This window comes from Gorilla gorilla, chromosome 8 (assembly GCF_029281585.2).
Source record: "Gorilla gorilla gorilla isolate KB3781 chromosome 8, NHGRI_mGorGor1-v2.1_pri, whole genome shotgun sequence".
NCBI lineage: Eukaryota > Metazoa > Chordata > Mammalia > Primates > Hominidae > Gorilla > Gorilla gorilla.
In genome coordinates, this window is record NC_073232.2 from 65,716,997 (window position 1) to 65,838,892 (window position 121,896).

Sequence of the window (121,896 nt, forward strand, 5' to 3'; positions counted from 1 at the left end):
CTCCGCCTCCTGGGTTCATGCCATTCTCCTGCCTCAGCCTCCTGAATAGCTGGGACTACAGGCACCTGCCACCACGCCTGGCTAATTTTTTATATTTTTAATAGAGACAGGGCTTCACTGTGTTAGCCAGGATGGTCTCGATCTCCTGACCTCGTGATCCACCCGCCTTGGCCTCCCAAAGTGCTGGGATTACAGGCATGAGCCACCACACCCAGTCCCTAACAATTTCATTTTTTACTAAACTGAAGGGAGCACATCTGATCTCCATCACCTAGCCCAGTGTTTTGCACATATTGGTACTCATTAAAGCTTTGTTCAAGGAAAGAACAGATATTTTAGTCTTTCAATTGATCCTCAGAACAAACCTGTGCTATAGGTAAGGTATTCTCCAAGTTTTAGACATTAATAACTATTTGGTTATCCTGTGTTAGCTGTTTGTGTTGCTATAAAGGAATACCTGACACTGGGCAATTTATAAACAAAGGAGGTTTATTTTGGCTCATGGTTCTGTAGACTGTACAAGGGGTATAATGCTGTTATCTGCTTCCAGTGAGGGCCTCAGGAAGTTTACAATCATGGTGGGAGGAGAGGAGCCAGCATGTTACATGGTGAGAGAACAAGAGAGAGAGAGAGGAAGGAGGTGTGAGGTTGTTTTTTGTTTTCTTGTTTGTTTGTTTGTTTGTTTTGAGACAGAGTCTTCCTCTGTCACCCAGGCTGGAATGCAGCGGCACGATCTCAGCTCACTGCAACCTCTGCCTCCTGGGTTCAAGCAATTCTCTTGCCTCAGCCTCCTGAGTAGCTGGGACTACAGATGTGTGCCACCACACCTGGCTAATTTTTGTATTTTTAGTAGAGATGGGGTTTCTAGATGTTGGCCAGGATGGTCTCCATCTCCTGACCTAGTGATCCACCAGCCTCGGCCTCCCGAAGTGCTGAGATTACAGGCGTGAGCCACGGTGCCCGGCCCCCAGGTTCTTTTAAACCAGATCTCATGTGAAATCAGAGTGAGAACTCATTCATTACCACAAGGACAGCACCAAGACATTCATGAGGATCCACCCCCATGATCCAAACACCTCCCAGTAGGCCCACCTCCAACACTGGGGTCACATTTCAACATGAGATTTGGAGGGGACAAAACATCCAAGCCATATCATGCTCCAAAAGTTTGTTTAGAGGGATGTTGGCTTCTCACAGGAATCCCATTCTGATTCACTCCAAATGAAGTCCACCAACGTTTATCCAACTCATAACATACATGCACATACAGGAATCTGCCATAATATGAGTTTTTATTACACTGATAGGAAAGATCATTAATTTGGGAATCAGCATTGCATCGTACAGACTTCTAGTGATCCTAAAGGGAGGGCATTACAGAAAGGAAAGTTGTTTCTTGTAGTGCAGCTCATTTGAGTGTTGTTGCACCATATTTCAAAATGATGGGTATTAAGAGTAATACAAGGTACCAGGCTAATAATACTGCTGGTGATAGTGGTAAAGGGTCATTGCTCTTAAATAAAAGCTAAATTTAAAAGCTGCATTGCTTATATATGACTTTGTATGGAGCTCTCTAACCTTAACCCCCTTTCTTTCACTCATTCAAACAACTGCTTTTATAATTTTGGATAACATGAATTCTTAAAAACATACTTATGCTATATCAAATAAGACTGTCCTATAGAGTTGCCAGAGTGTGTATCCCCGAAGCCAACAGTACTCGTACCTACACAGGTGCAGCCCTAGCAACAGAAGTCAGGTGTCAGGACTGCAAAATGCACATGACAGAAATAAAGACATGAGTGACTATGACTGCCCAAGGAATCTGGATTGTTTCCTTCACCACAGTGTTCTTCCATAGTGAGACCCTGAAAATAATAGGCTGGGGGAGGGTAGAAGATAACAAACAGATTTGCAAGTCCTTCACCTATAATGAGAATGGATAATTCAACTATATGCCAGAAGAAAAAGCACAACCCCGTTCAGCATTTATTGTGCTGGAACTTCCACCGTAAGTCTGGGTCCAGTCAATGGGGTAATTTCCAATATCCCAAAAGAACCAAGGTTGATAACCAAAAGCGAAAATGTTTCCCTCTAGAAGATAGTTATGCTTCTCTTCAGGAGTAGAAATCACTGTAGCAGAGGACAAAATGAGGCCATGAAATCTGGTTAAGCCAGACTGGATGCCTAGAGGGTAGCTGAGGAGCAAATGGAAGCTGCAGCAGGAGAACAAAGACCCAGCCAGTAATAAAAGCTGGGTCCATGAACAGCTTCTTGAAATGGTGTGTGGTCGTGCTTAGCTGAGCATACTGTGGGACTCATGATCTTGGAAAATGAGGGGGCAATGAAGACTTCAAGATGGGATGGAAAATGATGCAAGAACAGCTAAAAAAAAAGGAAGAAAACAGAAGGGGAAAAGGAAACAAAGAAAACAGAAAGAAGCTGGCCATTGTGGCTCATGCCTGTAATTCCAGCAATTCAGGAGGCCAAGGTGGGAGAATCACTTGAGGTAAGAAGGTTGAGACCAGCCTGGGCAACAGACCCTTGTCTCTACAAAAAAATTTTTTTTTTAAATTAGCTGGGCATGATGGCACACACCTGTAGTCCCAGCCATTCAGGAGGCTAAGGTGGGAGGATCACTGGAGCCCTGGAGTTCAAAGGTGCAGCAAGCTATGATTATGCCACTGCACCCCAGCCTAGGCAACACAACCAGACCCTGTCTTAAAAAAAAAAAAAAAAAATGGGAGCAGGTAGAGAAAAAAGTATTTCCATAATTTTTTACAATTAAAAAATATATCTAGCTCTTAAGAGTAATGACACCAAAAAGATTTCTAAATCAATTCCCAAGGCATTTATCTCATCCCTTCTGAAAAAGTTCTAAAAACACAACTCCAAAGATGAAATGGAAGGTAAACAAGGCAATAGCGCTGAATACGTAATTTCAGTAACTCAGAATTTGCTCCATCCTCTGCTCTAAAAAAGCTTTGCTACAGAAGAGCAGTTACCTTTAAAACCTTTTCCCCAACATAAGGATATCCAGAATGTGAAGCTACCATTAGAAATGTTGACATAGGCTGGGCGCAGTGGCTCACGCCTGTAATCCCAGCACCTTGGGAGGCCAAGGCAGGCAGATCACAAGGTCAGGAGATTAAGACCATCCTGGCTAACATGGTGAAAACCTGTCTCTACTAAAAATACAAAAAATTAGCCGGGCGTGCTGGTGGGCGCCTGTAGTCCCAGCTACTCAGGAGGCTGAGGCAGGAGAATGGCATGAACCCAGGAGGCGGTGGTTGCAGTGAGCCGGGATCATGCCACCGCACTCCAGCCCGGGTGACAGAGCGAGACTCCGTCTCAAAAAAAAAAAAAAAAAAAAAAAAAGTTGACATAGATCTTCATTTACTGATATGTGAAAACATCCCTAAAGTTCTAAATACGAGCTACAGAATCACATCAACCATCTAATATATCTGTAACCTAAACGCTAGTCGGCAGTTGATCCGCAAGCAGGATTAGGAAATATTTCAGAGCCAGCATCTCCTCGCACCATCCAGGTACCTATACACTTGAGGCCACCAAGTCACCTGCACAGCCCTTGCTCCTCCAAGACCAACCAGGGCTCCCCAGACCCACAGGCCTGAATCTGGAGGACAGCAGTCTGCCTGACAACAGCGACTCGGAGATCTCAACCTAAGGACAGAAGGAAGATGCATAAAATGAATAGGGGAAAGGAGTGGCCAACTAGCAAGTGCCCTTATCTGTTATCACGTCACTCTCACAGCAGACTTGGGCAAATGGTTGACCTGTGGAAGCTGTATAAAATGTTTGACTCTGGGTATGAGTAATTCCCCTTCCGATCTTACAGTGCCCAAGGAAGAAGTAAGTAGCTCCAGGATCGCTGAGACCAACCTGGGCGGCCGACAAGACTGTGCTGTGGTGACAGGCTGCATAGTCAGCAGCAAGACGACAGAGCACCAAAAAACACAGATTAGAATGGGGTCAGCCATCCAGGTGGCTAGTGGCTACTGCCTTTGTCGATGCAGATAAAGAACATTTTCATTCCTGCGGAGTTCTATGGGGCAGTGCTGCTCTAGAGGCTGACATTTCCATCTTCGGCACTTCCCCCGGCTATTACCTAGGTTCATTCTGCCGCTTCCACAAGACAAGGATGGAAAAGGATGGCTTAGAGCAATGGTCAGCAAACTGTTTATATAAAGGGGCAGATAGAAAACATCTGAGGCTCTGTGAGCCATCCAGTCTCTGTCATAATCACTCAACTCTTACATTGGAGGTAGGGTGAGAGCAGCAATAGACAGTAAGTAAACTAATGAATGTGGTTGTGTTCCAATAAAATTTTATTAACAAAATATGACAGTGGGGGGCCACAGTTTGCCATACTTTGCCTTGGAGGACATGCAGAGGCACCCTCAGAATTCAGTGAAAACCTGCTCCCATATTGCTAAGACTCATGAAGTATAATCTCTCATCTTCTTTCTCTTTCCCCTGCCCAGGCCCTAAGTTAGGGTTCCCATCCATATAACAAAGACTTCTGGTCAGGTGGCATTTGCTATCTCTGAGATTCCCTGCCCATGAAAGCCACAAAGATATTTCTTCTTTTACACACCCTGAAGCATATTACGGCCCCAGCAAGGCTAACTAAATCAAACTGTGGTTTAAAAACAAAACAAACCAACCACTGTGAAATATTTATTTTTGTTTTGTAGTATTAAGCATGATTAAACCAGTGCAGAAAAATACCAAGTACATTGGGTAAAAGATGAGCTAGCTGTTCTAGTATTTGCTTTTTGTAATCCAGTTAAGACCATCAGCATATACAACATCATCACTAACTCAACAATGTAGCTGCAGGGTAACACGTGGATACCCTGTGTGCTCTACTGGCCTCCAAAGGCATTCAGGGGATCATCAAAGATGTTGGACACCTTGTGTTCAAATCTTGGTTCAGGTGCGGCCTGTGCAGATCGGCTTTTTGGTTTGGTTGTCTTAGCCTGGATACCAGAGGAGAAGATGTCATCTTTAGAAAGAAAAAAGAAAAACGGTTGCTGAAGAGGGGTGGAGAAAGGTACTTTTAAGACACATGCAAGCAAACCACCAAAGACCCAGCTCTGGTAACAGCATGGAGTACCCTAAAACACTAACCTAGAACTCAAGCCTCTTAGATTCTGGTTCTGTGTTTGTTACTCATTAAATTTTATGATCACACACAGGTTTCTCTTGGAGCACAATTTCTTCAGCTACAAAAGTGTATGTATGTGCATGTGTAGGACAGAAAAAAGGGAAGGGTAACTTGATCTCCAAACCAGCCCACGCCCCTACCATCAGGGACAATGGACTTATTTAGATATTCTTTTCATACTGGGTTTTAAAAGAGCAATAAAAATACGCAAAGGGAAATCCAACATAGGACCCACCTGTTTTCTTTCAGAATAAATGCACTGATTTGAGGCATCTCGATGTAAGACTGTAAGCCTCCGTCACTGCATTCATTTAGTGTTTCACTGACTCAAAAGCTTGTCTTATCTAATTATGGTACTTACCCAGTAATGTTACTGCTAGGGTTTTATCCAACCATGATTTAACATGTATACATAAAGTTAGGTGTACACAAATGGTAAAGACCACAGCATTATTTGTAATAAAGAAAACAGAAACAATTGAGATTGCTGTCAACAGGCTAATGGCTAAATACAAAGAAATCATGCACACCACTGAAAACAAGGAAGGAGATCTCTATGTACTGACATGAAAAGACATTAAGTAACTAAAAGAGCAGAATAGGTAAATATATTCTTACTTTTTAAAAAGGTGGGTATATATTGATGTGTACACAAACATATATTAATATCACTTTGTCTGAAAGGATACACACCAAACTGTTACTATTACCTCTAGGGGTTATTCACTTTCTACATTTTCTGAATTGCATGAATCTATTACAATAAGCATGTATTACTTTTTTTGTATTTAAAATAATGAATGAGTTCCCTTCTGCACTCCATGTGGCGGGAAGCAGGGGAGACAGAGCACACGGCTTGCTGGAGGCACAGAGCCAGTGTGTGACTCTGCAGCACCAGCTGTCTCCCAGTTAGTCTCCAGCTCTAGATTGACGGGGGGAGTAGGAAATGTGTATGTGGCCTCAGCCCACAGGATTTATCAAAAGTCCAATATTTAGGGTTCTCGGGCATTTGCCTTGTCTACTAATAAAGCAGAAGTTGTGCCATATAAGGAAGACAAGCTTGTTCCCAAACACCAAAGACCTCAGTGAAATGCAACGCCTGAGGTAGAGCCTACACCCAGGTCTAGACTTGCTCTCTTCTCGCACAGAACCATGGACACTCCCTGTCTATCTGGAGCTCTGACTCAACCAACCACATCACACCCAAGGCAGTCCCCTCAGCCTACTTTAGCACGTGAGGTCATTTCTGATCAAACCTCCTTTCATAACACCGGGGTGTGTCACAGATGATTGGTGAGGTGCACTGAGATCAAAGTTAAATTATACTTAAACGTCAAACTCTGGGTGCCTTCAAATTCTTTGATGACTATCATAGGAAAGAGTTACTTCACTAAAATAATTAGTCCATCTCTTACCTATCTTCAGCCTAACTCAGGATTCCACTGAAGTGAACCCGCTGGGGTGCATTTTCCAGAAAAGGGCCAAGAAAAGGTAGCAGGAAAAATACCAAGTGACGGAAAGGTAAGAATTCTCTAGGTCAGATGTAGAAAACCAAACTTACCCATATCATCATCAAATATAGACTTGGCTTCCACTTTCTTTTTGGACTTTTCTTTTGGTTTTACAGTTAAGTCAGCAAAGATATCAATGTTATCATCAAATAAATTAGATTCCAATGTTTTCTCCTTCTCTCTGGTTTTCTGAGAGGGTTTAATTGCTTCCGTAGCAAATATATCGTCCTTGTTAAGCCAAAAATACATACAAAACAATGTTAAATCAATTTTTCTTTTTAAACTCAAACACGTCAACAAGCTATGGAAATGCAATTGGCCAGGGTGTGTGGAACAGCCTCGAGACTGCCCCCTCTGCCTGGAATGCACTACCCCAGATCTCTGCACAGCTTGGCCCGCCCATCTCACCCCGGCTCAAAGGCTGGCACTGCAGTGACACCTTCTCTACCAGTCCTGCCTAAAGGAGCACCTCCCAGCCCTACCCACCACTCTGCCCCAGGTTATTTTCTTCATGACACTTAGTACTATTTGAAAACATCTTAATTATCCATTGCCCTGTTTGTATTTGATTATCTTCCCAGAGAGCTCTGAGGAGCCTAGCACTTCTCTGAGTTCACCTCGTGCCTGCAGTCCCCAGGTGCTCAATAAACATCTGCTGAGCAAATGCCACTGAAAGTCTTATTGCCTGCATGCACTACATTGTCAGCTCCAGCCAGGGCCAATGTCCCCAGAACCAGAGGTTAAACTCCCAAGCTGGACCAGTGGAGCTGTATGCCATGTCACCGAGTGGCATGCCCAGGAAGCTGATTACAACAATATTCTATAAAAATAAAAAAACTGTAAAAACTAGAGAGAAACCAAGACCTGTATCAATGATCATGGCCAGCCAAGAAATACATTCTACATGCAACAAAACAAAAAACCACTTCTGAATCAATGTTAGACTTATTAATAAAAGAGCCTAATTATAATTACTAAGCAAGTGGCTATGGGGTATGCATGCAACAAGCTAGACATAATCTATGGCTCAAATAAGCCAATCAGATACCTTCCTTAACTTAGAACAGACACAAAAATGTGTTAAGTCCTATTACCTCAAAAATATCTTGTGTTGTTGATGTGACATCCTGCTGACTATTGGATTTTGTCTCATTCTTCTTGACTTTCTGATCTGTAAAGAGGTCATCCTCATCTTCCAGGAGAGGAAAGGGATTTGTTTTCTTTGCTGGTTTTGGTTTAGCAGACTGAAAGAGATCATCATCACTGCTGGCCTCGCCTAGAGCAGGAAACATGGGGCTCTTTGCTTTACCACCCACTGGTGGGTTGGCAGGATTCTCTGCTATCTTTGCCTTGGGTTTTGTTCTCTCCACGGACTGAGATCCAGTGCCCGTGGAAAAGATGTCCCCAGAATCAAAAAGGTCAGCCTCCCCTCTGGAATGACCCAGAGACTTTGCAAAGGGGCTTCTGTCCACTCCAGGCACAGGACCACCTTCCCAAGGTGCAGCGGCAGCTGCCAGGGCCTCCTCAGTGCTGTCTTCTCCACTGGCTGCTCTGAGCTGTGGCCGATGGCCATTTGGGGAAATGGCACCATCAGCCCACTGTGCAATGGGTCCTCTGGGGATGCTCATGTCCTCAGTCTCGCTGGACTCCTGAGCAGCCAGCCGCCTAGCTGCACGGGTCTGTGGTCTACGCTTCCCTCTCATCTTGACACGGCTCTGCAACGGCAAAAAAACACACATTGATCTGACGATAAAATAAAGTGTTCAAAGCTACCATGGCAAAGAATCAGTGACTCAAAATATTGTAAGGTTATCTGGTCTACTTCAATGAAGATACTATCTAAGAACATAGAAGAGGTTATTTCTTAATGATTTCCAAGGAAGGAGTTTAATAGCTCCTAGTACTCCAAGACTAAGTCATTCTTAATCCTTTAGAGTTCTCCATTTTTTAATCTTTTCAGGGCAGTTTCAGTTCAGTTTCACACAAAAAGTTTTATCTGTTGCTGGAAACCTGGAAAGTAGGCATGTTGGCTCTCTGTGTCTCACAACCACTCCCTTGGCCCCAACTCTACCCTCAATAGAAACGTGGGTATCTTTCAAAACAAGAAAGAATCAGGGAATTCTGGTACTAACTTTTGTTAGGGGGCTAGTCTAAATTCAGGCTCCAGGAGTGGGGAGAAACACGACACAATAAAGAGAGGTAATCTAAGGTGCTGTTTTCCTCAAGTCAATAAACATTGAATTCAAATGTTAAATATTCCACATAAGAAATATGGCTTAGAAATCAGAACTTTTCATATAATCTCAAAACATGAATCACTTAGTAGCAATGATGCAGTGTCTATGATATTTTCCAAAATATACAATCAAGTAGAATTTTGAGAAGCTACAATCTACTTTGGGCAAAGTATGATTGTGTTGTCAACTTCAGGGGAATGTCACAATTTTAGTTGCCAATTTAAACTTAATTAAAAAAAAAGCCAATGAAAATTGTCGTTAAAAGGAAGGCTGTTTTGTTTTGCACAAGGAAACAGGTTTGGAAACATTTGAAATGAATCTATTTGTCAGGGTAGGTCATTCTGTGTCCTGTCGCTTACTTGGAGATCAGCTAAAGCTTTCTAGAGAAGGGAGACTGGATAGAAACTAGAAACCCAACTACAATGAAAGGAAAACTTCAAAGGGTTCACAGTCCATTGAGGAGATCCCATGAAACAGTGTCACTGCTGTGGGAACTTGGTGCGGGGAGTGCAGGGCACAGTGACAGAAGTGGGGATGTGGAAGCACAGCTGTGGACAGAGAGGAGCATTCCTGGTGAGGAGGCAGCAGGAGCCTTGGGCAGCAGCAGAACAGACCATGTGTGTTCAGGGAGTGGCACCTGGTGTGCCTGGAGTCAGGCTGGAAAGTGTGAAGTGACTAGTGAGGAAGCTGCACACATGGGCTGGCACCGATTGTAAAGGGGTTTCATACCAAACCCAGGAGCCCGAATGCTCTCCTTGGAGTAGTGAGGAAGCGCCAGCAGGAGGGGCATGATCTGCTCTGTGGTTAGAAGACCCCCAGGTGGCAGTGCTGGAAACCTGCAGGTGTCAGACACCAGCCAAAGTGGTGAGACGTTACTGTGGCTACTGAGCAGAATGCAAATGTACCAAATGCAGGCCACGGAAAAGCAGGTGCAGGATGAGGGGGGTGGGAAGAATGGAGGGGGGAGCGGCTGAAGGAAGGATGAGGCATCTCCTTCAAAAGGAGAGTCAAAGACTGCTGTGTATGCAATTGATAAACTAGAAAGAAGCATATGCATGTTCTGGTTAAAAGAAGAGAGCAAGGAAGCAAAGATGGTTTCATCACCTTGTTTGCACTGTGTAAGGTGTCTGCCTGAGCTGGAAGATCAAAACTCACACCGGCCTCCCCACTCCCGGGAAGGACAGACACACTTTCCAGACCGTGGCTCCTTCTGTGTTCAGATGAAGGAAAAGCCAATTCTGGCAAAACAGGCTTTACTTCAGAGATCTGGGAAGCTGCTGTGGGCAGCAAGGCCGCTGGGTTGATCGCTAAATTTGCCTAAAGAAGAAAAATGAAACTCTGTATTTGTTCTTCAACATAGCAGTCTATTATCTTTACTGTGACACATGACAAGATTTGGTGCACATAATGTATAATACGAGAGGAGTAGAGAAACGTAGGAAAATCGCCCGATCTAGTCTCAGAATTAAAACAGAGCATCTTACACCTATGCCCACCACTGGGCTCAAAGAATAGATGTTAAAGACGCAGCACACAGGAGACAACAACTAGGTGCAGGGGAGGGGAGGCGGGGGAAGAGATGAGAAGATGCTTGGCAGCAGCTGACAAAAGTAGGAAACCCAAAAAAGTTTATAGATGCCACAGGGCAGGCAATGAAGATTCCAGTGTTTTAATTACTTGTATCTTCCCGATCCGAGTGGATGGTTCTTTGGTTTTAAATGGAGCGAGACCTGATGAGTCCTGTGTAAAATTACATCCAGTTAAAAATCCATTTGGGAAACAGAAAGACAAGTGTTTCTTATGCCTGTAAATAAATCTGTGATGGAGCAAAACTGTCAATTTCTGTAGCTCTTTAATGGGAAAGGCATTCAAATCTCTCCTGGGGCCTGATGTTTCACTAGCACTACTTCACGTATGCCTCCTCCTTTGTCACGTAAGTGGAAAGCTGTCAGATCAGATATGGAGTCAAGGAATACAAGATGAGTAAGATTCCCAAGAGTCACAGTTTATCAGAGCACCTAAAACTGACCAGCAGGCAAAATTACCATGTTGGTTATCAAATTGAAATTTCAAGGAGCACACAAAAATTCAACCATAGCCTAATGCACTGGCTCTAAAAGCAAAAGATCTGAGCCCCAGGAAGGGTCAGTGGTGATGTGCTCGTCCAAGTGCCTCAGGTTTACGGCTCAGGACACTAAGGCTTCAGTGAGACACCCTGGGACACCTGCACATAGAACTGGCACTCGCTCTCCAGTCCTGGGCTGTTCCCAGGAGGAGCTCCACAGCGTTCTGGGAAGACTGCTGCAGAGTACGGCCCAACAGCAATGACCTCGGGAGAGGCAACACTGAGAGCAGGCAGGAAATCAGATGTAATTTATATTTATTTCTATTTTAATTCTATTCCAAGGAAATCCAGAGGGAGAAATAAATTCTTTAGTGAGAAGAAGATTCTTCATCCTACCTTAACTCCACTTCAGAGTCAAATCTGGCATGGCATCAAAAAACACTAACTATTAAAGTATAGATTCATGAAACTCTGGCGTGTGGAGCGAGGAGAGGGGAGATGACTTGGGGGGAGTGCAGTGAAGACAAAGCGGTAGCCCTGGTTGCTGTTTCCTCCTTAATGCAGACAAGTCTAAATAACTGTGGGTCTGCATAATGGAATTTCTCTGTACTGGGATGCAAACAAGAGCTGAAAATCCTTAAAGAGGATTTCTAACCTGAGGTGTTTCCGGCTTCCATATGCCTTTTTCTTTACTACCTTGAATGGATTCAGGATGTTTCTGGTTTTTGAAAGAGTCAACAGAGTGGTCTTTTTTCACTACTCTCTTTTTCTCTTGTACCTTCAAAAGAAAAAAATACCAAAAAGCCATCAAATATCTTAGAAATTTCAAGGAAAAATCATAATGCAAAAAACAATCCTGGCTTCTGAGTCTTAAAAATACTTTCTCAAATGAGGGCTGAACCAACTCAAAGGTAGCATTTCAGAAATAGCATTCTGAAGACTGTGGCTGTCACAGGAGTCCTCTCTATGATAAAAAGAAAACAGAGTACTTACAAAAACCTACTGGGGCTGGGGGAGAAAACGACATAGAAAGGCTAAAACTCAGACTTAAAACTTTGTACCTGAAAGGCACGAATATTTAGTCACCCCAGTGTATGCAATGGTCTTTCAATCAACCGTTTAAACATCACACAGATGTGCAGTACAGTCAGAGAGCCTGGATTATTAATGTTTTAATGTTAGTATAGGGAACATAAAATGAGGAACAACAGAAACTAAGCATTGCATCCTCCACACACACTCCCCTCAGCATGTTATTTGCCATTCATTTAGTAGGAAGCAGCACGACTCTCCTAGGATTTTCCTTAATCATCTAACTGGACGTTAGTTTCCTTTCCCAGAATCTTTCCCACACAACCCAGTATTGAGAACAAAAGGCTGGTACCAAAGGCTGGGACTTGGCAGAGCTGAAAAGATCATCATCTTCATCATCCCCAAACAGGCTCCCAACACTTGGCTCTAACAGCTAGAATAAACAAGACCCAAGTTCAATATCCAAAAGCAAAACAATTTACAAAGAGAACTAGGTGAGCTGTTGAGACAGTACCCAATACAATAACAAGTCATACTGTGGGGAACCATTTGGAACTGACCTTGGTTTTTTTGGTGCCAGCAAAAAGGTCAACATCTGGGTCATTGTCCTTTTGGAGCTTGTGGCTGAAAAGCAGCTCTTCATCCTGGAAGACACCTGTGCTCTTGGGGCGGGCATCAGGATCGCGGCCCTGGGAACAGGAGGGAAGGTCATGTGTGATTAGAGCTGTAAGAACTTATCTCAAGGAAGTTACATATGTAAAGATGGACACAACAAAGATGTCCCCTGCAGCTGTATTATATGAGCAGAAGGCTGGCCACAGCCTAAAAGCCACTCAGCAGGGGAATGAAACATTGACAAAATGGAATGCTATGGTGCTTCCAAAAATACCAGAAAATATATTTCTAAATACAAAGTTTACATATATATATATATATATATATATATATATATATATATATGCACAAGCTTTAGAGATAATCTTTTCCAGGTTATATATATTATATAAACTTTGTACAGTATCTACATTTTTTATTAGAAAAGCAATCCATTAGTTCCATAATGAGAAACATTTTGAAGGTAAAAAACATGCAACTGAATGAATTCTCTTCATCTCATTTCCAAAGGGAAGAAGAGACAGCAGCTGAATCAAGCACAAACTACACAGAGTGGTCAAATATGTGTCCCTCACCTGTAAGCACTGCAGGCCAAAGACCTGGCACAGGTGCGACCACAAGCCTTCCTATGGCTGTCCATCACTTCTGCCCTACTTTCAGACTCCGAGTGAGTCCCTTTTTGTTTACTAGATATCTAACATTTAAAAGTTACCATCAATATTATTGGTTTGATAATATAATGCTCCAGACCTGACATTCTAAAATTCATCCCTATTTCCTTATCACAGCCACAGATTAAAACTTAACAAAAAGGCCAGGCATGGTGGCTTATGCCTGTAATCCCAGCACTTTGGGAGGCCAAGGCGGGTGGATTACCAGAGGCCAGGAGTTCGAGACCAGCCTGGCCAATGTGGTGAAACCCCATCTCTACTAAAAATACAAAGATTAGCCAGGTGTGGTGGCGTGTGCCTGTGGTTCCAGCTACTTGGGAGGCTGAGGTGGGAGAATCCTTGAACCTGGGAGGCAGAGGCTGCAGTGGGCCGAGATCATGCCACTGCACTCCAGCCTGGGCAACACAGTAGGACTCCATCTCAAAACAAAACAAAACAAAAAAACCCAAAAAAACTAATGAAAAACTTACTTCTAACAAAATAAATCACATTAACAATAATTATTATTGTTATATATAAAAACGAGTTTAACACAGCAAGTAATGTTAAATATTTCACAACTATGGAAAAATATTACAAAACCATACACAGTAAGAGACCGGGAGAAAATACATCAAATTAATTATATTCACTGTGTGCAGCTCTCATTTATAAATAAGCTTATAGTATTGGTATAACAAAAAAATTCATAAAACATTTTTTGTAGAAATAAACATAGACTATTTCTTTGGTTAGATCTATAAAAAGGATTGGCAATCTATGACCTGCCAACCTGGTTTGCATAACATCACCATTGAGATCAAATTCATATACCATAAAATCTACCCATTTACGTATAAAATGTAATGATTTTTTGGTATATTCAGATTTGTGTATCCACTACCACAATCTAAGTTTAGAACATTGTCATCACCCCCAAAAGAAACCCCAAACCATTAGCAGTAATTATCCATTCCTGCTCACTGCTACTCCCAGCCTGCAGTAACTACTAATCTACTTTCTGTCTCCATTGATATGCCTATTCTGGACATTTCATATAAATGGAATCACATAATATGTGGTCTTTCATGACTGGCTTATTTTATTTAGAATGTTTTCAAGGTTCATCCATGTGGCAGCATGTGTCAGTACTTTGCCTTTTTTATTACCAAATAATATCCCATTGTATGGATATACTATATTATGTTTAGCCATTGTTTCCATCTTTTGGCTATTATGAATAATGCTGCTGGGAGCAATCATATTCAAGTTTTGTGTGAACATGTTTTTATTTCTCTTGGATATGTACCCAGGAATAAAATTCCGGATTGTGTGGTAGCTTTATGTTATAAGAATTTGAAGAACAGCAAACTGTTCTCCAAAGTGGTTGTACTGTTCCACATTTGCAGCAGCAAGGAATGAGAATTTCCATTTATCCACATCCTTACCAACACTCGCACTCGTTACTTCCCTTTTTTTTTTTTTTTTTATTATGGTCCTCTTCCCGGGTATGAAGTGGTATGTCACTGTGGTTTTGGCTTCCCTAATGCTGAGCATCTTTCTATATCCTTTTTGGCCATTTGTCTATCTTCTTCAGTAAAATCTCTGTTCAGATGTCTGTCTTATCTATTTTTTTTCAGACAGGGTCTCGTTCTGTCACTCAGCCTGAGTGCAATGGTGTGATCACAGCCCACTACAGCCTTGAACTCCTGGGCTCAAAGGACTCTTCTGCCTCAACTTCCCAAGGAGATAGAACTATAGGAGCACGCAACCAGGCCTGGCTAATTTTTTAAATTTTTTGTAGAGACAGGATCTTGCTATGTTGCCCAGGCTGGTCTTGAACTCCCAGCCTAAAGCAATCCTCCCGTCCTGGTCTCCCAAAGTGCTGGGATTACAGGCATGAGCCATGACGCCTGGCCTATCCCTTCTTTCATCTGGGCTATTTGTCTTTTTATTATTGACTTATAAGTCTTTTACATATTCTGGATCTAAGTCCTTTATCAAATACATGATCTGTAAATCTTTTCTCCCATTTTGTGGGTGGTCGTTTGACTTTCCAGATGGTGCCCTTTGAAGTACAATGTTTTTCATTTAAATAAAGTCCAATTTAGCTATTTTTGTGACTTGTGCTTTTGGTGTCTTATCTAAGAAGGCTTTGCCTAATCCAAGGTCATGATAATTTACTCACATACTCTCTGGATTCTAGGAGTTGTACAGTTTTAGTTCTTACATTTGGATCTTACACTGGATCTGAGTTTATTTATTAATGGGTCCAACCTCATTCCTTTGCATGTAGATAATCAGCATCCTGGCACATCTGCTGAAGACTATTCTGTCCCCACTGAAATATCTTGGCACCTTAAGCAACTGACTGTAAATGTGAGGGTTTATTTCTAGACTCTCAATTCTACTTCACTGATCTATATATTTTAACCTTATGCCAATACCACCCTGTCTTAAAGTAAGTTTTGAAATCAGGAAGTGTGAGTCTTCTAACTTTATTCTTCCTTTTCAAGACTGTTGGCTATTCTTGGTCTCTTACACTTCCATAAAAATTTTAGGATCAGCTTGTCCATTTCTGTAAAAAGCAAGCTGGAATTTTGATAGAGATTACAATAAATCAATTTGGGAAGGAAGTATTGCCACCTTACCAATATTAAGGTTTCTGGTCTATAAACACGAGATGTCTTTCCATCAATTTTAGGTCTTTAATTTCTTTCAATGTTTTGTAGATTTTAGTTTACAAGTCTTGTACTTCTTTTGCTAAATTTACTCCTAAGTATTTTGCCCTTCTTGGTATTACTATAAAAGAAACTGATTTCTTAATTTCAGTCATAAGCTGGTAATTGCTTATAAAAGTTACTACTAGTAGGTTGGGTGCAGTGGCTCATGCCTGTAATCCCAGCATTTCGGGAGGCTGAGGCAGGTGGATCACCTGAGGTCAAGAGTTCGAGGTCAGCGTGGCCAACACGGTGAAACCCTGTCTCTACTAAAAATACAAAAATTAGCTGGGCATGGTGGTGGGTGCCTATAATCCCAGCTACTCAGGAGGCTGAAGCAGGAGAATCGCTTGAACCCGGGAGGCAAAGGTTGCAGTGAGCCAAGATTGTGCCATTGCAATCCAGCCTGGGGGACAAGAGTGAAACTCCATTGCAAAAAAAAAAAAGAAAGTTACTAGTAGTAATTTTCGTAAGTTAGTAAATGTTCATTACTAGCTTACAGAACTACAATTGGTTTTCACATATTGATCTTACATCCTTCAATCTTAATGACTTTAATTATTTTCAATGGATGTTTTTTGCAGATTCCTTAAGACTTTCTATATAAAAGATCATGCCATCTGCAAATACAGATTGCTTCACTTCACTTTTTCCTATCCAATCTGAATGCCTTTTATTTCATTTTCTCACCTACATGCCCTGCTTAGAATCCCCAGTACAAGGTTGATTAGAATTACCAAGAGTGGACATTGTTGTGTTGTTCATGATGTTAGGGTTGAAAAGCATGCAGTCTTTCACCATTAAGTATGATGTCAGCTGAGGGATTTCATAGATGTCCTTTATCAAGTTCATTAAGCTTCCTCCTATGCCTAATTGAGTGCTTTACCATGAAAAGGTTTGGATTTTATTAAAAGCTTTTTCTGCATCTGTTGAGATGATCATGTGCCTTTTAATTCTGTATTTTATTGATACAGTGCATTATATCAACTAATTTTAGATGTTGAACCAACCTTGCATTCCAGGGGTAAATCTCACTTCTCATAATGTGCAATCTTTTTTATATTTTGCTGAATTGGGTTTAGTAGTATTTTTGTTGAGGATTTTGGCCTCTACATTCATAAAGGATATCTAGCTTTCTGGTGATGTCGCTGTCTAGTTTTAATATCAGGGTCATACTAACCTCACAGAATGACCACCATCTGTTTCTTTCTTTTTTTTTTTTTTTTTTTGGAGATGGAGTCTCGTTCTGTTGCCACACTAGAGTGCAGTGGTGCGATCTTGGCTCACTACAACCTCCGACTTCCTGGTTCAAGCAATTCTCCTGCCTCAGCCTCCCGAGTAGCTGGGATTACAGGCAAGCGTCATCATGCCAAGCTATTTTTTGCATTTTTAGTAGAAACAGGGTTTCATTATGTTGGCCAGGATGGTCTCGATCTCTTGACCTTGTGATCCACCCACCTTGGCCTCCTAAAGTGCTGGGATTACAGGTGTGAGCCACCACGCCCAGCTGACCATCACCTATTTTTATTAATAAAACTTACTGGAACACAGTCATGCCCATCCATCTTCATGTTTCCTAGGGCTGTTTTCATGCTGCCAATGGCAGAGCTAGGCAGTTATGACAGAGCCCAAATAGGCTGCAAAAGCTAAAATAGTCATTATATGGTCCTTTATAGAAATAGTTTGCTGACACCTGATCAGTATGAAAGGTTCATCTACAACACTTTTTCTTAAACTGAATGTTAGAAATACTTAACTGTACAGCTCCAGCCTAACTTCCCTTTCCTGCTGTTTACATCCCACAACTGGCCAAGGGGCAAAGTTTTGCTAGAAGGAACAACAAGGTCTGTAAATCCCAGAAGAGGGGGGTGAAATTCTAATCCCCTATCCTAACGCTGCTACTTGAAGTAAGAGTTCCTGATTAAGATTCCCAAATATCTAAATGACTGCACAGAATCATTAACACACTACATTGAAGGTTAAGATTCCTTCAGAAACTCACATGACAGAATGACAACCATGAGATGAGAGTCTTTTATCTCATCCAGAGACTTGAACCACTATTGCTTTTTGCTTACCTTTCCTACTTCTTTCTGTGGAGCCTGGATAGTGTTTTCATCTTCCATTTTATCCTCTTCCTCATCAAACAAGCTAAGAACAGTTTTGGTTCTAGGCTTGGTTCCTTTGTCCAATGGGGATGATGAAGAAAATAAATCAGAATGCTTGACTGTTTCCTGAGCAGATCTAGTCAAAAGTCCTTCCTGAAAATGAAAATAATAGGGGGAAAAAATAAGTAACACCTGGAAATACAAATCCTATCATGGAGCCTGCCAAGCTCCTCGTTAATTCAGTAACTGCCACATTTGCAATGACTCAGGGCACAGTGAATCACATCTGTGCCCAAGTAACAAAACACTGAGGTCAATTCTTGATTGGCTGCTCCAAGAGACAGTCTTGTACAATCATCCGTAGCCAAAGATAACTTTTCCAAGCATTGAGACCATGGGTCCCTCTCTCCTATCAAGTGATAGGACAGCTATAATCCTGATGCACACTGGTTGCTCATGAACAAGGAAGAACTTCTAAGTGTCAAAGATAACCAATACAAGTGCCAATCATTGGGAGTGGACCATGAATTCGTAGCATTTAACTAATACATAAGCCCCAAGGGGGAAATCTAATCAGGAAAATCAGACCCTCAAATTGTAAAAGGTTTACACTGTATAGGCAACTGAAGAAGAATCTCTGAAATAATTCTAAAATGCAGTATTTATTCATTCAACAAGTGGCACATTTCAGGTAAGATACCATTGATTATGAGGTACATCCCAATTTCAGAGTACTCAAACTATTAAAAAAATGCTTCTTTAAAGAAATACATAATTTATAACATAGTGCCTACTGTGTGCAAGGTAATATGCCAGTACTACAGACATGATGGTGAGCAAAACAAACTGGGCCTAGTCCGCAAGGGGCTTACACTCAGGGAGAGAGCAGTACAGCAACCAGTCAGAGTCAAGTGTGGACCAGGACTGGGATAGGACTGGGGTCCACACACAGCCACTAGGAAGATAATTTCACACAGGAACACAGGTACAAATGAAATGCTTGTATCACTGTAGCTCCAAGGAGCCTCAGCAGCAAATGCAAATGCAACGCTCTTCACACAGGCCCTGGGAGATCTTAGACCTAAGCAGCTGGACACACAGCGTATAAGAAAAGTTAGAGAAAGAAAAGAGGCATATAGAGACTGAAGGCAACCACAAAGCTGGATGCCCACGTGTGGCCAGCAGCACTACCCACAGGCCTCCTGCAAGAGACGGCAGACCGTCCAGGACTTGAAAGCTAGTGTTTTAGAAAGAGTAGAAATTTCACTCTACTCTGTAATCCTTGCCAATATCATCTAAAAGTAAAAGGATGCTAAACTAAAATCTCCTTAAAACTGACATTTAAATTCAAGTGCAGTTGGGGACCAAAGGAGGACCAAGGGCAACAGGAACACTGCACAGAAGAGAACAAGTTAGAAAGCAAAGATGCCATGACGTGACAGTAACCACAGAGACAGGAGCAGGCACGCCACAGTGCGCACATGTCTTGGAGAAGGGCCGGAAGGAAAGGCCCTGCAGAGGCTTCCTGCACTGTGGGGACACAGCCTGCTTGTCTATGTTTTCGAATCTGTCTACAAATGGGCCATTTATTTTCTGTGGTCAAAAAACTTAGGGGTTGTGTGTGTTTAAAACAACATACGAGAGACAAATGCATTCAAGTATACAAGAGAAAAAAGTCCACCTTTTCTGACTCAGCCACATCAGTTCTCCCAAATTTTAACGACTCCTTGGCACTCTCAACCTTCTTATCCACAGACTTCACTCCAAGTTGTGCCTCCTTCTCTTCTTCATCGCTGAACAGCAAAGGTGGTGCCTCAGAGACAGTCTCTTTTTTCTACCAAAAGAAGAGTACAGGACATCCACAACAATAAAAAAGTGTGTCTGACCAGCATGGCCATATACAGAACAAGCCCAAACCATCCTCTTAGGGCTTCAGCTAAATGTGATCAAGGAAGAGAGGACAGGATAGTGAAGGTAGCACCAAAAGGGAGAAGCAACAAACACCACCACCCGGGACTTGTGGACAGGACACTTCACGCCACCACATCACCTGTATCTGTCTACTTGTGTCTGTGAACCCCCATGCCTCCCTCATTCAGATCCTTATCTCTGCCACCAGATGATTATGAGTCTCTCTCTCTGCCTCACTCCTCTTATATTTCAACTAGAAGACATTATTCAGAGTTGTCTTGCTAAAACAAAACACCTGCTGGATCAGGTCCTCTCCCAACCCAAACCTGCACTCCTTGCATGAAGCAAATGACACTCAGCAGATACCCCATTCTATCCCTCTACTCATATGCATCTCCTCCTTTCCTTGCTGTTCCTTAAGGTCACTGCAAACTTTCAAACTTCCATGCTACGCTGCCCTCGATGTCTGTAGGTGCAAATCCTCCCCATCCTTCAAGCAGGGCCCCCACGCAGATGTCACCCACGGTCTCTGTCCTCTTCAGTTAAGTGTCAGTTGCTTTGTTGAATAAGCATAATATTTATCTCTCTACTTGACCCTTCCTTGACTTTCTTCCTAACTTATATAACAGCTAGCACACATCTGTTTGTCTGTTCATCTGAAAGGACTATACACTATATTTTCATGGCCAGTCCCAGCGTTTTATACCAACTCAGTGTTCAATACAAGTCTGCAAGCACTTCAGCCCATTTCTCATCTCTTCCTTATCAGGGAGGCAGGGATTTGGGGACTAGGAAACTGAGGTTTGTGACTTTCCTGGAATTCATGGCATTTTTGCAGCAAGTGACTTATCAACAAGTGCTTGAGAAAAAACTAAAGCTCTATTATAGTATAGTATAGATACAAATCATACCATACGACACGAGAAGTATGCTTTGAGGCAATGCCTGAATCAAGTTAGGAAGGCAGATTTGGGAAACTAAGGAAGGACATTGCTAATCATGATTTTAAAATGTGATGAATGAAGAAAGAAGAGAGCAAGGGGATTTTTAGTTAGGAAGAGATAAGTAAAGTGCAAAACCATTGAACTTGACATAAAAGAACACTGGAAGGCATAAAGAATTTCAGAAGAGATAAGGCAACACTGAAGTGATCAAAGGAAAAGGCTTTTGTGGAACATCCTGGACTCACTGAAAACTACATAAAAATTCAGTGCAGGCCGGGCGCAGTGGCTCACACCTGTAATCCAAGCACTTTGGGAGGCCAAGGTGGGTGGATCACGAGATCAGGAGATCGAGACCATCCTGGCTAACACAGTGAAACCCCGTCTCTACTAAAGAAATACAAAAAATTAGTCGGGCGTGGTGGTGGGTGCCTGTAGTCCCAGCTACTAGGGAGGCTAAGGCAGAATGGTGTGAACCCGGGAGGCGGAGCTTGCAGTGAGCCGAGATGCGCCACTGCAGTCCAGCCTGGACGAAAGAGCAAGACTCTGTCTCAAAAAAAAAAAAAAAAAAAAAAAATTCAATGCAAATAGTTGATAGGGGAGACAAAAAGAGACTTAAGTATGGCAAATCATATTCTTCCTTCATATATAACTAAGGTCCTTAAACCACAGAAAATGCTACCCAAAGTACCAGTTTTAATCTTCTTGAAGACAAGCTCATCCTTGTCATGAAGTTTACTTCCTGTTTTTTTCTTTCTTTCTTTTTTTTTTTTTTTTTTTGAGATGGAGTCTCACTCTGTTGCCCAGGCTGGAGTGCACTGGCACAACCTCAGCTCACTGCAAAATCCATCTCTCAGGTTCAAGCGATTCTCCTGCCCCAGCCTCCCTAGTAGCTGGGATCACAGGCGTGCACCACCATGCCTGGCTAATTTTTGTATTTTTAATAGAGATGGGGTTCCACCATGTTGGCCAGGCTGGTCCCAAACTCCTGACCTCAGGTGATCCACCCACCTCAGCCTCCCAAAGTGTTGGGATTACAGGCGTGAGCCACCGCGCCTGGTCAAATGTACTTTCTTGATAGGTGTCAGAAAATAAGGAAAGTCTGAAGAAAAAAAAATTGTCTAAAATGGCTGCATCTTGGCCATATGGGTAATAGAAACCGGGCCTATGAATGAAAGCTGAACCTCACCTGCAAGGCCAGAGTCTGTCAAATATCACACTGACAGGTACCGATTACAACCTGCCTATTGGATGAAGCACAAAGGCAGCACAAAATCAACCATCCCTCTCCTGACCCTGCAACTGCGACCCCTATGTACTCATTAGGGTAAAAGGCTAATGAGGAAAATACATTAACCACATATTTACTTTATCTTATATTCAATGTCACTGAGCACCAATCTGAATTGTTAAGAAAGTCACCTTTGCTTCACTGCCCCCTTTTCCCATTTTCTATATAACAGAAATATATAAATGCTGTGTCTCATGTGGCCCACTCTGGGATGCATTCTCAGTTTGTGTGGAGTCTCTTTACTGGGCTAGTAGTTCTCAAGCTTGGCTCAAAACAAAACTCACATTACATTTCTTTAAGTTCTCCTGCCTGTGGTTTAACCTTTTGGTCAACATAGGCTTACAACCAAGTCACAATTAACTTACACTGAAATATCTGTAAACAAGAAATATCTTTTATTTACTATTGTCTAAAGATGATTATATTTCACAAATAATCAAAAACGTGTAGGCTATTCAGCTACTTAAGTTGTGTGTCTTGACCTTTTGTTTTATTTAACAATCATAATTACCATAGGTTGAAAGAAGTTTTACAGCTCCAGAGGCTCCAAAATTCATTAATTTATTGCTCAGTTATCCTCCAGAGTAGTTTATTTATAATTTACAAAGAAAAACCAATCAGATCTCCTGACTCCTTTAATCGTACAACCACTGGATGTCCTCAAAGGGGGGAGATGTAAGTACAGAGCACCCAAGGAAAGGCTCAGGAGCCCCATAGAAGCAGCAGCAGGGAGCCTGGGGCCCAGGGTGGGCAGCATGCTGGCCCAGGGCTGAGAGCTTCTGGTATAAGCTGAGCAACTCCATTTAACAGGAAGGGTCTTCTTCCATATCTCCTAGATATTTTTTGTTTGGAGTTTATTTCTAATTCCACAGTAATGCACAAATGCCTTCCTTAAAAAGGCTTTAAAAAGGCATTGAGAGTATGAAGTTCCCCATTCCATACCTTTCCCTGGACATAATCACTGGTAACAATGTGCTATCGATGATTTCAGGCCGGTTTCCAGGCATCCATGTGTATTTCTTGTTTTGGAAAGTTTAAATTACACCATGTTTACGTGTTTACGCATTTTTTTTTTTTGGCCTGCAGTATGTTTTTCATCCCAATAAGCTCCACCCTGGGTTTTTTCACCAATGTATAGTATTCCACAGTCTAACTGTACTAGGACCTGTGTGACCATTTCTCCACTGATGGAGTATAACGGCCTCAAGGTTCATGCATTTTGTAGCACATGTGAGAATTTCCTTCCTTTTTACTGATTGGCTAATATAAACCAGGACCAGTGTTAGTACTCGACACACACTCATAAAAGGAATGATTTTGCCTTAACTGGCCTAGTCTAATGTTAGCAGAATTCCATGCCAATGGGGCCCAAGCCTCTTCTGAGACCCAGTTCCTTGTTCCTACACCTGACACTGAATGATGGCTTTGCACGTGTGCTTCTTCTGTAGAATACTATTAATCAGAAGATCTCTTTCTGAAACCAGGCAAATAAGGTCTTCCATAAGACTCAGCCTCCAAGGTTAGGTATGAAGAGCTGATTCGGGGAAGTACCACTACTGATGCAGCATAAACTCAAGGACATTTCCTGGGACTAAGAGATGAAGAATACCGTTGTTGCAGGAGGAACAGATGTGGGAGGAGAGCCAAACAGACAGCCTCCGCTATCAACATCGTCTTCAAAGAGGAGTGACACTCTCTGGGTCTTCTTTTGGCTACACAAACAAACAAAAGGTCAAATTAAGGAAAAGTGTGATGAAAAAAACAAAAACCATAACAACAATATTTCTTCTAGACTGCACCTACAGGAATCCACCTACCACCCAAACACCCAAGCCATTAGTTGACCTTACACAGTTGAAAGCAAACAGGAAAGACCTTTGAAATAGATGAAATCTGACTCCAACAAATCACCAGCCTCTGTCCCTCCTGCCTCAGGTTGCCCCTTTCCTGTTACTATCCAGTGCAGGTTCATCAGCTGTTACCGCTGCAAGGCACACGATGCCTGAGCCTTCCCAAGCAGAACATTCTCTCCCACTTCCTATAGCACAAAAAGAATCAAAGCGGACATGCCTATTTCCAGAATTGTCATGAAGACGGTTGCCAAGAGAGATCACAGGGCCAGGATCAGCACTGGGAAATGACCCTGTGCCTGGCTTCTATTTCTTTTTTTTAGTAGCGTTATCGAGACATAATTTACATTCCATAAAATTCACCTTGTATTTACTTTATTTTTAATATTTATTTGACTTTTTAAGACAGGGTCTCACTCTACTGCCCAGGCTGGAGAGCAATGGCACAATCATATCCCACTACAGCCTCAAATTCCTGAACTCAAGTGATCTCCTGCCTTAGCCTCTCAAGTAGCTACAACTACAAGCACACATCACCATGCCTGGCTAATTTTTTTACTTTTTTGGAGAGGTGAGGTCGCTCTATGTTGCTCAGGCTGGTCTCAAACACCTGGCCTCAAGAGATCCTTCCACTTGGCCTCCCAATCAGGATTACAGGCATGAGCCGTTGCACCTGGCCAGATTCGCTCTTTTAAAGTGCGTATTTCAATGGTTTTCTTAATCCAGATTCACTCTTTTAAAGTACATACTTCAATGTTCTCTTTAATATATTCATTGAGTTGTGCAATATCACTACAACCTAAGTGCACAACATTATCATGACACCAAAAAGAACCGCCATGCCTGTGAGCCATCACTCTCCATTCCCCCTGCCCCACAGGCCCTGGCAACCACTAATCTACTTTCTGTCTCTATGGTTTATCTATACATTTCATATAAATGGAACAATACAATATGTGGTTTTCTGTGACCAGCTTCTTTCAAGTAACATAAAATTTTCTAGGTTCATTCATGTTCTAGGATGCATCACTACTTTATTCTTTTTTATTGCTGAAGAACAGTCCATCGTATGGTTATACATTTTGTTTATCCAGTCATCAGTTGATGGACATTTGGGTTGTTTACACTTTCGGCTGTTATGACTAAGGCTGCAATAAACACTCATGTACAAGTTTTTATATGAACAACTAATTTCATTTCTCTTATGTATATACATAGGAATGAAACTATTATGTCATATGGTGACTCTATGTTTAACATTTTGAGGAAATGCCAAACTACTTTCCAAAGTGACTACACCATTTTACGTTCCCACCAGCAGTGTATGAGGGTTCCAATTCCTCCACATCCTCACCTCAACTTCTTCTTGTGTGTGTAAAGCTTCTTTTGAGATCTGATGAAGGTATGAATTAGTTTCCATACACAAAACTTGACAGACAACTTCGGGAACAATAGGAGGTAGGATGTATCTGGAGCAGAGAAAGCATTCCTGAAAGCCAGGTATGGTGTGTGGCTGGAACCAGGACCCACAAACAAGATGGGGTTCAGACTGCCAGATTTATGACCTTGTGTGGGGTGGGGGTAGTGGACACTCATGGGAATAAGCTAACCTGGATACAGTGCAGAAAATGCTCAGCTGAGGGTGTTGGGGTATGAAGGTGGAGCCATGTCCGCCCTCGACTCCCTATTTCTTCTCTTTCTCATCTGTTTAAAGTTAGGAAAGGCCTTTTCTTTCTTTCTTTTTTTTTTTTGAGATGGAGTCTCTCTCTGTTGCCCAGGCTGGAGTGCAGTGGTGAGATCTTGGCTCACTGTAACCTCCGCCTCCCGGGTTCAAGCGATTCTCCTGCCTCAGCCTCCTGAGTAGCTGGGATTACAGGTGCATGACACCACACCCAGCTCATTTTTGTATTTTTAGTAGAGATGGGGTTTCACCATGTTGGTCAGGCTGTTCTTCAACTCCTGACCTCGTGATCTGCCTGCCTCGGCCTCCCCAAGTGCTGGGATTACAGGCGTGAGCCACTGCGCCCAGCTGGGAAGGCTTCTTAAGAAACAAGACTTACACTTAGTTTTGAAAGAAGGTGGCCAGGCAACATAGGAAGAAGAATGTCCCAGGAGAGAGCAACAAAAATAAAGGAATGTACTATTTCCCTGCACTCACGATGCTAACTGGTAATACCTGAGGGCTCAGAATGTGCCAGCTACTGTGCTCAGCATTTCACATTTAGATTCCATCTCATCATCCCAACAAACCGATGAGAGAAATGCTGTTTTTATTTTTGTTTAACAAATGAGGAAATTGAGGCACAGGGAAGTTAGGTAACTTGCCCAAGGTTATTCAGACAGGAACTGGCAGAATCAGAATTTAATATCAAGTTTCCAGGGCCTATATTCTAAATCAGAGACCAAAGATGCATCCGAGTGTCAAGTTACAGAGGCCTAATGCAGAAATGGTGATGCTTGACAAGATTCGAGTATTTGGAGACAGAAACCTGAGGTACTTCTGAATCTATCAAATGATGCTTAACCCACCAAAGCATAGGATTTACATGTCCAATCAGTTACTTCTTTCTGCTAATAACATTCAGGTGAATTTCAAAGTAATCATGTCAGGCTTTCAAAAGGAAAAAAAGTATTTGCAGGGAAGTAATTCTGAACCCATAAGCTAATCTGGCAGCATGTTATACCAACCACAGCCCATGCTCACTCTGAATATCCTAGCAGCTTCAGTTCCAGCATTAATGGGGAAAGGCACCTAGGTCGGCTATGGGTTATCAGCCCCTGGAGTGATACTGCACAGCTCTACAGGGAACTTCCTCCTAACAGGATGTGTTAAATGCTGAGCAGATTTCTATTCAAATAACAAAACTTTTTTTTTTTTTTTTTTTATGAGATGGAGTCTTGCTCCGTCACCCAGGCTGGAGTGCAGTGGTGCCATCTCAGCTCACTGCAACCTCCACCTCCCGAGTTCAAGCCATTCTTCTGCCTCAGCCTCCCAAGTAGCTGGGACTACAGGCACGTGCCACCACACCCGGCTAATTTTTATATTTTTTTAGTAGAGACAGGGTTTCACCATATTGGCCAGGCTGGTCTTGAACTCCTGACATTGTGATCCGCCCACCTCGGCCTCCCAAAGTGCTGGGATTACAGGCATGAGCCAACGTGCCTGGCCTAAAATAACTTTTAAGTAATCCTGACCAAACCTGACATACTTTAGAGTAGCCCAGAGAAAAATCACAAACAAAAGATACTCAAATCCCTGACAAAGAAAGAAAAAGAATATGGTTAAAAAATAATGATTGGGGAAGAAATCAGATAAGGATCCACAAAGACAAACATTTCCGGGTACTGAGGGAAAAGATGGTGCCATTGAAAAGCAAAGACATTCTCACTGGCACAATCACTATGTGATCCATGATTAGCAATCACCCGATGAACTAGCTTGTGCATCAGATTCCTTTTCTTGTTACCATGGACACGGAGTGAGGGACTCCTTCCAATGACTATCTCACCTGTCCTTGGCAATGGCAAAAAGATCATCTTCTTCGTCTTCCTCAAAGAGACTGGTCTTTTTCACAGCCTTGGCCTCCTGGCTCTGAAGGGTCCCAGAATCCCTGGGTTCTCCTTTAGACCTGCTGTCAGATGCTGAGTGGGTCTGTGAAGCATTCCACTGGTCCTTAAAACATAAAATATATATTAAAACTCCAGTGTGGGCCAGGGAAGCCAAAAGACTGGACACCCCTGTTCTAGAACCTTGGCTGTCTTTCTTCTGCATGTCTTTTTGCTCCAAGCTTTAGGTAATGTTTTTATTTTCCCTGAACCACTATAATACTCTAGTAGGAGCAACTACACTGATGTCTGGCTGTTGCTACAGGGGGAACAATATATATTAAAACTCCAGGCCAGGCGCAGTGGCTCATACCTATAATCCCAGCACTTTGGGAGGCCGAGGCGGGCGAATCACGAGATCAGCAGATCAAGACCATCCTTGCTAACATGGTGAAACCCCGTCTCTACTAAAAATACAAGAAAATTAGCTGGGCGTGGTGGCGGGAGCCTGTAGTCCCAGCTACTTGGGAGGCTGAGGCAGGAGAATGGAGTGAACCCAGGAGGCAGAGCTTGCAGTGAACGGAGATCGTGCCACTGCACTCCAGCCTGGGGGACAGAGCGAGACTCTGTCTCAAAAAAAGAAAAAAAAGTCCAATGGCAATTTAGATTATAAAACATGGGGAGTAAAATAAAACTTATATTTTTTAAACTAAGTTGTATTTAAACTAAGTATTAAACTTAGTGCATCAGTCTTGAAGAAAGCTCATGCCTAAGACTTTTCTTTGAACTCATATCTAGACAGCTGGGCTCTCTGACCTCACAGAGCTTCCCATGATTTCCTCCTCCAACACCTGCCACGATGTCTCTTCCCACTGTGGTTCTGCACTGTATTACGACAAGCGACTTGTCTATTTCAGGGAATCAACATTAATTACAGAGGCTATAAGAAGGAAGCCAAATGTAAAAATACCAAGAACTCAAGAACTTCCAACTCCAGAGAAGAATATTTTAATTTTAAAAATCCTAAAGCAGATTGAAAAAAAAAAAGTGTAAAAACTCACGCAACACACATGTGAACAAGACACAATGAAAAACTGCTAGTAATCCTTTTACCATAAGTCTGAACGTGGCCTTTAGAAAGCATTTAAGGAAATTCTACTCGACTATGCTCACACCCCTTCAAATCAAAGAACTCCCAAGCATTTGCATAAGTGCTCTATCTCTGGAGTCTAGAGTCTTGCAAATCAAACTGAAGTCCACAAGCCAGCAGCAGATTATGCAGAATTTCAGGCCCCACCCCTATTTTCTGAATCAGAACCTGCATTTCACAGGGTGCCCGGGTGATTTCCTAAACATGAAGGTTTGAGAAGTGCTCCTCAATGTTTAGCAGTGACTGAACGCTGAAATCCACTAGAGAGCATCACAAAACTCCAATGACGAGGCTGTACCCCAACCAGATTAATTCAGAATCTCTGGAGCTGGGATCCACTGTTGGCACTCATTAGGTCTTCTCTTTCTTTTTTTTCTTTTTTTTTTTTTCCTTTTTTGAGACAGAGTCTCGCTCTGTGGCCCAGGCTGGAGTGCAGTGGCGTGGTCTCGGCTCACTGCAACCTCTGCCTCCCGGGTTCAAGTGATTCTCTTGCCTCAGCCTCCTGAGTAGCTGGGATTACAGGCACGCACCACCACACCCAGATAATTTTTGTATTTTTTAGTAGAGACAGAGTTTCGCCATGTTGGCCAGGCTGGTCTCAAACTCCTAATCTCAGGTGATCTGCCCACCTCCTTGGCCTCCCAGAGTGCTGGGATTACAGGCGTGAGCCACTGTGCCTGGCCTGTCAGCACTCTTTTAACTTCCCCATGGATCCCAATGAGCAGCCGAAGTTGACAGCCTTTGTTCTAGGACAAGCTTGTCCAACCTGTGGCCCATGGGCCACACACAGCCCAGTATGGCTTTGAATGCGGCCCACCACAAATCTGTAAACTTTCTTAAAACATTATGGGATGTATGCACAAACCTTTTTATTTTTTTAGTTCGTCAGCTATTGTTAGTATTAGTGCATTTTATGTGTGACCCAAGACAATTCTTCTTCTTCCAGTGTGGGCCAGGGAAGCCAAAAGACTGGACGCCCCTGTTCTAGAACCTTGGCTGTCTTTCTTCTGCGTGTCTTTTTGCTCCACACTTTAGGTAAAGTTTTTATTTTCCCTGAACCACTATAATACTCTAGTAGGAGCAACTACACTGATGTCTGGCTGTTGCTACAGGGGGAACAATCACTGACAATGTTTAAAAGAAAAAAACTGGATAATCTATCATAAATTCATACATTTGAGTAGAAAACACAAATTATATATGCTTGGGAGTTCCTTGATGTGAAGGCATGAGCACAGCTGGGTGGGAATTCCTTAAACCCTTTCTAAAGGCCAGACTCAGACTTTTGTAGTAAAAGGATTACTAGCAGTTTTTCGCTGTGTCTTGTTCACATGGGTGTTGCATAAGCTTTTTTTTGAGACAGTTTCGCTCATTGCCCAGGCTGGAGTGCAATGGCGTGATCTCGGTTCATGACAACCTCCATCTCCTGGGTTCAAGTGATTCTCCTGCCTCAGCCTCCTGAGTAGTTGGGATTACAGGCATGCGCCACCACAACCTGCTAATTTTTTTGTATTTTTAATAGAGACAAGGTTTCTCCATGTTGGTTAGGCTGGTCTCAAACTCTCAACCTGAAGTGATCTGCCTGCCTCAGACTCTCAAAGTGCTGGGATTACAGACGTGAGCCACCACGCCCGGCCGCATAAGCTTTTAATACATTTTTTTATCTGCTTCAGAATTTTTAAATTGCTTTCAGTAAGAACACGAACATATCTATGACTTATATATCCACTTCACCCCCTCCTAACTTGCCTACAATGTTAAAAAAAAAGAGGAATTATTATAACACAGGAGGATGTTTAATACTCAGGATTTTTTATATCATTATATTTAAAGTCTTTTTCTGCACAGCTAAATCTGATTCCCTGCTACTAAATCTGATCGAGTTGGCAACTAAACTAACTGATTTGGTAGTATCTATCCAGATCACAAACAGAAATATTGCTAAGACTCCCTCAAAAAGGAGTTTAACCTCAATAGGTAACTCCTCCTAACTATAGTTCTAAATTAATGAAACACAGTAGTCATTTAACAAGATACTAGTATATATGGCCATTGGGGTATATGGGACATGCTACCTCAAAATATGACACCTTGGCATTTGAGAAAACAGAAGCAGAAAGGTCTCTCTGACCTTTCCCTGGCCCTTCTCCTCTGAAGCAGGACAGAGAAGAATCCTCTAACCCTCTCTGGAGCAGGTCATAAGACCTTCATTCCAGTCCTCCCTATTCCCAGAGGAAAGGAGCCTCCTTATTTGTAAAGATGCAGAGAATGATCTGACCACACAGGCCTTGCTGAGCTCCCCCAGCTTATTCCCATCAGGTCACACCCCTTTCATCTAATCGTGCTCCTCCAAAACTGTCCGCTTCTTCATCAGACAGCATCAAATTGACACAGGATTTCCTGTTTCTCTTGAGTTTTTCTTTCTCAAGGCTCCTGTGTCTGGTAAAGCTTATCTTACGTAAACTTGCACACTTTTCTCTGGTTAATCTGTCATTTGTTCTAAGGGACTCGACCATGAACCTAGCGATGGCTGAGAAATCATTTCCCCCCTAGCCGGCCTAACTCATTTGAAGGAGCATACACTATCGTGTGGGAGTCATACTTATTCCTAACCATTTTGAAGAGATTCATCTTTAAATTAATATATTACATTAAATGTCTTCCTTCAGAAAAGACAATCTTGTGAACATCGCCTTTGGTGACTGAACATCACGAGATATAAAACAGGTAGAAGAAGACTTGGGATGGCTTTAACTCTTAAATCCCATGAAATAATCCCCTCTTCTTTAGCAGAAACCTCAGCTCACCTCCTCATCACTGCTGAACAACAGGGCAGATGCTTTCTTTTTGGAGAGCTTGGAGGCTTTTGCTTTCTCTTCTCTCTGAGCTTGTAGAGACAATGTCTGCCTCTTAGCAGCTGTACCCCCAAAAAGATTATCCTAGAAAAGCGAATGGCAGAAAGGTAAGACAACTTTATAATCAGCAAACACAGGATGTCCTCCTATAGCAAACTGTTAGGAAGTAAGTCTCCAGTCAGGTATACAAATAACCACTCTGGCGGCGAAAAACCGCAAAATGCTAGTAAATCCCAAACTACAGCCTTTTCTCACTGCACCCATAGAAGGGAAAGAGGTTACCATAGAACTCGAAGGCAGAACAGCTGCCAATAAGCAGGAGAACAACATGCGAATGAGATCATGAAGTACAAGGTGAAACTGAGCCCCATCCAGTCGCCCTGTGGGCAAGTGCCTCTCTGCTCATTTCAGGGGGTTACAGCCTGCAACGGGCACGGGAGCCCCCGCAGCAGCCAGAAACTCACACTGTCGTCTCCACGAATGAGAAACCAGAACAATGGCTCAAAGGAGAGAACTGGGGGTCTGTCTCCACTCCTTTACAGGCCAGAAAGACATACACCTGGGATGGAGGGAAGGCATGACTTGTGTTTCTCATTAGTTTCAAAGAGATTATACAAAGTGGAGAAATAGTTTACTAAATAAAATTGCTGGTGTACTAAGTTTAATGGCATTTGTGAATTCTTCTGTGGTCAAGCACTCCCCAAAAGTTATATTTATTAAGGTGCTTTTATTCAGGTAAGGGGAACAAAAGCATCAGAGGGCCTGAGTCTGAGTTAGGATGGACAAACTCTTAACAGCAGGTGAACAGCCCTGGAATGTGAAGATGGATGAAGGGAGTGTCTTCCTGGATGAAGTCTCCTTTAAGGAGAGTGCGGTAATGTAGGACACGCCAGGAGAATAATGAGCTGGTGTCCATTGGGGATGCTAATGACAGAGCTCACAGTCACTATGCACTTATTATGTGCCGACACTCTGCAAGAGCTTCACACTAGTAGTTACAGCTGCCACAATGACCCTACTCACTGTTAAGCCACATGAGCTTAAGGAAGGTTAAGTTACTTGCCCCAGGTCCCTGGTTTGCAAGTGGTGGAGCTGGGATATGAACCCAGGGGTCTGATGGCAAAGCCTATGAGCTCACCACCGCCCAGTACTGCATGAGAGTTAAGGTTTGGGTTGTCTTCTCTCTTATTTCTCTTCCCCACTGTGCTCTCTCCAGCCAGGATGGGAAACAAAGGCATGGCTGCCTTCTCCTTTGTATCTCCACTTGATCCAAAACATTCTTGTAGGTCATTGGGTATATGTTGATCCATCCTCTAGACTAAAGTACAGCTCACCCTGAATGACACAGGTTTGAGCTGCACAGGTCGACTTCTACACAAATGTTTTCTCAGTAATATGTTGAAAATTTTTTTGGACATTTGCAACAATTTGAAAAATCTTGCAGACAAACCATGTGGCCTAGAAATATCATAAAAAAAATAAGGAAAAGCTAGATATGTCAGGAATACAAAAATATATAAATAGATACTATACTATTTATATGTTAATCACCTGTTGATGTTATCCATGAGGCTTCTGGTTAACAGTAAGGTATCAGTAGATAAGTTTTTGGGAAGTAAGAAGTTATATATGGATTTTTCACTGCAATGTGGAAGCCAAAACAACCTCCTCACTGTTAAAGGGTCAATTGTATTTCTCAAAGGAAGATTTCTAAAAATGAAACCTGTAGATTTCACTCCATAAGAACTGTGTCAAGAGGCCAGGCACGGTGGCTCATACCTGTAATCCTAGCACCTAGGGAGGCTGAGGCAGGCAGATCAACTGAGATCAGGAATTTGAGACTAGCCTGGCCAACATGCTGAAACCCTGTCTCTACTAACAATACAAAAATTAGCCGGGAGTGGTGGTGCATACGTGTAGTCCCACCTACTTGGGAGGTTGAGGTAGAAGAATCTCTTGAACCCGGTTGCACTGAGCCGAGATTGCACCACTGCACTCCAGACTGGGTGACAGAGAAAGACTCCGTCTCAAAAAAAAAAAAAAAAAAAAAAAAAGAGCTACATGAAGAATCTAATGTCTTCTCCATTGCACAGCTAGGAAAATATAAGGAAGAAGTCACTTAAATAAAAACAGAAATATTTTTGTTATATAAACTTCAGGTAGCCTGACTGCTTCCCTACCACCTTTTGCTAGTATATGAGCCTCTGGGTAGAAAGCTACATCAACAACCGTTTTCTCCTAATCTAAATTATCTAGTGTTACAATAACAATGTTTACCTCTTCATCTTCATCATCAAACAGGGAAACCGACGTGGGGAGCTTGCCAGGCAGCAGAGACGCACCTTTTAACTTACTCGCACTTTGAGAAGAAAACAAATCCTGTTGGATTGAAATTAAAGTTGCTGGTTAACAGGAATATCAGTTTTTAAAATATCAGGTCAGTATAAAACACAAGTGACTCAGACATGACAGCTGCCATGTGTCTAGGCTTCTTTCCTGAGAGGGAAGGTGGCTCAGACAGAGTCCTTAAAGGGATAGGCCTCAGGTCTGTGCAGGGTGTGTACAGTGGCACTAAGGAGGAGGAGAGCTACAGGATCTGGTGGCCTCGCAGAGCCCAGGGGCTTCTATATTCCCACCTGAATGACAGAAGGCAGGAATAAGTTTTTGAATCAATTTCCTACACCATGCTAAAAAAATAAATATATAAGCATGGCTTCCCATTACTGTCTAAAGAATCAGAGATTAGACAGGGTCAATAAAGAAACAGGGGCTAGATTCCCAAATTAATGGAGCTACAACTATTTTATTTAGTAACACCCTTCTCTCCTAAGATTATGACTTACTTCTTTTTCTTTTTTTTGAGGTGGAGTCTCGCTCTGTTGCCCAGGCTGCAGTGCAGTGGTGCAATCTCTGCTCACTGAAAGTTCCGCCTCACGGATTCACGCCATTCTCCTGCCTCTGCCTCCTGAGTAGCTGAGAATACAGGCGCCTGCCACCATGCCTGGCTAATTTTTTTGTATTTTTAGTAGAGACGGGGTTTCACCATGTTAGCCAGGATGGTCTCGATCTCCTGACCTTGCGATCCCCCCGCCTCGGCTTCCCCAAGTGCTGGGATTACAGACTTGAGCCACCACACCCGGCCGACTTATTTCTTTTAAATAAATACAAATTAAACTTTATTTTTAAATGTTTGCTAGTCTACTTAGCTTAACTATAGGTATATGATGTTGCAAACCAGGATAAGACCTGATAGATTCTAAAGAAACTTTCAGCTCGGTGCTGTGGCTCATGTCTATAATCCCAGCATTTTGGGAGGCTGGGGCAGGCAGATCACCTGAGGTCAGGAGTTCAAGACCAGCCTATATTAATTTTGTAAAAATACCAGATTAGACAGGTGTGTTGGTGGGTGCCTGTAATCTCAGCTACTCAGGAGGCTGTGGCAGGAGAATTGTTTGAACCCAGAAGGCGGAGGTTGCAGTGAGCCAAGATCCCACCATTGCACTCCAGCCTAGGCAAAAAGAGTAAAATTTCATCTCAAAAAAGCTAAAAAATAAAAAAATCAAGAAATTTTCAAAATGTTATAAAACATCAGCTTATCCTGCAAAGAAAGACCTGCAAGTTGACCTACATGAAGTAGAAACATAAAATGGGACATCTATTCCCTTGGGAAGATAAACTTCAATACACAAGAGCCGAACAATTAAATAGGACAAGAAGATATTTCTAAGACCTCTTTGGACAGTTTTTTTTTTTTTTAAATTATGGGGTCGCTGTCTACTCCTAAATATAGACCTAATGAGTTCACTAAGTGAGATCTCCTCCACACAGTGTTTTTCCCGTGTGCTCCCCGGAGTCCCATGGGTTTATTTAGATAGAAGAGGCCACGTGGGGGATTCCAGGCATCCCGTGCCCCTCCTGCATGTTACACAATGGCAAGAGAAAGGGTTCTGCTGTTCTAAGAAAATGAAAGTAAACCAAAGCAAAGAACAAAAACAAATGTCAACATCACAGTTTCGGACCCTTAACTGATACCTTTCTTGGTACTACAAGAAAAGACACTTCCATTACCTCAAATATGTTCCCCCAAAATGACTTCACAGGGCAAGCTTCAGCCCCACACTTGAGATACAGAGAAAGGAGTCAGGACGCATTCCTTTGGGTCCAAAGCTTTAACTCTTACTTAGACTGCCTTAGTTTTACTTCTCCTTGCCTCAGAATCTGAACAATATCCAATAAAAACATTCACTCTATGATGACACACATGGGGCAAAGCCTTTGGTAGGGTTTTCACACAAGTCTGAGAGTTCATTTACACTCCCACCATCAAGAAGGGGAGCCTATGGCCTCTCCCCACAAACCTGGATGGGCCATTGTGACCATCTTGACCAACAAATGAAGCAAAAGGAACACCGTTGACTTCCAAGGCTGGAACACAGAAGGCGACATGGCCTCCACCGGGCTCTCTCTGAGGACTCTCCCCTACAGCCCTGAGCCAGCATGTAAGAGGACTGGCTTCCCTGACTACATGCTGGGAGCCACACAGGGCTAGTGAGAGATGTCCCAGGGGCCCCAGTGCCCAGGTACCAGACATATGAATAAGGTGATCCTCAGCCCAGCCACCTTCAGACACAAGAGACCCTCAGTGACAATGGCCTAGCGAAGCCCAGTCAACCTCTCGAACTGTGAGACAACAAAACTATGGGTGTTATAAACCACTAGGTTTTGGAGTTACTTGTTTCATAGCAACAAATAACCAGAACACCTCGTAAGTCACTGAAATTGCTCACATTTGGTTTTCTTGTCTAATCAACAATTACTGGATGGCTTACAACATGCCAAGCACTGGTATTAAGGACAGGGTGTTAGGGATACAAACAGGGAATAAAAAGTCCTGCCCTCGTGGTACATACTTTAGTGGGAAGTAGAGACAATGAATAAGTAAATATACACTGTCCCTGGCAACACGTGCTGTGGTAAACAGTGAAATAAGAAGGAGGACCAGGAGCACAGGGTGGTATGTGCTAGCAGGCTTCCTGTTGTGTGTATTTCATCAGCGAGGCCTCACAGAGAAATCAAAGAGTGAGGAAGCAAGCTGGATTCTGGGAACAGCATTCCTCAGAATGGCAGGGGCCGGTGCAAAGACCCCGAGGTGCAGGTGTGGGTGACACAGGGGATCCATGACATGAGGATAAGATGGTGGAGGCCCCCATCATGCTGTTTCTCAGGGGTCAGGGTTGTGACTTAACTGGACTTTGGTTAATTGCCATGTTTTGTACACTCGCCTTCAATGAAATAATAGCCTCAAAGGTATTCTTTACATCAAGGGCAATCACTCTACTTCCAAAGGGTTCCATGTTCATCCTTGCTGTGAGTGCAAAGCCCAACCATGACAGCCTAACCTAGAGCCCACAGTTTCCTGAAATACATGTAAGTTTCTGCCATGTCCACATATTTTTCTGTAAAAGGGGCTTATTACTTCCCATTACATTCTCATACAGTTCTATGATCTCCTAAAAGGCTAACTTAAAATTAGATCTAAGACGACCTAGGCCTGAGAGACTCAGGAAAAGTAGTGAAATTCTGAGAGGTGGTTCTAAGGTGCCTGGAGGGACCAAAGCAACCTGTGAACCAGGGTCCCACAGGCTGTTAGTGGTCTCAGTCTCGACAAGACAGATGGCTATGCCAGAACCCATCTGCTACAGCATTAAGCCACGGTCTAGTTAGTGAGAATGTGAATAAAGGAAGTAGCATGGTGACCTCCACTCTGGTGAAAGCTCCTCATCACATCATGAGCCCATGAACAGTTTAAAATCTGAGCATCCTAAAGAGAGAGGATTTTCATCCCAGGAAATGTAAATACAGTCCAACCCAACGTGAAAAGTATTGTAAACATATTGCTTTCTAAAGCCCCTGTGCTCTCAAGAGATTATTTTTTATTCATTTATTCATTTTGAGATGAAGTCTCGCTCTGTCGCCCAGGCTGTAGTGCAATGGTGTGATCTCGGTTCATTGCAACTTCTGCCTCCCAGGTTCAAGTGAATCTCCTATCTCAGCCTTCTGAGTAACTGGAATTACAGGCTCGCACCACCATACCCGGCTAATTTTTGTCTTTTTAATACAGACAGGGTTTCATCATGTTGGCCAGCCTGGTCTCGAACTCCTGACCTCAGGTATCCGCTTGCCTTGGCCTCCCAAAGTGCTGGGATTACAGGCATGAACCACCGCTCCTGGCCTCTAGAGATAATTTTTAAATAACTGGAGTACTTAACAAAAAGTCTTATAACTCTATTGAGAAAAACCTGATCCAAAAATAGTTTCTATGTCATATCTATAGACTAATACCCACAACTAAGCAAAAGAATTCCATACCTCAGAGTCCTCCTCATCTGAAAATAAGCCTTTTTGAGTCTTTGTTTCTGATGAGGGCTTGAGATTTTTGCTGGAAGATAAGGTAACCTTTGTTGGGGGGGGGGGGGGCGGGGGGTGGGGAAGAAAAAAAGAAAAAGAAAAATTAAGCATTAACACGTAAGATACCCAGAAAAGAGCGTTTACTCAATCAATCTAGAAAACGCACGGAGTATCTGCTGTGATAAGCAACAAACCAAAGAGGCTGTTAAGAGAACAGCAAGACAAACAGAGGACACATCTGGTGTATCAGGGAGCAGGACACACAGTCTGGGTCAATGGGTGCACAGATGGGACATATGCAATGAGAGACAGCATGGAAAGACAGGCTGCCTGACGGGCCTGACAGGTTCTGAATGCTGGGCCTTAGGTGGTTGGCAGGAGAAAGTCAGGGTTTCACAGCCAGGACATGACATGATGAGACAAACTGTAGAAAGAGGAGGGACCAGCTGTACAGGACAGCAGTGAAAGGTCAAGCAGTCAGAAGGGCTTAAAGACTGCTGGGGACACACACACTGGCCAAATGCAGGTCAATCTGAGCATCAAAAAGAATGATGGTTTGGCCAACATGGGCAAAACCCTTCTCCACAAAAAATTAGCCGGGCATGGTGGCACACGCATATAGTCCCAGCTACTTGGTAGGCTGAGGCTGGAGAATCGCTTGAACCCAGGAGGTTGAGGCTGCAGTGAGCTGTGATTGCACCACTACACTCCAGCCTGGGCAACAGAGCAAGACCCTGTCTCACAAAAAAAAAAAAAAAGAAGAAGAAGAATGATGGTAATGGATTATCATCTACACTGAAGAATGAATACATGATCCCAAAGCAATACTAAAAATCGGGGAAGGAGAGGGAGAGAAAGAACTTCATTCAGAAGAATGCCAACTAATAAGAAATATAGAATTAAAAAAATAGTGGTTTATGCCCGCTAACAGATTAACTGAGTCAAGAAAAGATCATCAGTGGATTTTCAAAACACTGAGTAAAAGGCTGGGAGAGAACAGGTATTCATACTGTGTTCAACTATCACTTTAGAGATCAACTTAGCAATGGCAAAAGAGAACAGGGTACCTTTCCAATGAAGCAGTGTGGTGGGCACCCTAACAACCACGTGACAAACGTGTCTGAATGAGACAGGCAGTGGACCTGATGTGTCTTGGGAGGTGATCCAACTGGAAGTGCACAACCCTGCCTGCTTGTATTCTTGCCAAAACTGCTCACCCTGAATCTATTCACAGGAAAATAATCAAGCAAATTCACAAGACACATTCTACAAGACAAGTGGCTGGATATTAAAAAAAAAAAAGATGTGGGAGGTGTTGCAGTAGATTAAGGAGACCAAAGAGACATGACAACCAAATGCAATGCAGACACACTGTCCGAATCCTGAGTTTCTTAGAACAAAAAAAAATCAAAACATAAAAAAATACTATAAAGCAGGGGTCCCCAACCCTGGGCTGCAGACCAGTCCATGGCCTGTTAGGAGTCGGGCCGCACAGCAGGAGGTGAGGTGAGCAGCAAGCATTACTGCCTGAGCTCCTCCTCCTGTCAGATCAGTGGCAGCATCAGATTCTCATAGGAGGGCAAACGCTATTGTGAACTGTGCATGCGAGGGATCTAGATTGCAGGTTGCACTCTCCTTATGTCCCTAATGCCAAAAAGGTTGGGGATCACTGCTGTAAATGGCATTTTGGGGACAAGAGAGGAAATTGCAATATGAACTATATGCGAGATAATTTTAAATCTGTATTCTATTTGTTGGGGTGATTTTACAAAGACATTCTGGGGCAACTGGAGCAATTCTAATACAGACTAGATTATTAGATTCTACTATAGAATTACTGTTAGTCTCACAGCTGTTGATAATGGCATTGTGCTTATATGGAAGTCTTTTCAAGAGAGGCTTAATGAAATATTTAGGGGTAGAATGTCACAATGACTACATGGAAACAGTTCCATGCAGCAAACAGTTCAAACAACTTACATGCAAATAGTTCAGGAAAAAAATAGATATGTAACAAGGTTTACATCCATAAAGTGTTTGCCAAAACCCTAAGAACTGATCAATCTGGGTGGCAGTTATTTGGGTGTTCACTGCAATGTTCTTTCCACTTTCTGTTTGAAGTTCTTCAATATGAACGTGAAAGGGAACAGTACTTCCCTCTGGGTTCCGGATGAATTATTAAAATGCTGCAGATCAATGTTCCTGCGTTAAGTCTTCCCTCCTGCTCACCTTTTTTTCTGCTCTTGCTTTATTTTCATCTGTCTGACTCACAGTGGCTTCTGGCAATGCTACGGCTTTTTCTTTGAACAGATCTCCTTCTTCGTCACCAAAGATATCGGCAGTGGATTGGACTTTGCCTTTAAAAAATACCAAGGCATAAAATGACACTAACGTCAAACATCCTATCACAAAATTCACAGATTAAAAAATTCTTCCCTCCCAAAGAATAAACATAAAAAGTTATGTTGTTTCTTGATTAGTTATAAAGAAATAGTAAGTGGAACTATACTCTTCCCTTGGAATTTTTCAAAGTGCATAGTAGCAGTTCAGTTGAAAGACAGAACAGATAGTTTATCCACGTGGCTGACACGCTTATCCAAGCAGCCATCTCCTGTGCTTAGAGTAGCTTGGACTGGCTTACAAGGTGAAGAGAGATCTAGAGGAAGAAAGATCATTTAAGAGGGCCACCAAGTCAATCATCTAAGGAATCTGAGAAATGAAGGCTTGGCTCCTGCTTTAAAAAAAATCAAACTGTACAAAAGCAGATAAAAGCAAATAATGAAATCCCCTCATAATTCCACCAGTCTACTCAAACAAGATGAACATTGGGAACAGTTCAGCATACATGCTTCTAATTCTCCCAAAGGATGTACTAATGAATTAACACTAGTTATTTACAAATAAGGCTATAAATAAGAAGATAATTTGAACAATATGTCTTACCATTTGTGTTTTCCACTCAATGTACCTACAAAATCTTCCCAAGTCAACAAGCATAGACTCCTTTCTTTTTAACTGTCACAGAATAGTCCACTGAATAGAAGGGCCATAGCTTACTCTACTGATAAGTATTTGGGTGGTTTCCAACCTTTCATCACCATAAGCACTGCTGTACCGAATAGGGCATGTGTTGCTGAAATGAGGTCACTGACTCATGAATGTCTGAAGAGACTAGGAGTTGTCACAGAAAGCAGCATCAATTTACTAGTGATTCTAAATCAGTTCTCAAAGATATCCACTAAGTAAGAGCCCTGTGGAGCTACAAAAAGCACTACTACCTTCATTCACTGTCATCTTCACCGAGACCTGTGTGCATTCTGCATCCATTTGCACTCTTTCTAGATTAACTAGGCTATTGTTTTCCCTCACACTTCGGCTTCCATCCTTACTTTCTACACCTAACACTGGAAGAGAGTGAGTCCAGACAGCCAGCTTCTAAATGCATACTAGTTCCATCCACTCCTATGCCATCCTTTTTTATTTTTTAAAGTTGCTGAAAATCATGTGCACCTTAGGGATCTAGGGATCTACCTTTCTTTTCTGGAAGAGCAGTCAATAGATCTAAGTCTTGCTATTCAAAGTGTGATCTACAGACCATGAAGCTTGCTGGAAATGTAAATTCTCAGGCCCCACCCTGGACCTACTGAATCGGAATCTTCATTTTGACAAAAGCCCCTGGAAGATTCATCTGCACATTTAAAAACAAATGATTTATGGGAATGACTTCAGGACATAGGACTTACATTTAAGAGGAAAAGAGAGGAGAACGCCAAAGTGGCCAAGGGGATGAAAACTCCATCATCTGAGGAAAGACCAAGGCCACCTGAGCTTTTTGGCAGAGAAATGAGAAGCTGGGAAATAAATGGCCGGCACACAACCTGCTGCTCATGTAATTGACTAAGGTCGGCTGGAAGAAAGGATGATTAAAACTTTATAATTCCAAAGGTCAGAACTGGAAATTGCAAGCAAAAATTATACAGAAAAGGATTTCAGCTCTCTATAAGGAAAATAATCATAGTAATTAGCTTACAGAGCAGAAAAGATTGGGTCATAAAACAGACCTCCCAGGCACCACACCTATGTAAGTACAGACACAACAGCTCAATGACAGGAATGCTGGAGAAGGGATTCTGGTACTATAAGAGATACAGAACTAGGTGAGCTTATGTTCTTTTTAGGCAACATTCTTTTTCTGGCTGAAGTCCTAGAAACGGAGGCAGGAACACATACCTGTTTTAGAAGGTTTGCTGTGGGGTGCCGAGAAAAAGTCGTCATCATCATCACCATCATCATCATCAAACAGGCCAGTGGGAGGGGGAACATAGGGGCTTTTCCTTGGAGTGGGCTGCTCAGGCTTCTGTGGCTCCTTCAGTGATGGAATGGAGGCAGCACCAAACACATCCGTGTCTCCTGTGGGTGGAGAGACAAGACAGCCACAGCTGTGAGCCAGTGTGGGCCTGCTGAATTTACAGAAAAAAATTATCACCCACCAAAAACTTTTCATTTCAGTTAATCCACAAAATGCATTAAGAGGGCCCAATAGCCTCCATCCATTACTGCTACAGAACATCTCACAATGGAGAATCACCAGGTTGCTCAAACACAAAAAAGTCCAAGGCCACTGAGCTCTAGGAGAATAAGAGCTAATATCAGTAAATGAGCTCTTTCTATAAGATGCTCAAAGCCCTTTGAAGCTCCCAGGTACTTCCTCATCTCCAGCCAGGCTTTAGAAGATGATAATTTTGAAATGGAAAAAACAGTATTTGTGTAGTTTTTAGAAAACAAACCTAAGTTATGTTACCTAAAAATACAGAAACAGCTCCTGCTGGGATTTTCTTTCCAGGTTTGGATGGTGAAGACTCTAGAATGAGAAAGCAAGGGGTAACCATTTTACAAGGGAAATAACTTTCCTTGCTATTTTCTTCCTGAAATACGTGCAATGTAAAACACAGCTAGTATCAGACCTTTTGAAACCACTTTTTCCTGAACAGGCCATTTTAAAATGCTTTAGTATTTTCTTCTCTACCGATGTCAGGACTTTTTTTTGGGGATTAACACAATCTGAGCTGTGACTCCAATGGAAGAGCATGCTGACCGTCATCAAGCCACAGCAGTGGGTCAGCTGGGGGACACCAAGGGAGAAGGTGAGCACAGCAGAGGCAGAGACAGCATGACCGGGGCTCCCCCAAACAGTTCCACCTCTACCCATTCCAGTTGGATGACAATGAACAAGTGAAAAAGAACCGCAAAAACATGTGAGTCATCAGTAAAAAAATAAAGACGTAAGAGCAAAGGGGGAAACCAAGCAAGTCACTGATGCCAAAACATGGACAGCAGAAAGCAGAGGAGAGCCAGGCTAGCAGCCCGCACAGCACGCACAAGGAGAGGCCTCCAAGGCCCAGCTCTGATGCCTGTGCCCGGGAGACTCGGCACTTAGAATCACTAATTCCCAAGTCCCAAGAACTACCACAAACCTATGGAGTAACATTTGTAGGTTAAAAAATATATTTATATTTGTGTTTTTTAAAAACTGCACCAATGGGACAGGTGCAGTGGCTCATGCCTGTATTCCTAGCATTTTGCCAGGTCTAGGTGGCTGATCACTTGAGGATAGGAGTTTAAGACCAGCCTGTCCAACCGTCCAACATGGTGAAACCCTGTCTCTACTAAAAATACAAAAACAAAAAACAAAAAACAAAAAAACCTGCACAGATGATTTTAATGCACACTGGGTTGGGGAATTACTGGTCTCCAACTTATATACAGAATGTTAAAAATGTTTCTTTAAATTAAACTTCATTCCATGAAAACCATCCTCAACATTGCTCTAGGGTACTTTTCTTGTCTGACTTTTTATGAGTTCTCTCCTAACAAAGAGGCAAGACTGTGGTATGGGTTTACAGGTGGTACTGTTTTTTCCAAGACATGAATTAGTGAAGATGAATTACTTTCAACTGGACCACAGTAAAAACAATAGCTTCCTGCTTAACACAGAAACAAGGCTTGGGAACAACCTCAGGGTTCCATCTCCTAGTGAGAAAGACAGTTTTGGAACTCTGCACACCGAGACGCAGCTGCCCAGCCCCAGCTTACCCTCCTTAACAGAGGCTCCAGCTTGCCGATCCTGGGGGGCTTCCGTGAAGAGGTCACTCTGGTTGAAATAAGGTATATGACAAAGAATTCAAAAAACCAGGAGAAAGCATAGCTGCATTTGAGGATTTCTAAGGAAAAATAACCTACAAGATTTAAAGCTACATATTTACTACTCTGCCAGAAAATCAGTTGCAAAGTGATAACTATGGCAAAATGAGATCCTAAAATAATTTAGGCCTGTCCAGGAATTAAAAACAAATGTGGAAGACAACAGATAAGGCAAGAAACAATAACCTAGTAAATTATTCACATTAACATGTGCACATCTTCTCCTCACCTAACAAAGCACAGAAGGATACAGCATTTCTCACTCTGTGATTCTTAGTTCAAAATGTCCCAAAATATGAAAATAGAAGCAACTTCCAACTGAGAAACTGTTTTTCCCCCACTAAACAAGCAAAGCCTATTTCTTCCCTGTGGACCCCTGACACAGCTAGCTGCAGGGAGTGTTGCTGACTGCCATGGACTCACCTCCTCGTCCTCATCATCAAAGAGCCCCTTGCCCCCACTGAACAGGCCGCCTCCAGAGCCAAATGGCGAGAAGTCCTCGTCGGTCAGCTTGGGGGGTGCGAATAAGTTATCCTCTTCATCTAGCAAACAGAAAGCAAAGTTTTGCAGGGAGTATTAAAGATGGGTCCAGAACTCAAATTCCCGGGTTGGCATCTGCAATGTCTCCAAACTGGCATGGAGTTTATCTGACACTATTCAACAAAGTGTGAGGCAGTCTGATGAATTTCACACTAAACCCCTGGCACAGTCCACTGACACCCTCAAAAGACTCTCTGGGCCTCCACTCTCAAGTCTGTCCACGTCTGCGGCAAACAGCATTCATTCTCTAGGCCAGCACCCTGGATCTAGATTTACTCTGAAGCAAGCATTCGGGTCAGATGCCACATTCAAGACCCATTCCCCAACCACTCTGGGGGAAGGAAGGGCAGAATAAACAAAGGGATCTGCAAACTGACACAGGGACAAGTCTAATGTAATGGACATGGCTGTTGGCAGGAAAAGGCCTGGTGTATCCTTTATTGAAAACAAATGCTAAAGATTCCTAAGTTTCTATACTTCCAAGAATTCTAGGAAGACAAGAAATGATTGCTGTAAAATCTAATAAATCAAATCTCTACAGGAATTTTTACTCCACACCCACATATCCTCCCAGCACCCCAAAACATGCCTTCCAAGGCTTCTGTTTGTTTTTGGGACGGAGTCTCGCACCATCACCCGGGCTGGAATGCAGTGGCGTGATCAAGGCTCACTGCAATCTCTGCCTCCCGGGTTCAAGTGATTCTCCTGCCTCAGCCTCCCAAGTAGCTGGGACAACAGGCACCCACCACCATGCCAAGCTAATTTTTTGTATTTTTAGTAGAAATGGGGTTTCACTATGTTGGCCAGGCTGGTCTTAAACTCCTGACCTCGTGATCTGCCCGCCTCGGCCTCCCAAAGCGCTGGGATTACAGGTGTGAGCCACCGCGCCCAGCCCAGAGGCTTTAGAAAAGTAAATGGAGACAGACCCATTTGTCAGAGGGAAAACAGCATGTAAAGCAGTACTTCATGAATTATGTAAGCAACATTCCTTAGTCAACAGGCTCCTAAAATAACAGAATTGAGGGAAAAGGCCCACCGTCTGAAGTAGTTCTCCTTTCCTTCTTCTCTTTGAGTGTCTTCCAAAGTTTTGCTTCTCCTGAGGGTAAGGCTTGAAGAACAGTTCACAGTTTTAATAGTACTAAGTCCTCCCTCAGTATACACATCCTGGTTCTTTCCACGTCTGTCATCCTCATAAGTCACAGCTAAGAGCAAGACGTCTGCCTTTCATCTCAGCTGCACCAGAGCACTGAACCCCCTGGCCCTGCCCACAGTGGGCACTTAAGAGTCTCTTTGTAAGGCAGAAGGCTTCTGCTTTCATCCCAGGCTCATGTGCATAACAGGATTGTATTTGTTGAAAGAATTATTGTGTTATCTTTCTACCCTGTTATAACTAGAATATGCTATATAGCACATTCTTATGTGTTCAAAATATAGGAGTAAATATTCAGCCAGGAATTCTTAAGCTGTTGCCCATGGTTCTCTGGAGTCTCCATTAGTCCCCTGAAATTATATGTAAGGGTTATCTACATGTGTACATGTACGTTTTTCTTGTGATTCCACAGTGTTCAGTTATCTAAAGGAGCCCATTAACCAAAAAAGGAATAAGCGCTACAATTTAAATTATATGTAGCAATTACTAATAAATATATGTAGTAATTACTAATAAAAAGGGAAATCCGCCTTTGGTGAAGCCAGCAGAGGGCCCTGCACTACCCCTCCCCTACTCCCCGTCAACGCGGCTGGGGCTCACTTGTCGGCTCCTCGTCCACTCGGCCCACAGCATCCCCCTTGATGCGGGCAGCCAGCTCATCAGCAAACGAAGTAGGTCTGCTTCTTTTCTACAGCAGGAGAAATCAAAAGAATCGCTTTTTTGTAACAAACTAGTACACTTCACTTTGGACACCTAACAACATTATGTATACAAAAGCAAAGAAATTGAACTGAGGAGAAAACAGAGTTTAATTAAATGAATTTAAACATATGTACCCTATACAGCTCACCCAAGGAATAGGACTCATAAAATGTTCCTTCAAAGGGAGATGCCCTTTATTTCCTTATTTTTTTTAATACTTGACTTTAATACTTAAAAATCTAAATACGAAAATAAGAAAAAGGTGCATGGGCAGAGAGACAGGAGCACTACGGTCTTCAAACTCTGGAACTAGACATATTCTGAATGATCTGACTCATAAAATCATAACATCTGGACAAGCAAGTGGTACTTGTGAGGCAATCCGAGATGCTTGCCATTATTTTCCAAAGTGTAAATGAAATGACAAATATGCCAAAATGAGTGAGGTACAAAGTAAGTCACAATAAAAAAAAAAACAAGTCATTGGTTCTAAAACTCTGCCAAGTGATAGCAACTACAGCCTTCCTTACAGGTCTAGTATTTTCTTCAATGTCTTCAATATCTTCCTCCTCCTTCTCAGAGTCAGCGAAAAGGTCACAGCCATCATCATCCTCTTCCTCATCACTCATTTGTGTGGTGTGCTAAGAGTATAAAATACCAAATTAGAACTACCAGTTATTAAGCTAAAGAAGAGATACTGTCAGCCTTTAGGCTCCTCCTTCAAAGAAGTAACAGCTTTTTAAAATAATAATCATAATCATGATGCAGCAAGTTATGAAGCAAAAGATGTGCTGGAACAAATAATACACAAGATTTACTTTGAATCTAAGAAAAAAATATATATATAAATATATATAAAATATAAAAATATATATATAAATAAATAAATATATATATATATATATATATATTTTTTTTTTTTTGAGATGGAGTCTTGCTCTGTGGCCCAGGCTGGAGTGCATCAGCACGATCTCGGCTCACTGCAACCTCTGCCTGCCCAGTTCAAGCTTTCTCCTGCCTCGGCCTTCCGAGCAGCTGGGATTACACGCATGCACCACCACACCCAGCAAATTTTTTGTATTTTTAGTAGAGATGGGGTTTCACCATGTTGTCTAGGCTGGTCTTGAACTCCTGACTTCAGGTGATCCACCCGCCTCAGCATCCCAAACTGCTAGGATTACAGGCGTGAGCCACCAAGCCCGGCCTAAAAATGTATCCTTTATAAGAATGTAACAACAAGAATATAAAAAGCAGAATATTAAAATATCAAAAATGGCTGTTACTAGAGAAATATTTTTATTTATTTATTTATTTTTGAGAAGGAGTTTCGCTCTTTTTGCCCAGGCTGAAGTGCAATGGGGTGATCTCGGCTCACTGCAACCTCCGCCTCCTAGGTTCAAGCCATTCTCCTGCCTCAGCCCTCTGAGTAGCTAGGATTACAGGCACCCCCCACCACGCCTGGCTAATTTTTATATTTTTTGTAGAGACAGGGTTTCACCATGTTGGCCAGGCTGGTCTCGAACTCCTGACCTAGGGTGATCCAACCACCTCAGCTTCCCAAAGCGCTGGGATTACATTCTCAAAGCACTGGGATTACAGGCGTGAGCCACCATGCCCAGCCTTTTACTAGAGAAATATAAACATCATCAGCATAGTCTTACCTTAGTAAGAATACTGAGTAATAGTTAAAAGGTAAAAGCTGTAACGACTAGAGAGCCATCCAAGGTAGGTCAAGCAAAAAAGTGCAGAATAACAAATCCAGGATGATACCACGCCCCGCCCCCTCTGCAAACACTACAGCATTTCTATGGAAACAGATGTGTTTATAAAAGCAAAGAAACAGACTTGGAATGACATGCTCCCAGAGCATGATCCCAGTTACCTCTGAAGAGTATGCAGAGAAGGAAAGCACTGGAAGGCTCAAACTTAGCCTTATCTGTTAAGTTCTAATTTTTCCAAAGGTACACACTACTATGTATAATTAAAAAAATTTTTTTTCAATGTTTGAATCAATGAACTGTGCCAGGCATGTTACTAAAAGCACTTTATTATCTAATTTAATCCTTACAACTTTGAGGTTAGCTGCAGCACACAAAACCAACCTGTTGCATAAGCTAGTGCTTTTACTCACTATACTGTACTGTTTTTGAAAAACTGTTTGTGGCCAGGCGTGGTGGCTCACGCCTGTAATCCCAACACTTTGGGAAGCTGAGGCAGGCGGATCACCTGAGGTCAGGAGTTCAAGACCAGCCGCGCCAACATGGTGATACCCCATCTCCACTAAAAATACAAAAACTAGCTGGGCATGGTGGCACATGCCTATAATCCCAGCTACTTGGGAGGCTGAGGCATGAGAATCACTTGAACCGAGGAGGTGGAGGTTGTAGTGAACCAAGATCGTGCCACTGCACTCCAGCCTGGGAAACAGAGAGAGACTCTGTCTCAGGAAAAAAAAAAAAAAAGGAAAGAAAAACTGTTTGCATTTACAGATCTTAATAGGAAATTCCATAGAAACAAATATCCTATGAAGAAAGACTGATCGTTAAAATTATAAAGATCAACCACATTTATGAATACAACCAGGCAAATACAGTAACAACCAGAAAGTATAAAATCCTTCATTTGATAGTTAAACATTTTTGTGAAAAAAATATTTCCCAGTTAAGAAATTTAAATGCAAATTTTTAACTAAAAGAAATTTAAAATAATCACCCCAGTGATGAGATTGTAGGAAAATCTACATGCATAATACTTAATTTAGAATGTCCACCAGACACTAAGAGTTATTAACATAACTCTATACCACCTCATTCTGAAGAAACAGTTCACCGAAGCAAAGGATTTCGATATATGAAAATATTGGCTGGGCGTGGTGGCTCATACCTGCAATCCCAGTACTCTGGGAGGGCGAAGTGGGCGGTTTGCCTGAGCTCAAGACCAGCCTGGGAAACATGGGAAGACCCTGACTCCACTAAAAATACAAAAAATTAGCCGGGCATGGTGCCACACACCCATAGTCCCAGCTACTCAGGGAGGCGGAGGCATGAGAATCGCTTGAACCCTGTAGGCGGAGATTACATTGAGCTGAGATCACACCACTGCACTCCAGCCTAGGCAACAGAGCGAGACTCTGTCTCAAAAAAAAGAAAAGAAAATATTGAATACATTATTACATCAAAAATACAACTCTAGAAATAAACTCTTTCCCTTATACATTTAGAGACTATGACAGTATCATACTCAGTATGTTTAAAAGTATAGAAGTTTACAATGCAAACTGCAAAGGCTATTTAAAATAAGGAGGCCAGGCATGGTGGCTCATGCCTGTAATCCCAGCATTTTGGGAGGCCAAGGTGGGTGGATTACCTGAGGTCAGGAGCTCGAGACCAGCCTGGCCAACATGGTGAAACCCCATCTCTACTAAAAATACAAAAAAAATTAGCTGAGCATGGTGGTGGGCACCTGTAATGCCAGCTACTCAGGAGGCTGAGGCAGAAGAATTATTTGAACCCAGGAGGCAGAGGTTGCAGTGAGCTGAGATCACGCCACTGCACTCCAGCCTGGACAACAAGAGCAAAACTCCATCTCAAAAAAATAATAATAATAAATAAGGACACATTTATAAAATGTTAACATAAAATGGCAGAAAATGAACGATGCACACTATGAAAAGAATACACCTTTAGATATTCAAAAATTAAGATAACCGTGCTAAGACAGTAGGGTAAGAAGTTTTCATCTTGTGAATACTCAATAATGTTACTGCTAGATTGTCTCCAATTTTAAAACAGAAGAGGGACTCATGCAAAGTAGTTCAGTTTGGGTAACTGAGTCTTCTTTTAGAGGCTTTGTTTTCCAATTGTGTTTTTCACTTCTTTGAAACTTCTTTTCTAAGAAAAATAAACTATAAAGCAAAATTGGAAAAAATATATACAAAGGAGGTAGTTAGCCTAAATACATGAAATGCTTAAAGGAAAATAAATTGTATACATGAAAAAATCCTCACTTGGTCATAAATCATTCCAAAGTAATTTTAGTATATATACTATGCTTCAATTAAAATGTACAAACAAAGTCATTTCAATACATGAGCCTTACCCGGTTTTGTTCATTGTCACTGTGATGGGCAAAATCTTCATCTGACTCCTTTATGGGGAAGAAAAGGCTTTGTTGTTAAATGGGCTTTACTTAGAAGCACAGAAATGATTGCAGGTCTAAGTCTCTGGGGCAGGCTGATTCTATGTCAAGTGGAGAAAAAGCTCTGACACTCAGTCTCTTTGTACTGACTACTGGTCACCTTAAGTATCAAGGTGCAGATAAGCTGGATAGCTGGCAATATTGTGAAGGGTTGTTCCAGTTAACATGTAATTTTTGTGGTTCACTTAAATGCCTCTAACAATTTGTTCACATCACCTGCACTTTCAACTCCTGCCTTTGGATTTAAAGTAAGAGTTGCACATTTAACTAACTAAATTACTGAAAGTCAGTTTGTGTTATTTTACATTTTGGACTATACTGTCTCTATTTCCTCTCATTAGGATAACTACTTCATTAGGCCCAAGAAGGGGACATGAATAGTTGCTACGAGCAACTATTGATGAAGTGCAACATCGGTGGCTAAAAGCAAGGGATTCCCCTAATGAGCACTGCTTTTGTTACATGAAAGTTACTTAAGAAAAGCTCATTTCCTGCTGTCAGGTTTTTCTTTGGAGGACTGGAAGAAAGGCGGGCAGGGAGAGTGCAGAAAGGGGGACCAACCAGAAGAGAAAAGCACATACACAACACTGTCTCCTTTCGGAAATCCCATACTCGAGGACTCTCCTGCAACATGGCTGTGTCCTTTGCAATAACGAACATCCCATCTAAAGAACAACTACAGATTCAACTGTAGTCAAGGCCCACAGACTCAAACTCTAGACAAGGAAATGAAATTATGCTCTGTGGATATGAAAGCGCTAGCGGCAGCAGCAAAATAGAATGTTAAGTGGTGGCTTTTGGCATATCCTGCTCTAGGTTTTATAGTTTACAAAAGTTCTAAATGTAGATTTTTTCCCTTAGAATTATTCAAAGACAGAATATACTCAAAGACTATATCCCAGGCAGAGATTCCACCAAAACATCTAAGCTGCCCTTCTCAAAAATATATTGGGTGAAAGAGATATTTGGTGGCAAGGTGGGAAAGAGGATAATAGTGGAAGAGATGAAAGCAGCTTTCCCTATTATTATACATAAGGCAAAAAGGAAATCTAACCCTTGGGGAAAAAAACTCAGAATGTGGCTTCTATCACTGTTAAAAGCCTTATGGAAGCAGATTACGAATTCACAGTTATGCTATTTACTTAGCCTGCTAGGCCCATCTTAAATTAAGCTTGCTGCCCACCGTGACCTGGTCATACCAAACAGCCCTTACCTCCTCTTCTTTCTCTTCCTCAGTGTCCACAATACTGCCACGATCACTGCCTACAGAGCCTTCTGTGGAGAAGAGAGATAAGGGTCACCACACCAATATTCACAAGAAAATGTCCTTAGCTCACAATCACAAACCACCATACAACAGCATCACAGAGATCTTGATAAAACCATCTATACCCACTTACTGGAATTGAAAGTGTCATTATGGTGAGGAATTACATATTTATGTAGTTTTGAAGTATCTCTCCCCCAAAAAATTATTCATTACAAATAAAAAAAAAACTTGCTTGTACTCTTTAAAAATGTCAGGGTCATAAAAAGCAAAGAAAGGCTGAGAAATGGCATCAGATTAAAAGATAACTGAAGATTCGACAACCAAATGTGGTGGCTGGTCCTGGATTGAGTCCCGGACCAGAGAACAAAAGAGAGAGACTGTAAAGGGTGTCACTGGGACAAACGGCAAAATGTGAACATAGCAGCAGATTGGATAATACCCTTATGTCCAGGAAAATATCCTGGCTTTGTAATTCTACTGTGATTACACAAGAGATGTCCTTGTTCTTAGAAAACACACACAGAGGATCACCTGAGGTCAGGCGTTCGAGACCAACCTGCCCAACATGGTAAAACCCCATCTCTACTAAAAATACAAAAAGTAGCCAGGTGTGGCAGTGGGCACCTGTAATCCCAGCTACTCAGGAGGCTGAGATAGGAGAATTGCTTGAACCCAGGAGGTGGAGGTTGCAGTGAGCCGAGATCGTGCCATTGCATTCCAGCCTGGGTGACCAGAGAGAAACTCCGGCTCAAAAAAAAAGAAAGAAAGAAAAAGAGCCGGGCACGGTGGCTCATGCTTGTAATCCTAGCACTTTGGGAGGCCAAGGCGGGCAGATCATGAGGTCAGGAATTCGAGACCAGCCTGGACAATATGGTGAAACCCCGTCTCTACTAAAAATACAAAAATTGGCCAGGTGTGGTGGTGCACGCCTGTGGTCCCAGCTACTCAGGAGGCTGAGGCAGAAAAATCGCTTAAATCCGGGAGGCGGAGGTTGCAGTGAGCTGAGATCGCACCACTGCACTCCAGCCTGGGCCACAGAGCGAGACTCTGTCTCAAAAAAAGAAAAAGACAAAGAAAAGAAAAAAAGAAAACACACAGAGAAACATTTAGAAGTAACAGGGCATGAGCATGATGTCTCCCAAATAGGCTCAAGACAAAATATTACGTATATGTAGAGAACAATCAAACAAATGTGGTGAAATGTTAACTGGTAAACCCAGGTGAAGGGTATATGAGAGTTCTTTGAACTATTCTTGAAACTTTAATGTAAAATTTGAAATTATTTTAAAATAAAAAAGAAATGTTAAGGAACAAAATTATTTGGTGAAGAAAAGTACCTTCACTGGACAGCTCTCCAAGACCTACATCTTCTTGTTCCATGAACAGCTTTGACCCAATGAGATATGGTAAAGGACGATCAATGTATAGATCCTGTACATCATGAAAGGAATAGGCTGTCAAACATTTCAGTTGAAAACAAACTTACATGTGCCACCTGATACCCTGTTCCATCTGACTATCCCAAACAAGCTACATAACGAAGGTGGAGAATAAGAAACACAGCAGGACTAAAAGTTAAAAAAAAAAATTCTTTTTTTCACTGATTTTTGTAAAAGTCAAATCCTAGGTAAAGATGTCAGGGTAAGGCCAGGCACCATGGCTCACGCCTGTAATCCTAGCACTTTGGGAAGCCAAGGCAGGTGGATCACTTGAGGTCAGGAGTTTGAGACCAGCCTGACCAACGTGGTGAAACCCCGTCTCTACTAAAAATCCAAAAAAATTAGTGGGACATGGTGGCGGGTAACTGTCATCCTAGCTACTCGGGAGGCTGAGGCAGGAGAATCACTTGAACCCAGGAAACAGTGTTGCAGTGAGCTGAGATTGCACTACTGCACTCCAGCCTGGGCAAAAAGAGCAAAACTCCATCTCAAAAAAAAAAAAAAAAAAAAAGATGCCAAAGTAAAGCTGTATCACACAGAATCTCCCTCCCCAAGGGCCTAATTAACAAAATTTAACAAAAATGGCAAAAGCCTACCAAAAGTTTATCAGCAGCAAGCAAACAGGGAAAAGGGTACAACCTCCTAGTATAAGGTCCAAGAAGAGGAGGACCAAGGAAAGAAACTGAACATTCTGGTGAGCTGTCCTCTAAAAAGCAGTACTAATGAGACATAATATATCTACATATTTTAATATAAAAATAGATTAGGCCGGGCACAGTGGCTCATGCCTGTAATCCCAGCACTTTGGGAGGCTGAGGCAGGTGGATCACTTGAGGTCAGGAGTTTGAGACCAGCCTGGCCAACGTGGTGAAACCCAATATCTACCGAAAATACAAAAAATTAGCTGGCTGTGGTGGTGCACACCTATAACCCCATTTACTCAGGAGACTAAGACAGGAGAATCTCTTGAACCCAGGAGGTGGAGGTTGCAGTGAGCCAACATCACATCACTCCACTCCAGCCTGGGCAACAAGAGCGAAACTCTATCTCAAAATAAATAAATAAATAAATAAATAAATAAATAAATAAATAAATAAGATTATAACTCAATAAACAGAAGAACAATACCCCCTAGTGGTTCCACACTGTCGAATTTAGAAAAGTGAAGTTGGTAAAATAAGACCAGATGAGAAAACAGAGTGAGGGCAGGAGACTGTGGCCCCAACAGCACATGCTGGAGATCTGCCCATGTCAGCCGTCTACTCCTGTCAGTCCCACACCACACACACATTAAAAATTTAGGGTCAGTCGGTTGCAGTAGCTCCCACCTGTAATCCCAGCACTTTTGGGAGGGCGAGGTGGGTGGATCACTTGAGGTCAGGAGTTCAAGACCAGCCTGGTCACCATGGTGAAACCCCGTCTCTACTAAAAAATACAAAAATTAGCCAGGTGTCATGTTACATGCCTGTAATCCCAGCTACTTGGAAGGCTGAGGCAGGAGAATTGCTTGAACCCAGGAGACAGAAGCTGCAGTGAGCCGAGATTGCGCCACTCCAGCCTGGGCAACAAGAGTGAAACTCTGTCTCAAAAAAAAAAAAAAATAGGGTCAAGAAAGTGCTCCACCCTTGCACAGCCTCCTACCTCCACTGCTGAAGGAAATGCTGCCCTGTCCCCTGTGAGGCATTGCCCTTTGGCAATGATATCTCTTCCTTGTCAAAGGACTCTGGGGCAGGGGAGAATAATTCTGATGTTTCACACAACAACAGAAAGATTGGGAAGGTTAATGTAAAGGTTCAACGACGTCACAGCAACCAATGGAGCATAAGGCAAAGACAGCGTTAACTTGGACTAATTCTCACTGACTCAGAAGACATCCCCAAATCCTCCTACAAAAGAAAAGCGTACCTCCACAACTTTCTCTGCAAGGGGAAAAAAAAAGAGAGAAAGTGCTGTGTGTCTTGGAAGTATCAAGTGTGGTCCAGGTAATCCATTTCCCAGAGTCCACTGCTGACTTTTAAAGGCATACAGTGAAAATCCAAGCAGCAAGTGTACCGGTCAGTGCCAAATGATCTGCCTCAATTTGGTGTGACTCAGCAAAGCTCAAACTGGAAGAGAAATGTGCAGCTACAGAATGACTAGAAGAGTGGTTCAGGCTGGGTGCGGTGGCTCATGTCTGTAATCCCAGCACTTTGGGAGGCTAAGGCAGGGAGATCACCTGAGGTCGGGAGTTCGAGACCAGCCTGGCCAACATGGTGAAACCCTGTCTATACTAAAAATACAAAAATTAGCTGGGTGTGGTGGTGGGCGCCTGTAATCCCAGCTACTCGGGAGGCTGGGGCAGGAGAATTGCTTGAACCCAGGAGGCAGAGGTTGCAGTGAGCCAACATCGTGCCACGCACTCCAGCCTGGAGGACAGAGTGAAACTCTGTCTCAAAAAAAAAAAAAAAGGGTTTGGTTCTGTGGCATGTTTTAATTCGGAAGGCCTTGTGTGTCACAAGGCCTCTTTCTATAAATCACTGTGGTAACTTTCTGTGTTCACTACCGAGAGACTCTGTGTCACCCCAGTTGTCTCTTTGAACAATGTGGGAGAAAGTCTGTCAAGCAACCAACACTCACTAGGCTATGAGGGAGCCTGGACATGAATGCTCACATCAGCTTCATTTGTATTTAATAATTGCCCAAACCGGAAACAACCCAAATGCATTTCAGTTCTTCTGCAGTCTTCCTTAGCCCAAGCTACATAATTTCAGGTTCCCAACACTCTCTGTCTCTTTTGAGCCTCCCCACCCTTCAAACCCCAATTCAAATATCATCTTTGCCCCAAAATTCCAGCTGGAAGTCAATTCTCTCTCAGGGCATTTACAATGGTTACTCGTATGAATGTCTCCTCTCTCCCACCAGACTGCAACACACACCTCGAGAGTAGAGGCCATGCTCTGCATCTTTGCACCCCCAACTTGACAAGTACTCCACAAGTACCTCACAAGTACTCCATCAGTGCTCAGGTAAAGCGAGTCTTTCTGGTGGAGTCAATGTGAGACTACTAAGTGACATACTCACTTCCCAGAGGTTAAGTCCATGACTTACTAATCATGTGCCCAATTAAAGTAGCCCAAACATAATAGTTGTGCAATAAATATTTAAGTTGAATGTCTTCACCTTTGGTTCAAGGATCAGTTCCACCCGCCCATTAGCATCATCTTCCTCAGAGTCTGAGTTTCCTGCTTTGATATCAAGTTGCTCAAAGGCACTGTCCAATACTTGTAAGCCATAGTTCACAGCCTCCTGGACTTTAGGAATGAGATCTACTTCTTTCTGCTCTCGTGTCTTCTCCTACAAAATAAATACCACGCAGTATGGGTCTCCAATATACTGATACTGCCCCAAGAGAATACTGTGAATGTTCTCTAAAGCCTAGCCTCAAGCTCCAAAAAAACTTATTAAAAATGTTAAAAAAGTCAAATTCTGCTGAATACCTTGACACAGACTTTGGAGTAAGACTGCAAGTTTTAAATCCCAAGTTTGCCCCTTTCTGGACATGCATCAAACTACCTAAGGTTCCAGAGCTCAAGGGTCATCGTCTACAAAAGCAGAGGTACAACTAGTGTGTGGAGAAGTATCCCAACAATGAATGCACGCCATTTCCCCACTGCTGGAGGGCCTAGACTCTCAGACTCACCATGACTATCCCACGAGCCCTGGTTATCCCTTGGGTAATTTTAGGTGTTAAGACTTAGAAGGAAGGTCACAGAGGTCTCATTTTTCAATTACAGTTTAAAGAGACAAAAAAAAAAAAAAAAAAACTGGACAATTACAATTATTTTATAAATCTGTTCTACATCAAAAGGGGGTCATTTTCATCTCTGGTCTATTCTGTGTATACCCTACAACAATGCCCCACTCAAGAAAAAAGGTTTGTTCATATCACCAACAGGCTGAGAATCTCCCTCAGGTGTCTTCTTCCTGCAACAGCAGCTCTCAATGGCAGTCCCCGCAGACACAAGTGTGCCATTGTGAGAAATACCGAAAAATATTTAGTGTCATTCCCCACCCCCCACAAATATTCTTGAAGGAACCAAACCACACAGTGTTGTTCTGAGGGCCAAAGGCAAAAAAAATCCTACAAGCATTTTAGTCTTTTATCTCAAGTACTGAAGTCTTTCTAACTGAACTTTTTTGTCTTGGTTGTGTATTTTTCTATTTGGATATGCTTGATTCTGAGTTAAATAGCTAATATTGTACTGAGTTTGTGAAAATGTGTATGAAATATATAGCAGTTTTTAAAAATAGTACACTAAATACCTATCACCTTCAAATTAAACCCTGAATTGGTATAACCAGATACTACTGCACTTAAATGGCTAGCAAATCCTTAAGTTCTATTAAAAATAAAATAACCTGCTGGGCACAGTAGCTCACGCCTGTAATCCTAGCACTTTGGGAGGCCAAGGCTGGCGGATCATTTGAGGTCAGGAGTTTGAGACGAGCCTGGCCAACATGGCGAAACCCCATCTCTACAATAAATACAAAAAAATTAGCCAGGCGTGGTGGCACATGCCTGTAGTCCCAGCTACTCGGGAAGCTGAGCCAGGAGAATCACTTGCACCCAGGAGGCAGAGGTTGCAGTGAGCTGATATCGTGCCGCTGCACTCCAGCCTGGGTGACAGAGTGAAACTCCATCTCAAAATAAAAAAATTTTTTAAATAAAAAATAAAATAACTTTTTTTTTTAAATGCTGGCAACAGGCAGAACTATAGCTGGTTTCGAATACCCTTTTCCTAGTCTAACAGCTTCATCTGTTACAAATAATAATTGCTGACAAAGCGCCAACCTTTACAGGTGATCCATATTTTCTGAATAAATGAGAACAAAATCAAAGCTACTCCAATAATAAACTTATTCACAGTCCACGTGCCTTCCTGAGTGGAAGAAAAAGAAATCTCTGCTGGAGTGCTAAGAAGTCAGTGTGACCCAGAACCTCTTAGCTATGTTTTGGGCTCTGGTGTGAGAAGATCTCAGGAAGAAGGCTGGTCCATCTGTAACTCAGGAAGCCACAGGAAAAAAATGACCTCTGTGACCCTCCAAATCTGTAATATGTACTATCTGGCCCTTTACAAAAGAAGTTTGCTGACTTCTACTCTATTCTTATACCAGAATTCAAGGATTTGATCTCTGTATTAGTTAATACACTACATTTCAGAAACAAAAGAAAGAATCCCCTCTTGGGCTGCTGTCAGGAGCAGTCCCTCCCTTTCCCAAACCCGCCCACCATCCCCCAGTTCCCACATAACACATTGATCTCCACCACACTCTTCAAAGTCAGAAACTCAGCTAAGAGTGATTTTATACAAGTACCTGCTCTGTTTTTTCTGCCTCAGCCTTGAGTACTGGCTCCTCCACTTCTTCATCGTATACACGCTAAATGTGGAAGCAAACTCAATGTTAAAAGGTCAACACGTCATTGGAAATAAATCACAGTATAAGAATTCAACACACAGCAACTAAGGACAAAGATGGGGAAGGAAATGGTTATTCAGCAAAGGGCTGAGACCACTACCAGGTGGGTGTCCGTAACAGTGGGTCACGGACAAACAGCAAAGAATAGTCCATTCACCAAAAAAAAAAAAAAAATTATTAAATGCAAATGACTAGGAAACATGATGAAACTTTAACCTCGTTATAAACCAAGAGTTGCAAAAACAGTAAGATATCAGTTTTCACACCTTTTCATTGAACCTAATAATGTTGATGGGCAATGATACAGTATTCTGACTCCAGGTTATGGAGAATGTCAACTGATGTAATTTATCAACTAGGAAACTAGAACTTCAGGATTTTGAACAAGGAAAATAGTAAAGGCAAAACTTATTTTCATTCAGTTGCTTAAAATGGCTGATAAATTTTTATTATCCCATTTGTATGAAAGCAGAGAGAAAAATCTACCACTGACTTGCCAGAAAGGCTGGGCATTTGACTAACCCTGACAGCATGGGTAGGCAAGACTCTCTTTTCCAGAAAAGACCCACTGCTCTGCCAGATCACTGTGATTCTTGGTTTTTAAAATCATTTTTATGTTTTAAAAACTACCGAAGTACAACATGCTTGTTATAAAAAGTCAATATAGGCCAGGTGCGGTGGCTCACGCCTGTAAGGCCAGCACTCTCTGAGACCGAGGCAAGGGGATCACTTGAGCTCAGGAGTTCAAGATCAGCCTGGGCAATATAGTGAGACCTCATCTCTACAAAAAATACAAAAATTAGCCAGGTATGGTGGTGTGCACCTGTAATTCCAGCTACTTGTGGGGCTGAGTCAGGAGGAACTCTTGAGCTTGGGAGGTAAAGGCTGCAGTGAGCCCTGATTGCACCACTGCACTGCAGCTTGGGTGAAAAAGTGAGACCCTATCTCAAAAATAAAATGAAATGAAATTAAAATTTTTTAAAAAGAAAGAAATAAGAAGTCAATATAAATGAACTGATGAAAATCTTCTGGCATTAGACAGTGGCCGTGATTATAAAACTTTGAGTACAGTAAAAACCACCAAACTGTATACTTTTTAAAGGACTGAATTTTATGGTATGTGAATTCTATCTCAATTTTTAAAATTTTATGTCAATATAAAGGCACATGTAAAAGAGATGTATTTTAAAATAGTTCCCTCCCTATCCCCAACCTGATCCTTGGAATACCCAATTTAAGCCTGGTGTGTATGCTCATTTCCTGAGGCTCTGAACACAATATAAGCTAACACGTGCATATATTTAGAGCTCTCCTACCCTTCCTGCTTATTTATTTATTTATTTAGAGACAGAGTCTAGCTCTGTCACCCAGGCTGGAGTGCAGTGGCAGGATCTTGGCTCACTGCAACCTCCACCTCCCAGGCTCAAATGATTCTCTTGCCTCAGCCTCCCGAGTAGTTGGGATTACAGGCGTGCACCACCACACCCGGCGAATTTGTTTTTGCCCTTTTTTTTTTTTTGAGATGGAGTCTCACTCTGTTGCCAAGGCTGGAGTGCAGTGGTGCGATCTCGGCTCACTGCAAGCTCTGCCTCCTGGGTTCACGCCATTCTCCTGCCTCAGCCTCCCGAGTAGCTGGGACTACAGGTGCCTGCCACCATGCCCAGCTAATTTTTTTTGTATTTTTAGTAGATATGGGGTTTCACCATGTTAACCAGGATGGTCTCAATCTGACCTCGTGATTCGCCCACCTCGGCCTCCCAAAGTGCTGGGATTACAGGTGTGAGCCACCATGCCCAGCCTGCATTTTTTTTTTTTTTAGTAGAGATGGGTTTTCACCATGTTGGCCAGGCTGGTCTCAAACTCCTTGACCTCAAGTGATCCATCGGCCTTGGCCTCCCAAAGTGCTGGGATTACAGGTGTGAGCCATTGTGCCCGGCTGAAACTGATTATTTATTTATTACTTATTATTTATTTATATACCTAGAGAGGGATTTTACCTAGAGAGGGAATAAATAAATCTTAATAGTCATTCCCAGATTCTATGCACAAATGTGTAGAATTCCCTGTCACTAGCAGCGTACTCAAGAGCCCCTTACCCAAACCTTTGCCAGCAATGGCTCCTGTCCACCCATCTTTAAGTATCTGCCAATCTGATCAAACAATGTTGTTTTTAAACGATCATATCCTCTGACCCAAAATTCTACTTCTTGAAATTTAGCTCCCATGAAAATTATCATAAACGCAAACATCAGAATGTTCATGGTATCATGATTTCCAGCAGAAAGTCACAAATACCAAATTTATAATTCTATGCAATTCCAATCAAACGCTAATAAAATATTCTGTGGCACAATATAGTAAGATAATCCTGCTGGGGGCAGTGGCTCACGACTGTAATCCCAGCACTTTGGGAGGCTCACGCCTGTAATCCCAGCACTTTGGGAGGCTCATGCCTGTAATCCCAGCACTTTGGGAGGCTCATGCCTGTAATCCCAGCACTTTGGGAGGCTCATGCCTGTAATCCCAGCACTTTGGGAGGCTCATGCCTGTAATCCCAGCACTTTGGGATCACCTGCGGTCAGGAGTTTGAGACCAGCCTGGCCCACATGGCAAAACCCCATCTTTACTAAAAATATAAAAATTAGCTTGATGTGGTGGCCGGTGCCTGTAATCCCAGCTACTCAGGAGGCTGAGGCAGGAGAATCGCTTAAACTTGGGAGGCAGAGGTTGCAGTGAGCCGAGATTGCGCAATTGCACTCCAGTCTGAGCAACAAGACTGAAACTCTATTTCAAAAAAATAAATAAATAAGTAAAAGATAATCCTCAAATTCACACAGAAAAGTAAAAAGCCAAAGATTGATAACCATGACAATTCTGAATAAAAAGAGATTATGGGGACTTGCCCTAATAAGACATTAGAAATCTGCAGTATTTAAGATTATGATACTGGCAAACAGCAGAGAAACAAAACAAACAGCAGAGGGCAGAAACAGACCCACAATTCCATGGAGGCCTGATTTTATTTTCACATAAACACACACAAACATTCATACATAATAGTTAATGAAGAAAAGAACAACTACACAATAAAGGTTATCTATAAGGGATAAAAATGAAATCCCTCTCTAGGTAAAAAGAATAAAAAGTTGGCCAAGCATGGTGGCGAACACCTGTGGTCCTAGCCAGCTATTCAGGAGGCTGAGATGGGAGGATGGCTTGAGCCCAGGAGTTTGAGGCTGCAGTGAGCTGTCTGCACCACTGAACTCTAGCCTGGGCAACAGAGGGAGATCCTGTCTCAAAAACAAAAAAAGAATAAAAAGGCAGAGATACCAAGGAATCCCCACCCAAAATGATTAGAGTTAAGGACGAATATGGTGGGTAGGCACCTTTGAAGCAAATGTGGCAAAATACAAAACCACTGATGCTAGGTGCTACATTTTCTTAGCACTTGTGGTTTCTCTCTGAACTTTTCTATTTATTTATGAAACATTTATGAAATTTATGAAACATTTCATAAATAACATTTAATATTAGATTATTAAATAAATTATGATACAGTTTAAGAACAAAAAAATTAAACTCACAAAAGTCTCAAAGATGGGTTAAATAAGTTCACATTAAGAAAAAAAGTAGGCTGCAAATGTAAATACACACACACACACACACACACACACACACACACAGTCATCTAGAAAAGGTTAAAGTTAAAAAACAAGAACAGAAAAAAATACACTGAAAAGTTCAATGGTTGGTCAATTTGGGGTAGCTGATTTTTTGTAGGTTCAATTATTTATTTATTTATTTATTATTATTTTTTTGAGACGGAGTCTTGCTCTGTCACCCTGGCTGAAGTGCAGTGGCGGGATCTCGGCTCACTGCAAGCTCTGCCTCCCGGGTTCACGCCCTTCTCCTGCCTCAGGCTCCCGAGTAGCTGGGACTACAGGCGCCCGCCACCACGCCTGGCTAATTTTTTTGTATTTTTTAGTAAAGACGGAACTTCACCGTGTTAGTCAGGATGGTCTCAATCTCCTGACCTCGTGATCCGCCCACCTCGGCCTCCCAAAGTGCTACAGGCATGAGCCACCGCACCCGGCCTACTGTAGGTTCAATTCTTTTAAGCCTGATGTCTGCATGGGAAATGGACTTAGAATATATGTGCTAAACGTTGAGAGGCTCCCCTCAAGCTGAGGAAATTTCACATGATTTTTCTTTTTCTTACTTTTCCTAATTGCTTTATAAAGATCAGGGATTACTTTGGTAATTTTCAAAGTCAGGACTCCAAAAAGTTAAGTAAATCTCAAAAGTGAGACTTTAAGACCTGGCAGCTACCATGGTTACCTATCAGCAGCCTGCAGCTAGAAAGCCAAACATGACATCTAAGAAACCTAAACCCATGGGACCTAAAGCCCATGGGATCTTTTCAGGGTGAGCAGGACTATGCATCCTCAAGTACTTCATATCCAGCAGATAACCAATGCTAACTTCTTTCATCCTCACCTGCTAAACTCACAGCTTCATGTGTTTTGTGATCAATTTACAGTCAGATAGCTATACCCAGGACTGTTAAATATCTTTGGTATTGCTCCTCATCTGGGGAGACAGGGTAAAAGGGGAAGTGGGGAACTGGAGAAAAAGGGACCAGGGCTGGAGAGTAACAGACTATACACAGCCCTGGTCCCCTTTCATTTATGCGTACTCTCATTCATTCAAATATTCACTGGATCCCTAAATATCAGGCTTGTGCTGGACCCCTCAAATATATTTGTTGTTAAAAATATGGGGCTGGATTTAGCGGGAGGGTCCAACTCATCAAATCCCATCAATAATTGTAAAATTACAATTGTAAGAAGTCTACTAAAGAATGTGATGCTTCAGCTTTTATCCAGGGGGTCTGCCTAGTGCAGAGGGTCCAGGAGGAAGTAATATAATTGAGCAGAGACCTAGAAGACAGACAGATGTCAATCAAAGGGTAGAGGCATAGGAAGCAATGTAAGCAAAGGCCCCGTAGCAGCAGGGCATATGGCATCTCCAAAGAATGAGAAGGCTGGAGTGTCAAAAGCAAGGGGCATTATGTAAAATAAAGCAGGTCTAGGGGGAGAGGGAAAAACCTGTGCAGGAAATTATATGTTAATAAGGCTTTTGGGCTTTACCTCCTTCTCTCTAATTGCTGAGTACTTGACAGTTTCAGCAACTCCATCTGTTTCTTCAATAGAAAAGTAGAAAAGGAGGGAAAAATGACCAAAATTCAGCTTTTATAAATCAACAGGAAGATGATCTGGAAAATTAACCCATTTATGCCTAGTGTCCCATTATTGGAACACTAAGCTTGTCAGAGTTATGTATATCCTACTGCTGAAGGTCATTGCCAAGGTCTGGCATTTCACAAAAAAAATTCTAACCTTGGGCATAAACAGGTTAATTTGTTTCATTCTGGAATTTTTTTTTTAATTTTACAAAGCTAAGATTTTGAAACAATTGACTTTAAAAAGAAAAAATCCTCCCTCACCAGTTCATTTAACAAACTAAAGTCATTAACTATGGCACTTGCTATTTCAGGATCCAATTCCTAAATTAACAGATAATTAAGCCTTTAGAATTGTGTTGCCTTCTAATTAGACACTAGAACACTGGCCAATGTTAATTAGTATTTCTTCTCCCTCCAAGTCCCCTCTTGAGCCTTTACTAATGGTACTAATTTCTCTTGCCCTAAAAAGTCCTGACTGTTCTCGCCCTAGAAAGTCCAGATTGTTTCACTAACTTTATAATATAGTTTGCAACTTTGTGGCTGCCCCTGAGGCTAATTAATAAAACCCAGAAACCTATCTGACTTTGAACGTTTCTGATAAATTACCATGAAACCAAATGGCACCATAATTCAAGCTGGAATTGTAACACCTAAGTACTGATGTCAGGGTTTGAAAATAAAACATTAAAAAGCCAGATTGCCGGGTATGGTGGCTCACACCTGTAATCCCAGCACTTTGGGAGGCCAAGGCGGGTGGATCATGAGGTCAGGAGATCGAGACCATCCTGGCTAACACGGTGAAACCCCATCTCTACTAAAAATGCAAAAAAAAATTAGCCAGGTGTGGTGGCAGGTGCCTGTCATCCCAGCTACTCAGGAGGCTGAGGCAGGAGAATGGCGTGAACCCGGGAGGTAGAGCTTGCAGTGGGCTGAGATTGCACCACTGCACTCCAGCCTGGGCGACAGAGTGAGACTCCGTCTCAAAAAAAAAAAAAAAAAAAAAAAGCCAGATCACTTACAAATATATATCAGCAACTATATTTTTTCAGAGTTTTATTAAGCATTAGCTGTTTTCTCAGTATTATCATGCTTTGCCACAAATGAAAAAAACCTATAGCATGTGGCCTTATAGAAGGTCTGGGAAGTAATTAAGATTTGGCAGCGGCAACCAGCACATCCGGAGAAGAGTTCTGGCTGCAGACTGGAAGGCGAAGGGGCATCAAGATTTAACACTAAGGGCCGAGCGCAGTGGCTCGCGCCTGTAATCCTAGCACTTTGGGAGGCTGAAGTAGGATAACTGCTTGAACCCGGGAGGCGGAGGTTGCAATGGGCAGATCGCTTGAGGTCAGAAGTTCAAAAGCAGACTCACCAACATGGTGAAACCCCATCTCTACTAAAAATAGAAAAAAAATTAGCCAGGCCTGGTGGCGGGAGCCTGTAATCCCAACTACACGGGAGGTGTGGGCAGGAGAATTGCTTGAACACGGGAGGCGGACGTTGCAGTGAGCCGAGATGGTGTCACTGCACTCCAGCCCGGATGACAGAGCAAGACTCTGTCTCGGAAGAAAAAAAAAAAAAAGCTAAGGCTAAAGGGATGGAGAGACGGATGGAAAACAGGAAATCCCCAGTATTGGACAGAAATAAAGAACAATTACCAAAACACAATAAAACAAAACCAAAAAAACTCCACAAAAACTACATCATGGAAAACTCAGAATCTACGAAAACTTGGCTAGAAAAGAGCTGGAGAAAAGATAAGACCTAAGACTGTGATTGAGAAAAATTGTATGATGTTCCCCATTTCTTCCCACTGAAGTATTGATCTGGTACCAATCTAGTACCAATCTGGTACAGGCACACCGGGTACAAAGTAAACTTCCCTTGCCGGGCGCAGTGGCTCAGGCCTGTAATCCCAGCACTTTGGGAGGCCGAGGTGGGTGGATCACGAGGTCAGGAGATCGAGATCATCCTGGCTAACTCGGTGAAACCCCGTCTCTTCTAAAAATACAAAAAATTAGCCAGGCGTGGTGGCACGCGCCTGTAGTCCCAGCTACTTGGAAGGCTGAGGCAGGAGAATGGCGTGAACCCGGGAGGCGGAGCTTGCAGTGAGCGGAGATCGCACCACTGCACTCCAGCCTGGGTGACAGAGCGAGACTCCATCTCAAAAAAAAAAAAGAAACTTCCCAAATCCTTTGGGACTCTGGTGCTGCAGCACTGACTGCAGAGAAGTGCTGACTACCTGATCCAGCAAGAAAAGTACAGAATGAAAAGAACAGGAGTGCTTAAAAGGACACCAAATTAATCTTGATGAAAACATTATGGGGCTGTGCACACCAGAGAAGTTGAGTCTAGAGTCTCTGACTTTTCCAGTGAGATAGTCAGGACCAAGCATGGACATTCTGTGTAAACAATTAGAAAACTACTGATTTTACTTGAATACTTTTTTTTTTTTTTGAGACGGAGTTTCGCTCTTGTTGCCCACGCTGGAGTACAATGGCAGGATCTCGGCTCACCGCAACCTCCGCCTCCCAGGTTCAAGCGATTCTCCTGCCTCAGCCTTCCTAAGTAGCTGGGATTACAGGCATGCGCCACCATGCCAGGCTAATTTTGTATTTTTTTAGTAGAGACGGGGTTTCTCCATGTTGGTCAGGCTGGTCTCGAACTCCCGACCTCAGGTGATCTACCCGTCTTGGCCTCCCAAAGTGCTGGGATTACAGGCATGAGCCACCACGCCCGGCCGAATACTTGTTATTTTTCAAACTCATAAGTACTCCTTTGCTGTTAAAGGAAATAACTGGCAAAGAGATCTCTAACACCTTTATTAATGTCTTTATTTTACATATAGCTCTCCAAAAAATGACAGGAAGTGGCATTTAACTCGAGCTATTAAAAAATGCACAAACATGCTGCACAAGTTGACCACATGGCATTCTCTTAACTATTCTAAATCTTGGGCTTTTTAAATAATTTTGTGATTCTGAAAATTTTATTACTTTATATCTAACAATCTCAGGAGATCGCTTACTTCAATAATCCTTTTTCCACAAATGAGTGCTGATATTCAGAAAGTTGGGACACCCTATGAGAAACACAGGTCTGTTACCTAAGCTTCCTCTCCATCCTCATCTCTTAAGTCTCCACTCTGCTCCAGCCATACTTACTTCCTTTGTATGCTGGAATTATACTATTTGCCAAGGGAGAGGCTCTATCTAATTTACCTATGTATTCCTACCACCTAGAAGAAACAGTAAATAGACAAAAATCACACATAGATTTAAGCTCAGTAATCTGTTTACAGTTGATTCCATATTGTAAGTTCAGCCATCATAAACTTTAGTTGAGAATATTGCAAGCAGACATATATATCCCCTGAATATAATTTATCCGAACAGAATGACCCCAATCAACAACTGAAACCATATGCTGGTGTCCAGAGGGTCTAACCAGGTAAACAGCTGTCCTTACAGATCACGCCACAACAAAGGCAGTGTGAGTGCCACACAATTCAGCACAATTGCTGACTACTCTCAAAACTGACAAAAGATGGAAGCACCGAAGTATAAGAAAATTTTATCATTAGACTTTTTTAGAGGCTTGGAAAAAAGGACTTAAAACTTTACAAATAAAAAAGAGGCATTAATCCCAGAGAAAAAAGCTATAATTACCAAGAACCACACTTCCACCAAAATTTAGGAGGGAACCTAACAGTAAGTTATTTAAAATTACAATATCTCCTACTCCCAAAAAAGGAATTATAATATTAACTAAATAACTCACATTCTCAATGAACTGGGTATTAGAGAGCATAAGGAAGTCATTGAAGACATTATGCAGGCGACAATCTGTGGCTTTGGTTTCCCGAATTAGTCCGTCCACTTGTTTCTTGATTTCATGGGTCCTAGAGATAGTTTGCTGTGAGAATTCCTGTAGAAACTGTAGTAGCTATTTTAAAAAATAAACATACAGTAGTATCAATGTTACATGTAACTATGCTGCATGTCACATCAAAAAAGAACCCATTTCCTTTTCATCTTTGAGTGTTAGAATGTGAAAGAAATGCTTTTTTTTTTTTTTTTTGAGAGAGAGTTTCACTCTGTTGCCTGGGCTGGAGTACAGTGGCGCCATCTCGGCTCACTGCACCTCCCGCGTTCAAGCGATTCTCCTGCCTCAGCCTCCCGAGTAGCTGGAATTACAGGTGCCCGCCACAACGCCCAACTAATTTTGTGTATTTTTAGTAGAGACGGGGTTTCACCATGTTGGCCAGGCTGGTCTCGAACTCCTGACCTCGTGATTCGCCCACCTCGGCCTCCCAAAGTGCTAGGATTACAGGTGTGAGCCACTGTGCCCGGCCGGAATGCTGGTTTGACAAGTACTAAAACCAAGTGACATTGGAAAACACTAAGAAAGCTCATCAAAAGAGTGGCAGTGAGCTAATGGACACCTATCTCGTTTCTGGAAAAATTTAAAATCCCTTTTTGGCACTGGGTATGGTGGCTCACGCTTGTAATCCAACACTTTGGGAGGCTGAGGCAGCGTTATCGCTAGAGTCCAGGAGTTGCAGACCAGTCTGGGCAACATAGCAAGACCCCCATCTCTACTTAAATTAAATAAACAAATCAGACAGGTGTGGTGGACGCCTATAGTCCCAGCTACTCAGGACGCTGAGGTGAGAGGATCACCTGAACCCCAGAGGATCAGTGAGCCAAGATCGAGCCACTTGCACTCCAGCCTGGGCGACAGGGCAAACCCTGTCTCCTTTTAAAAGTCCTCTTTGGTTGTCAATCTACAGAGATCACAGACCAAGGGTTAGCTAATCAACCACCACTCTTATTCAAAAATCCTATTCATTTGGGACTCGAACAGTTCTGAGCTTTTTGCGCCCCCGATTTGAAGAATCCCATTAAAGGATATCCACATACTGGCTGTTTCCCACCCCATTTAGTCCAGGTCCCAACAGGAATCGCCTCCCTAGTGCCCGAGCAATCCCTCAGTGTGGCGGAAACGGATCTCCCCTCCGGATGGAGCTGAGCCAGAAACCCCACGAAGGGAACGTCGCGTCTGGGCCACGGTCAGGGTCTGCCCCTCTCCCTGGTGGCCGGGGACTGCCAGGGTGGCATTCTCGGGGGCTAAACGGGGCGTGTGTTCCTAAGAGGGCAGGCAACGGGACGGGCCAGGTGCAGGGGCAGTCGCGGCCCGGCCCTCCTGCGCGCAGGCCAAGCGTCACCCCTGCCGCTCTCGCGTCCCCGGGGCCCGCCTCTCACGCCCGCGTCGGCCGCCAGCGACCAGCTCTGGCTGCTCCTGCGGATCTCCTCCACCGACCACGGCCGCTCCCACACGGGCTCCGATGCCGGCGCCAGCTCCTGGTCGGCAGTCGTCCGGTTCATCTGCAGCGGAAAAAACGAGAAGAGAGGCTGAGCCTGAGGGCGGCAGGGACGGCGGCCCCAGCCCAGGCCGGCCCCTCTCCGGCCCGCCGCCCTCACCATCCCAGCCGCCCGGCTCGGTGGGCTCCGAGGCTGCCAGCACACGCCGAGGACTGCAGAGCCCCGGAAGCCTAGCCCCAGCCAAGCTGCCCGGGGCGTGACCGGCCTCACGTGACCTGATGTCACGTGACAGGACCCGCACGTGATCCGACCTGCGATGCTGAGGGGAGGAACCTGCCGAAGTGGACTGGGACTGGAGTTTGGGGTTGTACGCTAGGTTGGGGCGGAGGAAGCTGGAGGAGAAGGGCTGACGCCAGGAACGCTGCAGAGGCGGGTTGGCCGGGTGGCGCTGCGGCTCAAGGCCCGAGGCAGCGGCGCGGGACCGGCCGCCAGTTCGGCGGGTCTGGAGAGAGGGGACCTCAAGCAGCCAGTGGAGCAACCAGCCTGGGAGCCTTCGACGTAGGCGCTGTGGGCGAAGGAAAAGGCCTGGCCTGCTGCCTCTTCTCTTGCAGCAAAATCCGCTGCTGTGAAGGAGCTGGTAGGCGGACGCTCTGTAGATAGAGAATCCCTGATCTGCCTGGGTTTCATCTTGCTTTTTATGACCTGCTTGGCTGCCACTGTGTAGGGCCTGCTTAAAGTCCTTTGCACTCTCAGCATTGCCCTCAAGTTCAAGGACAAGCTTCTCATTATGGCAGGCATAAAACTCTTTATAATTCGTCCTCCACTCTCCCAGTTCAGGGCTCCAGCTGTTGTCTCACACTTCCTTGAAGTTCCCTCTGCTGAGTCGCCCTTGTGCCTGACCAACTTACTTACTAAAATAAAAATCCCAATTTCTTTCCAGTCATGTGTGCCCAAGGGCGAGTTATTTAACTTTTCTGAGCTTTCCTCAGTAAAACGAAGCTACGTATCTTGCAAGGATGTGATATTAAAGTTATGATATTGTAAAACAGCTGCCACGGTGCTTGGCCTAGGGTGAGCCTTCAACCTAGAACATACCACTGTCCCCATGCACCTTGCTCACACACCCAATCCCAGACTTTTCTTTTGTAGTCACCTCAGTTATCACCTCATTAAATAACAACCTGATTATCCCAAGTACAGCTTAAGTGACTTAAGTTATTTTCGATGGCTAGCGGAAGGGTCTCCGCTACATTGGAGAGCTGGGGTGGTCTGGAGTTCCACGGTGTGGTGGGCCAGAGGCCACCTCTCCTGCGGCCTCTTAGTGTCTCGCTGGCGGGGTTCGGCCCGAGCTAGATAGACACAGCCCTTGGCGGATTTAAACAATCTAAACATTAAACAATACAGCTGCCTCAAATCTTTGGGAATTTCAGAATGACTGACACTGCCAAAGCTGTTCCAAATTTTGAAGAGATGTTTGCTAGTAGATTCACAGAAGATGACAAGGAGTATCAGGAATACTTGAAACGCCCTCCTGAGTCTTCTCCAATTGTTGAGGAATGGAATAGCAGAGCTGGTGGGAACCAAAGAAACAGAGACAATCGGTTGCAAGATAGCAGACAGTTCAGAGGCAGGGACGGCAGATGGGGGTGGCCAAGTGACAATCGATCCAATCAGTGGCATGGACAATCCTGCGGTAACAATTACCCGCAACACAGACAAGAACCTTACTATCCCGACCAATATGGACATTACGGTTACAACCAGCCGCCCCCTTACGATAGAAATGTTGGCAGCTTTTAGGAAAAGCATTTACTCTGTTACCACGACAAAAGTTTGGGTGTCTTCTGTCGGTCATAGTTGGTTTTTTTTGTTGTCGTTTGTTTGTTTGTTTGTTTTTGAGACGGAGTCTCTCTCTGTCGCCCAGGCTGGAGTGCAGTGGCGCGATCTCGGCTCACTGCAAGCTCCGCCTCCCGGGTTCATGCCATTCTCCTGCCTCAGCCTCCCTAGTAGCTGTGACTACAGGAGCCCGCCACCACACCTGGCTAATTTTTTGTATTTTTAATAGAGACAGGGTTTCACCGTGTTAGCCAGGATGGTCTCGATCTCCTGACCTCGTGATCCGCCCGCCTCAGCCTCCCAAAGTGCTGGGATTACAGGCGTGAGCCTCTGCGCCCGGCTCGGTCATAGTTTTACATCTGATTTTACAGAATGGATTATTGATTTTTTGGAAGTTGAGACTTTAAAAAAAAATACATCTTACTTGCGAGATGCGATGGTTGCTGGGAATACCTGAAATTGTGGATTATATTGCTTGACTTCTACCTCAGAGTCTTCGTTTCATGACTTAATAGTGCTTTGAGTTTGGTATATTTTTCTTATTTGACCTCCAGGAATTCTTCGTTTTACACAGATATAAAAATTTTAAAATAGAAAATGCTTGCTTTTACTTTGTAAGGTAAGAGAGTATCCATATGCTTAGATGTGCTCGTTTCTAAAATTCTAGAGGTTAATACAATCAGCTCATGAATGCACAGCTATGCTTCTTGTGATAGATTGTACGTAACATCAGCAGTTGAAAGGTAAAACAATTGCTTTTTTTTTTTTTGGTTTTGTTATGTGACTATGGCACTTTGTGATTCCTTACTCTATAATGAGTCGCTCCACATTTATTTGGGTCTCTTTTTAGAGGGAAATCAGTAATAAAGCTGTAAAATAAGGAAGGAAAAAAGTTGTTTTTGATGTATTTATCCTAAGGTATTACATTGTATTGTAATCATTTAAATATCAGTCTCTCCTTTAATAATAGCTAACATTTATCAAGTGTTCAGTATTTACCACTTTATACATTGTTCATTTAATTCACACAATGACTATGAGGGAGGGAATATTATTTCCAAATTATAGTTGAGGAAACTGAGGTACAGAAAGGAGAAGTAACTTACTTATGATTAGGTAACCAGGAAAGAGGCAGACCCGAGAACACACACTGTGAGCCAATATGTTACAGTAACCTACAACAGTGTTAACACTAAGGCTGGGCTGGCGTGGTGGCTCACACCTGTAATCCCAGCACTGTGGGAGGCCAAGGCGGTTCGAGACCAGCCTGGGAAACATGGTGAAACCCCATATCTACAAAAAAAAAAAATTAGCTGGACATGGCGGCATAGATCTGTAGTTTGAGCTACTCAGGAGAATGAGGTGGAATGATCGCTTGATCCCCTGAGACCAAGGTTGCAGTCAGCCGAGATTGCACCACTCCACTCCAGCCTGGAAGAAGACTAAGACTGCTGTCTGCAAAAACAGTCTTAGAGTCTTAAGGGGACTTCATTTTTAAGTCACCATCTACCAACCTCTTCCACTTCCCCCACATTCATTAAAACGCGCGCGCGCACGCGCACGCACACGCACACACACACACACACTTTAGAACTTGGAACTTGGTTGGTAAAATTGAGGCGAGCCAATTACCAAACTTGCATTTTATCTAACACCATCATGGGTAACTTCAGTGGCCATGTACTTAACACCCTTAATCTACGTCCCACACCCTGGAATTTATCACTGAAACATTGTGACTCCAAAATCTGAACTTCTCCTGAATAGAGTAGCCTATTTATTTATTTATTTGTTTGTTTGGAGACAGAGTCTTACTCTGACGCCCAGGCTGGAGTGCAGTGGCATGATCTTGGCTCACTGCAACCTCCACCTCCTGGGTTCAAGTGACTCTTGTGCCTCAGCTTCCCAAGTAGCTAGGATTACAGGCGTGTGCCACCATGCCCAGCTAATTTTTGTATTTTTAGTGGAGACAAGGTTTTGCCATATTGGCCAGGCTGGTCTTAAACTCCGGACTTCAGGTGATCCACCTCCCTCACCCTCCCAAAGTTCTCCGATTACAGGCGTGAGCCACAATGCCTGGCCACAAACTGTTTTTCAAAACAGTACAGTATAGTGAGTAAAAGCACTAGCTTATGCAACAGGTTGGTTTTGTGTGCTGCAGCTAACCTCAAAGTTGTAAGGATTAAATTAGATAATAAAGTGCTTTTAGTAACATGCCTGGCACAGTTCATTGATTCAAACATTGAACAAAATTTTTTTTTAGTTATACATACTACTGTGTACCTTTGGAAAAATTAGAACTTAACAGATGAGGCTAAGTTTGAGCCTTCCAGTACTTTCCTTCTCTGCATACTCTTCAGAGGTAACTGGGATCATGCTCTGGGAGCATGTCTTTCCACGTCTTTTTCTTTGCTTTTATAAATATATCTGTTTCCATAGAAATGCTTGTATGTACGGGGGCGTGGTATCGTGCTGGATTTGTTATTGGCAGTTTTTTGCTTGACCTACCTTGGATGGCTCTCTAATTGTTACAGCTTTTACCTTTTAACTATTACTCAGTATTCTTACTAAGGTAAGACTATACTGATTTTGTTTATATTTCTCTAGTAATAGGCCAGGCATGGTGGCTCATGCCTATAATCCCGGCACTTTGGGAAGCCAAGGCAGGTTGATCACCTAAGGTAAAGAGTTTGAGACCAGCCTGGCCAACATGGTGAAATCCAATCTCTACCAAATATAAAGATAAGCCAGGCATGATGGCAGGTGCCTGTAATCCCAGCTACTCGGTAGGATGAGGCAGGAGAATCGCTAGAACCCAGAAGGCGGAGGTTACAGTGAGGCGAGATCACCCCATTGCACTGCAGCCTGGGCAACAAAAACAAAATTCCTCAAAAATAAAAAAAGTACATAAATAAATAAAAATATTTCTCTAGTAACAGACAATTTTGATATTTTAATATTCTGCTTTTTATATTCTTGTGGTTACATTCTTATTAAAGAATGCATTTTTATTTAGATTCAAAGGAAATCTTGTGTATTATTTCTTCCAGCACATCTTTTGCTTTATAACTTACTGCATCATGATTATGATTATTATTTTAAACAGCTGTTACGATTTTGAAGGAGGAGCCTAAAGGCTAAGTGGCAGTATCTCTTCTTTAGCTTAATAACTAGTAGTTCTAATTTGCTATTTTATACTCTTAGCACATCACACAAGTGAGTGATGAGGAAGAGGATGATGATGGCTGTGACCTTTTTGCTGACTCTGAGAAGGAGGAGAAAGATATTGAGGACATTGAAGAAAATACTAGACCTGTAAGGAAGGCTGGTTGCTATCACTTGGCAGGGTTTTAGAACCAATGACTTTTTTTATTTTTTATTGTGACTTACTTTGTACATCTCTCATTTTTGCATATTTGTCATTTCATTTACACTTTGGAAAATAATGGCAAGCATCTCGGATTGCCTCACAAGTACCACTTGCTTGTCCAGATGTTATGATTTTATGAGTCAGATCATTCAGAATATGTCTGGTTCCAGAGTCTGAAGACCGTACTGCTCCTGTCTCTCTGCCCATGACCTTTTTCTTATTTTCGTATTTAGATTTTTAAGTATTAAAGTCAAGTATTAAAAAAAATAAGGAAATAAAGGGCATCTCCCTTTGAAGGAACATTTTGAGTCCTATTCCTTGGGTGAGCTGTATAGGGTACATATGTTTAAATTCATTTAATTAAACTCTGTTTTCTCCTCAGTTCAATTTCTTTGCTTTTGTATACATAATGTTGTTAGATGTCCAAAGTGAAGTGTACTAGTTTGTTACAAAAAAGAGATTCTTTTTATTTCTCCTGCGGTAGAAAAGCAGACCTACTTCGTTTGCAGTGAGCTGGCTGCCCGCATCAAGGGGGATGCCGTGGGCCGAGTGGACAAGGAGCCGACAAGTGAGCCCCAGCCGCGTTGATGGGGAGTAGGGGAGGGGTAGTGCAGAGCCCTCTGCTGGCTTCACCAAAGGTGGATTTCCCTTTTTATTAGTAATTACTACAGCAGAAGAGGCTTAAATTGTAGCGATTATTCCTTTTTTGGTTAATGGGCTCCTTTAGATAACTGAACACTGTGGAATCACAAGGAAAACGTACATGTACACATGTAGATAACACTTTACATATAATTTCAGGGGATTAGTGGAAACTCCAGAGAACCATGGGCAACAGCTTAAGAATTCCTGGCTGAATATTTACTCCTATATTTTGAACACATAAGAATGCGCTATTTAGCATATTCTAGTTATAAGAGAGTAGAAAGATAACATAATAATTCTTTCAACAAATACAATCCTGTTATGCACATGAGCCTGGGATGAAAGCAGAAGCCTTCTGCCTTACAAAGAGACTCTTGAGTGCCCACTGTGGGCAGGGCAGGGGGTTCAGTGCAGCTGAGATGAAAGGCAGACGTCTTGCTCTTAGCTGTGACTTATGAGGATGACAGACGTGGAAAGAACCAGGATGTGTATACTGAGGGAGGACTTAGTACTATTAAAACTGTGAACTGTTCTTCAAGCCTTACCCTCAGGAGAAGCAAAACTTCGGAAGACACTCAAGAGAAGAAGGAAAGGAGAACTCCTTCAGACAGTGGGCCTTTTCCCTCAATTCTGTTATTTTAGGAGCCTGTTGACTAAGGAATGTTGCTTACATAATTCATGAAGTACTGCTTTACATGCTGTTTTCCTTCTGACAAATGGGTCTGTCTCCATTTACTTTTCTAAAGCCTCTGGGCTGGGCGCGGTGGCTCACACCTGTAATCCCAGCGCTTTGGGAGGCCGAGGTGGGCAGATCATAAGGTCAGGAGTTTAAGACCAGCCTGGCCAACATAGTGAAACCCCATTTCTACTAAAATACAAAAAATTAGCTTGGCATGGTGGCGGGTGCCTGTAGTACCAGCTACTTGGGAGGCTGAGGCAGGAGAATCGCTTGAATCCGGGAGGCAGAGGTTGCAGTGAGCCTTGATCGCGCCACTGCATTCCAGCACGGGTGACAGTGCAAGACTCCATCTCAAAAACAAACAAACAAAAGCCTTGGAAGGCATGTTTTGGGGTGCTGGGAGGATATGTGGGTGTGGAGTAAAAATTCCTGTAGAGATTTGATTTATTAGATTTTACAGCAATCATTTCTTGTCTTTCTAGAATTCTTTAGAAATATAGAAACTTAGGGATCTCTAGCATTTGTTTTCAATAAAGGATACACCAGGCCTTTTCCTATTAAACAGCCATGTCTATTACATTCCACTTGTCCCTGTGTCAGTCTGCAGATCCCTTTGTTTATTCTGCCCTTCCTTCCCCCAGATTCGTGGGGGAATGGGTCTTGAATGTGGCATCTGACCCGAATGCTTGCTTCAGAGTAAATCTAGATCCAGGGTGCTGGCCTAGAGAATGAATGCTGTCTGCCACAGACGTGGACAGACTTGAGAGTGGAGGCCCAGAGAGTCTTTTGAGGGTGTCAGTGGACTGTGCCAGGGGGTTAGTGTGAAATTCATCAGACTGCCTCACACTTTGATAAAGAGGGTCAGATAAACTCCATGCCAGTTTGGAGACATTGCAGATGCCAACCCAGGAATTTGAGTTCCGGACCCATCTTTAATACTCCCTACAAAACATTGCTTTCTGTTTGCTAGATGAAGAGGATAACTTATTCGCACCCCCCAAGCTGACCGACGAGGACTTCTCACCATTTGGCTCTGGAGGCAGCCTGTTCAGTGGGGGCAAGGGGCTCTTTGATGATGAGGACGAGGAGGTGAGTCCACGGCACTCAGCAACACTCCCTGCAGCTACCTGTGTCAGGGGTCCACAGGGAAGAAATAGGCTTTGCTTGTTTAGTGGGGGAAAAACAGTTTCTCAGTTGGAAGTTGCTTCTATTTTCATATTTTGGGACATTTTGAACTAAGAATCACAGAGTGAGAAATGCCGTATCCTTCTGTGCTTTGTTAGGTGAGGAGAAGATGTGCATGTGTTAATGTGAATAATTTACTAGGTTATTGTTTCTTGCCTTGTCTGTTGTCTTCCATGTTTGTTTTTAATTCCTGGACAGGCCTAAATTATTTTGCCATAGTTATCACTTTGCAACTGATTTTCTGGCAGAGTAGTAAATATGTAGCTTTAAATCTTGTAGGTTATTTTTCCTTAGAAATCCTCAAATGCAGCTATGCTTTCTCCTGGTTTTTTGAATTCTTTGTCATATACCTTATTTCAACCAGAGTGACCTCTTCACGGAAGCCCCGCAGGATCGGCAAGCTGGAGCCTCTGTTAAGGAGGAGGGTAAGCTGGGGCTGGGCAGCTGCGTCTCGGTGTGCAGAGTTCCAAAACTGTCTTTCTCACTAGGAGATGGAACCCTGAGGTTGTTCCCAAGCCTTGTTTCTGTGTTAAGCAGAAAGCTATTGTTTTTACTGTGGTCCAGTTGAAAGTAATTCATCTTCACTAATTCATGTCTTGGAAAAAACAGTACCACCTGTAAACCCATACCACAGTCTTGCCTCTTTGTTAGGAGAGAACTCATAAAAAGTCAGACAAGAAAAGTACCCTAGAGCAATGTTGAGGATGATTTTCATGGAATGAAGTTTAATTTAAAGAAACATTTTTAACATTCTGTATATAAGTTGGAGACCAGTAATTCCTCAACCCAGTGTGCATTGAAATCATCTGTGCAGGTTTTGTTTTTGTTTTTGTTTTTGTATTTTTAGTAGAGACGGGGTTTCACCGTGTTGGACGGTTGGACAGGCTGGTCTTAAACTCCTATCCTCAAGTGATCACCCGCCTAGGCCTGGCAAAATGCTAGGAATACAGGCATGAGCCACTGCACCTGTCCCATTGGTGCAGTTTTTAAAAAACACAAATATAAATATGTTTTTTAACCTACAAATGTTACTCCATAGGTTTGTGGTAGTTCTTGGGACTTGGGAATTAGTGATTCTAAGTGCCGAGTCTCCCGGGCACAGGCATCAGAGCTGGGCCTTGGAGGCCGCTCCTTGTGCGTGCTGTGCGGGCCGCTAGCCTGGCTCTCCTCTGCTTTCTGCTGTCCATGTTTTGGCATCAGTGACTTGCTTGGTTTCCCCCTTTGCTCTTATGTCTTTATTTTTTTACTGCTGACTCACATGTTTTTGCGGTTCTTTTTCACTCGTTGATTGTCATCCAACTGGAATGGGTAGAAGTGAAACTGTTTGGGGGAGCCCCGGTCATGCTGTCTCTGCCTCTGCCAGCTGTGCTCACCTCCTCCCTTGGTGTCCCCCAGCTGACCCACTGCTGTGGCTTGATGACGGTCAGCATGCTCTTCCTTTGGAGTCACAGCTCAGATTGTATCAATCCCCAAAAAAAAGTCCTGATGTTGTTAGAGAAGAAAATACTAAAGCATTTTAAAATGGCTTGTTCAGGAAAAAGTAGTTTCAAAAGGTCTGGTACTAGCTGTGTGTTACATTGCACATATTTCAGGAACAAAATAGCAAGGAAAGTTATTTCCCTTGTAAAAATGGTTACCCCTTGCTTTCTCATTCTAGAGTCTTCACCATCCAAACCTGGAAAGAAAATCCCAGCAGGAGCTGTTTCTGTATTTTTAGGTAACATAACTTAGGTTTGTTTTCTAAAAACTACACAAATACTGTTTTTTCCATTTCAAAATTATCATCTTCTAAAGCCTGGCTGGAGATGAGGAAGTACCTGGGAGCTTCAAAGGGCTTTGAGCAGCTTATAGAAAGAGCTCATTTAATGATATTAGCTCTTATTCTCCTAGAGCTCAGTGGCCTTGGACTTTTTTGTGTTTGAGTGACCTGGTGATTCTCCATTGTGAGATGTTCTGTAGCAGTAATGGATGGAGGCTATTGGGCCTTTTAATGCATTTTGTGGATTAACTGAAATGAAAAGTTTTTGGTGGGTGATAATTTTTTTCTGTAAATTCAGCAGGCCCACACTGGCTCACAGCTGTGTCTGTCTTGTCCCTTCATTCACAGGAGACACGGATGTGCTGCCTCCGTTCCATCACTGAAGGAGCCACAGAAGCCTGAGCAGCCCACTCCAAGGAAAAGCCCCTATGTTCCCCCTCCCACTGGCCTGTTTGATGATGATGATGGTGATGATGATGACGACTTTTTCTCGACACCCCACAGCAAGCCTTCCAAAACAGGTATGTGTTCCTGCCTCTGTGTCTAGGACTTCAGCCAGAAAAAGAATGTTGCCTAAATGGAAGATAAGCTCACCTAGTTCTGTATCTCTTATAGTACCAGAATCCCTTCTCCAGCATTCCTGTCATTGAGCTGTTGTGTCTGTACTTACATAGGTGTGGTGCCTGGGAGGTCTGTTTTATGACCCAATCTTTTCTGCTCTGTCAGCTAATTACTATGATTATTTTCCTTATAGAGAGCTGAAGCCTTTATCCCTATAATTTTTGCTTAATTCGCAGTTCTGACCTTTGGAATTATAAAGTTTTAATCATACTTTCTTCCAGCTGACCTTAGTCAATTACATGAGCAGCATTGTGTACTGGCCGTTTAGTTCCCAGCTTCTCTTCTCTCTACCAAAAAGCTCAGGTGGCCTTGGTCTTTCTTCACATGATGGGGTTTTCATCTGCTTGGCCACTCCTTTCTTTTTGGCATTCTCCTTTCTTTTTCCTCTTAAATGTAAGTCCTGTGTTCCTGAAGTCATTCCTGTAAATCATTTGTCTTTAAATGCGCAGATGAATCTCCCAGAGGCTTTTGTCAAAATGAAGATTCCGATTCAGTAGGTCCAGGGTGGGGCCTGAGAATTTACATTTCCAGCAAGCTTCATGGTCTGTAGATCACACTTGGAATAGCAAGACTTAGATCCATTGACTGCTCTTCCAGAAAAGAAAGGTAGATCCCTAGATCCCTAAGGTGCACATGATTTTCAGCAACTTGAAAAAATAAAAAAGGATGATATAGGAATAGATGGAATCAGAATGCATTTAGAAGCAGACTGTCTGGACTTACTGTCCTTTTCCAGTGTTAGGTGTAGAAAGTAAGGATGGAAGCCGAAGCACGAGGGAAAACGATAGCCTAGTTAATCTAGAAAGAGTGCAAATGGATGCAGAATGCATGCAGGTCTCGGTGAAGATGACAGTGAATGAAGGTAGTAGTGCTTTTTATAGCTCCACAGGGCCCTCACTTAGTGGACATCTTTGAGAACTGATTTAGAATCACTAGTAAATTGATGCTGCTTTCTTTGACAACTCCTAGTCTCTTCAGACATTCATGAGTCAGTGACCTCATTTCAGCAACACATGCCCCATTCGGTACAGCAGTGCTTACTGTGGTGAAAATATTCATCAGTAGAGTAAGCTATGGCCCTTCTATTCAGTGGAATATTGTGCGACTGTTAAAACGAATGGGGTCTACGCTTGTTGACTTGGGAAGGTTTTATAGGTACATTAAGTGGAAAATACAAATGGTAAGACACATTGTTCAAATTACCTTCTTATTTATAGCCTTATTTGTAAATAACTAGTGTTAATTCATTAGTACATCCTTTGGGGGAATTGGAAGCATGTATGCTGAACTGTTTCCAATGTCCATGTTGTTCGAGTAGGCAGGTGGAATTATGAGGGAATTTCATTATTTGCTTTTATCTGCTTTTGTACAGTTTGATTTTTTTTTTTTTTTTTGAGATGGAGTCTTGCTCTGTCACCCAGGGTGGAGTGCAGTGGCGGATCTTGGCTCACTGCAACCTCCGTCTCCTGGGTTCAACCAATTCTCCTACCTCAGCCTCCCAAGTAGCTGGGATTACAGGCACCTGCCACCACACCCAGCTAATTTTTGCATTTTTAGTAGAGATGGGGTTTCACCACGTTGGCCAGTGTGGTCTCAAACTCCTGACCTCACGTGATCCACCCGCCTTGGCCTCCCAAAGTGCTGGGATTACAGGTGTGAGCCACTGTGCCGAGCCCAGTTTGATTTTTTTAAAGCAGGAGCCCAGCCTTCATTTCTCAGATTCCTTAGATGATTGACTTGGTGTTCCTCTTAAGTGATCTTTCTTCCTCTAGATCTCTCTTCACCTTTTAAGTTAGTCCAAGCTTCTCTAACCACAGCAGGAGACTGCTGCTTGGATAAGCATGTCAGCTGCATGGTTAAACTATTTGTTCTGTCTTTCAACTGAGCTGTCAATATGCTCTTTGAAAAATTCGAAGGGAAGAGTATAGTTCCACTTACTATTTCTTTATAAGTAACCAAGAAACAATGTAACTTTCATATTAATCTTCAGGAGGGAAGAATTTTTTATTCTATGAATTTTGTGGTAGGATTTTTTGTGGTAGGATTTCTGGCCTTATTGTAATTTTATGCCTTGGTATTTAAAGGCAAAGTCCAATCCACTGCCGATATGTTTGGTGATGAAGAAGGAGATTCAAAGAAAAAGCCATAGCATCGCCAGAAGCCACTGTGAGTCAGACAGATGAAAATAAAGCAAGAGCAGAAAAAAAGGTGAGCAGGAGGGAAGACTTAACACAGGAGCATTGATCTGCAGCATTTTAATAATTCATCCGGAACCCAGAGGGAAGTACTGTTCCCTTTCACGTTCATATTGAAGAACTTCAAACAGAAAGTGGAAAGAACATTGCAATGAACACCCAAATAACTGCCACCCAGATTGATCAGTTCTTAGGGTTTTGGCAAACACTTTATGGATGTAAACCTTGTTACATATCTATTTTTTTCCTGAACTATTTGCATGTAAGTTGTTTGAACTGTTTGCTGCATGGAACTGTTTCCATGTAGTCATTGTGACATTCTACCCCTAAATATTTCATTAAGCCTCTCTTGAAAAGACTTCCATATAAGCACAATGCCATTATCAACAGCTGTGAGACTAACAGTAATTCTATAGTAGAATCTAATATCTAATCTGTATTAGAATTGCTCCAGTTGTCCCAGAATGTCTTCGTAAAATCACCCCAACAAATAGAATACAGATTTAAAATTATCTCACATATAGTTTATATTGTAATTTCCTCTCTTGTCCCCAAAATACCATTTATAGCAGCGGTCCCCAACCTTTTTGGCACTGGGGACATTAGGAGAGTGCACCCTGCAATCTAGATCCCTCGCATGTACAGTTCACAATAGGGTTTGCCCTCCTATGAGAATCTGATGCTGCCACTGATCTGACAGGAGGAGGAGCTCAGGCAGTAATGCTTGCTGCTCACCTCACCTCCTGCTGTGCGGCCCGACTCCTAACAGGCCATGGACTGGTCTGCAGCCCAGGGTTGGGGACCCCTGCTTTATAGTATTTTTGTGTATTTTGATTTTTTTTGTTTTGTTTTAAGAAACCCAGGATTCAGGCAGTGTGTCTGCATTGCATTTGGTTGTCATGTCTCTTTGGTCTCCTTAATCTACTGCAACACCTCCCACATCTTTTTTTTTTTTTTTTAACGTCCAGCCACTTGTCTTGTAGAATGTGTCGCGTGAATTTGCTTGATTATTTTTCTATGAGTTGATTCAGTGTGAGCAGTTTTGGCAAGAATACAAGCAGGCAGGGTTGTGCACTTCCAGTTGGATCACCTCCCAAGATACATGAGGTCCACTGTCTGCCTCATTCAGACAGGTTTGTCACTTGGTTGTTAGGGTGCCCACCACACTGCTTCATTGGAAAGGTACCCTGTTCTCTTTTGCCATTGCTAAGTTGATCTCTAAAGTGATAGCTGAACACAGTGTGAATACCTGTTCTCTCCCAGCCTTTTACTCAGTGTTTTGAAAATCCACTGATGATCTTTTCCTGAATCAGTTAACCTGTTAGTGGTCATAAACCACTGCTTTTTTAATTCTATATTTCTTATTAGTTGGTATCTTCTGAATAAAGAGTTTCCTCTTCCTCTGCTTCCCTAATTTTTAGTGTTGCTTTGGGATCATGAATTCATTCTTCAGTGTAGATGATAATCCATTACCATCATTCCTCTTCCTCCTTTTTTTCTGAGACAAGGTCTTGCTCTATTGCCCAGGCTGGAGTATAGTGATGCAATCACAGCTCACTGCAGCCTCAACCCCCTGGGCTCAAGCGATTCTCCAGCCTCAGCCTACCAAGTAGCTGGGACTATATGTGCGCGCCACCATGCCTGGCTAATTTTTGTATTTTTTTGTAGAGACTGGGTTTGACCATGTTGGCCAGACCATCATAGTTTTTGATGCTCAGATTGACATGCATTTGGCCAGTGTGTGTGTCCCCAGCAGTTTTTAAGCCCTTTTGACTGCTTGACCTTTCACTGCTGTCCTGTACAGCTGGTCCCTCCTCTTTCTACAGTTTGTCTCATCGTGTCATGTCCTGGCTGTGAAACCCTGACTTTCTCCTGCCGACCCCCTAAGGCCCAGCATTCAGAACCTGGTAGGCCTGTCAGGCAGCCTGTCTTTCCATGCTGTCTCTCATTGCATATGTCCCATCTGTGCACCCATTGACCCAGGCAGTGTGTCCTGCTCCCTGATACACCAGATGTGTCCTCTGTTTGTCTTGCTGTTCTCTTAACAGCCCCCTCGGCTTGCTGCCTATCACAGCAGAGACTCCGTGCATTTTCTAAATGGATGATTGAGTAAACCCTCTTTTCTGGGTATCTTATCTGTTAATGCTTAATTTTTCTTTTTCTTTTCTTTTCCCCCAACAAAGGTTACCTTACCTTCCAGCAAAAATCTCAAGCCCTCATCAGAAACAAACACTCAAAAAGGCTTATTTTAGGATCAGGAGGACTCTGAGGTATGGTATTCTTTTCCTTAGTTGTGGGTATTAGTCTATGGATATGACATAGAAACTATTTCTGAATCAGGTTTTTCTCAGCAGAGTTATAAGACTTTTTGTTAAGTACTCCAGTTATTTAAAAATTATCTCTAGAGGCCAGGAGCGGTGGTTCACGCCTGTAATCCCAGCACTTTGGGAGGCCAAGGCAGGCAGACACCTGAGGTCAGGAGTTCAAGACCAGGCTGGCCAACATGATGAAACCCTGTCTCTATTAAAAAGACAAAAATTAGCCCGGCATAGTGGTGCGAGCCTGTAATCCCAGTTACTCAGGAGGCTGAGATAGGAGATTCACTTGAACCCGGGAGGCAGAAGTTGCAATGAACCGAGATCACCATTGCACTCCAGCCTGGGCGACAGAGTGAGACTTTGTCTCAAAATAAATAATAAATAAATAAATGAATAAAAAATAATCTCTTGAGAGCACAGGGGCTTTAGAAAGCAATATGTTTATAATACTTTTCACTTTTGGGTTGGACTGTATTTATGTTTCCTGGGATGAAAATCCTCTCTTTTTAGGATGCTCAGATTTTAAACTGTTCATGGGCTCATGATGTGATGAGGAGCTTTCACCAGAGTGGAGGTCACCATGCTACTTCCTTTATTCACATTCTCACTAACTGGACCATGGCTTAATGCTGTAGCAGATGGGTTCTGGCATAGCCATCTGTCTTGTCGAGACTAAGATCACTAACAGCCTGTGGGAACCTGGTTCACAGGTTGCTTTGGTCCCTCCAGGCACCTTAGAACCACCTCTCAGAATTTCACTGCTTTTCCTGAGTCTCTCAGGTCTAGGTCGTCTTAGATCTAATTTTAAGTTGGCCTTTTAGGAGATCGGAGACCTGTATGAGAAATGTAATGGGAAATAATAAGCCCCTTTTACAGAAAAATATGTGGACATGGCAGAAACTTACATGTATTTCAAGAAACTGTGGGCTCTAGGTTAGGCTGTCATGGTTGGGCTTTGCACTCACAGCAAGGATGAACATGGAACCCTTTGGAAGTAGAGTGATTGCCCATGACGTAAAGAATACCTTTGAGGCTATTATTTCATTGAAGGCGAGTGTACAAAACATGGCAATTAACCAAAGTCCAGTCAAGTCACAACCCTGACCTCTGAGAAACAGCATGATGGGGCCTCCACCGTCTTATGCTCATTGATCCCATGCGTCACCCACACCTGCACCTCAGGGTCTTTGCACTGGCCCCTGCCACTCTGAGGAATGCTGTTCCCAGAATCCAGCTTGCTTCCTCACTCTTCGATTTCTCTGTGAGGCCTCCCTGATGAAATACACACAGCAGGAAGCCTGCTAGCACATACCACCCTGTGCTCCTGGTCCTCTTTCCTATTTCACTGTTTACCACAGCACGTGTTGCCAGGGACAATGTATATTTACTTATTCATTGTCTCTACTTCCCACTAAAGTAAGTGCCACAAAGACAGGACTTTTTATTCCCTGTTTGTATCCCCAGCACCCTGTCCTTAATATCAGTGCCTGGCATGTTGTAAGCCATCCAGTAATTGTTGATTAGACAAGAAAACCAAATGTGAGCAATTTCAGTGACTTACGAGGTGTTCTGGTTATTTGTTGCTATGAAACAAGTAACTCCAAAACCTAGTAGTTTATAACACCAGTAGTTTTGTTATCTCATACTTCGAGAGGTTGACTGGGCTTAGCTAGGCCATTGTCACTGAGGGTCTCTTGTGTCTGAAGGTGGCTGGGCTGAGGGTCAGCTCACTCATATGTCTGGTACCTGGGCACTGGGGTCCCTGGGACATCTCTCACTAGCCCTGTGTGGCTCCCAGCATGTAGTCAGGGAAGCCAGTCCTCTTACATGCTGGCTCAGGGCTGTAGGGGAGAGTCCTCAGAGAGAGCCCAGTGGAGGCCATATTGCCTTCTGTGTTCCAGCCTTGGAAGTCAATGGTGGTCCTTTTGCTTCATTTGTTGGTCAAGATGGTCACAATGGCCCATCCGGGTTCATGGGGAGGGGCCATAGGCTCCCCTTCTTGATGGTAGGAGTGTAAATGAACTCTCAGACTTGTGTGAAAACCCTACCAAAGGCTTTGCCCCATGTGTGTCATCATAGAGTGAATGTTTTTATTGGATATTGTTCAGATTCTGAGGCAAGGAGAAGTAAAACTAAGGCAGTCTAAGTTAGAGTTAAAGCTTTGGACCCGAAGGAATGCGTCCTGACTCCTTTCTCTATATCTCAAGTGTGGGGCTGAAGCTTGCCCTGTGAAGTCATTTTGGGGGAACATATTTGAGGTAATGGAAGTGTCTTTTTTTGCGGTACCAATAAAAGTATTAGTTAAGGGTCCAAAACTGTGATGTTGACATTTGTTTTTGTTCTTTGCTTTGGTTTACTTTCATTTTCTTAGAACAGCAGAACCCTTTCTCTTGCCATTGTGTAACATGCAGGAGGGGCACGGGATGCCTGGAATCCCCCACGTGGCCTCTTCTATCTAAATAAACCCATGGGACTCCGGGGAGCACAGGGAAAAAACACTGTGTGGAGGAGATCTCACTTAGTGAACTCATTAGGTCTATGTTTGAGGAGTAGACATCAACCCCATGATTTAAAAAAAAAAAAAAAAAACTGTCAGAAGAGGTCTTAGAAAATATGTTCTTGTCCTATTTAATTGTTCAGCTCTTGTGTATTAATGTTTCTCTTCCCAAGGGATTAGATGTCCCATTTTATGTTTCTACTTCATGTAGCTCAATTTGTAGGTCTTTCTTTGCAGGATAAGCTGATGTCTTATAACGTTTTGAAAATTTCTTTATTTTTATATTTTTTGCTTTTTTGAGACAAAATTTCACTCTTTTTGCCCACGCTGCAGTGCAATGGTGGGATCTCGGCTCACTGCAACCTCTGCCTTCTGGGTTCAAGCAATTCTCCTGCCTCAGCCTCCTGAGTAGCTGGGATTACAGGCACCCAGCTCCACGCCTGGCTAATTTTGTATTTTTAGTAGAGACAGGGTTTTGTCATGTTGCCCAGGCTGGTCTCGAACTCCTGACCTCAGGTGATCCACCTGCCCCAGCCTCCCAAAATGCTGGGATTATAGGTATGAGCCACAGCGCCAGGCTGGAAGTTTATTCAGAATCTAACAGGTCTTATCCTGGTTTGCAACATCATATACCTGTAGTTAAACTAAGTAGACTACCAAACATTTACAAATAAAAATTTAATTTGTATTTATTTAAAAGAAATAAGTGGGCCGGGTGCGGTGGCTCACGTCTCTAATCCCAGCACTTTGGGAGGCAGAGACGGGCGGATCACGAGGTTAGGAGATTGAGACCATCCTGGCTAACACGGGGAAACCCAGTCTCTACTAAAAATACAAAAAAATTAGCCGGGCGTGGTGGCGGGCGCCTGTAGTCCCAGCTACTCGGGAAGCTGAGGCAGGAGAATGGTGTGAATCCGGGAGGCGGAGCTTGCAGTGAGCCAACATGGTGCCATTGCACTCCAGCCTGGGTGACAGAGCGAGACTCCATCTCAAAAAAAAAAAAAAAAGAAAGAAAAAAGAAAAAGAAATAAGTCATAATCTTAGGAAAGAAGGGTGTTATGAAATAAAATAGTTGTAGCTCCCTTAATTTGGGAATCTAGCTCCTATTTCTTTATTGACCCTGTCTAATTTCTGATTCTTTAGACAGTAATGGGAAGCCATTCTTATTTATTTATTTTTTTAGCGTGGTGTAGGAAATTGATTCAAAAACTTATTCCTGCCTTCTGTCATTCAGGTGGGAATACAGAAGCCCCTGGGCTCTGCGAGGCCACCAGATCCTGTAGCTCTCCTCCTCCTTAGTGCCACTGCACACACCCTGCACAGACCTGAGGCCTATCCCTTTAAGGACTCTGTCTGAGCCACCTTCCCTCTCAGGAAAGAAGCCTAGACACATGGCAGCTGTCATGTCTGAGTCACTTGTGTTTTATACTGACCTGATATTTTAAAAACTGATATTCCTGTTAACCAGCAACTTTAATTTCAATCCAACAGGATTTGTTTTCTTCTCAAAGTGCGAGTAAGTTAAAAGGTGCGTCTCTGCTGCCTGGCAAGCTCCCCACGTCGGTTTCCCTGTTTGATGATGAAGATGAAGAGGTAAACATTGTTATTGTAACACTAGATAATTTAGATTAGGAGAAAACGGTTGTTGATGTAACTTTCTACCCAGAGGCTCATATACTAGCAAAAGGTGGTAGGGAAGCAGTCAGGCTACCTGAAGTTTATATAACAAAAATATTTCTGTTTTTATTTAAGTGACTTCTTCCTTATATTTTCCTAGCTGTGCAATGGAGAAGACATTAGATTCTTCATGTAGCTCTTTTTTTTTTTTTTTTTTTTTTTTTGAGACGGAGTCTTTCTCTGTCACCCAGTCTGGAGTGCAGTGGTGCAATCTCGGCTCAGTGCAACCGGGTTCAAGAGATTCTTCTACCTCAACCTCCCAAGTAGGTGGGACTACACGTATGCACCACCACTCCCGGCTAATTTTTGTATTGTTAGTAGAGACAGGGTTTCAGCATGTTGGCCAGGCTAGTCTCAAATTCCTGATCTCAGTTGATCTGCCTGCCTCAGCCTCCCTAGGTGCTAGGATTACAGGTATGAGCCACCGTGCCTGGCCTCTTGACACAGTTCTTATGGAGTGAAATCTACAGGTTTCATTTTTAGAAATCTTCCTTTGAGAAATACAATTGACCCTTTAACAGTGAGGAGGTTGTTTTGGCTTCCACATTGCAGTGAAAAATCCATATATAACTTCTTACTTCCCAAAAACTTATCTACTGATACCTTACTGTTAACCAGAAGCCTCATGGGTAACACAAATAGTTGATTAACCTATAAATAGTGTAGTATCTATTTATATATTTTTGTATTCCTGACATATCTAGCATTTCCTTATTTTTTTTTGATATTTCAAGGCTAAGTGGTTTGTCTGCAAGATTTTTCAAATTGTTGCAAATGCCAAAAAAATTTTCAGCATATTACTGAGAAAACATTTGTGTAGAAGTCAACCTGAGAAGCTCAAACCTGTGTCATTCAGGGTGAGCTGTACTTTAGTCTAGAGGATGGATCAACATATACCCAATGACCTACAAGAATGTTTTGGATCAAGTGGAGATACAAAGGAGAAGGCAGCCATGTCCTGACCATTGCCTTTGTTTCCCATCCTGGCTGGAGAGAGCACAGTGGGGAAGAGAAATAAGAGAGAAGACAACCCAAACCTTAACTCTCATGCAGTACTTGGCAGTGGTGAGCTCAAAGGCTTTACCATCAGACCCCTGGGTTCATATTCCAGCTCCACCACTTGCAAACCAGGGACCTGGGGCAAGTAATTTAACCTTCCTTAAGCTCATGTGGCTTAACAGTGAGTAGGGTCATTGTGGCAGCTGTAACTACTAGTGTGAAGCTCTTGCAGAGTGCCGGCACATAATAAGTGCATAGTGACTGTGAGCTCTGTCATTAGCATCCCCAATGGACACCAGCTCATTATTCTCCTGGCGTGTCCTACATTACCACACTCTCCTTAAAGGAGACTTCATCCAGGAAGACACTCCCTTCATCCATCTTCACATTCCAGGGCTGTTCACCTGCTGTTAAGAGTTTGTCCATCCTAACTCAGACTCAGGCCCTCTGATGCTTTTGTTCCCCTTACCTGAATAAAAGCACCTTAATAAATATAACTTTTGGGGAGTGCTTGACCACAGAAGAATTCACAAATGCCATTAAACTTAGTACACCAGCAATTTTATTTAGTAAACTATTTCTCCACTTTGTATAATCTCTTTGAAACTAATGAGAAACGCAAGTCATGCCTTCCCTCCATCCCAGGTGTATGTCTTTCTGGCCTGTAAAGGAGTGGAGACAGACCCCCAGTTCTCTCCTTTGAGCCATTGTTCTGGTTTCTCATTCATGGAGACGACAGTGTGAGTTTCTGGCTGCTGCGGGGGCTCCCGTGCCCATTGCAGGCTATAACCACCTGAAATGAGCAGAGAGGCACTTGCCCACAGGGCGACTGGATGGGGCTCAGTTTCACCTTGTACTTCATGATCTCATTCGCATGTTGTTCTCCTGCTTATTGGCAGCTGTTCTGCCTTCGAGTTCTATGGTAACCTCTTTCCCTTCTATGGGTGCAGTGAGAAAAGGCTGTAGTTTGGGATTTACTAGCATTTTGCGGTTTTTCGCCGCCAGAGTGGTTATTTGTATACCTGACTGGAGACTTACTTCCTAACAGTTTGCTATAGGAGGACATCCTGTGTTTGCTGATTATAAAGTTGTCTTACCTTTCTGCCATTCGCTTTTCTAGGATAATCTTTTTGGGGGTACAGCTGCTAAGAGGCAGACATTGTCTCTACAAGCTCAGAGAGAAGAGAAAGCAAAAGCCTCCGAGCTCTCCAAAAAGAAAGCATCTGCCCTGTTGTTCAGCAGTGATGAGGAGGTGAGCTGAGGTTTCTGCTAAAGAAGAGGGGATTATTTCATGGGATTTAAGAGTTAAAGCCATCCCAAGTCTTCTTCTACCTGTTTTATATCTCGTGATGTTCAGTCACCAAAGGCGATGTTCACAAGATTGTCTTTTCTGAAGGAAGACATTTAATGTAATATATTAATTTAAAGATGAATCTCTTCAAAATGGTTAGGAATAAGTATGACTCCCACACGATAGTGTATGCTCCTTCAAATGAGTTAGGCCGGCTAGGGGGGAAATGATTTCTCAGCCATCGCTAGGTTCATGGTCGAGTCCCTTAGAACAAATGACAGATTAACCAGAGAAAAGTGTGCAAGTTTACGTAAGATAAGCTTTACCAGACACAGGAGCCTTGAGAAAGAAAAACTCAAGAGAAACAGGAAATCCTGTGTCAATTTGATGCTGTCTGATGAAGAAGCGGACAGTTTTGGAGGAGCATGATTAGATGAAAGGGGTGTGACCTGATGGGAATAAGCTGGGGGAGCTCAGCAAGGCCTGTGTGGTCAGATCATTCTCTGCATCTTTACAAATAAGGAGGCTCCTTTCCTCTGGGAATAGGGAGGACTGGAATGAAGGTCTTATGACCTACTCCAGAGAGGGTTAGAGGATTCTTCTCTGTCCTGCTTCAGAGGAGAAGGGCCAGGGAAAGGTCAGAGAGACCTTTCTGCTTCTGTTTTCTCAAATGCCAAGGTGTCATATTTTGAGGTAGCATGTCCCATATACCCCAATGGCCATATATACTAGTATCTTGTTAAATGACTACTGTGTTTCATTAATTTAGAACTATAGTTAGGAGGAGTTACCTATTGAGGTTAAACTCCTTTTTGAGGGAGTCTTAGCAATATTTCTGTTTGTGATCTGGATAGATACTACCAAATCAGTTAGTTTAGTTGCCAACTCGATCAGATTTAGTAGCAGGGAATCAGATTTAGCTGTGCAGAAAAAGACTTTAAATATAATGATATAAAAAATCCTGAGTATTAAACATCCTCCTGTGTTATAATAATTCCTCTTTTTTTTTTAACATTGTAGGCAAGTTAGGAGGGGGTGAAGTGGATATATAAGTCATAGATATGTTCATGTTCTTACTGAAAGCAATTTAAAAATTCTGAAGCAGATAAAAAAATGTATTAAAAGCTTATGCAGCCGGGCGTGGTGGCTCACGTCTGTAATCCCAGCACTTTGAGAGTCTGAGGCAGGCAGATCACTTCAGGTTGAGAGTTTGAGACCAGCCTAACCAACATGGAGAAACCTTGTCTCTATTAAAAATACAAAAAAATTAGCAGGTTGTGGTGGCGCATGCCTGTAATCCCAACTACTCAGGAGGCTGAGGCAGGAGAATCACTTGAACCCAGGAGATGGAGGTTGTCATGAACCGAGATCACGCCATTGCACTCCAGCCTGGGCAATGAGCGAAACTCTGTCTCAAAAAAAAGCTTATGCAACACCCATGTGAACAAGACACAGCGAAAAACTGCTAGTAATCCTTTTACTACAAAAGTCTGAGTCTGGCCTTTAGAAAGGGTTTAAGGAATTCCCACCCAGCTGTGCTCATGCCTTCACATCAAGGAACTCCCAAGCATATATAATTTGTGTTTTCTACTCAAATGTATGAATTTATGATAGATTATCCAGTTTTTTTCTTTTAAACATTGTCAGTGATTGTTCCCCCTGTAGCAACAGCCAGACATCAGTGTAGTTGCTCCTACTAGAGTATTATAGTGGTTCAGGGAAAATAAAAACATTACCTAAAGCGTGGAGCAAAAAGACATGCAGAAGAAAGACAGCCAAGGTTCTAGAACAGGGGCGTCCAGTCTTTTGGCTTCCCTGGCCCACACTGGAAGAAGAAGAATTGTCTTGGGTCACACATAAAATGCACTAATACTAACAATAGCTGACGAACTAAAAAAATAAAAAGGTTTGTGCATACATCCCATAATGTTTTAAGAAAGTTTACAGATTTGTGGTGGGCCGCATTCAAAGCCATACTGGGCTGTGTGTGGCCCATGGGCCACAGGTTGGACAAGCTTGTCCTAGAACAAAGGCTGTCAACTTTGGCTGCTCATTGGGATCCATGGGGAAGTTAAAAGAGTGCTGACAGGCCAGGCACAGTGGCTCACGCCTGTAATCCCAGCACTCTGGGAGGCCAAGGAGGTGGGCAGATCACCTGAGATTAGGAGTTTGAGACCAGCCTGGCCAACATGGCGAAACTCTGTCTCTACTAAAAAATACAAAAATTATCTGGGTGTGGTGGTGTGTGCCTGTAATCCCAGCTACTCAGGAGGCTGAGGCAAGAGAATCACTTGAACCCGGGAGACAGAGGTTGCAGTGAGCCGAGACCGCGCCACTGCACTCCAGCCTGGGCCACAGAGCGAGACTCTGTCTCAAAAAAGGAAAAAAAAAAAAAAAAAAAAGAAAGAGAAGACCTAATGAGTGCCGACAGTGGATCCCAGCTCCAGAGATTCTGAATTAATCTGGTTGGGGTACAGCCTCGTCATTGGAGTTTTGTGATGCTCTCTAGTGGATTTCAGCGTTCAGTCACTGCTAAACATTGAGGAGCACTTCTCAAACCTTCATGTTTAGGAAATCACCCGGGCACCCTGTGAAATGCAGGTTCTGATTCAGAAAATAGGGGTGGGGCCTGAAATTCTGCATAATCTGTTGCTGGCTTGTGGACTCCAGTTTGATTTGCAAGACTCTAGACTCCAGAGATAGAGCACTTATGCAAATGCTTGGGAGTTCTTTGATTTGAAGGGGTGTGAGCATAGTCGAGTAGAATTTCCTTAAATGCTTTCTAAAGGCCACGTTCAGACTTATGGTAAAAGGATTACTAGCAGTTTTTCATTGTGTCTTGTTCACATGTGTGTTGCGTGAGTTTTTACACTTTTTTTTTTCAATCTGCTTTAGGATTTTTAAAATTAAAATATTCTTCTCTGGAGTTGGAAGTTCTTGAGTTCTTGGTATTTTTACATTTGGCTTCCTTCTTATAGCCTCTGTAATTAATGTTGATTCCCTGAAATAGACAAGTCGCTTGTCGTAATACAGTGCAGAACCACAGTGGGAAGAGACATCGTGGCAGGTGTTGGAGGAGGAAATCATGGGAAGCTCTGTGAGGTCAGAGAGCCCAGCTGTCTAGATATGAGTTCAAAGAAAAGTCTTAGGCATGAGCTTTCTTCAAGACTGATGCACTAAGTTTAATACTTAGTTTAAATACAACTTAGTTTAAAAAATATAAGTTTTATTTTACTCCCCATGTTTTATAATCTAAATTGCCATTGGACTTTTTTTTCTTTTTTTGAGACAGAGTCTCGCTCTGTCCCCCAGGCTGGAGTGCAGTGGCACGATCTCTGTTCACTGCAAGCTCTGCCTCCTGGGTTCACTCCATTCTCCTGCCTCAGCCTCCCAAGTAGCTGGGACAACAGGCTCCCGCCACCACGCCCAGCTAATTTTCTTGTATTTTTAGTAGAGACGGGGTTTCACCATGTTAGCAAGGATGGTCTTGATCTGCTGATCTCGTGATTCGCCCGCCTCGGCCTCCCAAAGTGCTGGGATTATAGGTATGAGCCACTGCGCCTGGCCTGGAGTTTTAATATATATTGTTCCCCCTGTAGCAACAGCCAGACATCAGTGTAGTTGCTCCTACTAGAGTATTATAGTGGTTCAGGGAAAATAAAAACATTACCTAAAGCTTGGAGCAAAAAGACATGCAGAAGAAAGACAGCCAAGGTTCTAGAACAGGGGCGTCCAGTCTTTTGGCTTCCCTGGCCCACACTGGAGTTTTAATATATATTTTATGTTTTAAGGACCAGTGGAATGCTTCACAGACCCACTCAGCATCTGACAGCAGGTCTAAAGGAGAACCCAGGGATTCTGGGACCCTTCAGAGCCAGGAGGCCAAGGCTGTGAAAAAGACCAGTCTCTTTGAGGAAGACGAAGAAGATGATCTTTTTGCCATTGCCAAGGACAGGTGAGATAGTCATTGGAAGGAGTCCCTCACTCCGTGTCCATGGTAACAAGAAAAGGAATCTGATGCACAAGCTAGTTCATCGGGTGATTGCTAATCATGGATCACATAGTGATTGTGCCAGTGAGAATGTCTTTGCTTTTCAATGGCACCATCTTTTCCCTCAGTACCCAGAAATGTTTGTCTTTGTGGATCCTTATCTGATTTCTTCCCCAATCATTATTTTTTAACCATATTCTTTTTCTTTCTTTGTCAGGGATTTGAGTATCTTTTGTTTGTGATTTTTCTCTGGGCTACTCTAAAGTACGTCAGGTTTGGTCAGGATTACTTAAAAGTTATTTTAGGCCAGGCACGTTGGCTCATGCCTGTAATCCCAGCACTTTGGGAGGCCGAGGTGGGCGGATCACGATGTCAGGAGTTCAAGACCAGCCTGGCCAATATGGTGAAACCCTGTCTCTACTAAAAAAATATAAAAATTAGCCGGGTGTGGTGGCACGTGCCTGTAGTCCCAGCTACTTGGGAGGCTGAGGCAGAAGAATGGCTTGAACTCGGGAGGTGGAGGTTGCAGTGAGCTGAGATGGCACCACTGCACTCCAGCCTGGGCGACGGAGCAAGACTCCATCTCATAAAAAAAAAAAAAAAGTTTTGTTATTTGAATAGAAATCTGCTCAGCATTTAACACATCCTGTTAGGAGGAAGTTCCCTGTAGAGCTGTGCAGTATCACTCCAGGGGCTGATAACCCATAGCCGACCTAGGTGCCTCTCCCCATTAATGCTGGAACTGAAGCTGCTAGGATATTCAGAGTGAGCATGGGCTGTGGTTGGTATAACATGCTGCCAGATTAGCTTATGGGTTCAGAATTACTTCCCTGCAAATACTTTTTTTCCTTTTGAAAGCCTGACACGATTACTTTGAAATTCACCTGAATGTTATTAGCAGAAAGAAGTAACTGATTGGACATGTAAATCCTATGCTTTGGTGGGTTAAGCATCATTTGATAGATTCAGAAGTACCTCAGGTTTCTGTCTCCAAATACTCGAATCTTGTCAAGCATCACCATTTCTGCATTAGGCCTCTGTAACTTGACACTCGGATGCATCTTTGGTCTCTGATTTAGAATATAGGCTCTGGAAACTTGATATTAAATTCTGATTCTGCCAGTTCCTGTCTGAATAACCTTGGGCAAGTTAACTAACTTCCCTGTGCCTCAATTTCCTCATTTGTTAAACAAAAATAAAAACAGCATTTCTCTCATCGGTTTGTTGGGATGATGAGATGGAATCTAAATGTGAAATGCTGAGCACAGTAGCTGGCACATTCTGAGCCCTCAGGTATTACCAGTTAGCATCGTGAGTGCAGGGAAATAGTACATTCCTTTATTTTTGTTGCTCTCTCCTGGGACATTCTTCTTCCTATGTTGCCTGGCCACCTTCTTTCAAAACTAAGTGTAAGTCTTGTTTCTTAAGAAGCCTTCCCAGCTGGGCGCAGTGGCTCACGCCTGTAATCCCAGCACTTGGGGAGGCCGAGGCAGGCAGATCACGAGGTCAGGAGTTGAAGAACAGCCTGACCAACATGGTGAAACCCCATCTCTACTAAAAATACAAAAATGAGCTGGGTGTGGTGTCATGCACCTGTAATCCCAGCTACTCGGGAGGCTGAGGCAGGAGAATCGCTTGAACCCGGGAGGCGGAGGTTACAGTGAGCCAAGATCTCACCACTGCACTCCAGCCTGGGCAACAGAGAGAGACTCCATCTCAAAAAAAAAAAAGAAAGAAAGAAAAGGCCTTTCCTAACTTTAAACAGACGAGAAAGAGAAGAAATAGGGAGTCGAGGGCGGACATGGCTCCACCTTCATACCCCAACACCCTCAGCTGAGCATTTTCTGCACTGTATCCAGGTTAGCTTATTCCCATGAGTGTCCACTACCCCCACCCCACACAAGGTCATAAATCTGGCAGTCTGAACCCCATCTTGTTTGTGGGTCCTGGTTCCAGCCACACACCATACCTGGCTTTCAGGAATGCTTTCTCTGCTCCAGATACATCCTACCTCCTATTGTTCCCGAAGTTGTCTGTCAAGTTTTGTGTATGGAAACTAATTCATACCTTCATCAGATCTCAAAAGAAGCTTTACACACACAAGAAGAAGTTGAGGTGAGGATGTGGAGGAATTGGAACCCTCATACACTGCTGGTGGGAACGTAAAATGGTGTAGTCACTTTGGAAAGTAGTTTGGCATTTCCTCAAAATGTTAAACATAGAGTCACCATATGACATAATAGTTTCATTCCTATGTATATACATAAGAGAAATGAAATTAGTTGTTCATATAAAAACTTGTACATGAGTGTTTATTGCAGCCTTAGTCATAACAGCCGAAAGTGTAAACAACCCAAATGTCCATCAACTGATGACTGGATAAACAAAATGTATAACCATACGATGGACTGTTCTTCAGCAATAAAAAAGAATAAAGTAGTGATGCATCCTAGAACATGAATGAACCTAGAAAATTTTATGTTACTTGAAAGAAGCTGGTCACAGAAAACCACATATTGTATTGTTCCATTTATATGAAATGTATAGATAAACCATAGAGACAGAAAGTAGATTAGTGGTTGCCAGGGCCTGTGGGGCAGGGGGAATGGAGAGTGATGGCTCATAGGCATGGCGGTTCTTTTTGGTGTCATGATAATGTTGTGCACTTAGGTTGTAGTGATATTGCACAACTCAATGAATATATTAAAGAGAACATTGAAGTATGTACTTTAAAAGAGTGAATCTGGATTAAGAAAACCATTGAAATACGCACTTTAAAAGAGCGAATCTGGCCAGGTGCAACGGCTCATGCCTGTAATCCTGATTGGGAGGCCAAGTGGAAGGATCTCTTGAGGCCAGGTGTTTGAGACCAGCCTGAGCAACATAGAGCGACCTCACCTCTCCAAAAAAGTAAAAAAATTAGCCAGGCATGGTGATGTGTGCTTGTAGTTGTAGCTACTTGAGAGGCTAAGGCAGGAGATCACTTGAGTTCAGGAATTTGAGGCTGTAGTGGGATATGATTGTGCCATTGCTCTCCAGCCTGGGCAGTAGAGTGAGACCCTGTCTTAAAAAGTCAAATAAATATTAAAAATAAAGTAAATACAAGGTGAATTTTATGGAATGTAAATTATGTCTCGATAACGCTACTAAAAAAAAGAAATAGAAGCCAGGCACAGGGTCATTTCCCAGTGCTGATCCTGGCCCTGTGATCTCTCTTGGCAACCGTCTTCATGACAATTCTGGAAATAGGCATGTCCGCTTTGATTCTTTTTGTGCTATAGGAAGTGGGAGAGAATGTTCTGCTTGGGAAGGCTCAGGCATCGTGTGCCTTGCAGCGGTAACAGCTGATGAACCTGCACTGGATAGTAACAGGAAAGGGGCAACCTGAGGCAGGAGGGACAGAGGCTGGTGATTTGTTGGAGTCAGATTTCATCTATTTCAAAGGTCTTTCCTGTTTGCTTTCAACTGTGTAAGGTCAACTAATGGCTTGGGTGTTTGGGTGGTAGGTGGATTCCTGTAGGTGCAGTCTAGAAGAAATATTGTTGTTATGGTTTTTGTTTTTTTCATCACACTTTTCCTTAATTTGACCTTTTGTTTGTTTGTGTAGCCAAAAGAAGACCCAGAGAGTGTCACTCCTCTTTGAAGACGATGTTGATAGCGGAGGCTGTCTGTTTGGCTCTCCTCCCACATCTGTTCCTCCTGCAACAACGGTATTCTTCATCTCTTAGTCCCAGGAAATGTCCTTGAGTTTATGCTGCATCAGTAGTGGTACTTCCCCGAATCAGCTCTTCATACCTAACCTTGGAGGCTGAGTCTTATGGAAGACCTTATTTGCCTGGTTTCAGAAAGAGATCTTCTGATTAATAGTATTCTACAGAAGAAGCACACGTGCAAAGCCATCATTCAGTGTCAGGTGTAGGAACAAGGAACTGGGTCTCAGAAGAGGCTTGGGCCCCATTGGCATGGAATTCTGCTAACATTAGACTAGGCCAGTTAAGGCAAAATCATTCCTTTTATGAGTGTGTGTCGAGTACTAACACTGGTCCTGGTTTATATTAGCCAATCAGTAAAAAGGAAGGAAATTCTCACATGTGCTACAAAATGCATGAACCTTGAGGCCGTTATACTCCATCAGTGGAGAAATGGTCACACAGGTCCTAGTACAGTTAGACTGTGGAATACTATACATTGGTGAAAAAACCCAGGGTGGAGCTTATTGGGATGAAAAACATACTGCAGGCCAAAAAAAAAAAAAAAAATGCGTAAACACGTAAACATGGTGTAATTTAAACTTTCCAAAACAAGAAATACACATGAATGCCTGGAAACCGGTCTGAAATCATCGATAGCACATTGTTACCAGTGATTATGTCCAGGGAAAGGTATGGAATGGGGAACTTCATACTCTCAATGCCTTTTTAAAGCCTTTTTAAAGAAGGCATTTGTGCATTACTGTGGAATTAGAAATAAACTCCAAACAAAAAATATCTAGGAGATATGGAAGAAGACCCTTCCTGTTAAATGGAGTTGCTCAGCTTATACCAGAAGCTCTCAGCCCTGGGCCAGCATGCTGCCCACCCTGGGCCCCAGGCTCCCTGCTGCTGCTTCTATGGGGCTCCTGAGCCTTTCCTTGGGTGCTCTGTACTTACATCTCCCCCCTTTGAGGACATCCAGTGGTTGTACGATTAAAGGAGTCAGGAGGTCTGATTGGTTTTTCTTTGTAAATTATAAATAAACTACTCTGGAGGATAACTGAGCAATAAATTAATGAATTTTGGAGCCTCTGGAGCTGTAAAACTTCTTTCAACCTATGGTAATTATGATTGTTAAATAAAACAAAAGGTCAAGACACACAACTTAAGTAGCTGAATAGCCTACACATTTTTGATTATTTGTGAAATATAATCATCTTTAGACAATAGTAAATAAAAGATATTTCTTGTTTACAGATATTTCAGTGTAAGTTAATTGTGACTTGGTTGTAAGCCTATGTTGACCAAAAGGTTAAACCACAGGCAGGAGAACTTAAAGAAATGTAATGTGAGTTTTGTTTTGAGCCAAGCTTGAGAACTACTAGCCCAGTAAAGAGACTCCACACAAACTGAGAATGCGTCCCAGAGTGGGCCACACGAGACACAGCATTTATACATTTCTGTTATATAGAAAATGGGAAAAGGGGGCAGTGAAGCAAAGGTGACTTTCTTAACAATTCAGATTGGTGCTCAGTGACATTGAATATAAGATAAAGTAAATATGTGGTTAATGTATTTTCCTCATTAGCCTTTTACCCTAATGAGTACATAGGGGTCGCAGTTGCAGGGTCAGGAGAGGGATGGTTGATTTTGTGCTGCCTTTGTGCTTCATCCAATAGGCAGGTTGTAATCGGTACCTGTCAGTGTGATATTTGACAGACTCTGGCCTTGCAGGTGAGGTTCAGCTTTCATTCATGGGCCCGGTTTCTATTACCCATATGGCCAAGATGCAGCCATTTTAGACAATTTTTTTTTCTTCAGACTTTCCTTATTTTCTGACACCTATCAAGAAAGTAAATTTGACCAGGCGCGGTGGCTCACGCCTGTAATCCCAACACTTTGGGAGGCTGAGGTGGGTGGATCACCTGAGGTCAGGAGTTTGGGACCAGCCTGGCCAACATGGTGGAACCCCATCTCTATTAAAAATACAAAAATTAGCCAGGCATGGTGGTGCACGCCTGTGATCCCAGCTACTAGGGAGGCTGGGGCAGGAGAATCGCTTGAACCTGAGAGATGGATTTTGCAGTGAGCTGAGGTTGTGCCAGTGCACTCCAGCCTGGGCAACAGAGTGAGACTCCATCTCAAAAAAAAAAAAAAGAAAGAAAGAAAGAAAAAAACAGGAAGTAAACTTCATGACAAGGATGAGCTTGTCTTCAAGAAGATTAAAACTGGTACTTTGGGTAGCATTTTCTGTGGTTTAAGGACCTTAGTTATATATGAAGGAAGAATATGATTTGCCATGCTTAAGTCTCTTTTTGTCTCCCCTATCAACTATTTGCATTGATTTTTTTTTTTTTTTTTTTTTTTGAGACGGAGTCTTGCCCTTTCGTCCAGGCTGGAGTGCAGTGGCGCATCTCGGCTCACTGCAAGCTCCGCCTCCCGGGTTCACGCCATTCTGCCTTAGCCTCCCTAGTAGCTGGGACTACAGGCACCCACCACCATGCCCGACTAATTTTTTGTATTTCTTTAGTAGAGACGGGGTTTCACTGTGTTAGCCAGGATGGTCTCGATCTCCTGATCTCGTGATCCACCCACCTTGGCCTCCCAAAGTGCTTGGATTACAGGTGTGAGCCACTGCGCCCGGCCTGCACTGAATTTTTATGTAGTTTTCAGTGAGTCCAGGATGTTCCACAAAAGCCTTTTCCTTTGATCACTTCAGTGTTGCCTTATCTCTTCTGAAATTCTTTATGCCTTCCAGTGTTCTTTTATGTCAAGTTCAATGGTTTTGCACTTTACTTATCTCTTCCTAACTAAAAATCCCCTTGCTCTCTTCTTTCTTCATTCATCACATTTTAAAATCATGATTAGCAATGTCCTTCCTTAGTTTCCCAAATCTGCCTTCCTAACTTGATTCAGGCATTGCCTCAGAGCATACTTCTCGTGTCGTATGGTATGATTTGTATCTATACTATACTATAATAGAGCTTTAGTTTTTTCTCAAGCACTTGTTGATAAGTCACTTGCTGCAAAAATGCCATGAATTCCAGGAAAGTCACAAACCTCAGTTTCCTAGTCCCCAAATCCCTGCCTCCCTGATAAGGAAGAGATGAGAAATGGGCTGAAGTGCTTGCAGACTTGTATTGAACACTGAGTTGGTATAAAACGCTGGGACTGGCCATGAAAATATAGTGTATAGTCCTTTCAGATGAACAGACAAACAGATGTGTGCTAGCTGTTATATAAGTTAGGAAGAAAGTCAAGGAAGGGTCAAGTAGAGAGATAAATATTATGCTTATTCAACAAAGCAACTGACACTTAACTGAAGAGGACAGAGACCGTGGGTGACATCTGCGTGGGGGCCCTGCTTGAAGGATGGGGAGGATTTGCACCTACAGACATCGAGGGCAGCGTAGCATGGAAGTTTGAAAGTTTGCAGTGACCTTAAGGAAATGCAAGGAAAGGAGGAGATGCATATGAGTAGAGGGATAGAATGGGGTATCTGCTGAGTGTCATTTGCTTCATGCAAGGAGTGCAGGTTTGGGTTGGGAGAGGACCTGATCCAGCAGGTGTTTTGTTTTAGCAAGACAACTCTGAATAATGTCTTCTAGTTGAAATATAAGAGGAGTGAGGCAGAGAGAGAGACTCATAATCATCTGGTGGCAGAGATAAGGATCTGAATGAGGGAGGCATGGGGGTTCACAGACACAAGTAGACAGATACAGGTGATGTGGTGGCGTGAAGTGTCCTGTCCACAAGTCCCGGGTGGTGGTGTTTGTTGCTTCTCCCTTTTGGTGCTACCTTCACTATCCTGTCCTCTCTTCCTTGATCACATTTAGCTGAAGCCCTAAGAGGATGGTTTGGGCTTGTTCTGTATATGGCCATGCTGGTCAGACACACTTTTTTATTGTTGTGGATGTCCTGTACTCTTCTTTTGGTAGAAAAAAGAGACTGTCTCTGAGGCACCACCTTTGCTGTTCAGCGATGAAGAAGAGAAGGAGGCACAACTTGGAGTGAAGTCTGTGGATAAGAAGGTTGAGAGTGCCAAGGAGTCGTTAAAATTTGGGAGAACTGATGTGGCTGAGTCAGAAAAGGTGGACTTTTTTCTCTTGTATACTTGAATGCATTTGTCTCTCGTATGTTGTTTTAAACACACACAACCCCTTAAGTTTTTTGACCACAGAAAATAAATGGCCCATTTGTAGACAGATTCGAAAACATAGACAAGCAGGCTGTGTCCCCACAGTGCAGGAAGCCTCTGCAGGGCCTTTCCTTCCAGCCCTTCTCCAAGACATGTGCGCACTGTGGCGTGCCTGCTCCTGTCTCTGTGGTTACTGTCACGTCATGGCATCTTTGCTTTCTAACTTGTTCTCTTCTGTGCAGTGTTCCTGTTACCCTTGGTCCTCCTTTGGTCCCCAACTGCACTTGAATTTAAATGTCAGTTTTAAGGAGATTTTAGTTTAGCATCCTTTTACTTTTAGATGATATTGGCAAGGATTACAGAGTAGAGTGAAATTTCTACTCTTTCTAAAACACTAGCTTTCAAGTCCTGGACGGTCTGCCGTCTCTTGCAGGAGGCCTGTGGGTAGTGCTGCTGGCCACACGTGGGCATCCAGCTTTGTGGTTGCCTTCGGTCTCTATATGCCTCTTTTCTTTCTCTAACTTTTCTTATACGCTGTGTGTCCAGCTGCTTAGGTCTAAGATCTCCCAGGGCCTGTGTGAAGAGCGTTGCATTTGCATTTGCTGCTGAGGCTCCTTGGAGCTACAGTGATACAAGCATTTCATTTGTACCTGTGTTCCTGTGTGAAATTATCTTCCTAGTGGCTGTGTGTGGACCCCAGTCCTATCCCAGTCCTGGTCCACACTTGACTCTGACTGGTTGCTGTACTGCTCTCTCCCTGAGTGTAAGCCCCTTGCAGACTAGGCCCAGTTTGTTTTGCTCACCATCATGTCTGTAGTACTGGCATATTACCTTGCACACAGTAGGCACTATGTTATAAATTATGTATTTCTTTAAAGAAGCATTTTTTTAATAGTTTGAGTACTCTGAAATTGGGATGTACCTCATAATCAATGGTATCTTACCTGAAATGTGCCACTTGTTGAATGAATAAATACTGCATTTTAGAATTATTTCAGAGATTCTTCTTCAGTTGCCTATACAGTGTAAACCTTTTACAATTTGAGGGTCTGATTTTCCTGATTAGATTTCCCCCTTGGGGCTTATGTATTAGTTAAATGCTACGAATTCATGGTCCACTCCCAATGATTGGCACTTGTATTGGTTATCTTTGACACTTAGAAGTTCTTCCTTGTTCATGAGCAACCAGTGTGCATCAGGATTATAGCTGTCCTATCACTTGATAGGAGAGAGGGACCCATGGTCTCAATGCTTGGAAAAGTTATCTTTGGCTACGGATGATTGTACAAGACTGTCTCTTGGAGCAGCCAATCAAGAATTGACCTCAGTGTTTTGTTACTTGGGCACAGATGTGATTCACTGTGCCCTGAGTCATTGCAAATGTGGCAGTTACTGAATTAACGAGGAGCTTGGCAGGCTCCATGATAGGATTTGTATTTCCAGGTGTTACTTATTTTTTCCCCCTATTATTTTCATTTTCAGGAAGGACTTTTGACTAGATCTGCTCAGGAAACAGTCAAGCATTCTGATTTATTTTCTTCATCATCCCCATTGGACAAAGGAACCAAGCCTAGAACCAAAACTGTTCTTAGCTTGTTTGATGAGGAAGAGGATAAAATGGAAGATGAAAACACTATCCAGGCTCCACAGAAAGAAGTAGGAAAGGTAAGCAAAAAGCAATAGTGGTTCAAGTCTCTGGATGAGATAAAAGACTCTCATCTCATGGTTGTCATTCTGTCATGTGAGTTTCTGAAGGAATCTTAACCTTCAATGTAGTGTGTTAATGATTCTGTGCAGTCATTTAGATATTTGGGAATCTTAATCAGGAACTCTTACTTCAAGTAGCAGCGTTAGGATAGGGGATTAGAATTTCACCCCCCTCTTCTGGGATTTACAGACCTTGTTGTTCCTTCTAGCAAAACTTTGCCCCTTGGCCAGTTGTGGGATGTAAACAGCAGGAAAGGGAAGTTAGGCTGGAGCTGTACAGTTAAGTATTTCTAACATTCAGTTTAAGAAAAAGTGTTGTAGATGAACCTTTCATACTGATCAGGTGTCAGCAAACTATTTCTATAAAGGACCATATAATGACTATTTTAGCTTTTGCAGCCTATTTGGGCTCTGTCATAACTGCCTAGCTCTGCCATTGGCAGCATGAAAACAGCCCTAGGAAACATGAAGATGGATGGGCATGACTGTGTTCCAGTAAGTTTTATTAATAAAAATAGGTGATGGTCAGCTGGGCGTGGTGGCTCACACCTGTAATCCCAGCACTTTAGGAGGCCAAGGTGGGTGGATCACAAGGTCAAGAGATCGAGACCATCCTGGCCAACATAATGAAACCCTGTTTCTACTAAAAATGCAAAAAATAGCTTGGCATGATGACGCTTGCCTGTAATCCCAGCTACTCGGGAGGCTGAGGCAGGAGAATTGCTTGAACCAGGAAGTCGGAGGTTGTAGTGAGCCAAGATCGCACCACTGCACTCTAGTGTGGCAACAGAACGAGACTCCATCTCCAAAAAAAAAAAAAAAAAAGAAACAGATGGTGGTCATTCTGTGAGGTTAGTATGACCCTGATATTAAAACTAGACAGCGACATCACCAGAAAGCTAGATATCCTTTATGAATGTAGAGGCCAAAATCCTCAACAAAAATACTACTAAACCCAATTCAGCAAAATATAAAAAAGATTGCACATTATGAGAAGTGAGATTTACCCCTGGAATGCAAGGTTGGTTCAACATCTAAAATTAGTTGATATAATGCACTGTATCAATAAAATACAGAATTAAAAGGCACATGATCATCTCAACAGATGCAGAAAAAGCTTTTAATAAAATCCAAACCTTTTCATGGTAAAGCACTCAATTAGGCATAGGAGGAAGCTTAATGAACTTGATAAAGGACATCTATGAAATCCCTCAGCTGACATCATACTTAATGGTGAAAGACTGCATGCTTTTCAACCCTAACATCATGAACAACACAACAATGTCCACTCTTGGTAATTCTAATCAACCTTGTACTGGGGATTCTAAGCAGGGCATGTAGGTGAGAAAATGAAATAAAAGGCATTCAGATTGGATAGGAAAAAGTGAAGTGAAGCAATCTGTATTTGCAGATGGCATGATCTTTTATATAGAAAGTCTTAAGGAATCTGCAAAAAACATCCATTGAAAATAATTAAAGTCATTAAGATTGAAGGATGTAAGATCAATATGTGAAAACCAATTGTAGTTCTGTAAGCTAGTAATGAACATTTACTAACTTACGAAAATTACTACTAGTAACTTTCTTTTTTTTTTTTTGCAATGGAGTTTCACTCTTGTCCCCCAGGCTGGATTGCAATGGCACAATCTTGGCTCACTGCAACCTTTGCCTCCCGGGTTCAAGCGATTCTCCTGCTTCAGCCTCCTGAGTAGCTGGGATTATAGGCACCCACCACCATGCCCAGCTAATTTTTGTATTTTTAGTAGAGACAGGGTTTCACCGTGTTGGCCACGCTGACCTCGAACTCTTGACCTCAGGTGATCCACCTGCCTCAGCCTCCCGAAATGCTGGGATTACAGGCATGAGCCACTGCACCCAACCTACTAGTAGTAACTTTTATAAGCAATTACCAGCTTATGACTGAAATTAAGAAATCAGTTTCTTTTATAGTAATACCAAGAAGGGCAAAATACTTAGGAGTAAATTTAGCAAAAGAAGTACAAGACTTGTAAACTAAAATCTACAAAACATTGAAAGAAATTAAAGACCTAAAATTGATGGAAAGACATCTCGTGTTTATAGACCAGAAACCTTAATATTGGTAAGGTGGCAATACTTCCTTCCCAAATTGATTTATTGTAATCTCTATCAAAATTCCAGCTTGCTTTTTACAGAAATGGACAAGCTGATCCTAAAATTTTTATGGAAGTGTAAGAGACCAAGAATAGCCAACAGTCTTGAAAAGGAAGAATAAAGTTAGAAGACTCACACTTCCTGATTTCAAAACTTACTTTAAGACAGGGTGGTATTGGCATAAGGTTAAAATATATAGATCAGTGAAGTAGAATTGAGAGTCTAGAAATAAACCCTCACATTTACAGTCAGTTGCTTAAGGTGCCAAGATATTTCAGTGGGGACAGAATAGTCTTCAGCAGATGTGCCAGGATGCTGATTATCTACATGCAAAGGAATGAGGTTGGACCCATTAATAAATAAACTCAGATCCAGTGTAAGATCCAAATGTAAGAACTAAAACTGTACAACTCCTAGAATCCAGAGAGTATGTGAGTAAATTATCATGACCTTGGATTAGGCAAAGCCTTCTTAGATAAGACACCAAAAGCACAAGTCACAAAAATAGCTAAATTGGACTTTATTTAAATGAAAAACATTGTACTTCAAAGGGCACCATCTGGAAAGTCAAACGACCACCCACAAAATGGGAGAAAAGATTTACAGATCATGTATTTGATAAAGGACTTAGATCCAGAATATGTAAAAGACTTATAAGTCAATAATAAAAAGACAAATAGCCCAGATGAAAGAAGGGATAGGCCAGGCGTCATGGCTCATGCCTGTAATCCCAGCACTTTGGGAGACCAGGACGGGAGGATTGCTTTAGGCTGGGAGTTCAAGACCAGCCTGGGCAACATAGCAAGATCCTGTCTCTACAAAAAATTTAAAAAATTAGCCAGGCCTGGTTGCGTGCTCCTATAGTTCTATCTCCTTGGGAAGTTGAGGCAGAAGAGTCCTTTGAGCCCAGGAGTTCAAGGCTGTAGTGGGCTGTGATCACACCATTGCACTCAGGCTGAGTGACAGAACGAGACCCTGTCTGAAAAAAAATAGATAAGACAGACATCTGAACAGAGATTTTACTGAAGAAGATAGACAAATGGCCAAAAAGGATATAGAAAGATGCTCAGCATTAGGGAAGCCAAAACCACAGTGACATACCACTTCATACCCGGGAAGAGGACCATAATAAAAAAAAAAAAAAAAGGGAAGTAACGAGTGCGAGTGTTGGTAAGGATGTGGATAAATGGAAATTCTCATTCCTTGCTGCTGCAAATGTGGAACAGTACAACCACTTTGGAGAACAGTTTGCTGTTCTTCAAATTCTTATAACATAAAGCTACCACACAATCCGGAATTTTATTCCTGGGTACATATCCAAGAGAAATAAAAACATGTTCACACAAAACTTGAATATGATTGCTCCCAGCAGCATTATTCATAATAGCCAAAAGATGGAAACAATGGCTAAACATAATATAGTATATCCATACAATGGGATATTATTTGGTAATAAAAAAGGCAAAGTACTGACACATGCTGCCACATGGATGAACCTTGAAAACATTCTAAATAAAATAAGCCAGTCATGAAAGACCACATATTATGTGATTCCATTTATATGAAATGTCCAGAATAGGCATATCAATGGAGACAGAAAGTAGATTAGTAGTTACTGGGGGCTGGGAGTAGCAGTGAGCAGGAATGGATAATTACTGCTAATGGTTTGGGGTTTCTTTTGGGGGTGATGACAATGTTCTAAACTTAGATTGTGGTAGTGGATACACAAATCTGAATATACCAAAAAATCATTACATTTTATACGTAAATGGGTAGATTTTATGGTATATGAATTTGATCTCAATGGTGATGTTATGCAAACCAGGTTGGCAGGTCATAGATTGCCAATCCTTTTTATAGATCTAACCAAAGAAATAGTCTATGTTTATTTCTACAAAAAATGTTTTATGAATTTTTTTGTTATACCAATACTATAAGCTTATTTATAAATGAGAGCTGCACACAGTGAATATAATTAATTTGATATATTTTCTCCCAGTCTCTTACTGTGTATGGTTTTGTAATATTTTTCCATAGTTGTGAAATATTTAACATTACTTGCTGTGTTAAACTTGTTTTTATATATAACAATAATAATTATTGTTAATGTGATTTATTTTGTTAGAAGTAAGTTTTTCATTAGTTTTTTTGGGTTTTTTTGTTTTGTTTTGTTTTGAGATGGAGTCCTACTGTGTTGCCCAGGCTGGAGTGCAGTGGCATGATCTCGGCCCACTGCAGCCTCTGCCTCCCAGGTTCAAGGATTCTCCCACCTCAGCCTCCCAAGTAGCTGGAACCACAGGCACACGCCACCACACCTGGCTAATCTTTGTATTTTTAGTAGAGATGGGGTTTCACCACATTGGCCAGGCTGGTCTCGAACTCCTGGCCTCTGGTAATCCACCCGCCTTGGCCTCCCAAAGTGCTGGGATTACAGGCATAAGCCACCATGCCTGGCCTTTTTGTTAAGTTTTAATCTGTGGCTGTGATAAGGAAATAGGGATGAATTTTAGAATGTCAGGTCTGGAGCATTATATTATCAAACCAATAATATTGATGGTAACTTTTAAATGTTAGATATCTAGTAAACAAAAAGGGACTCACTCGGAGTCTGAAAGTAGGGCAGAAGTGATGGACAGCCATAGGAAGGCTTGTGGTCGCACCTGTGCCAGGTCTTTGGCCTGCAGTGCTTACAGGTGAGGGACACATATTTGACCACTCTGTGTAGTTTGTGCTTGATTCAGCTGCTGTCTCTTCTTCCCTTTGGAAATGAGATGAAGAGAATTCATTCAGTTGCATGTTTTTTACCTTCAAAATGTTTCTCATTATGGAACTAATGGATTGCTTTTCTAATAAAAAATGTAGATACTGTACAAAGTTTATATAATATATATAACCTGGAAAAGATTATCTCTAAAGCTTGTGCATATATATATATATATATATATGTAAACTTTGTATTTAGAAATATATTTTCTGGTATTTTTGGAAGCACCATAGCATTCCATTTTGTCAATGTTTCATTCCCCTGCTGAGTGGCTTTTAGGCTGTGGCCAGCCTTCTGCTAATATAATACAGCTGCAGGGGACATCTTTGTTGTGTCCATCTTTACATATGTAACTTCCTTGAGATAAGTTCTTACAGCTCTAATCACACATGACCTTCCCTCCTGTTCCCAGGGCCGCGATCCTGATGCCCGCCCCAAGAGCACAGGTGTCTTCCAGGATGAAGAGCTGCTTTTCAGCCACAAGCTCCAAAAGGACAATGACCCAGATGTTGACCTTTTTGCTGGCACCAAAAAAACCAAGGTCAGTTCCAAATGGTTCCCCACAGTATGACTTGTTATTGTATTGGGTACTGTCTCAACAGCTCACCTAGTTCTCTTTGTAAATTGTTTTGCTTTTGGATATTGAACTTGGGTCTTGTTTATTCTAGCTGTTAGAGCCAAGTGTTGGGAGCCTGTTTGGGGATGATGAAGATGATGATCTTTTCAGCTCTGCCAAGTCCCAGCCTTTGGTACCAGCCTTTTGTTCTCAATACTGGGTTGTGTGGGAAAGATTCTGGGAAAGGAAACTAACGTCCAGTTAGATGATTAAGGAAAATCCTAGGAGAGTCGTGCTGCTTCCTACTAAATGAATGGCAAATAACATGCTGAGGGGAGTGTGTGTGGAGGATGCAATGCTTAGTTTCTGTTGTTCCTCATTTTATGTTCCCTATACTAACATTAAAACATTAATAATCCAGGCTCTCTGACTGTACTGCACATCTGTGTGATGTTTAAACGGTTGATTGAAAGACCATTGCATACACTGGGGTGACTAAATATTCGTGCCTTTCAGGTACAAAGTTTTAAGTCTGAGTTTTAGCCTTTCTATGTCGTTTTCTCCCCCAGCCCCAGTAGGTTTTTGTAAGTACTCTGTTTTCTTTTTATCATAGAGAGGACTCCTGTGACAGCCACAGTCTTCAGAATGCTATTTCTGAAATGCTACCTTTGAGTTGGTTCAGCCCTCATTTGAGAAAGTATTTTTAAGACTCAGAAGCCAGGATTGTTTTTTGCATTATGATTTTTCCTTGAAATTTCTAAGATATTTGATGGCTTTTTGGTATTTTTTTCTTTTGAAGGTACAAGAGAAAAAGAGAGTAGTGAAAAAAGACCACTCTGTTGACTCTTTCAAAAACCAGAAACATCCTGAATCCATTCAAGGTAGTAAAGAAAAAGGCATATGGAAGCTGGAAACACCTCAGGTTAGAAATCCTCTTTAAGGATTTTCAGCTCTTGTTTGCATCCCAGTACAGAGAAATTCCATTATGCAGACCCACAGTTATTTAGACTTGTCTGCATTAAGGAGGAAACAGCAACCAGGGCTACTGCTTTGTCTTCACTGCACTCCCCCCAAGTCATCTCCCCTCTCCTCGCTCCACACGCCAGAGTTTCATGAATCTATACTTTAATAGTTAGTGTTTTTTGATGCCATGCCAGATTTGACTCTGAAGTGGAGTTAAGGTAGGATGAAGAATCTTCTTCCCACTAAAGAATTTATTTCTCCCTCTGGATTTCCTTGGAATAGAATTAAAATAGAAATAAATATAAATTACATCTGATTTCCTGCCTGCTCTCAGTGTTGCCTCTCCCGAGGTCATTGCTGTTGGGCCGTACTCTGCAGCAGTCTTCCCAGAACGCTGTGGAGCTCCTCCTGGGAACAGCCCAGGACTGGAGAGTGAGTGCCAGTTCTATGTGCAGGTGTCCCAGGGTGTCTCACTGAAGCCTTAGTGTCCTGAGCCGTAAACCTGAGGCACTTGGACGAGCACATCACCACTGACCCTTCCTGGGGCTCAGATCTTTTGCTTTTAGAGCCAGTGCATTAGGCTATGGTTGAATTTTTGTGTGCTCCTTGAAATTTCAATTTGATAACCAACATGGTAATTTTGCCTGCTGGTCAGTTTTAGGTGCTCTGATAAACTGTGACTCTTGGGAATCTTACTCATCTTGTATTCCTTGACTCCATATCTGATCTGACAGCTTTCCACTTACGTGACAAAGGAGGAGGCATACGTGAAGTAGTGCTAGTGAAACATCAGGCCCCAGGAGAGATTTGAATGCCTTTCCCATTAAAGAGCTACAGAAAGTGACAGTTTTGCTCCATCACAGATTTATTTACAGGCATAAGAAACACTTGTCTTTCTGTTTCCCAAATGGATTTTTAACTGGATGTAATTTTACACAGGACTCATCAGGTCTCGCTCCATTTAAAACCAAAGAACCATCCACTCGGATCGGGAAGATACAAGTAATTAAAACACTGGAATCTTCATTGCCTGCCCTGTGGCATCTATAAACTATTTTGGGTTTCCTACTTTTGTCAGCTGCTGCCAAGCATCTTCTCATCTCTTCCCCCGCCTCCCCTCCCCTGCACCTAGTTGTTGTCTCCTGTGTGCTGCATCTTTAACATCTATTCTTTGAGCCCAGTGGTGGGCATAGGTGTAAGATGCTCTGTTTTAATTCTGAGACTAGATCGGGCGATTTTCCTACGTTTCTCTACTCCTCTCGTATTATACATTATGTGCACCAAATCTTGTCATGTGTCACAGTAAAGATAATAGACTGCTGTGTTGAAGAACAAATACAGAGTTTCATTTTTCTTCTTTAGGCAAATTTAGCGATCAACCCAGCGGCCTTGCTGCCCACAGCAGCTTCCCAGATCTCTGAAGTAAAGCCTGTTTTGCCAGAATTGGCTTTTCCTTCATCTGAACACAGAAGGAGCCACGGTCTGGAAAGTGTGCCTGTCCTTCCCGGGAGTGGGGAGGCCGGTGTGAGTTTTGATCTTCCAGCTCAGGCAGACACCTTACACAGTGCAAACAAGGTGATGAAACCATCTTTGCTTCCTTGCTCTCTTCTTTTAACCAGAACATGCATATGCTTCTTTCTAGTTTATCAATTGCATACACAGCAGTCTTTGACTCTCCTTTTGAAGGAGATGCCTCATCCTTCCTTCAGCCGCTCCCCCCTCCATTCTTCCCACCCCCCTCATCCTGCACCTGCTTTTCCGTGGCCTGCATTTGGTACATTTGCATTCTGCTCAGTAGCCACAGTAACGTCTCACCACTTTGGCTGGTGTCTGACACCTGCAGGTTTCCAGCACTGCCACCTGGGGGTCTTCTAACCACAGAGCAGATCATGCCCCTCCTGCTGGCACTTCCTCACTACTCCAAGGAGAGCATTCGGGCTCCTGGGTTTGGTATGAAACCCCTTTACAATCGGTGCCAGCCCATGTGTGCAGCTTCCTCACTAGTCACTTCACACTTTCCAGCCTGACTCCAGGCACACCAGGTGCCACTCCCTGAACACACATGGTCTGTTCTGCTGCTGCCCAAGGCTCCTGCTGCCTCCTCACCAGGAATGCTCCTCTCTGTCCACAGCTGTGCTTCCACATCCCCACTTCTGTCACTGTGCCCTGCACTCCCCGCACCAAGTTCCCACAGCAGTGACACTGTTTCATGGGATCTCCTCAATGGACTGTGAACCCTTTGAAGTTTTCCTTTCATTGTAGTTGGGTTTCTAGTTTCTATCCAGTCTCCCTTCTCTAGAAAGCTTTAGCTGATCTCCAAGTAAGCGACAGGACACAGAATGACCTACCCTGACAAATAGATTCATTTCAAATGTTTCCAAACCTGTTTCCTTGTGCAAAACAAAACAGCCTTCCTTTTAACGACAATTTTCATTGGCTTTTTTTTTAATTAAGTTTAAATTGGCAACTAAAATTGTGACATTCCCCTGAAGTTGACAACACAATCATACTTTGCCCAAAGTAGATTGTAGCTTCTCAAAATTCTACTTGATTGTATATTTTGGAAAATATCATAGACACTGCATCATTGCTACTAAGTGATTCATGTTTTGAGATTATATGAAAAGTTCTGATTTCTAAGCCATATTTCTTATGTGGAATATTTAACATTTGAATTCAATGTTTATTGACTTGAGGAAAACAGCACCTTAGATTACCTCTCTTTATTGTGTCGTGTTTCTCCCCACTCCTGGAGCCTGAATTTAGACTAGCCCCCTAACAAAGGTTAGTACCAGAATTCCCCGATTCTTTCTTGTTTTGAAAGATACCCACGTTTCTATTGAGGGTAGAGTTGGGGCCAAGGGAGTGGTTGTGAGACACAGAGAGCCAACATGCCTACTTTCCAGGTTTCCAGCAACAGATAAAACTTTTTGTGTGAAACTGAACTGAAACTGCCCTGAAAAGATTAAAAAATGGAGAACTCTAAAGGATTAAGAATGACTTAGTCTTGGAGTACTAGGAGCTATTAAACTCCTTCCTTGGAAATCATTAAGAAATAACCTCTTCTATGTTCTTAGATAGTATCTTCATTGAAGTAGACCAGATAACCTTACAATATTTTGAGTCACTGATTCTTTGCCATGGTAGCTTTGAACACTTTATTTTATCGTCAGATCAATGTGTGTTTTTTTGCCGTTGCAGAGCCGTGTCAAGATGAGAGGGAAGCGTAGACCGCAGACCCGTGCAGCTAGGCGGCTGGCTGCTCAGGAGTCCAGCGAGACTGAGGACATGAGCGTCCCCAGAGGACCCATTGCACAGTGGGCTGATGGTGCCATTTCCCCAAATGGCCATCGGCCACAGCTCAGAGCAGCCAGTGGAGAAGACAGCACTTAGGAGGCCCTGGCAGCTGCCGCTGCACCTTGGGAAGGTGGTCCTGTGCCTAGAGTGGACAGAAACCCCTTTGCAAAGTCTCTGGGTCATTCCAGAGGGGAGGCTGACCTTTTTGATTCTGGGGACATCTTTTCCACGGGCACTGGATCTCAGTCCGTGGAGAGAACAAAACCCAAGGCAAAGATAGCAGAGAATCCTGCCAACCCACCAGTGGGTGGTAAAGCAAAGAGCCCCATGTTTCCTGCTCTAGGCGAGGCCAGCAGTGATGATGATCTCTTTCAGTCTGCTAAACCAAAACCAGCAAAGAAAACAAATCCCTTTCCTCTCCTGGAAGATGAGGATGACCTCTTTACAGATCAGAAAGTCAAGAAGAATGAGACAAAATCCAATAGTCAGCAGGATGTCACATCAACAACACAAGATATTTTTGAGGTAATAGGACTTAACACATTTTTGTGTCTGTTCTAAGTTAAGGAAGGTATCTGACTGGCTTATTTGAGCCATAGATTATGTCTAGCTTGTTGCGTGCATACCCCATAGCCACTTGCTTAGTAATTATAATTAGGCTCTTTTATTAATAAGTCTAACATTGATTCAGAAGTGGTTTTTTGTTTTGTTGCATGTAGAATGTATTTCTTGGCTGGCCATGATCATTGATACAGGTCTTGGTTTCTCTCTAGTTTTTACAGTTTTTTTATTTTTATAGAATATTGTTGTAATCAGCTTCCTGGGCATGCCACTCGGTGACATGGCATACAGCTCCACTGGTCCAGCTTGGGAGTTTAACCTCTGGTTCTGGGGACATTGGCCCTGGCTGGAGCTGACAATGTAGTGCATGCAGGCAATAAGACTTTCAGTGGCATTTGCTCAGCAGATGTTTATTGAGCACCTGGGGACTGCAGGCACGAGGTGAACTCAGAGAAGTGCTAGGCTCCTCAGAGCTCTCTGGGAAGATAATCAAATACAAACAGGGCAATGGATAATTAAGATGTTTTCAAATAGTACTAAGTGTCATGAAGAAAATAACCTGGGGCAGAGTGGTGGGTAGGGCTGGGAGGTGCTCCTTTAGGCAGGACTGGTAGAGAAGGTGTCACTGCAGTGCCGGCCTTTGAGCCGGGGTGAGATGGGCGGGCCAAGCTGTGCAGAGATCTGGGGTAGTGCATTCCAGGCAGAGGGGGCAGTCTCGAGGCTGTTCCACACACCCTGGCCAATTGCATTTCCATAGCTTGTTGACGTGTTTGAGTTTAAAAAGAAAAATTGATTTAACATTGTTTTGTATGTATTTTTGGCTTAACAAGGACGATATATTTGCTACGGAAGCAATTAAACCCTCTCAGAAAACCAGAGAGAAGGAGAAAACATTGGAATCTAATTTATTTGATGATAACATTGATATCTTTGCTGACTTAACTGTAAAACCAAAAGAAAAGTCCAAAAAGAAAGTGGAAGCCAAGTCTATATTTGATGATGATATGGGCAAGTTTGGTTTTCTACATCTGACCTAGAGAATTCTTACCTTTCCGTCACTTGGTATTTTTCCTGCTACCTTTTCTTGGCCCTTTTCTGGAAAATGCACCCCAGCGGGTTCACTTCAGTGGAATCCTGAGTTAGGCTGAAGATAGGTAAGAGATGGACTAATTATTTTAGTGAAGTAACTCTTTCCTATGATAGTCATCAAAGAATTTGAAGGCACCCAGAGTTTGACGTTTAAGTATAATTTAACTTTGATCTCAGTGCACCTCACCAATCATCTGTGACACACCCCGGTGTTATGAAAGGAGGTTTGATCAGAAATGACCTCACGTGCTAAAGTAGGCTGAGGGGACTGCCTTGGGTGTGATGTGGTTGGTTGAGTCAGAGCTCCAGATAGACAGGGAGTGTCCATGGTTCTGTGCGAGAAGAGAGCAAGTCTAGACCTGGGTGTAGGCTCTATCTCAGGCGTTGCATTTCACTGAGGTCTTTGGTGTTTGGGAACAAGCTTGTCTTCCTTATATGGCACAACTTCTGCTTTATTAGTAGACAAGGCAAATGCCTGAGAACCCTAAATATTGGACTTCTGATAAATCCTGTGGGCTGAGGCCACATACACATTTCCTACTCCCCCCGTCAATCTAGACCTGGAGACTAACTGGGAGACAGCTGGTGCTGCAGAGTCACACACTGGCTCTGTGCCTCCAGCAAGCCGTGTGCTCTGTCTCCCCTGCTTCCCGCCACATGGAGTGCAGAAGGGAACTCATTCATTATTTTAAATACAAAAAAAGTAATACATGCTTATTGTAATAGATTCATGCAATTCAGAAAATGTAAAAAGTGAATAACCCCTAGAGGTAATAGTAACAGTTTGGTGTGTATCCTTTCAGACAAAGTGATATTAATATATGTTTGTGTACACATCAATATATACCCACCTTTTTAAAAAGTAAGAATATATTTACCTATTCTGCTCTTTTAGTTACTTAATGTCTTTTCATGTCAGTACATAGAGATCTCCTTCCTTGTTTTCAGTGGTGTGCATGATTTCTTTGTATTTAGCCATTAGCCTGTTGACAGCAATCTCAATTGTTTCTGTTTTCTTTATTACAAATAATGCTGTGGTCTTTACCATTTGTGTACACCTAACTTTATGTATACATGTTAAATCATGGTTGGATAAAACCCTAGCAGTAACATTACTGGGTAAGTACCATAATTAGATAAGACAAGCTTTTGAGTCAGTGAAACACTAAACGAATGCAGTGACGGAGGCTTACAGTCTTACATCGAGATGCCTCAAATCAGTGCATTTATTCTGAAAGAAAACAGGTGGGTCCTATGTTGGATTTCCCTTTGCGTATTTTTATTGCTCTTTTAAAACCCAGTATGAAAAGAATATCTAAATAAGTCCATTGTCCCTGATGGTAGGGGCGTGGGCTGGTTTGGAGATCAAGTTACCCTTCCCTTTTTTCTGTCCTACACATGCACATACATACACTTTTGTAGCTGAAGAAATTGTGCTCCAAGAGAAACCTGTGTGTGATCATAAAATGTAATGAGTAACAAACACAGAACCAGAATCTAAGAGGCTTGAGTTCTAGGTTAGTGTTTTAGGGCACTCCATGCTGTTACCAGAGCTGGGTCTTTGGTGGTTTGCTTGCATGTGTCTTAAAAGTACCTTTCTCCACCCCTCTTCAGCAACCGTTTTTCTTTTTTCTTTCTAAAGATGACATCTTCTCCTCTGGTATCCAGGCTAAGACAACCAAACCAAAAAGCCGATCTGCACAGGCCGCACCTGAACCAAGATTTGAACACAAGGTGTCCAACATCTTTGATGATCCCCTGAATGCCTTTGGAGGCCAGTAGAGCACACAGGGTATCTACATGTTACCCTGCAGCTACATTGTTGAGTTAGTGATGATGTTGTATATGCTGATGGTCTTAACTGGATTACAAAAAGCAGATACTAGAACAGCTAGCTCATCTTTTACCCAATGTACTTGGTATTTTTCTGCACTGGTTTAATCATGCTTAATACTACAAAACAAAAATAAATATTTCACAGTGGTTGGTTTGTTTTGTTTTTAAACCACAGTTTGATTTAGTTAGCCTTGCTGGGGCCGTAATATGCTTCAGGGTGTGTAAAAGAAGAAATATCTTTGTGGCTTTCATGGGCAGGGAATCTCAGAGATAGCAAATGCCACCTGGCCAGAAGTCTTTGTTATATGGATGGGAACCCTAACTTAGGGCCTGGGCAGGGGAAAGAGAAAGAAGATGAGAGATTATACTTCATGAGTCTTAGCAATATGGGAGCAGGTTTTCACTGAATTCTGAGGGTGCCTCTGCATGTCCTCCAAGGCAAAGTTTGGCAAACTGTGGCCCACCACTGTCATATTTTGTTAATAAAATTTTATTGGAACACAACCACATTCATTAGTTTACTTACTGTCTATTGCTGCTCTCACCCTACCTCCAATGTAAGAGTTGAGTGATTATGACAGAGACTGGATGGCTCACAGAGCCTCAGATGTTTTCTATCTGCCCCTTTATATAAACAGTTTGCTGACCATTGCTCTAAGCCATCCTTTTCCATCCTTGTCTTGTGGAAGCAGCAGAATGAACCTAGGTAATAGCCGGGGGAAGTGCTGAAGATGGAAATGTCAGCCTCTAGAGCAGCACTGCCCCATAGAACTCCGCAGGAATGAAAATGTTCTTTATCTGCATCGACAAAGGCAGTAGCCACTAGACACCTGGATGGCTGACCCCATTCTAATCTGTGTTTTTTGATGCTCTGTCGTCTTGCTGCTGACTATGCAGCCTGTCACCACAGCACAGTCTTGTAGGCCACCCAGGTTGGTCTCAGCGATCCTGGAGCTACTTACTTCTTCCTTGGGCACTGTAAGATTGGAAGGGGAATTACTCATACCCAGAGTCAAACATTTTATACAGCTTCCACAGGTCAACCATTTGCCCAAGTCTGCTGTGAGAGTGACGTGATAACAGATAAGGGCACTTGCTAGTTGGCCACTCCTTTCCCCTATTCATTTTATGCATCTTCCTTCTGTCCTTAGGTTGAGATCTCCGAGTCGCTGTTGTCAGGCAGACTGCTGTCCTCCAGATTCAGGCCTGTGAGTCTGGGGAGCCCCGGTTGGTCTTGGAGGAGCAAGGGCTGCGCAGGTGACTTGGTGGCCTCAAGTGTATAGGTACCTGGATGGTGCGAGGAGATGCTGGCTCTGAAATATTTCCTAATCCTGCTTGCGGATCAACTGCCGACTAGCGTTTAGGTTACAGATATATTAGATGGTTGATGTGATTCTGTAGCTCGTATTTAGAACTTTAGGGCTGTTTTCACATATCAGTAAATGAAGATCTATGTCAACATTTTTTTTTTTTTTTTTTTTGAGACGGAGTCTCGCTCTGTCACCCGGGCTGGAGTGCGGTGGCATGATCCCGGCTCACTGCAACCACCGCCTCCTGGGTTCATGCCATTCTCCTGCCTCAGCCTCCTGAGTAGCTGGGACTACAGGCGCCCACCAGCACGCCCGGCTAATTTTTTGTATTTTTAGTAGAGACAGGTTTTCACCATGTTAGCCAGGATGGTCTTGATCTCCTGACCTTGTGATCTGCCTGCCTTGGCCTCCCAAGGTGCTGGGATTACAGGCGTGAGCCACTGCGCCCAGCCTATGTCAACATTTCTAATGGTAGCTTCACATTCTGGATATCCTTATGTTGGGGAAAAGGTTTTAAAGGTAACTGCTCTTCTGTAGCAAAGCTTTTTTAGAGCAGAGGATGGAGCAAATTCTGAGTTACTGAAATTACGTATTCAGCGCTATTGCCTTGTTTACCTTCCATTTCATCTTTGGAGTTGTGTTTTTAGAACTTTTTCAGAAGGGATGAGATAAATGCCTTGGGAATTGATTTAGAAATCTTTTTGGTGTCATTACTCTTAAGAGCTAGATATATTTTTTAATTGTAAAAAATTATGGAAATACTTTTTTCTCTACCTGCTCCCATTTTTTTTTTTTTTTTTAAGACAGGGTCTGGTTGTGTTGCTTAGGCTGGGGTGCAGTGGCATAATCATAGCTTGCTGCACCTTTGAACTCCAGGGCTCCAGTGATCCTCCCACCTTAGCCTCCTGAATGGCTGGGACTACAGGTGTGTGCCATCATGCCCAGCTAATTTAAAAAAAAAAAATTTTTGTGGAGACAAGGGTCTGTTGCCCAGGCTGGTCTCAACCTTCTTACCTCAAGTGATTCTCCCACCTTGGCCTCCTGAATTGCTGGAATTACAGGCATGAGCCACAATGGCCAGCTTCTTTCTGTTTTCTTTGTTTCCTTTTCCCCTTCTGTTTTCTTCCTTTTTTTTTTAGCTGTTCTTGCATCATTTTCCATCCCATCTTGAAGTCTTCATTGCCCCCTCATTTTCCAAGATCATGAGTCTCACAGTATGCTCAGCTAAGCACGACCACACACCATTTCAAGAAGCTGTTCATGGACCCAGCTTTTATTACTGGCTGGGTCTTTGTTCTCCTGCTGCAGCTTCCATTTGCTCCTCAGCTACCCTCTAGGCATCCAGTCTGGCTTAACCAGATTTCATGGCCTCATTTTGTCCTCTGCTACAGTGATTTCTACTCCTGAAGAGAAGCATAACTATCTTCTAGAGGGAAACATTTTCGCTTTTGGTTATCAACCTTGGTTCTTTTGGGATATTGGAAATTACCCCATTGACTGGACCCAGACTTACGGTGGAAGTTCCAGCACAATAAATGCTGAACGGGGTTGTGCTTTTTCTTCTGGCATATAGTTGAATTATCCATTCTCATTATAGGTGAAGGACTTGCAAATCTGTTTGTTATCTTCTACCCTCCCCCAGCCTATTATTTTCAGGGTCTCACTATGGAAGAACACTGTGGTGAAGGAAACAATCCAGATTCCTTGGGCAGTCATAGTCACTCATGTCTTTATTTCTGTCATGTGCATTTTGCAGTCCTGACACCTGACTTCTGTTGCTAGGGCTGCACCTGTGTAGGTACGAGTACTGTTGGCTTCGGGGATACACACTCTGGTGACCCTATAGGACAGTCTTATTTGATATAGCATAAGTATGTTTTTAAGAATTCATGTTATCCAAAATTATAAAAGCAGTTGTTCGAATGAGTGAAAGAAAGGGGGTTAAGGTTAGAGAGCTCCATACAAAGTCATATATAAGCAATGCAGCTTTTTAATTTAGCTTTTATTTAAGAGCAATGACCCTTTACCACTATCACCAGCAGTATTATTAGCCTGGTACCTTGTATTACTCTTAATACCCATCATTTTGAAATATGGTGCAACAACACTCAAATGAGCTGCACTACAGGAAACAACTTTCCTTTCTGTAATGCCCTCCCTTTAGGATCACTAGAAGTCTGTACGATGCAATGCAGATTCTCAAATTAATGATCTTTCCTATCAGTGTAATAAAAACTCATATTATGGCAGATTCCTGTATGTGCATGTATGTTATGAGTTGGATAAACGTTGGTGGACTTCATTTGGAGTGAATCAGAATGGGATTCCTGTGAGAAGCCAACATCCCTCTAAACAAACTTTTGGAGCATGATATGGCTTGGATGTTTTGTCCCCTCCAAATCTCATGTTGAAATGTGACCCCAGTGTTGGAGGTGGGCCTACTGGGAGGTGTTTGGATCATGGGGGTGGATCCTTATGAATGTCTTGGTGCTGTCCTTGTGGTAATGAATGAGTTCTCACTCTGATTTCACATGAGATCTGGTTTAAAAGAACCTGGGGGCCGGGCACCGTGGCTCACGCCTGTAATCTCAGCACTTCGGGAGGCCGAGGCTGGTGGATCACTAGGTCAGGAGATGGAGACCATCCTGGCCAACATCTAGAAACCCCATCTCTACTAAAAATACAAAAATTAGCCAGGTGTGGTGGCACACATCTGTAGTCCCAGCTACTCGGGAGGCTGAGGCAAGAGAATTGCTTGAACCCAGGAGGCAGAGGTCGCAGTGAGCTGAGATCGTGCCGCTGCATTCCAGCCTGGGTGACAGAGGAAGACTCTGTCTCAAAACAAACAAACAAACAAACAAGAAAACAAAAAACAACCTCACACCTCCTTCCTCTCTCTCTCTCTTGTTCTCTCACCATGTAACATGCTGGCTCCTCTCCTCCCATCATGATTGTAAACTTCCTGAGGCCCTCACTGGAAGCAGATAACAGCATTATACCCCTTGTACAGTCTACAGAACCATGAGCCAAAATAAACCTCCTTTGTTTATAAATTGCCCAGTGTCAGGTATTCCTTTATAGCAACACAAACAGCTAACACAGGATAACCAAATAGTTATTAATGTCTAAAACTTGGAGAATACCTTACCTATAGCACAGGTTTGTTCTGAGGATCAATTGA

The 121,896-nt window shown here is 42.7% G+C and overlaps 3 protein-coding genes across 9 annotated transcripts; 2 read left to right on the forward strand and 1 right to left on the reverse strand.

The window, feature by feature from the left end:
• Window positions 1-4,691: 4,691 nt before the first annotated feature.
• LOC101143038 (WASH complex subunit 2A) lies at window positions 4,692-69,901 on the reverse strand. Of its 7 annotated transcripts, XM_031006426.3 has the most exons (31): window positions 69,766-69,901; window positions 69,547-69,669; window positions 68,063-68,227; window positions 58,939-59,001; window positions 56,743-56,916; window positions 53,482-53,575; window positions 52,088-52,149; window positions 50,776-50,823; window positions 47,208-47,318; window positions 46,576-46,663; window positions 45,862-45,933; window positions 44,709-44,827; window positions 44,178-44,235; window positions 42,886-42,945; window positions 42,315-42,494; window positions 40,314-40,441; window positions 38,046-38,132; window positions 33,954-34,055; window positions 31,629-31,760; window positions 27,635-27,798; window positions 23,885-23,987; window positions 19,814-19,966; window positions 18,103-18,285; window positions 12,600-12,728; window positions 12,392-12,472; window positions 11,663-11,785; window positions 10,620-10,682; window positions 10,047-10,259; window positions 7,800-8,420; window positions 6,756-6,933; window positions 4,692-5,032 (listed from the first exon to the last, which is right to left on the reverse strand). In XM_031006426.3, exons 1-31 carry the CDS (start codon window positions 69,766-69,768, stop codon window positions 4,893-4,895), a joined length of 4,020 nt encoding a protein of 1,339 aa, XP_030862286.3. In that variant the 5' UTR covers window positions 69,769-69,901; the 3' UTR covers window positions 4,692-4,892. The 7 variants fall into 7 exon arrangements, with proteins under 7 accessions (XP_030862286.3, XP_063565818.1, XP_063565817.1 ...); XM_063709748.1 differs by lacking the exon at window positions 45,862-45,933; XM_063709747.1 differs by lacking the exon at window positions 10,620-10,682 and having other exon boundaries at window positions 69,766-69,885.
• Window positions 69,902-70,252: 351 nt separating this feature from the next.
• On the forward strand, window positions 70,253-71,657 carry LOC101136048 (RNA guanine-N7 methyltransferase-activating subunit-like protein). The gene has a single exon (XM_055353241.2). The coding sequence runs from the start codon at window positions 71,038-71,040 to the stop codon at window positions 71,404-71,406; it is 369 nt and encodes a 122-aa protein (XP_055209216.1). The 5' UTR covers window positions 70,253-71,037; the 3' UTR covers window positions 71,407-71,657.
• A 2,888-nt stretch (window positions 71,658-74,545) lies between these two features.
• Window positions 74,546-117,552, forward strand: WASHC2A (WASH complex subunit 2A). Its single transcript, XM_055353240.2, is given in 28 exon segments — window positions 74,546-74,757; window positions 75,297-75,319; window positions 75,322-75,380; window positions 75,997-76,030; window positions 76,033-76,067; window positions 77,107-77,134; window positions 77,137-77,225; window positions 77,686-77,746; window positions 78,979-79,038; window positions 79,429-79,437; window positions 79,440-79,601; window positions 81,786-81,827; window positions 81,830-81,909; window positions 84,080-84,166; window positions 88,203-88,304; window positions 90,508-90,639; window positions 94,470-94,633; window positions 98,277-98,379; window positions 102,300-102,452; window positions 103,982-104,164; window positions 109,516-109,644; window positions 109,772-109,852; window positions 110,459-110,581; window positions 111,562-111,624; window positions 111,985-112,197; window positions 113,824-114,444; window positions 115,311-115,488; window positions 117,212-117,552. Coding segments are annotated over 28 exon segments (3,246 nt in total). The 5' UTR covers window positions 74,546-74,665; the 3' UTR covers window positions 117,352-117,552.
• Window positions 117,553-121,896: the final 4,344 nt, after the last annotated feature.

Coding starts and splice junctions, on each gene's coding strand:
- LOC101136048 (XM_055353241.2), top strand. CDS start 71,038: ATGACTGACACTGCCAAAGCTGTTCCAAATTTTGAAGAGATGTTTGCT.
- LOC101143038 (XM_031006426.3), bottom strand. Junction 52,150..53,481: donor TGGAGAGCTGTCCAGTGAAG/GTACTTTTCTTC, acceptor TCTTCTCCACAG/AAGGCTCTGTAGGCAGTGAT. Junction 47,319..50,775: donor GTGACAATGAACAAAACCGG/GTAAGGCTCATG, acceptor TTATACTCTTAG/CACACCACACAAATGAGTGA.